Genomic DNA, 121,896 nt, shown 5'->3' with positions numbered 1-121,896 from the left:
AGCCAGTTATTAATCCCCAACCCTCAGCAGGAAAGAGAAATTGACTAATTGATAAACAATGAATTGCTAATCTCCACCTAAGCAATAAAACAAGAAAAAGGATAGCTATCTAAAGAAGAAACTTTTCAAATTAAACACAGACTAATCCTTGGTAGGACTTTAATTCATGCTACAAATGCCAATGCTACAATTGGAGCTTACTGTAAAGATAAGTCTTTTTTTAAAAAAAAACGCAGAAAGCTTATAAAATACTGCCATGTAAAGATGTAGCAGAGTCACTAACTGGGTTTTTCTTTAAAAGGCAAGTGACCAAAAAGATGGTAGGTCAGGAATAATATGAAAGCTTTTGTTATGCCCTCAAAGGTCAGACGGAGCCCTGGAAACCACTGAAACTGCAGCTAGAGTTAGATGTGGGATTGAAAAGATGATTGTTCAGCACAATCTTTCCTATAACAAGAAACAGAAAAAATGTCTATGCTCTGTACACTTGCATAAGGGACATTTTTTTTAAAAAAAACCTGTTAATATAAGGGCACAAGTAGTGCACATGTACGGGAGTTTTGACTCCTGGCTGGTTTTCCAGACAAGATTTTTTGGAACTGGTTAGCCATTGCCTCCTTCCTAGGGCTGAGAGAGGGTTACTGGCTGCAGGTCACCCAGCTGGTATTTGCTTAAGACAGGACTAGAACTCAACAGTCTCCTGGTTTCTAGCCTGATGCCTTTAACCACTACACAAAACTGGATTATTTAACACTCCCAGTTCTTTAAACAAATTGTATGGCTAATGGGAACTGTCTACAATATACGTATAAAACCCAGCAACCACAATTTGGGTTTTCAGAAACCAGGATATCTAATTTATGACAATTTAGAACGGGGTGAGATGGTGAACTACAAAACCTGTTTAGGGAGTCCTGCAGAACAGTTAAAATGACATTTGTATGCTTGTTAAAAAACTTTTGAATTTGTCATACACCAAAATGGCATCATATGCCAAAATGGAAATTTGACCTGGGTATAGAATTTGGTATAGATTTAGAGAAATAATTAGGTCTGCTTTTAAGTATAAAAGGACACATTTTCAAAGCTTCAGATCCAATCTGAAGTATCTGGAACAATAACCATAACTTTATTTCTATCGCTGTTTTCTTTCATTGCCAACAGCTGTCCTTCTAAAATTTTAAATTCTCTCTCTAGGCACTTCTACAAAACCACCGCTGTTATATCCAAAATGCTGAGGCCCCCTTCTACTAAAGTCCACCCTCCTCCCACTACAGCTGTTGCAGGAACTCAGAATAGCCAAAGAGCCTTCTCTTTCCAGGCACTCAATACAGGAGTGCCAAGTCAGCCTCACTTCCTATCAGCTCCACTTCCTACCCTCTTTTGGTTTTTCAGCAAAAAAAGGACAGAAACATCACGCAAAGGGTTGGGGTAAAGTGCTGAATGGCTTAATATGCGAACATTCGGGTAGAGAAGCATAGCAACCGAGAACGTCCGAAGTCAATGGTAAGATTGGCAGCCTTTCCCTCCCGCCAATACTTTTGGTCTTTTAGAACTGTCCAGAACAGTTTTGGATGAGTGACCCCATTTGGAATACAGAGACGTTATGTAAGCACTGTTGTTCTCATAAAAAGATCCGTCACAGTAGTGGAAGTGATAAATCACAATATATGCAGGTAATCCTTGACTTACAACCATTCACTTAGAGACTGTTCAGTTATGACAGCACTGAAGAAGAGAGGTGCCCAGTCCTCATACTTACAACCATTACATCCTCATGATCAAAATTCAGACCCTTGGCAACTGGCATGGATTTATGACAGTTGCACTATTTGCTTCACTATCTGAAAAGCAAAGTGATCGGTGGGGCCTCCAGATTCATTTAATGACTGTGTGCTTTGAATGATTTGCTGCATAGCAAAAAAAAAAGATTGTGAAATCAGGCACAACTTAACAATCACCTTGCTTAGCATCGGTGTCAATTATGGTTATAAGTCAAGGACTACCTGTACCCTTATATTAGAAGGCAAACAAAGCAATCGTCTGTAGATCACTTTCTCTTCCAGTAATACCTTTGGAGCCTAACTGGGAGGTGAAGACGCATCCGTGGGCAGAACACTTTTTTCAGGTGCCAAGTTGCTGATCCACAATTTTTTTCTTTCCTCCTGTGATCTGCAAGTTCTGTGCCATGAATGAGTCACCATAACAGATTCTCAACTTCTTTCCAACTCATCTTTGGTTGCAAGATTTTTATTTTGTTTTTGTTTTTAATTTTAAAAAAAGACAGGGAAAAAAAAACACAAAACCACGACAGAACCAAATGAAAGAACAAATTAAAAAAGCACTCAGAATATTTGTTACATTATCATCATCATTATTTTTTTTTCAAGTCACTTCTAAGCCCCACAGTTACAAATAAATTAACAAGACAGGATCAGACCCCGGAAGATTAAAAATTTAAAAAAAAAATGAATACTAGGAACTAACTACCTTTGGCAAAGTTATCACACGATTTTCCCACTGCTCCCAGGTCGGCTACAGCAACAGGCCAGTCATGTTGGGGTGGTGTCGGCAAGAAACTGGGTTCTAGTACAGCATCCTTCATGCAAAAAGCCAGCCCATTTGATCCACTCCTCTAGGGCTATCAAACTGACTGACCCTCCTGGGCATATAAACAAGATTCCCTTTTTTCACATTAACCTCCACACCGATCAGAGTTTGATAGAGAGCAACCTGGAGAAGCCAGTTCATGGAAGGCAGAAGACCTTCCATTAGACCTGAACATGGTCCCAGTCAAGGTTTCTAAAGGAGATTCGTGTCCAACGAGAAACAGAAAGCCCAGCTCCAACTTTCTTTGATACAAAAATGCTCTTGCATCACAGCTGAATTCCAGCTATCCTCCAATTTCACCCTGATGTACGAAGTGCCAGTTACATCGGGGAAGCGAGGCCCACAGAGCAATGTCCAGCCCCTAGTGTGTCTTTTTTTTTTCCTTCCCCATTTTCACGTCTTCGTGGACGCAGTCTTCAGTCCTTGTCATGGTTCCATCTTAGCCACGTTGTCCTTTTCCAGGTTGATAGATAGAAGCTTAACTGAACAGATCAGATTTCACTGGACCTGGGCTGTCCTCCTGATTTCCCCCGATAGGGTGAGAGGAATGCTGCACCTGATCCCCCACCGCCCCCAAACAGACCTGCACGGCACACACCCTTAATAAAGCTTTTCTATTTGGTTTATCATTAAAGTATATGAGGTATATGGCGGGCTATCTCCAAAGAGCCTTGTGGTGGATGTCTTGGCACTGTAAGGAGAGGGAGGGGGTGGCTAGCCTGTCTCCCTCCCTCGTGCCCTCCCCCCAACCCTGGGACGGGCACTGGCACGGAGGCATGTGAGCAAATATTTGGTTTGACAGCTTTGGTTTTTACTTTATTTCCTTCCTCGCTCTAAAACTCCTAGGAGTGTGGAGGGGAGCTCAGCAGAACAAAGAGATGCAGCTATTTTTCAAGCATCTTTTTTTTTTTAATAAACCAGCCAATTGAAGAAGTATGTGGACTAGAGAGAGGTATAATTGGTTATGGACTTTGACCTACCAATAAAAATCATCGGCCAATTTAAAACTAAAGACCAGGCCGTCTTTCTCTGGATCCATCAACCTCAACCATCCCTATAGCAAAAGTCACCAAAAAAATCACCAATTTGGTAGGGGAGACAGTGATGCCTCCCACATCTCCTTTCCTAAAGCTAAAGCCAGACAACCTTAAAAAGAGGCATCATATCTACAACCTGCTTGTGTATATTTTCTTCTGTCCCACTCTGGTCAAACATTTGGCTGGTTTTTGAAGGCCAAAGAGGGAGCGATTACCAGCCACCCTCTTTTTTTTCTAACCTTTTTCGTCTTTCTGAAAAAGCTGCTGCTCCCACTCGTCTCCAGGTTGACAGCAACCTAACCTACTTCCCAACATCCTTACTTGCCCTATAAAATCTTGACGGATTTTCCCTCCACGCCCGTTCAACCACCACTCAGCTCCATGCATGGAGATAGGGTCATTTTTGGTCTAGAATCAATTCTTTTTTTAAAATAAAAAAACACATTTTGGTTTTTGGTATTTTTTTTGTTTGTTTTTTGTTTCGTTTTTTTCCCTTTTTATCTTTTTTTTGTTGCAAACCTTTAGCGTTTGTTTTTTGTCTTTTTTCTTAATACAGTAAGAAGCGATAAAGCGGAACATAGAATATTCTCTATTAAAAAAAAATAGATACCCCCCAAAAAGTAAAAATGAAAGAAAAATAACAAAGATCACTAAAACAGTTACATTCCACCTAGAAACACGTTCAGTAGCACATGAGAGAGAGAGAGAGAGAAAGAGAGAGAAAATGAGAGAAATATTTCTCTCCAATGTTTCTTTTTTTCCCCAGATGTCCACCATTATACCATAACTGAAATCTTAAAAGGGCTGAATAAATACTTGGCGGTTCTCTCTCACTCACGCACAGAATGGGATGAAAACTTTTCTTTTTTTTTTCAAGTCAGTCTTTTAAACTAGGTGTTTCCTGGGTTTTGTTTGTTTGTTTGTTGTTGATTTGTTTGTTTTGGAAAGTTTCACAGTATTTTTTTCTCTTTTGTTATCTCAAACCCACCTGAACGTTAGAGCACAGCAAAAGCAGGAGATAAAATGAGGTTGAGGGTTTTTTGTTTCTGTCCTTTACGAAAGGTTTCAAAGTACTTTTTTTTTTGTTTGCTTGTTTATCTTTTTTTTTTACTCTGTCCTTTTTGTTTGGTTTTTGTTTTCTACCAGATCGCAGTATGCCATGGCTAACTTCCTTCTCTGCAACAGCAAAACTTTGGTTCGCAGGAGTTGAAAATAAAAGACAGACATTCAAAGAGCCCCCAAAACATCAATTAACCCACCCAACGTATTAAAAAAAATATATATCCCAAACCATCCAGTTAAAACGAAAACAAAGAAGACCAAGAAAAGAAATGTACAAAAAAAAGTTTAAAAACAAAACAAAACAAAGTAAGTGTTTTGAGAAGCCATTTTTAAAGCTTTCCAGACTTCCGGGAGAAAGTTACAGAATCTTCTGATCTTGCCCTCCCCACTTCAGTTGATTTGGTTTACTTATTTATTTGTCTCTTTGCCATTTATAAAATTTTGGCTTCTCAACACAACTTTCCATGAGGTATTTTTTTTTTCAGGACAGAGAAAGACGGTTGAGCCATTTTGTCTTAACCAGAGAAAGTAAAGATGTCCCCTTTATTCCCACACATTTTCATCCTTTCTTCTTCATTTAAAAGTTTTTTTGTGGTTATTTCTTTTAGCTTCTTTTGTTTGCTTGGTTGGTTCTTTTTGGTTAAAAGTTTCTCTCGCCTCCGAGTCTCTGTGATACCCACTTTCTGAGAAGAATTTTTTTTTTATCCCTCTTTTGTCTTTGCTTTTATTTATATTCCCCAGTGGTCTTCATTTGGTTGTTTTCTGTAGTGATGTCTATCAATTTTTGGTTTTTTTTCTGAAAAATGTAAAGAATGCTGAAATTTTTTTTTGTTTTGGTTTTTGTCAGGCACTGGAATATGAGTATTTTTTTTTCAGAACACAGCTATAAAAATAATAATAACAATAAAAATAAAAAACCACACATCCCCTGTTTTCAAAAAAATAACCCCTGATACTAACCCCAGGCAAAACCAATTAAAAACATTTTTTTAGCTAAGCTCAATAGAAAATTAAAGCTGGCAAAGAAAAGGTTCAAGCTGATAGAAAAAAAGCAAAGGTTTAGTGCTGCCCATCCTTAAAAATTTGAAGACTGTGACTTTCAATAATGCCTCTTGTCCTGCAAAAAGTACTTACATTATAGACCCTCTGAGTAGCCCTGCTAATAGTAATAAAGTAATTCCAGCCGGACGGAACTCCTTCATTCTTATTGTAGGAGGGAAGTCTTTGAGAGACACAGAAACAGGCATTGCAAATATCTGGGTTTTGATGCATCAAATGCCTGCAATGTATCTCAAAAGGGACTTCAACAAAGAATTTTTTTTTAAAATGGTTCCCCACCTCTTTCTTGCTTCAAGCCCCAGAGAACTAATATAGATTTTGGCTGGCAAGTAATCTGAATTTTGTGATCACAAACTCCTTTAGTGGAGCCTATCCCAGGGCTGATTAATCAAATAACCTCTTTGCAAACAAGATGCAGCAGAAATAATTTAAAAAACAACTCATTGCAGGACATCAATCAAGAAACCAGTTTCCAGAATGGGAACCCGGTGTCTGATTTTCATTATTGCCTTTGAAAATCCTAGCCTTCATTTCTTATAAGAATCCCCCTATTTGTATAAAGCTTCTTATTTGTTTCATTAAAAAAAAAGAGAGAGAGCAAAAAAAAAAAAAAAAAAAAACCAGAAACATTTGTTAATCATTTAAAAAATAAAGAAAATATTTATAGGAAGATCCTGAAATTAAATCAATCCATTCTTTTCCTGCCCAAACTCTTTCTGGATCCAAGGAAAAGAGAAAGAATAAATAAGAATAAATAAAAGCATTTTGAAAGACATTCGACCAGACACTGAAGATAGAAAAGTTTGTAAAAAGCTTTGGGTGAAGCTAGAACTGGTGATTTTTGGTGTGAGATCTGTATTCCCCTTAAGGATTTTTAAAGGTTCTTTTAAAAGTATTTTTTTCTTTTTTCTTTTTTTTTTTACAAAAAAAATATCCCCATTTATTGGTTTCCTTTCTGATACTGTCCAGGAAACGAGCAGATGAGAAAAAAAAACATAAATCATTAAAAAAACCAAACAGACCATCGACTGTCACCTTTTGCAGAGGGGAAAAACAAATGAATGCCAAAGGTTTGGGGAACTTTTTTTTTTTTTGGTTTCTTCCTTTTTTTCCCCTTTTTGCTTTGCTTGTTTGCTTATTTTTTGGTTTTGGTTTTTTTTTTGTTTTTTTTCGTTTGGCTGTTGCTGACATTTCTATGTTTGGTTTTGGTGATTTTGGTTTGCTTGGGTTTTTTGTTTTGGTTTGGTTTTTGGTTGTTGTTTTTTTTTGGTTTCATGTGTCGGTTTGTACGTCCACTCCTGGCTACCCCCGCCATGTCAGAAAAGGCAGCGTGGATGCTCCTGAGTCCTCACTCCGTCTTGGCATCCGGTTCGGCGGATCCAGTTCCAGCTTGCCCCATTGTCTGCACCATGTCACTGGAGGAGCTGCATGAGGAACAAGAGGAGGAGGAAGAGGAAGAGGAGGAGGAGGAAGTCAGGGTAGGGGACTTGCTAGGCATAGAAGCAGCCACGGCAGCAGCTGCTGACACCAGCCCCACGCCTCCGGGGGCAGCACTCAGCAAAGGCAGGCCCGCGTGGTTGAGGAAGAGCGGCGAGGTCACGATGCTCTGGCTTCCAGTTGTGCCTGCAGTGGTACCCAAGACTAAGTTACCACTGGCATCAAGGCTGGTAATTGGCAGGCTTCCACCACTGGCCAGGGCTATGCAAAGAAAGAGAGAGAAACATTGGTTAGGCCACATCAGCAATGGCTTCCCGTCCTTGGCCTTGGGGGTCAATATAGAATTGGTCCAAAGAGAGACATTGCCAAGTTTGCCCTCTGAAGGACAATCTTGCAGGAAACCATTCTTATCACCTTCTTTTAATGACCCCATAATCCATTGCGGGGTGGAGTCTGGGCAACCGAATAGAGCTGAATGTTTACTGGCCGGATGCCCTTCCTGTCGCCAGTGCGGAGTTTTGTTCAGCAGATATATCCTCATTGTGCCCAGAGAGAGAGAAATATCTGCCTCTACCTAGGATCGAACTCACGGCCTCCTGATTGTGAGGCGAGAGCTCCACCTCTAGGCCACCGCACCACTCACAGGAAACCATTCTTATCTTTGCAAAAAAAAAAAAAAAAATGCTTTAAGATGCTTCCTCTCTGGAGACTCTTCTCCCATGTCAAAAAGACAGGTATTAATTGAAATGGCACTTCCTTGCCCCCTCCCCGCTCTGTTACTTCTCTCCCCCAACATGATTCACACGGAAAAGATGCATGATGTGGGAAGACAGGTTGCACGATCAATGGTTAGTCATATATGATATGAGGCATGTAATGGTGCGTGAAAAGCCTTCTGATATGTGCAAATTCAAGATGGAATGGAGAAAGACCTCAAGATGAATGAGAGAAGGTTGTGAGGGACTCCACCGACCGGCTGCACTCTCACACACCTGTACTACACTTGCACACCAGCTCACAAGCAATCTTGCTGTCTTAGGTCAGACCAAGAGGTGTAATTCAGTAAATGCCTCCTTGAAGGAGGAAATGACATGTTCTACCTTTAACGTTTCTATCTGCACAATCACAAACAACTGCCAAAGATCTTAGGGGAAGCAGGTTACCTGGGTTATTTTCAGCCAGGATTCGTATCAGGGTCCTGGCTGAAAAAAGAACCCAGATAATCAGCTTTCCCACACCAGGGGTCAGGCTGGTAGAAACGGCATTGGTCGCTCCTGTGGATGATACTCTGTCTTGCCAAGCCCAACCTCCAACCATCCCCTAAGGATCTCCACAGCTTCTCCTGTTTAATTCCAGGTGGAGATCCACAACTGGGAATCATCCCTGTTATTTGTTCATTTGATTTAAAGGCCACCTGATTCCAAAACGACTCTGGTGGTTTACAATTACAACAGAAAAAAGCACCGATGGGTTTGGATAAGCCACACGTGTTGAGGATGCCTTATTTCGAACCGATGGAGAACCTTCCCCGTTGGCTTCTTATATATGGGGTACACCTTAAATATAGGTGGTACTCATGCATTTTCTTTTATCCTGTAGGTCTCAGCTGCTTCTGACATCCCTGTCTATTCTATTCTCCTAGGCTGGTGGGGGATAAACAGTCGAGTCTCTGGACCCTTTCATAAGGCTTGGTCCTTATAGATAGTCCTCAACTTAGGGCCACAAAATGAGCCCGGAATGACATCCGTTAAGTCGTTGCAGTTGTGAAGAGGATCCATAGTTATTTTACCACCACCACCCCCAAATCACACAAGCAGGTGTGCGCAGCCATCCACAGACGTTGCGCGCCCAACGTGCAACCTCTACAAACTCACATCCGTTCCTTCGCACACTTTTTCTCCCACGCCACAGCAAGCCAGTGGAGTGGGGAGTGGATGGCAGCCACGACACCATGGGTATTTTTTGTTTTTTGTTTTTTGGTCTTTTCTTTCACAAACCTTGTATGGTGGCCAGTGGGTTGGTGGCCATTAGCGCTGGGTTTAACCCTGCATTCACCCCTAGCACTGTGCTTCTGCAAGCAAATCAAAGGCAGCAAAGTTAAAGTGGGGGCTTCGGGGGGTGGCAAAGAGGATCGCGCTTTTGTCACCCACCCACCCACCCACCCCATGCCCATTTTTTCCCCTCTCCGGTGTGTGTCCAGGAATGCATCGGTAGGATCCAACTTACAACGGCCGAGTCAATGTGGGTTTTATGTCTTGCCCTCTGGGGCAGAGGATTCTCTTGCTTGAGCAGGGGGTTGGACTAGAAGACCTCCAAGGTCCCTTTCAACTCTTGTTATCCTGTTAAGGGGGGTGTTGAAGAAGCCCCGCCGAGGGTCGCCGTCCAACCTCTGGAAGGACTCAACCCTCCACAAGCTTTCCCCGTCTTGTCACTTACCCCGTACTGGGATTCAGGCCTTGCAAGCTGAGAGCTGGATGGCTGCTGCTCTGAGGACTGGGGTTTGTGCTGTTGCTTGGGGGTGGCGTGACCGAGTTGAGGGTGGTGCCCCCTGCTCCAACCGCTGTCCGACTGGGGGTTAGGGAGCAGATTGCTGGGGACAAGGTAGTAACTGCCCCAAAATAAGAACAGGAAGTTAACAGGGGAGCTTCGCGTAGACCAGGGGTCTCCAACCTTGGCAACTTTAAGACCTGTGGACTTCAACTCCCAGAATTCCTCAGCCAGCAAAGCTGGCTGAGGAATTCTGGGAGTTGAAGTCCATAGGTCTTAAAGTTGCCAAGGTTGGAGACCCCTGGCGTAAACAATGCCAAGCTAGGTATCTGGTCTTCACAGGTAGTCTTCCACTTATGGCCACAATGAAGCCCAACATTTCTGTTGCTAAGCAAGACAGTTAAGTGTGTCATGCCCCTTTTCCAACCTTTCTTGCTATGGATGTAACGGGGGTCCCTGCAAGTTGCTGCTAATAACGGCCCTTGTTGTTAAGGGAACCTGGCTTCCGCACTGGCTTTGTGAGAAGGCTGTAAAAGGTTATCCCATGACCCCCAAAGTCTGAAACCAAGTGCCCCCTCCCTCCCTCCCTCCCTCCCTCCCTCCCCAGGTTTCAGGCATTCAATAGGATCAATCCCTAATTTTGCCCTCTTGTAGTCCAGACCCTCAACAATCTCAACAATCCCTTAACCAACTTGGTGGCTCAACGATCAGGACGCTCTTATATTCCTCAGTGACGTCCATTTCGCACAGTCCCAACACGCTCTCGTCACTCCACCCCAGTAAACTATTCCAAGGGGAAATAAAGGAAAAGGAAAATAAAAGGGGACCGTTGTACCTGTTGTGCTCAGACTACTGGAAGCCTGGGAGAGGGGCAAACTTGTGCCAGTGCCTGGGCTGGTCACCTGAGGAACAAAAAGATAGAGATGAGAGCCTGTCACCGACATAACAGATGTAAAACCCAGGAAGCAAGTTTTCTCTCTTGCACCACCAGAGGGCAGGAAAGGTTTTTTCCCAAAAGTGCTATTTAGGGACTTGTTGAATGGAGAAGATGATGGCATCGGCCCTAGTGGACAGCACGTTGAGGACAACCAACTGCATCTCTGAAATCCCGGCTCATCAAGAGATGCTGCCAAGCCTTGTCCCAGGGCCTGGAGGCTGTTGGACTCTGGATGGGATTAACCACTATTTCAGCATGACCAAGTGGCTGTAGGTTCATGGACCAGTTAATGCTGAGCATTTCCCAAGCTTAGTTCTCCATAGGGTTGCATTTCCTCAGATGGAACTGGCATGCAGTTTTGGTGGTGGTGGTGGAGGGGTTCACTTGCTCAGTGTTGAACGTTGTATGTCCCTAATTCGAAGGTGCTTCTGACATGAATAGAGAACCTGCACTGATAGGTCCTGCTTTACGACCCTGTAGTCCCTAATCAGAGTAGAATTGGCACGACTGAATGGAGTTGTGCATTTACTGGCCGGAGGCCCTTCCTGACACCTACACAGAGTTCACAGCAGATATTTTTCCTTTGCACCTTAGGGGAGAAATTAGGGTTGAACTCTCAGCCTTCCAAGTGGGCAAAAATAAGGTAAGACGTGTCCTTCAAGAGACTTTTGCAAATGTCAGCATCCCACGGGAAAGCCACCAGGGAGGTCAACTGAGACAGAGGGAAAAGTGGGAGTTTACCATGTGAGGGCTGTAGCCAGCAGGCTTGCTCTGGGCAGGCAAAATGGGAGCAGAGCTGCAAGGGTTGATCCGTTTCTCCTTCTGGCGGCGGTTGCAGAACCAGACACGAATCACCTCCTTCTCCATGTTCAACTGTTCAGCAATAAGTAGGATCTCCTCTGAGGTAGGCTTCTGGTTCTGTTGGGGGAGATAGAAGTGTAAGAACAACATCCGGAACTAGCGAGAAGTGAATAGCAAGCAGCAGGACAGGGAAATATCCACAAAATGGATAACACTGATTATACAGCCGCCTGTAGTTGGTTACAGGTAGTCCTCGGCTTACAACCACAATTGAGGCCCAAATGTCTGTTGCTAAGCAAGACAGTTGTTAAGCAAGAAGTTTGGGGCCATTTTGTGAGCTCTTCCTGCTAGAGTTGTTAAGTGAATCACTGCAGCTGTTCAGTTAGTAACCCAATTGTTAAGCGAATCCAGCTTCCCCACTGACTTTGTTTGTCAGGAAGTCACCAAAAAAGGATCCCATGACCTGGGAGACAGAACGGCCATAAATATGAGCCAGTTGCCAAACATCTGGATTTTGATCACGTGGCCATGGGGATGCTTGCAACGGTTGTAAATGTGGAAAACGGTCATAAGTCACTTTCTCCATTACTGTTGTAACTTCGAACAGCCACTGGACAAATGGTCGTAAATCAAGGATTATAAAACGTAAGCAAGTATATCAATGTTTTAAATAAGGATACGAAATCCGTTTTAAATGACCCACTTCAAGTGGAAGCATTAAGCTTCAGTGGCGTAGTGGTGAGAGTGCAGTACTGCAGGCAACTTCTGCTGACTGCCGGTTGCCTGCAATTTAGGCAGTTCGAATCTCACCAGGCTCCAGGTTGACTCAGCCTTCCGTCCTTCTGAGGTGGGTCAAAGGAGGACCCAGATTGTTGGGGGCAAGAGGCTGACTCTGTAAACCACTCCGAGAGGGCTGTAAAAGCACTGTGAAGCAGCATGTAAGTGCTATTGCTATTAAAGAAAGCAGCACAGGCAAAAACTTTTCCTAAGTCTCTTCTCCACTGCACGGCATAACTTATATTGATTTGGGGAGGGAAGGGACGAGGGAGGGAGGGTTGCTTGGTAGGGAACGTTTTACCGCTAGAAAGCTTTTTTCCAATGCAAAGCGGACATTAGTCTCAATGCTGGTCCGTTTCTTGCGACGTCGGCCCGGCAGCCCATCAAAACCAAGGTTGGGGCTGCTCAGCTGGTTGGGGCTGGGAAGCGTGGAGTCCACGGACATTGTCTCTGTAACATGTTGAAGAGGAACATTTTATTCGCCTTTTGAGTAACATTCATAAGGCACATCCCCTATACCAGGGGTCTCCAACCTGGGCAACGTTAAGACATGTGGACTTCAACTCCACACGTTGAAGTCCACACGTCTTAAAGTTGCCCAGGTTGGAGACCTCTGCCCTATATGACTCAACACCTTCTATCACTTTTCCATCTACCTCTTTTCTTTTCTTTTTTTTAATTAAACTTTATTAATTCTTTTATGTTTTTAAAAGAAAAAAATAACCATAACATTAATAGTACTGTAACATTCATATTATACATCTCTATCTCTTGTGTGTTATATATTTATATATATTGTTATGGGAATATATACATTTATCTGTCATTTACTTATTTTAACTTTCATTATTTTCTATTTGCCTAATTTCCAGCCAATCATAGCACATACCTCAAATTTTATAATATTCCGATGCTTCTTTGTCTTTTAGTTCTAGGGTCAATTTGTCCATTTTGGCACATTCCAAGATTTTTTAAATTATTGATTCATCAGGGGGGGTATTCTTACATTTCCAACATTGTGCGTAAGATAATCTAGCTGCTGTTAGTATGTGTAATACAATGTACTTAATCTTTTTATCATGTTTCTTTTTAAATATCCCTAGCATAAATAATTCCAGCTCAAATTCTATTTGTTCTTTGACAATTTCTTGTATCCATCGCCTCATTTTGGTCCAATATCTTTGCGGTTCTGGGCAGCACCACCACATATGATAGAAAGTACCTTGTCTCTTTTTACACTTCCAACATGCCAGATTCCTGTTGGGATACATTTTTGCTAATCTGTTTGGGGCTAGGTGCCATCGGTAAAACATTTTGTATATATTTTCTTCGTAGACCGCAGATCTGGTTAATTTATAGCTCCATCTATCTTTTTTCAAATGCCTACTTTCCTCAGCATTCATCCTCTCCAGAAATGGCATCTCTCTTCTCTCCCAGTTAATCATAACTATGTATGAATATATCCTATGTTGATGGAGCGGACAAGAACTAAGTTTCTCACTGGAAGGTAATAATGCTCTTTATGGTGCCGTAAATCCCACCACTCAGTCCTGCTTGTATTGTGCTACCCGCATCTTCCTTCTGTCAGGCTCAGACCACGAAGGCCACTACATCATGCTAAATTATGGTTTCTGGGTGAGCTACCATTTGCTGGCTCCGCACGGCATACTAAGCTTGCTTACCTGGACTACCAACAGCAGGAAAGCTCAATTTTTTTAAAAAAAATATGGAATAACGGAATAACAGAGTTGGAAGGGACCTTGGAGGTCTTCTAGTCCAACCCTCTGCTCAAGCAGGAGACCCGATACCATTTCTGACAAATCCAATCCCTTTTTAAAATCCTTCAGAGATGGAGCACCCACAACTTCTACAGGCAAGCTGTTCCACTGGTTTATTGTTCTCACCACCAGGTAATTTCTAATTTGCTTCTTTCCTTAGTTAGTTTCCACCCATTGCTTCTTGTATTGCCTTCGGGTGCTTTAGAAAACAGGCCGACCCCCCTCTTCTTTGTGGAAGCCCCTTAGATATAGGAGCAATGCTATCCTGTCTCCCCTAGTCCTTCTTTTCAATAGATTAGACATTTTATGTACACTGAGAGCATTTGCACCAAGACAAATTCCTTGTGTGTCCAATCACAATTGGCCAATAAAGAATATTCTATTCTATTCTATTCTATTCTATTCTATTCTATTCTATTCTATTCTATTCTATTCTATTCTATTCTATTCTATTAATTCCTATTCCATTCCATCCCATCCCATCCCATCCCACTCTACTCTACTCTATTCCACTCCATCCCATCCTACTCTACTCTACTCTACTCTACTCCACTCCACTCCACCCCACCCTATTATACTCTACTCCATTCCACCCTATCCCATCCCACTCTACTCTACTCTACTCTACTCTACTCTACTCTACTCTACTCTACTATTCTATTCTATTCTATTCTATTCTATTCTATTCTATTCTATTCTATTCATATCCGATTCCTGCAACTGTTCATTGTATGTCTTAGCCTCCAGTCCTCTAATCATCTTTCTTGTTCTTCTCTGCACTCTTTCCAACATCTTTTTTTACATTGTGGTGACCAAAACTGGAGCAATAGCTTATGTGTGAATGCAGCTGGCTCTTTCCTGTTACCTTCACTGCAACTTTCACAATAACCTTCTGGACCAAGTTCTCTTTTCTTCTCTGACATTCTTAACATTATCCCACTCCCGGGTGGGTCATCCTGAGGAGGACTCCGCTTTAATCACATCCCACTGTTTTTCCTTACCAGCGTCATTCAGCCATTTCTCCAGAAGAGGTTTGAGTTTGCACATGTTCTTGAAGCTGAGGTTCAGTGCCTCAAAGCGCGAGATGGTTGTTTGGCTGAAGTCATTCCCATAAAGCTTCCCCATAGCCAACCCCACATCACCCTGTGAAGGATGGAGGGAAGAGAAGGGGAGGGGAGCAATTACTGAGAGAACGCCAAGGCTGCGTGTATTTCACAATTCCCTGCACGCAACTCTTCTACGTCTTATTCTTCCTCATCTGAGCCCCAAGCATTCTGAGGTGTACCTGTGTGAAGCCCAGTTTGATGCGCCGTTGTTTGAAGGTGCGGGCGAACTGTTCCAGTTCCTCCAGGTCGCTGGGCTCCTCGGGGTGCGAAGGGGTCTCCAGGCATTTGGGCGGCTGTGAGTGAGTGAGGTGGGACTCGGGGAGGCCAGGCCGAGTCACTTGCTGGGGAAGAGGAAGAAATCAAAGAAATGGGCAATCCAAGGACCACACACAAGTCCAGGCAGACTGCATTACCAAACTCAACAGGAGAAATAATCTCACTAATGTATTAATTTGTTTAATAGCCAATGCTATGCCTGGGCCAACATGGTAGGTACTTCCCTCCCTCCGTGAGTTATAAAAGCCATTGACTTCTTGCAGTGTTTGGCGGGTTAGAAACGGATGTATTTGCTTACTGAATTTTAGGGCTTAAATGCTTGCAATTAATTTCATACTGGAGAAAAGGAACCGGTATAATCCTCTAAAAAGAAAAATGGGGGTAAAACCAAAATATTTGCATGGCATTTATTTCCTTCTTTCACCTCAATGAACATTTTACACGTTCTTTCGGGTTTTTTTACACGACCCTTCTTTCCTTCCTTCTTTGCTCACCTGTGCTGGGAGCCCTGCGCGAGGCTGGTTCGGCAGGAGGCTCCCTGGATTTTGCTGAGGTAGCTGAAATAAATTTGGTGTCGGAAGCAGCCCTGTGGGGAAGCGAGGGAGAAAAAGACTCAGTTTATCTCTGAAGAGACTCTCGTGTATTTTTGTCCTTTGTGTGCCAAATTACATCCCAGTTAAGCCATAAGCAGCAACAGCTTAAAAGTTTAGTGCCGCCTTAGGCGTGAAAGCCAGTTGGGTGACTTTGGGGCCAATCGCCAGGAGATAGTGAATTCTAGTCCTGCTTTAGGCATGAAAGTTGGCTGGGTAAGTGTCATGCCCCTGTTGGAATCTGATTCGGAGGGGGAGGCCCAGCAGCTGACAAGGAGTGGGAGTGTGGCTCCGTTGGCTGTGGAAGAAACTGGGGAAGGGCAAAGGCCGACTGGGCAGAGCAGGGGAGAGGTAGAGCAAGCGAGAGGGAGTTCAGAGGAAGACCCAGGCCCACCACCTCTTCACCCTAGGGCACGCAGGGAGGAACGGAGAAGGGAGCAATGTGAGTTGCGTGGCTTACAGGGGAGGAAAGGGCCCTGATTCCCTTCATTAGCTGCAGCTGGGAACACAGTGTTTAAAAAGGGAAGCTGCGCACAGCAAAATTGTTGGGAGCAAATTGTGAATTATTTGGTATCTTCGAGGCTTATCTGGGTTCCTGGCGTCTTCCCAACTGTGTGTGTTTTGCTCTGCAATTCCTTCTCTTGCCCTGTCAAGTTAATTTCTGCAGCGTGGTTTGTGTGGATTTTTATTTACAGTTTGTATGTACTTTGTTTTTGGACTGAATTTCCTCCACTTGTCCTTGTGGGAGTTTTTTTCTCCAGCCAAAGGTAACCTGGACATTGGAGCAAAGTTGGAGGTGTTCAAGGGACACTTCTTGCTTAATTGACTGTATTGCCTTTGTGCCACGTCCCTTTGGGTCATCACAGTGAGTTTGGGCCAATCACTAGGAGACTGCGAGCTCCGGTCCTTAGACGTGAAAGTTGGCTGGGTGGCTTTGGGTTAATCTTTCCGTCTCAATCCAACCCACCTCCCATTACGTTATGGTGTGGGAAATAGGAAGAAGTATTAAAGGTACGTCTGCCATCTCGAGTTGTTTACTAAAATAAGAAAGAAGGGATGATTTTTTTTTTCTTCCTTCTTCTTCTTCTTCTCCTTCTTCTTCTCACCTTGCTGTCCCTGCTGGGCCTGTGGCAGCAGGAACTGTGCAGGTGGCTGGAGAGGGTGCCCTGGGACGAGGACTAACTGCTGGAGCTGCAGCAGCTGCTGGATATCCTAGAGGAAACAGAATCGGGAGGAGAAGTAACGATGAAAACATCTCCACACAATGCAAGAGGTCGCCAATTTTCAATGTGGCCAAACTTCTCGAGAGGTTAATGAGAATTATTATACTTGCCCTGAGACCACGGAGCATTTTTCTCCCCTGGAATCACGGCTCCCGTGAGCTTCCCAGAAAAGAGGTGATGGCTAGGGCAGGGGTCTCCAACCTTGGCCACTTTAAGCCTGGAGGACTTCAACTCCCAGAATTCCCCAGCCAGCAAAGCTGGCTGGGGAATTCTGGGAGTTGAAGTCCTCCAGGCTTAAAGTGGCCAAGGTTGGAGACCCCTGGGCTAAGGGCCAAATTTCAACGGCAGGCAATGTCTCAGGCCATTTTTTTCCCCTTTCAAACGTCCCTCCAGGAGTTGACCGCCTTCCCTTCCAAGGTCAAGTGGCCTGGCAATGAGAGAACCTCTTGTGGCCGGCCCTGCAAAGCTTCAATGCACAAGCCCTTACCTGTGCCGTGAGCTGGATTGGTTGGGACAAGGCCAGCTGGGGCGCCTGGGGCTGGCTCTGTGCTGCTGGCAGTTCAGCCCCAGTTTGCTGAGAGGAGGCGGCGGCGGGCGGCGGCAGCGTTAGACTGCTGCACGGCAGCCGCCAAAAGCTGTGCTTGCGCCTGCTGCAGGAGCAGCTGCTGTTGGGCAGGCATCAGGGCAGTGAGCTGTATGAGAGAGGAGGCAGCAGGGCGGGCAGCAAGCAGGAGGCCAAGGGACAAGAAGGGAGGGAGGGAGGGAGGGAGGGAGGGAGGGAGGGAGGGAGGGAGGAAGGAAGGAAGGAAGGAAGGAAGGAAGGAAGGAAGGAAGGATCAGAGAAGGAAGGAGAAAGGTTCAGAGAGAAAGAGGAAGGAAGGAAGGAAGGAAGGAAGGAAGGAAGGAAGGAAGGAAGGAAGGAAGGAAGGAGAAAGATTCAGAGAGAAGGAAGGAAGGAAGGAAGGAAGGAAGGAAGGAAGGAAGGAAGGAAGGAAGGAAGGAAGGAAGGAAGGATCAGAGAAGGAAGGAGAAAGATTCAGAGAGAAGGAGGAAGGAAGGAAGGAAGGAAGGAAGGAAGGAAGGAAGGAAGGAAGGAAGGAAGGAAGGAAGGAAGGAAGGAAGGAAGGAAGGAAGATCAGAGAGAAGGAAGAAGCAAGTTAGTCAACCTCATTCCCTGCCCCCAGCAAAGAGCCAGGAACTTTCTCAGATAGACAGGCCATGCAGTTCTTCTTTTGCTGGAGACTGGACTCGCACAGACCGCGGAGAACTTGGCCAGGTGGGAAAGAAGTGGGTGTGTTGCTCATTGTCATGTGTGGAGGTTCAGGGAAAGGTGTACCTGTTGGAGTCCTTCTTGTCCCCTGGAAAAGGCACCAGGAGGGATAAGGGAGGGTTGCTGATGAGAGGGAACCATCAGTCGTGTTTTACTATTCGGGGTGGAATTACATCTCCTTCTCCAGCAACCTTTGGGGCAGAGGCTGAGATCTCTCCATCTGCTTCCCCAGCCTCCATCCATCCCAGGAGAGCAGTGATAGCACAACCAAAGAGAATGTGGGGCTCCAAAACTACCCATTTCCTTCCCTTCCTTGGGTGGGTATATCACACTCTCCCAGTGTGATATAGACCAGTTGTTTTGAGGATCACAAGGGGTCCTCGACTAACGACTGTTTGTTTAACAGCACTGAAAAAAGGGACTTTGAGGACCGTTTTTCACACTTAACAACCGTTGCAAGCATCCCCACGGTCTCAGGGTCCAAATCTGGACCCTTGGCCACTGGCTCACACAGTATTTATGACGGCTGCCTTATCCCAGGATCATATGATCCTCTTTTGGCGACCTTCGGACAAGCAAAGTCAGTGGTGAAGCCACGTTTGCTTAACAACCGTGGGACTAACGTACCAACTGCAGCGATTCACTTAACAACTGTGGCAAGAAAAGTCGTAAAATGGGGCAACATTCAGTTACCAAATGTCTCGCTTAACGACAGAAATTGGCGGCTCAATTGTGGCCGTAAGTCAAGGACGGCCTGTACTTATATGAACGTCTATGTAAATAACATCTAGATAATAATAATAATGAACTATGTAAGTATACTTGGCACAGAGATTCTCCTTTTAGGAGAAAGGCCCCGATGCACATATTGTATGATCCATGGTGGCACAGTGGTTAGGATGTGGTATTGCAGGCTACTTCTGCTGACTGCCGGCCGCCTGCAATTTGGCAGTTCAAATCCCACCAGGCTCTAGGTTGACTCAGCCTTCCATCCTTCCGAGGTTGGTCAAATGAGGACCCAGATTGCGGGGGGGCAATAGGCTGACTCTGTAAACCGCTTAGAGCGGGCTGTAAAGCACTGTAAAGCGGCATATAAGTCTAAGTGCTATTGCAAATCCTATGGTGAATGTTTAAATTTTGCCAGCAGGGATTGCAACCTCCCTCCTCCACTTTCCTCAACCTTTGATGGCAATATTCCGCCTAGAAATAATTCAAGAGGTTTCAATCCCATTCTGTGCCACCTCACCTCGCTTCATCCAAAGGTGAATTGCAGAAACTGCCTGTTGCACTTACCCCAGCAAGCTGGCTGCCCGCTAACATGAGCTGAGCCTGGGGTAGGTGTGGCTGCTGAGCTTGAGGGGCTGGAGCTGGGGCTGGGGCTGGAGCTGGAGGCATTTCTGTAGAGTCTTCAGCTTTGATCTAGAAGGGAATAATAATAATCTTGAGCTGAATTATCGATTAATCGTTAATTACTATTTATTGAATTGTTGAGTTTCTGCTAGTCTTAGACTGTGAATCTTAACTGTAGATCACCGATATAGAGTGATAGTAATAGGTACCTTGCGTGCCTTTGTAAAACATCTGGAACACCACTTAAACATCATCTACGCTGACAAAATCACCCTCAGTCAATTGCAAAAGGCAGCTTCACTCAGAACAGCTTACATCCTGTGACGATACTTCCAGCACCATCAAACATCCACATCTACCTATTCCAGATGCTTGGGAAGGACCCGATAGGCAGATAATAAGTGTCAAATCCAGTCTGAACTTCAGGCTGAGTGTGTGACCAACCATAATATAGGTGGTCCTCAATTTACAACAGTCAGTTTAGTGACCGTTCAAAGTTACAACAGCATTGAAAACAGTGACTTAGTACCATTTTCAGCAGCTCCATGGTCATGTGATCAAAATTGATATGCTTGGCAACTGACTCCTATTTATGATGATTTTGCAGTGTCCCAGGGTCAGGTCAAACACCTTTTGAGACCTTGTGATCAGCAAAGTCAATGGGGAATTCAGTGAACAACTATGTTACTGAGCCACAGTGGTGCAGTGGTTAGAGTGCAGTACTGCAGGCTACTTCTGCTGACTGCCGGCTGCCTGCAATTTGGCAGTTCGAATATCACCAGGCTCAAGGTTGACTCAGCCTTCCGTCCTTCCGAGGTGGGTAAAGTGAGGACCCAGATTGTTGGGGGCAATAGGCTGACTCTATAAACCACTTAGAGAGAGCTGTAAAGCATTGTAAAGTGGTATATAAGTACGAAGTGATATTGTAAGTCAAGGACTACCTATAAAAGCCATTTGCTTTCCATCTCCACATAGCAAACATCTTTCTGACCCTACTGTTTTCTTCCTGTGTCCAAACTCCATTAGAACAAAGGCAGATGGTTCCTTTCTTGTATTTTTTTAAAAAACCAAAGCTCCCTTGTCTGAAGCGAACAGTTCTGTCTCACACTAAAACCAAGCGTCAAGAAAGGAAATGGGGGTAGCTGTCGGAAGGATCCTATACTGGAGAGATTGAGCCCTATGTCCCAGCAAAGGGCAGGGGGGAAGAGGGCGATTCAGTGGAGATCTTCAACTGCAGCCAAGATCCTGTGCACTTCGACTTCAGGGATTCCAAGCGAGGGGACCCAAATCCTGCAAACTTAAATCTCTGCTACACGGCTGATATTTAGTAGGGCGTTCTGTGCAGAGATGAGAAACAATGCAGTACAATACATTCACATCCCGCCCACTGACCAGTGCAAGATGCTTTATCGTTACTTGGCTTCCTGTTTTGCTGGCGGGGTTGGGGTGCAGGGAATTCCCCCCCTTAAACCAACCTTGATTCACAAGTTCCTATCAGGTTGATAACAAAAGTGCAGGGCCCTTTCCATTGGGGGGTCTTTCTTTGTAAGTGTGATTTTGACCTGCAATGGCCTTTGTTGGGAGGGGCAGTTTCAGGATTTCCAGGGGGTGGGGGCAGCCTGAAGGGCCACCCAGAATCATTTGCAATGTTGCAGAAAGCACAACATTTAAAATTATGTGAAGAGCTGAGCTGTTGAAGTTATCTAATTTTATGTCTCAAAAAAAGAGAAAGAGAGAGGGAAAAAAAGGGAACAAATTGTGGTTTGGGCAATATGCAAATTTTTTTCTGTGCAATCAGTTAATCAAAATGCAAGTGATTAATCCAGCTAAACAGACATGCACAGAGAGAGTTTACAGTTTTGTCATGGTGTCATTCAAGCCAGAGTCAAAGGTTTTGGTCTCGTTTCAAAGCTTAACAGACCCTAGACAGACACGGATAGAGAAGCCATTTAAAAACTGGGGTGCTGAATTATGATCTATGACTCCCCTTCTTCAAGACTTAAAAAGATGATGTCTATAATCATTGACAAATAAGGTGTTTGTCGAGCCGGTCATGAAGACTTAGTACACAGTTACAGTTTTAAAGTACCAGCCTAGACCTGTGTTTCCCAACCGTGGCAATTTGAAGATGGGTGGATTTCAACTCCCAGAGTTCCCCAGAACACTCTTATTATCTCATCCCCACGAACCTACCATTTTCCTCTGTCTTGGACTGAAGTTAAAGCTCACCTCAACACAGCTTCTGAACCCAAGTCAATCCAAGCCAATCTGAATGCCAGGTGTCTTTTTTTAGAGCAATGTCTCTCAACCTTGGCATCTTTAAGCGATGTGGACTTCAACCCCCAGAATTCCCCAGCCAGAAATGCTGGTGAGGAATTCTGGGAGTTGGAGTCCACCTATTTGAAAGCAGTCGAAGGTTGAGAAACATTGGGGAATTCTGAGAAGAAATGACATCACCTTGTGGATCTGTAGGTAGGCAGAGAAAAGGTGGGGCTTACCTTGGTGCCCGTGATGGTTGGGGATGGGGAGAACGGGGAAGGTTTGCTCTGCTGAGTCTAGAAAGGAGAACATGAAGCCATTTCAGCGCTGACAATCTTAAGACTGTGACCCACCTCAAGATATAACTATTTCCTTCCTCCCACTGCTCCTGATGCCCAAATGTTCTCACCTGATGGTTTGTGTCAGGTCCATTTCTTTCTGTATCTAGAAGCAAAAAAGTTAAATTCACCACATAGGGTCCATACTACTTGTTTCCTTTTCACATTCCTTTATACATCCTGCGCCTACTTCTGCTGCTTATAGTGACCGGAAGAATACCATTTCTGGTGAAGGGTTTATATGAATCTGAATCACTGGGTCTGGCCCATGGATAACCCCCATAGATTGGGATGGATAACAGACTCCAGAGCGACACATCAAAAAGGAATTTTTTAAAATGAGGAAATGTGCCTAGAATATAATGTATTGCCTAGTGTATTTTGAGTTCAAACTCTTTGTTCTCCAAAAACAAGATTAGTGTACAAAGCCTTGTTATGGCCCTGACAGTTTTGATAAGTGCTGATAAAGCAACAGAAGCAATCATTATTTTCGTCACCTCTAACCCCCGTTCACAATTTATTTACATTATTTGTATTTAGATATAAATAGACGATCCTTCAGGGCTGGCCTGTGAAAGTATTAAACAACTGATTTATGTGATCATGCATCACTGTTCATCATTCACAAGTTAGTGGTGCTGTCTTGTTAATGTTCTGATTAGTTTAAGAATAATTCTGAAATGTGGGGCTTCTGTGACAGCAGTGATAGCAGGGTTCCAATATCTCAGGGGCTGCCCCAAAGAAGAGGGAGTCAAGCTATTCTCCAAAGAAAACTGAAGGCAGGACAAGAAGCAGCGGATGGAAACCAATCACAGAGAGAAGCAACTTAGAACGAAGGAGACATTTCCTGACAGCGAGAACAATTAATCAGTGGAATGACTTTCCTCCAGAACTTGCAAATGCTCCAACAATGGAGGTTTTTAAGACGAGACTGGACAGCCACTTGTCTGAAATGGTATAAGATTTCTTGCCTGAGCTGTGGATTGGACTAGAACACTTCCAAGGTCCCTTCTACAATTCTGTTATTCTTCTTTTCTCTAAAACGGAGTGGAGAATATTTTCCAGCTGGAAATCCCCTCCCCTCCAATATCTCCTTTTGGAGCAAACTTTTTCTGTCCCACCTTCCCAGCCAGAGATGATTCTCGTGCCATCCAGAATTGGGATAATCCCATTTTTGGCAATCCAAGAGTCACAAAGCTCTTGCTCCCTGCTTCGCTTTGCACAAGAGAATGGGACTGCCCAATGGAGCAGAATTGCCTTATTTTGTTCAAACAGAATAGAGCTGGAAGGGACCTTGGAGGTCTTCTAGTCCAACCCCTTGCTCAAACAGAAGACCCTATACCACTTGAGACAGGTGGCTGTCCAGGCTCTTCTTAAAAACCTCCAGTGATGGAGTGCCCACGATTTCTGGTGGCAAGCTGTTCCACTGGTTAATTGTCCTCACTGTTAGGGAGTTTCTCCTTAATTCCAGATTGTTTCTCTCTTTGGTTAGTTTCCATCCATTGTTTCTTGTCCTGCACTCTGGTGCTTTGGAGAATAGGCTGATCCCCTCTTCTTTGGGGCAGCCTCTCATTGTATTATTTTTTATTTTATTTATTTGGTAATGGTGTCCCAGAGGGAGATTTTTTCATTCATGCTTCAATGGCTGAAGTGGCACCCAAACCAATGAATAACAATTCGTCATTTGGCTCGTTTTTAACCATTTATTCATATCTGACTCTTAATGACTTTATAGGCAAGTCCTCTCCATGCTACCCGGTCAAGCACATCTTCTTTCAATTGTTGGATGTTCAACGTTGCATCAGATTTGGTGTTATCAAGCTGGCGTGTTCTTTGCTTGCCCTTTCTAGATTATTACAGATAAATAAGCAATACTTCATACTAAACATTGATTCTTCTATGTAGTCCATTCTCCTTTGCTTTGTTCCTTATCTTTCCCAGGACAGTAACTTTTAATAGTTTTTTTTCCCCCCAATGCTTTATTTATCAGCGCACCAAGAAGCCCCCCTCCCATTCTTCTCATTCTTCTCTTGTTCCCTTTCATCCACTACTTCAGATACTAATTCTGATTCATGTACAAAACTGTACAAAAATGTACTGCTAATGCAATACAGTAGCACCGTGTTGTCTCAGGAGTATATTCATACTATTTATTAGGCTTAATGGTTCCTTTATATCTTGAAGATGACTGGAAAAAAATTATTTATAAAAAAGCCAATTTCTGGGTTCCTGATTTTTCTATTAAGGCTCTCCAAACGGAAAACTGGAGTCTGTCCCTGCAGGAATCTTCTTTATTTATTCATTCACTTGCATTCTGTATTTTTAATACCTTCTTAAATTTAAAAGGAGAAAGAAAACGAATTAGCTTCAAAGAGGCCACCGCTGCAAAGACTGCAGGGAAAGGCATGTTCTCATTTCAACCAGCCTCTGCAAGAGCCTTTCTCTTAACGAATAAATACATTCTTATTCTTCCCATCAAAGCAACTTACCTGTGTGGTCTTCTTGCAGCTCCAGGCGCACCTTCTCCAGTTCCAAGGGCTTAGACATTCTTACTTCTGTGAGAAAAAAAGGAAGGAACAAAAAAAAATGGAAAGGAAAATGCAGATGAGTATTGATAACGGTACACAGAAGGTAGTGGAGCCAGAAATCAGTGCCAATAGCAATAGCACTTAGACTTATATACCGCTTCATAGTGCTTTACAGCCTTCTCTAAGCGGTTTACGGAGTCAGCATAATTGCCCCCAATAATCTGGGTCCTCATTTTACCCACCTCGGAGGGACGGAAGGCTGAGTCAACCTTGAGCCTGGTGAGATTCGAACTCTAACCACTGTGCCACCAGGGCTCTATTTTGTGCCAAATCTATGTAACATGACTTGCACCAAACCAACAAATGAAAAACTTGATGGATTTAAAGCGAAAGAAAGAAATGAAACAAAAAAACTTTAAAATTGTCAGGTTCGCTCATTTCTGCATTGTAATATGACACTGCAGAATTCAAACCGTATAAAATCTGAAAATAAATGCCTCATGGATGTCAAATTATTCTAACACCCCCATAACTCTGAAACTTCCAAAACTATTGCTTGTGAGTTCTCAGTGTTTTAATCTTTGTAAGCTGCCTAGAGTCACTGGTGTGAGATGAGTAGCTATATTAAAAGAAAGAAAAGTAGGAAGACTATTGCCTGCATATATTTTTTTCTAAATCTCCTCCGAGAAATAAAAAATGGTTTAATCTTGGTTTTCTTTTAATGAAAACTGTAATTCAGCAAAGCAGCTGAAAAAAAATCCCTGGGAGATCTAGGCTGCACAGTATATTCCTGCTTGGAACAAAACAGGCCTCTTTCCCTTATCCCCACCAGAGACCCTCGTCTAAACCCAAAGCTTTTGCTGAGCATGTTACAACAGATATTTAAAAGATTAAATGTTTTAAAACACTTGGGCAATGAATGAATGAATGCATGGATGGATAAAGAGGGAAAAAACAGAAATGAATATATACTTTGCAAGGGCTAAACATTGGAACTGCAGAAATATGGATGACCACTAGAATCTGCAATTCAGTGATGATCCAGATTTTTGCAGAGCAGTTAGCGTACACTTAAACTTTTTCAAGAATTCGTTGTTCTTTCATTTTTTGAATACCTAAATATCTCCTCCATGGTGGTCAGATAACAATGCAAGAGAATAATACAAAACTTCAATAAATAAAGTGACATCCGGCGGCCTCAGAAGTCTCCAAAATCAAAAGATGCTCAAACCAAATAATTCTCAGTTGTTTGTGAAATGCAAGCAGGGATTGGCACCACCCACCGCTTTGGCAGGAGAGGACCCCAAACATGGGGGCCAGCATTGGAAGGCTTGTTATCTGGTTCGTACCCCATGGCTCTTGTAAAGAAGGGGAACCCCTCAATAGGCCCCGTCTACAGTATACCAGGATTAGATGGGCACATTCTATTTTACAAAGCACTGCCTGCTGTCTTCCTAGGACAACTTCCGTTTTCAGGAATCTGCAGTTGTGCGACGGGGGTCACAACCACTGACTTTAGCAGAGGATTAAGACAGCCATGGAGAAGGAAAGTTAGGTCGCTGCCTATTGGTTTTGCGAAATGGCACTAAGATTATTGCCAGAGAGGAGACACAAGGATGGGGTTGTTGTTACCTTCAAACCTTACTTGTGGTTTTTCTCGAGATATCTGGTTACTTGATCCAGAGAGCTTTGGCACTGATATATCTTTGCTCTTTCTAAATAAAGCAGGGGTCTCCAAATTTGGCCACTTTTAAGACTTGTGGACTTCAACTCTCAGAATTTCTCAGCCAGAATTCTCGGCCTTGAAATCCACAAGTCTTAAAGTGGTCAAGTTTGGAGACCCCCGTTATAAAGCATCTGCTCCCATTTATGTCCTATGTTGAGAAAACTAACCTGACGTGTTGTTAATATTATTCATACTGCCGGTCCTTATGGAAGAATAAGTAAGACAATGGCCTCTGACAGCAGGTGCTGGAGGTGGCCAACTCTGGTTCTCTAGCAGCTTGGATTTCTTGGCTGTTCTTCTATTTTGGATATTGCTACAGTGTGTGCTAAATAAACTATGTATGGTAAACTAATAGAACAGGGATTGGAAAAAGACACCATCCTACCACTAGAGTTCACCAAACGTCTGTTCAAGATCCAGTAGAAGCAAAAGAATCTACAGGTTAGCATTGTGACATCATCATCAGCCAAGATAATTCACTCTTTCCATCAATTATGTTCTGCCATTTGATAGTTTCATAACCACCACTATTTTAAACCTAGCACAATACGGACGGATGGATGGACGGATAGACAGAAGGAAGAAAAAAGGAAGGGAGGGAGGGAGGAAGGAAGGAAGGAGAGAGGGTGTGTGGAAGGAAGGAGGGAGGGAGGGAGGAAAGTGAAGGAGGGAGAGAGAGGGCGTGTGGAAGGAAGGAAGGAAGGAAGGAAGGAAGGAAGGAAGGAAGGAAGGAAGGAAGGAAGGAAGGAAGGAAGGAAGGAAGGAAGGAAGGAGAGAGGGGTGTGGAAGGAAGGAGGGAGGGAGGAAAGGGAGAGAGGGGTGTAGAAGGAAGGAAGGAAGGAAGGAAGGAAGGAAGGAAGGAAGGAAGGAAGGAAGGAAGGAAGGAAGGAAGGAGAGAGGGGGTGTGGAAGGAAGGAGGGAGGAGGAAGGGGAGAGAGGGAGTGTGGAAGGAAGGGAGGAAGGAAGGAAGGAAGGAAGGAAGGAAGGAAGGAAGGAAGGAAGGAAGGAAGGAAGGCCACTTCTTCAGTGTGATAAATGCTTTTATGTGTTTTCCTATTCATTCAACACCAGTCAGAATCCCTCTTGGTCCGTAAGCAAACAATGAAAGCCAGCACTTTTTAAAGAACTGGACATCAGAGCAGGAATTCAACCAGTGTCACCACTGATTTTACCTTCATATAATGAGAAGGATAAGTCCAACAGATTCAGCCAAACATGCACCTATTAAAGACACAGCAGGGAAGAAGGAACCAATCCTTTTCAGCGTCTCCCATTACATTTCTTCATCTACTTCGTAATAAAAAGCAATCTTTAGGAGGGAATGCCATTCCTACTCTCCATGGTCCACCACACCGCCTTCTACTAGTTTTCAGGTTATGCCATGCAAAAAAAAAAAGCAAAAGCAAAATATTTTCAGAACTTGCAACTAAAGATTGAGATTTGTATCTAAAGGTTGCTAGATAAAACTATTCTTATCCACTGTCCACCTGCCCTGAGTACAGGTAGTCCTTGACTTACAACAGTTTTTTTAGTGACCAAAGATACAAGAGCACTGAAAAAAGTCATTTGGGACCATTTACAACTGTCCCAGCCTCCCCATGGTCACATGATCAAACACTTGGCAACTGACTTGTATTTATGGTGGTTGCAGTGTCCCAGGGTCACGTGATTCCCTTTTGCGACCTTCTGACAAGCAAACTCATTTTTTAAAAAATTTTATTTGGTTTGTCAATTGCTTACAAGATAATAGGTAAAAGTAAAAACATAGTTATGAATACATGGATACATATAAGAAAAATAAAAAAATAAGAGTCAATAGGACAGGGACGGTAGGCACGTTGGTGCCCTTATGCACGCTCCCTACAGACCTCTTAGGAAAGGGGTGAGGTCAATAGTAGACAGTCTAAGGTTAAAGTTTTTGGGGTTTGGGGAAGAAACTACAGAGTCGGGTAGAGTATTCCAGACATTGACCACTCTGTTGCTGAAGTCGTATTTCCTGCAATCAAGTTTGGTGTGATTAACCTTGAGTTTGTATCTATTGTGTGCTCTTGTGTTGTTATGGTTGAAGCTGAAGTATTCATTGACAGGTAGGACATTGCAATGTATGATTTTATATACCATGCTTAAATCAGACCGAAGACGGCGTAATTCAAGGTTTTCTAGGTCTAGAAAATGGGGGAGCCAGGTTCATTTAACGACCTTCTTTAGTGATTCACTTAACCACGGTGGCAACAAAGATCGTAAAATGGGTCTTGCTTAGCAATGGAGATTTTGGGCACAATTCTAGTCATAAGTCGAGGACAAACCATATTCCAAGATATTCAGATTCATTCCTTTTCCAGTCTGGTTTTCCATTTCACTCCTCTTCTGAAAGCTAGCAGCTGCTGTAAGGAACATTCCTATTGTTTCTTTTATTTTTCTTATACGTACTCATTTCTTGTATTCATAACTATGTTTATCCTTATACCTATTATCTTGTAAGTGATTGACAAATCAAATAAATAAATAAAATAAACCTTTCTGCTCTTCTCCCCATCAGAATCCTGCCATTCTGACTAAATTACAGCTGGCTGTTGGAGAACGTAATTCCCATAGTGAAATGAACTTCAGCAACTCAAGGAGATAGGCTTGCTATCTTTTTAGCTGACACCGAGAGAGAGGTAGCAAGCAGAGAGCTTTTTCCTGGTATAGTTGAAAGTAAAGGTTCACACCCCAGTTTCTTTCTATCAAGCCCACACTAAAGACATAGTGTGTATATAATGCTGGGCAAATGGCATTCTCATATATCCACCACAATCTGCACAGCTGGCATTTAATGCTGCAAGCGTTTGGTAATACAGGAACGATCATAGGTACGATAACAGCTGGTGAAATAACCCAGAAATGTCAATCTATAATCTGTGATCAAAGATAATAGAGAGGCGTTATGTACATAAGAATCAAATTGGATTTTGAGACTGAATAAAAGCTGAACAGGAGGTTTTTATGAGAGATATGAAAATACCTCTTAGGTGGGAATATTGTTTAATGCAGAGTCAACATATAATGGAGCCTGTGTTCAAGTTAAATTCATCTTTTCATCAACAATGTCCCGGACTATTAATCTTTTTCAGAGCTGGAAGAAATCCGAGCGCGATTCTCAGGATCATTTGGGATAAATGCAGCCAAGCAGTGGATTTTCTTAAGCAAATTTTCATCTGGAACGGTGTCCTTGTTCATTTGCCTCCTAACAAGATTTCTGAAACATGCAGATATTCAACAGGAAGAAGCTTTTCTTGACACACAGAAAACTAATGAAGAATTGATTCTTGATTGAAGGTCTACATCCCATGGATGGAGAAGACCCATGGAGACCACTGATAGCAGTTTTCCAGTATTCGAGGGGCTGCTACAAAGAAGAGGGGCTCAACGTATTATTTTCCAAAGCCCCTGAAAGCAGGACAAGAAACAATGGATGGAAACTAATCAAGGAGAGAAGCAACCTGGAATTAAGGAGGAATTTCCTTGACAGTGAGAACACTTCACCAGTGCAACAGTTTGCCTTCAGATGTTTCGGATGCTCCAACACTTGGAGGCTTTTGAGAAGAGACTGGACACTTGTCTGAAATGGTATGTTTCAGGGGGTGGACTAGGCGATCTCTAAGGTCCCTTCCAACTCTTCTTATTGTGTTATTCTGCTACAGCTGCTACCTGCTCTTTGAGCAAGACCTTTATTCATGTCAGAAGCATCTTCAAATTGTTATTCTGTTAAATATGGCTCAGCAGTAGAACACTGAATTCAGGATGTGTCTGAACCTTTTGTTCATTTTTCACTAGAGTCTGCAATACAGCACTATTAAAAGTCAATGTACAAACTTTCAAAAGCAGAAATGTAGCAAACGTTAGCTCTGATGGCATGTTTTTCCCCTTGTATTCTGGAATTCCCACAGTTCAATCTCTGCTGAAGATTAAAAAACACAAAAGAGCTCATTGTTTCATTAGAAAGATGTCGACTGGATGCAGGAAGGTTAACCAGTGATGCAAAAATGAATGTCATTATTTTTGTGCTATAGCTGCTCGTATTGTGGATTTCCTTCAGATATTATTATTTCTTGAACCACTTTATCCGTTAACTATAAGCATTATTTGTATTTTTTGATGCTGTAAGGCACCTTCTGAAGTTTTTTTTTTTTAAAAAAAGAAGGACTCCACATCTTTTAAATAAACAAATGGTAAGTTAGGGTTGGTCCCTGGGTTGAACCTGCGTGGATTGGATCTGATTGCAGGCATCACTGATTTGTTTGACAAAGATTTTTTTAAGAGGAGGGGGAGGAAAGATAAAAAGAAATAAAAGGAAGAAGTGACAGCGAGCAGGAGAGGTAGAGCAGAGATGGTATTCAGCAGGTTCTGACCCGTTCTGGGGACAAGAAACAGAAAATTTTGAGTAGTTCGGAGAACCAGCAAAAACAGCCTCTGACTGGCCCCACCAACCCCATCTCTTCTCTGCCTCCTGAGTCCCAGCTGATCGGCTGGGTCTTCTTTGGTTGCCCTGCACAGGAGAACGGAGCTGGAAAGCAGGTTAGTGGGGTGGGGAGGGAATGGGGATTTTGCAGTATCCTTCCCCTGCCACGCCCACCAAGCCACACCCACAGAACTGGTAGTAAAAAAATTTGAATCCCAGCACTGAGGTAGAGGCAAGAAAATATGGCCATTCTGTAATTTTTGCTAAGCCATAAACTACTACTGTATGTTATTTGGAACTTAGAGACCCAAGTTGGTATGGTGGTTAAGAGACTGGCCTAAAAACCAGGAGCATGTGAGTTCTAGTCCCGCCATAGGCATGAGAGCTGGCTGGGTGATTTAGGGTCAATCACTAAGAGTCAGTGAGTTCTAGTCCCGCCTTAGGTATGAAAACCAGCTGGGTGACGTTGGGACAATCGCTCTCTCTCAGCCCACTTCACAGGGTTGTGGTTAGAAAAATAGAAGGACAAAATAGAATGATCTGCATTTATTGCTTTGAGTTACTTATAAAGTAACACAATCAAATAAAATCAAATAAATCAAATAAAAATTTAAAAAGCTATTGGTTCCAAGTAACTATGACTCACAAGACGTGATGGAACAAATCAAATTACAGTGTCTTTGGAAAATATTCTAGCGAAAGTGAATAATGCATGCTCCAGATTTTAAAAAAAGTAAGTTGAGTGTTATAGTCTAGGATGGAAGATGTGTCCAGATTCAGAAATACAGGTAGTCCTCGACTTACAACAGTTTGTTTAGTGACTGTTTAAAGTTACAACAGCACTGAAAAAAAGTGAATTGTGACCATTTTTCACACTTATGACCGTTGCAGCATTCCCATGGTTGCATGATCAAAATTTGGATGCTTAGCCGCTGATTCATATTTATGACCCTTGCAGTGTCCTGGGGTTGTATGATCCCCTTTTGCCACCTTCTGACAAGCAAAGTCAATGGAGGAAGCCTGATTCACTTAACAACCTAACTTGCCAACTGCAGTGATTCACTTTACAACTGTGGCAAGAAAGGTCGTAAAATGGGGCAAAACTCACTTAACAAACATCTCGCTTAACAACAGAAATGCTGGGCTCAATTGTGGTAATAATTCGAGCGCTGCCTGTAATTCAGATCCGCTGCTTTTACTATGTCGTTTTTGCTCTTTAGCAGCAGCTGGTCTTAACAGGCCTAGACTAAGTGAAATTTTCTCCGTTTTTTTCAAAAAAAAATTCCAGATGAGGAAAAGCTTCCATTGTTTAATATGTCTGAGGATCAAGTGGATGTCCCAAAACACAAGCAGAAAAGGTAAAAAGAAAGCGGCAATGTCTGTGATGAAATTCAGAGTTTCTGGAGACATTAAAGTATTGTAGACTGGATTATTTTTGGTGGAATACGCCATACGTTGGGAAAATAGTAATCTGGTGGGATTTTTTTGTAACCGGGGTGGGTGGGTGGGGGGTGGGGTGTTTCAGAAAATACAGGAAGTGCTGGGCAGTTTGTCAGGACCAGGGATTTGCTACCCGCCCACCCCCCCTTCTCTCCAAACTGCTGGCCGCTCTTTTGTCGGCTTTCACTTCTGCTTCCCTTTCACATTTTTAGATGGTTTAAAAAAAACCTCCAATTTACTGAAACTCGAACTAAAAACAGAAGCCCCAAAACCAGCCCCCTTGCCAGCTCCGAGTAGAACTCCTCCTCTTCTTTCCTGGTTTCCTAGTCCCCCCTGCCTTGCTTTCTATGGCTGCCCAATTACAGGAAAAGCTGGGATTAAAAACACTGGAGTGGCCTGGGGGGGAAGGAGGTAGGTCCTTGCCTACTTGGCAAATTTCATAGGGGAAAAATCCACTTTTGCCTGAAATATACTTTGCACACCAGGAAAAGCCTACTAAAACGATTACCCTTCCAAACAACAAAGCCAGGTTAGCAGACTGCCTGCTCTACAAAACATCAGGCATGGTTTGGTACGAGGCAGCTTGTCTAGAAACCATAGGCCGATACGGCCCTTAACTTCTACATCTGCAGAGATCAGCAGCAAAACAGCACAGAAAGGAACCATGATTGTGTATCAAACCGCTGTTTAAAGCACAGTGACAGTGGCTGGCTCACAAGCTAATCCAAAAACCCTTGCCAGTCCTCCTAGCTGGACTATCCCTTTTCAAAGATCCAGTAGGAATCCAGTAGATACAGCTTACCCTCTTGCTGAGCGGGTAAACTTTCCCTCTTCAACTGATCTCTAGCTGATCTTTGGTGTAAGGTTGCTCCACGCTTCCCAAGTCCTCTTAAGGCATTACTGAGTGGTGCAATTCCCCTTACACCCACTTCCTACCCCTGTACCCCCCGGTCTCCAATCTTGGACTTAACTAGCCCCTCCCCTAATAGTGTCCCCTCTTCTCCTTCCACCCCACGCAAGACAGGATTGGAGGCAGACAAAATTTGTCGGGACGCACTCCACAACTCCGTAGAGCAAGGTTCTCCTCGATGAGCCCTGAAGCTTAGGACAGGGCATTCACAGGCCTCAAAGCGGGAGGAGCAGCCGGGATGAGCAGCACTGCTTCGGTCCTATCACCCCTGCACCCACCTCCAATCAACTTTTTATCAGCATCAAGGAAATCTCCAGAAAAAGATGGCAATGCATTCTGGAGAAAGAGAGAGAGTCAGAGACACACACAGAGAGAGAGAGGGGGAAGGAGGGAGGGAGAAAGAGAGAAAGAGAGAGAGAACACAGTGAGTGGCCTCCAAGTTGCAGTACGCTTCTTATCACTCACCTGTTGCCCACAGGCCGGAGTTCACCATGGCTATAATTCTTCTGGTGTGGAAGAGACAGACCCAAAGGGCCCTGCCTGCCAGTGACGGATGGTACGTGTTCCAGAGAGGAAAAAGCAGGTGGCAGGACAAGGAAGGGCCTGTAAGCTAGGGGCAGGTCTGGGGAGTCCCCGGGTGCTTGAGAAGCAAGAACAGTGAATGCGGCAGGAAGCAGCTGGGAGGAAGAAGACATGGCAGGGTGTGTGTGTGTGTGTGTGTGTGTGTGTGTGTGTGTTTTGATGGGAGGGGGGGAGCAAAGAACACTGCAAGGGCTGACACACGGCAAATACAAGACCTACGTGTGCAATTGCCACAGTGCCCACAGGTGCCCATGCTTCAGTCTGCGGTGTCCCAAATTTCAGGGCGGCCCTTAGTTGAGTCCAAAGGATCGGCGTGGCACAGGATCTATAGAACAGGCATATAGGCTAAAACGTGGCTGGGCGTTTTATGGTTCGGTAAGGGGTCTGAGCATGTTGTGAACTGCAGGTAGTGCTCCACTTACAGCCATTCATTTAGCAACTGTGTGGAGTTACAGCAGCACTGGAACCGGTCCTTGGACCAATGTAGCATCCCCACAACCACAAGCTCAAAATTCAGGCGCTTGGCAAATGGCATGTCTTTATGACCATTGCAGCATATAATCGCCAATCTGAAAAGCAAAGTCAATGAGGAGACGGCATGTTTGTTTAATGACCACGTGAGCTTTCATTTAGCAACTCTTTTTTGTGGCAAAAAAAAAGGTTGCAAAATCGGAAATAACTTCACTCAACAACCAACTTTCTCAGCAGTGGAAATTGTGGTCCCAATAGCCTAGGGTTAGCAGGCAAACCAAACTCAGCCACTGAAGTATGTAAATCAGGCTTATGGCTTGGCAAAATATAGGGGTCCAGTCACTGTGGCTTATACAACAACCCTCACAACTTAGCATGGCGCATGAACCCTAACCACTGTCGTCCTGGTGACATCTCAGAATCTGTATTGGCAACCACAGTGCCTCCATCCTCATTGCTTGTACCAAAACCTACTTGTGGATGTCTTCGTTGCAGGGAAGCACACAACTCACTGCATGTGACCCAAGTGGATCCAGCTTTGTTAGATCTAAAATACTTAGAGTATATAGAAAGAATTGTTGACCTGTCTTTGTGTCTAGGGAAATTTCAGCACAGGATGTCTTAAAGATCCAGTAGGAAGAATCTAGCTCTCTGTTCATGGTCCATGGGATATTTTATTACTTTATGCACTTTGGGGCTGATCTTCAGCATCTAAAACATGGTTTGGAGCTAAGTTCCGAAAAGTCGCCTTTTAATGCCTGTAAGACAGCCACGGAGAACAGCTGTGTATTAACGGTTAGTCTTGCATTTTTGTCCACTCAACACTTGGGGGAAGCAGAATGCCACAAATTCTCCAATTCACCTGTTGTGGCCATACAATCCACAACAGTTGGGAGACAGCAACACCAGGCTAGCAGCAGACTTATGTTCATCATGTCTAATTCTCCAACATCAGACACGGAGGCCTCTACGGCATCCACTAAATTTTACTCTGTCCTGATCTCCCCGACTAGATGTAGACACCGAAGTGTTTCTACTTGGGAGCATTCCCTGGTCCTATTCAGAATGCACCCACATAATGCAAAAAAAAAAAAGTTATGTCTGGAAACAACCACATTGCAGATGTAACCCAATTCAAAAGTATCTGTGGAGATTCTTAGGTCATGGTTTGCCCCAAAGGTGCTTTTTCAAAAGGCAACTGGATTTCTTTTGTTTTTCCTTGAAGATGTTTCGCTTCTCATCCAAGAAGCGTCTTCAAATCTCTGAAGGAGCGTCTTGGATGAAAAGTGAAACATCTTCAAGGAAAAACAAAAGAAATCCAGTTGCCTTTTGAAAAAGCACCTTTGGGACAATTCAGAGGTACATCTGAAGGGCATTACGGGGCCAAGTCCACCAGTTTGTGTGCACACAATGTCACATTTCAGTGTGGCACATATAGTAGTGGAGTTATACAAAGCTGAATTTTCTACTGATGCTGGCAACTGGGGGCTCACCTGTACAGCTGCTCAGGTCTATACAAATCTGCTATCTGTGCCCAGAGCGTTCAGACTAAGGGACTTTCACCACACTCACACCTGGCAACACCTTTCCTGCTGTGTCCCTGTAACGTTGCTATGCTTTGTCCCCAACCCATGATAAGCCAGTTTTAAGTTGTCCTTAGCAGTACCAGGGTTAAGTTGTTTTCCTCCTCTTCCGACATTAGTCAAGAGCAGCCTCGAGGTGTCTAAAATTTGTGAGGCTGTATGTCCCATTAACCTGAAAGGAAGTCAAGTGACTGATGCGACTGGCTACAGAGGCGGCACAGGCAGGATGGGGATCTGCAATGGAAACTCAAATTATATTACGCTATAATTTTCTGCTGACTCAAGGGTGGATGGAGAGCAGTTTAACTCAGTAACAGGGAAATTTACCAAGCTACAGAATCAGTAATAATCCATCTTGCATAAAACGTATGTTGTCCTGAGGAAAAAAAATGCACAATCCCTTCTCCCAATGCCCAAGTCTTCCTGTTTAAAGATTTAAAGCTTGCAAACTTGGGAAGGAACTCTTATTGATCGCTTAAAGATCCATTGTCATACGACTAAAGTAAATGAACTTCACATGAGATAGCTTCCTATATTTATATATTTGGTTTAATCACCTCAGTCCACTATCCATAAAATGGGAATGGCGTAATTTTTCAAAGAAGTGTCGTATAAAAATAGTTTATGAGTTTTTAAAAAATGATCCTGGTTCATTTAAGCCTATAAAATTGGGTCACTGCTGATCTCTAAAGGAGAAAGAAAGAAGAAAGAAAGAAAGAAAGAAAGAAAGAAAGAAAGAAAGAAAGAAAGAAAGAAAGAAAGAAAGAAAGAAAGAAAGAAAGAAAGAAAGAAAGAAAGAAAGAAAGAAAGAAAGAAAGAAAGAAAGAAAGACCAATGTTGGCTTTAGTAGCCCAATTTTATAATACCTGGAAACAAAGCCTTCTCAGTTTAATGAAATTGCTGTCTTCATCAGTTGTCTAGGATTGCAATATAAGCCACTGATGGCCACCTAGCTCTATTTTGAGAGAACAATCTGGGATCTAATATTTGAACTCTTCCAGCATTTAATTTAAAACTTTGCTGTGAAGACAGACCCCATGCTGAGATTAGCCTTGCTGCTTTCCTTGCGGCAGAGTAAAAATAAATCTCATCCAAAGTTTTTGGGACTTGTGTGCATGGACCCAACATCCCCAAAGTGCACAAAAAGCTGTCTGAGTTAACTATCAAAGTTACACAAAGGGTGGAGCAGTTTGGGAGCGCGGTTTCATCCAAGTCTTCCTCTGATCTACGGTTTGGCTCATTGGCCTTGTGGTGTGGTACCTTCTCCCGTGTGCATCTCCACAGATCTTGCCTTCACCGTTCGGAATTGCTGGTCCACCTGAAATACGAGGATGTTTTTCTGCCTGATATTTGACTGGTGAGGTAGCTACAGGTTGGAAGCACTGTACAAGGCATCGAGCAGAACTGTGTCTTGGGCGAAAGGGGGAGATTCATTAAACAACTGGCCATGTTTCCTCTCGCCCTACCCAGTGCTGTATGTGAGGAACCTGTGGCTAGAATAGCAATAGGCCTATAGGTCAGTAGGAAGGTCCAAGAGGCAGGCACCCTGCCCAGCCCTGTCTCCCTGTTCCCATGGCTGGCTGAGGCAGGCGGTAATGAGAGGAGACGGCCGGTGTCGCGGGTGCTCCCCCGGGGCTGTGGTTATTGTATGTGACGCGCCGGCTCCATTGCGCTGCTCATATTTCTCCCCCGATCAATACTTTTGACTCCCTACAAGACAATAATCGCTTGTCCGCGGCCGCCAGTCGATCAAATACATTATTAGAGTGCGCTCCCAGGGGACCAAGGAGCAGGGTGGGCAGAAGAGGGAAAGAGCGGGGGTGGGGGGGTGAAAGTAGAGAGAATGTTGGGGGGGGCAGGAAGGCAGAACAAGTTTGAAAAGAGGTGGAGGGAGGGGACAAAGTAGAGAATCTTTGTGTCTTCTCTTGCCTGTGAGGAGAAACGAGTTTTTCCAACAGAGCCCACAAGGAATTATCGTGACTGCACTTCTCGCTTAAACCGCTGCAAAAGTTCCTTAAGTTTTGCTCCAGGTGTGGAAACATCTGGCCCGCCTTAAAAGTGCTCCTGGGTTTCACCTAAGGATCCGTGCCCAAGTTTCCAAAATTCAAACCTTGCTAAGTGGCAGACTAGGAACACACAGAAGCCTGCTGAGAAATTTTGCTCGGCTCTTTAGGATTTTCATAATTTCCCTGCTATATGTCGATAGATCATCCAGGTCACAGTTGTCCCAAAGATGCTCCTTCATAAGGCAGGTGGACTTTCTTTCTTTGTTTTTCCTTGAAGGCGTTTCGCTTCTCATCCCAGAAGCTTCTACCGTTCTGAAGCTTCCATTCAAAACTGAAGAAGCTTCTGGGATGAGAAGCGAAATGCCTTCAAGGAAAAACAAAGGAAGTCCAGCTGTCTTTTGAAAAAGCACCTTTGGGTTTCCCTAATATATTTCACTCTAAGGGAAGGGTGGGGAACTATGGCCCCTTTATGATCTCTGGACTTCAACTCCCAGAATTCCTGAGCCATGGAATTCTGGGAGTTGAAGTCCTCAGGGGTTAAAGGGGCCATAGTTCCCCACGTCTGCTCTAAGGGAACACAGTTCAAGTCCTGCTCCAGGGGAGACTGCCGTTCAGTTTTTGCTTCTGGTTCAGAGTGCACGTCTTCGTTCCTCTGACGCCGTTTCTGCTTCCACTGAGCGTTAAGCACAATTCTGCGTGCCATCCCAACTGAGACCGTGATTAATCTTAACGAGGCTTGGCTGAAAGTAACCAGCTTCACCAAGTGTGGTTTAAAAGTCATGGTTTCCACAATGCTTAATTAAGATGGACATCGTTTGTCAGCTTCTGACAATATGGTAAATGTGAAAGGCGTGTGACAGCTTCCCAACACATCCTTGGGGCTCTGCCAGAGGAGAAAGAGAGAGGGCGGGATTATCCATGAAGATTCTCCGTCATCCAGGTCATACTTCTCCCAAAGGTGATTTTTCAAAAGGCAACAACTGGACTTGGCTTTTCCTTGAAGACGTTTCGCTTCTCATCCAAGAAGCTTCTTCAGTTTTGTACTGAAGCTTCAGAACTGAAGAAGTTTCTTGGATGAGAAGCAAAAGGTCTTTTAAGGAAAAACAAAGTCCAGTTGCCTTTTGAAAAAGTGCCTTTGATTCAGTATGGTTTAGTCTTTCCCCTAAACTACTAAACTATGGTTTAACTTGCCTGAATGTGGCCTAATATTTTTTTTTTTTTGCAGCCCACTCTGAGGTTGCAATTTGCAGCAACAGCTCTCCCTACCCCAGTGCCCCCAACCCTCTGACTTCCTAGCCACAGGTCTATTAATGCAAATTAGTCAGTCTTCTTACAATTAGCCTTAAGAATCTCCTTATACCTATGTAACCAGTGTGTTGCCACACTAGCTTTGAGGCTCAAAGTCTGCCCACAGTTTTGTTGACACATTTATTTTGTGACAGAACATCAGAGGCTGTGAAAAAGGTCACTTTTAAGCATGTGCAGAACATAGCACTGAATCAGAAAACAACTTCACCATGCTCTCGCATTGGAGAGGGAGTCAGAGGTAAAGTAACCATGCCTAAAAAAAAAAAAGAGGAGGAAATAGGGGGTGGGGTAGGGAATTATGGCTCCTGCTGTGGATTTAAGGGTTATCAATATGAAACGAAAATTCTGGGCCCTGCACTTTTGAAGGGTCACGCACAGGGGTGGGATTCTACTGGTTCGCACCTATTCGCTAGAACCGGTTGTTAACATTCTAAGCAGTTTGGAGAACCGGTTGTTAGAAGAAATTACTGGCCTAATCCTGTAAGGAAGGCAGGAAGGAAACATTCTGGTGTTGCTTACAGAAACTGCCTCTCCGTTAACCCTTATTACATTCTTGGCAGGACTAGACTTCCTGTCTCAGGAATTTCTCTGGAGTTTTTTCCCCCTCCTTTGCTGGTACTTTGCTTGGGTGGAGTGACCATTCAAAGTTACAATGGCACTGAAAAAAGTGACTTATGACCGTTTTTCACACTTACGACTGTTGCAGTATCCCCACAGTCATGAGAGGCTAGGCGAGAAGATGCGTGCCTCGATGTGAGTGATGTTCAGTTGGCCACGCCCAGCCAATAACATGACCACCAAGCCACGTCCATCCAGTCACATGACCACCAAGCCACGCCCACCAACTAAGCCACATCCACAGAACCGGTCGTCTAAAAAAATTGAATCCCACCCCTGGTTGTGTATCACAAAAGGCATTTGGCAAATGTGTTCTCTCCAGCATGAGAAGTTGACCCTTGATTAAAGGTAGATCGGGGTGTCCAAGCTTGGCAAGTTTAAGCCTTGTGGACTTGTGGCTGGCTGGGGAATTCTGGGAGTTGAAGTCCACAAGTCTTCAACTTGCCAAGCTTGGACACCCCTGAGATAGACAATTCCAACTCCATCATAATTGTCATCAGTGAGTGGCCAGAACCTGGAAATGTGGGGGGGGAGCCCCAAAGCTGGTATGAATTTCATTATTTTAAAAGTAGCACGCAAACCCCTTTTTGGGCCAACTAACTTTAGACATTTCTGCTGTTGGGGGTTTCTTTGGGAAAGGTTCCTGCACAGAGCTGCCAATTGGACTTCACTGCCCAAATGTCTTCTTCCAAACTTATGATTCCAGGATTCTCACCAAAATCCACTTTTCCAAAAAGAGTTGGACTGTAGCTGCTTACTTTTTAAAGGGGAAAAAAACGATCCTCTTGGGGCTGAAAATAAATTTGTCTCTTGACCAGGTAAGAGGAAAGCTAAATGTTGACATTCTTTTAAGGGGAGAAGGGGAGAGGGACGACGTGTGGGAAGGTCCCACACATCATCCCCCTCCCCTTCTCACCTAAGCTTCTAGTCCATAAGCAAGGGATCTCTTCTCGGAATCACCTACTCATTGTAAAGTTATAAAGTCACCTGCCTGGATAAGATGTTCACCGAATCTATATCAATGTCTATAGCTCACTGGCTGACTTTGTATTTGCATGCAGAATTATATATGTATTTATTTATTAAATTTCTATACCACCCATCTCATCAAAGAATAAAGCAAGTTTAGGCTTCGACATTTCTACTCAAAACCACCGTACATAAAAGGGTGGGAGATTCATGTTAAAAATAACATGAAATTAAAAAAAAACATCCAAGCAGCAAAACAAAATGTATTCTACACAGGGGGTAGGAGGGGACCTTCAAATGAGCTTTGTCTTGGTACAATCCTATTCTGCTGTCTATTTTGGCAGCTGAACCAATTTACTTTCAGCTGAGCTGCGAACCTGATTTTCTATTAGAAACTCTGGTGATCAGGGAATCCCATTGGTGGGAATTCTTGCTTAACCTTCCTCCTGGTTCCTAGTTTCTCTCTCTTCTCATAGAACCACAGAATTATCTAGTTAGAAGGAACCAGAAAGATCCTCTAGTCCAACCGTCCACATTAGGCAAGGGAAGCATTTCAACTATCCATGAGAGGTGGCTGTCCAGCCTCTTCTTCAAAACCTCTAGAGATGAAAGAGCCACCATTCAGAAAGACTACTTCAGTGTTGAACAGATTTTTGCCATCGGGAAGCTCGATCTGGTATTCAAATGGAGTCTAGGTAGCTGCAATTGATACCTGTTATTTATGGTGCTAGTTTCTAGAATAGAATTCTATTCTATTCTATTCTATTCTATTCTATTCTATTCTATTCTATTCTATTCTATTCTATTCCATTCCATTCCATTCCATTCTATAGCCTTAGCCAAAATTAACTAGGTATGCCTCTGCAACTGGATCTGACAAAGTTTCCTTAGCTATTTTGATTTCCCTTCATGCCAATTCACAGAATCTTTTTTACAATGGGGTGTTATCGTTCACCACTCCCTCAGGTGGCTACATGGAAAACTAGACAAAACTTTCCTGGGTCAGGGGAAGGAGAAGCTCCACTCCATCACCTGTTCCTATGGTGACCAAGGTAAAGTATCAGGAGTCTATAATGACCTGTGGCCAATGGACTCAGCAAGGGGCATTTTGCAACGATCCAGGAAGAAGATATGGCCATCCTGATTAGCCACTGACAATCACTTTCTTGTCCGTGAATATTCTATTTCTCCTTTATTTAAAGCCTCCTAAGCTAGTAATTCTTACCAACATATTCCTGTGAGATTCTTTAGGTTAACTCTGTGGCTGTCTTTTGTGAAAACAAGTGCCTTTGTCTGTCCTGAATTTTTTGCTATTCAATTTCCGCGGAGGACTCTGTTATAAAAAGGAGGGAACATAACACATAACAGATAATCAGAGTTGGAAGGGACCTTGCAGGTCATCTAGTCCAACCCCCCGCCCAAGCGGGAGACCCTACACCATTTCTGACAAATGGCATCTGTAAACACATCCGTTTTTTCCCACACTATGCAAAATTTGTATAAGCTTCTATTATGTTGACTCTGGTCTCTGGGTGTTATGTGAATTTCGTTGTGTGTATACTGTGTATATACGTATAATGGCAATAAAGAATTCAATTCAATTCAATATTATAAGCCCTCTTATGCTTTTAAGGTATTATAAAATGCCTACATAAGAGAGTTTTTCTAGCCTCCTGTTCATTTTTTGTGGCTCTTTTCTCCATATTTTTTTTGGTTGTTTCAGGAAATGCAGAAATTCTAGAAACTGCAATTCCAGCAGATTTGGGGGGGGGGGGGCTCAACTTAACCTAGATTAGCTGAACTAAGGCTATCTTTGGCCTCTGCATTCTTATCACAACGTATCTCCACTTGAGCAACTACATTAAGAATGCAGAAAAATTCCCTGACTGAATGACACCAAAAACTAGTGAAGTTAGTTTTTAGTTATTTAGTCTGGAAGAGTTTCCACAGACAGGCAGGAGATGAAGGTCTGGAAACAACATTAATTTCTGGCATCAGGCACAATTCCTGAATAACAATAATATCAAGTGGTATTGATTATAGGATAGGATCTATATGGATGCATAGAATCCAATATTTGAGGGACTGACACAAAGAAGAAGGGGCCCAAAACATCTGAAACCAGGACAAGAAGCAATGGATGGAAACTAATCAAGGAGAAATTTAACCTGGAAATAAGGAGGAATTTTCTGACAGTGAGAACAATCAACCGATAGAACAGAAGTTGCCTTCGGAAGTTGTGGGAGCTTCATCACCGGAGACTTTCAAGAAGAGATTGGACTGCCATTTGTCAGAAATAGTGTAGGGTCTCCCGCTCGGGTGAGGGGTTGGACTAGATGACCTACAAGGTCCCTTCAAACTCTGATTATCCGCTACATCTGTTACAACCTAAGGAAAAAAAATTCCAGACAGTTAGAAATTAATTTGTGGAATGACTTGCCTTCAGAAATTGTGGCTTCTCTAACACTGGAGGTTTTTAAGATGAGCTTGGACAACCATTTGTCTGAAATGATGTAGAGTTTCCTGCCTCCGCAGGGAATTGGACTAGAAGATCTCAAACTCTCTTATTCTGTTATTCTGATGTAGTAGCAAAGACAGAGTGCCAACTGTTTTGAGGTGTAATGACTCATCTATAAAAGCAGACACCACTCCATATATTTAAATGACCAAGCCCCATTGCCTTCAAGCAGGTAGGACCAGCAAGTTGGTAGGTGTTAGATGCAGCACAGACAAGATACGAGTCTCTGCCCAAAAGTTTTAGAGTGGAAGGGGAATCAAAACGGTTTGTTATGAGATATGCAGCCGCAAAGACAGAGAGAGAATTAACCTGGAAGAAAGTATTCAGGAAAAGGAGAAGGTTGAGATGTTCATGGAAGATTTTATGGAAGGAGACAATGAAGAGGATGTGGAAAATGAAATTGCAGAGATGTAGTTATTTCAAAAGGCAGACATGGCTATCGTGATGAGAAAGGAGAAAATAATTGGCAACTAGGAGTATTTTAGCTAGAATTGCAGGCCTATAAAAAAGCTCTTGGGCTGTTAAAGAGGGATGATGGGAGAAATACATTATTATTTTTTTCATAAATTATAATAAGTGGAATAAGCACCACTTTCAATAGCCTCAATATTGTATGATGCATTGCAGGGGTGTGTTGGTTATGCTCTTTGGGGATGATGAGAACTGCAATCCAAACATTAGGAGTGCATCAGTTTCAGGAAAACTGATGCAAGCATTGGCTTTTTTTATATCAGGGTACAGAAGAACATTAACAATTATTATATTGGCAATAAGCCAGCACTGATGATTCCAGCCGCACACCTATGGAACAGATCTTGAAGCTTGCTAAATTGCAAAGCAACACATTTGACCCACCTCACTGTTTATTTTTCAAAAAGCAGGTTTCTAAACCTTAATGCAACCAAGATAAATTCGAAAGGACTTGTAGAACTCGGAAAAGTCTTACCATGAAGCTGAGCAGGATTTTCAGGGCTCAGGAGACAAAGCAAATAAGGAAGGAAATATATCCATCTTCGTATTACACTTTGGGTGAGTATACCGTATGCAAAATGCTTCATTTCGCACACATACGCATGTTTTCTCCCATTTGCACTCCCATTGGTTCCCAACTTTTTCACACACATTTGGCACACAGAAAAGCACTCATGTGTTATGCATTTATACGGGCTGCCCTCTGCTTACCACCCCAAATAGAGCCCAAAACTTCTACTGGTATTGCTAAATGAGTCACTTAAGTGAATTTTGTTCATTTTACAACCTTTCTTGCCACAGCTGTTAAGTGAATCACTTGGTTGCTAAGTGACTCTGGCTTCCCCATTGACTTTGCTTGTCGCAAAAAGGTGATCACATGACCTCAGGACACTGAGGTCATAAATATGAACCAGTGGCCAAGCATCCGAATGTTGATCATGTAATCCTGGGATTGCTGCAACAGTCATAAGTGTGAAAAATGGTCATAAGTCACTTTTGTTCAGTGCCGTTGTTACCTACGAACAATCACTAACTGAACAGCTGTAAGCCAAAGATAACCTGTATGCACATGAGTTATTTTTTTATATCTGAGTTAGTCTCTTCTTACAGTCATAAACATAAATGGTTTCCCTTATATTCTGTCTTGAGTATGCCTAACATCTGGGACAAGCCTGTTCTGTGTCAAGCAATCCTCTTAAATCAATTTATTTAGGGGTCCTTCCCATGCTCTGGATTATAAGGTGCTACAGCTTCCGATTTCTCCCCAAACAATTCCAGCTTCATAACTTGGAAGGACCGTGATGTATGAAAATCCAGAGCAGGTTTTTTTTTTGAAAAGGAGTTTTACTAAGTGGAGAAAAGCTCATTTGTGTTTGAGGCTCTCTTTGGCTTCTCCCTGAGTCTCTCCTGCTCTTCCTTTTGTAAAAATACTTTTGATCCTTTTTCTCCCTTTTGCAATATTTTTATATCGTAACGAAAGACCGAAGAAAGAAAAGGGGTCATCAAGTTGCCGGGTGTGTGTATAAATGACATTTATTAGATTTCTTTTTAATCTCCCTCTGCGCGCTTTTCCTGTTTGCACCTTGTCAATAATTATAAAGAACATGTCTTTTTCTTTTTTCCAAGGCTCTGTGAAATGCTCTGTTTATTTTAAAACTAGAGGAATAACAAATAACGAACGTTGATTCCTTGGGGAGACAAATTCTAAGGCTATGTTTGCACTGGGGGGGGGTGATATATGTGATGACGGTGAAACACAGATAATTTGACATTAATCAGAATCAAGAATTGGCACTCTTGTTTCAGGGCTCGGCTCAGTAATAAAGATTGAGTCTAAACGTGATCTAAGTGCTTTTCCCCTTACCAAGAATAAACCGCAGCCCGCCCCTCTCCGAAATCGCTTGGATCAGAAGGATCTCCAACTCAGCCTATCGGTACCCAGTTCTAGAAAGGACCAGAGTGAATACATGAGTGTGACTCATTCCTTGTGAGACACCCATAAAATCTCAGCCATGAAGACACAATGGATTGGGAAGATTGGGGGCTCAGCACATACAATAAATTCTGTTTAACAAAAAAGGATCTTAAGATGTAACAATCCCACATTCTTCCTATATTAGATTCAGGACTTTGGGTTGTTTGTTGATGCCGTGCCTATTCACGCAAATCCTCAATTCTTTTTCCTTTAAAAAAAAAAATTTAAGGGAGGAAAGTATTTTTTCCTTATTGTAATGTGCTTTCAAAATGTGGTGAAAAGTAGGCAAGTGTTTTTTGTAAGTACAGAAATTGTGTGAGTCGAATGGCTGCATACAGAAGAGAGAGGGGGGGAAGGAGGGAGGGAGGAAGAGAGAGAGAGAAAGAGAGAAATCTACATTTGTGTTCATAGGGAGTGAACAAAAATCATTTTTGTACCTTCTCTCACACAGTAAAAGTAACAACGTGATTTGACGACGTGTCTGTGGGACGTTGTCTGTGGAGCTAGGAGAGTGCCAGACACAGACACAGTCTTTGTGTGCAAGCGAATAATTGCCAAGTAAAAAAAGATGTTTTGACAGCACCACTGCAAATGAAGGAGGGAACTCAAAAGGGCCACCTGTTTTACAATACATTCAAGGGAGAATGAATGAATGGGGTATGAAATTGGGGGAATGTACATCACAATGAAGGCCGGTGTCAGAATTTAGCCGGACATCATCATAAAAGAGGAAAAAGAGGCACGGAACACGTGGATTTTTTTTTATGACATTGTATTAACTGTTTACATTTGGTTTGTATTTGTTTTTCTTAAGAGTTTACCAGCACTGGGACAAATTGTAAATCTTGCAAAGTGAAGATAAAGAATAAAGAATTCCTATGCAGATATTTTCACAAAAATGCTGTGTGAAAGGAGAAGCATGTTTCACAGAGTCAATTCACACAAGTGCTCTCTGGCTCAAAGGTGAGGTTGGACGCTGACCTCTGTTCCTCGGTAAGGATGTAAATTTCCTGAATTATTTGAAGACTGTATTGTTATCTCATCAAAATAATCCATGCTGAGAACTTTTCTGAAGGTGGAGAAAAAGGTGAGCTGACAATACAATACTTATCCCATCTTTTCATTTCTGTCTACGCTTAATCATGCCACAAATGAGCTGTAAATAGTTGTAGCTCCACACAGTGTGTACCACCGGTTGTAAAAAATGACACTACGGGACACGAGCTCTTGTCTCCACATGGACGATCCTTGAGCGTTTCCCTTTTCTTCTCAAGTCACAAACTTGCTTTTACAAAACCTCCATTTTTAATGTCTTCCAACATTTATTTCCCCCCCCCCCCCAGTCCTCACAAAGCTTCGGCACTCGGTGCTCTTTTTTTTAACCCAGGCCTGGAAGCATGGCACAATCTTCCCTTGAACTCTACGCACAGAATCGACACCATAAATCTTTGGTCAAGTTACATATTCATTCTCACACTGGGCAGGATTAGTACTGGACACTCTATCATATCATCATATGTGGTGGGGACAGAGAACATCTCCGCATCTTCTCACGCCTGCCTTCAGATTAATTTTACTGTGAATTATTTCCTGGTTTTCTACTTGTAGTCTCCAGACTTGATTAGGATCATACAGGATCTGAAGCCCTGAAAGAGTCTATCCCTCCTTCTCTCCCTCCCTCCCCACTCTGTGTGTGTGTGTGTGTGTGTGGTGTGTGTGTGTGTGTAGTTGTGTGGGAAACAGCATGTCCCAACCTCTCCACCACTCTTGAATAGCTCTGCTCAGAAGTAAGGGAGGATGCTTAATATGCTCTAAGGAGGCAACTAATTTACGTGAAGGGATCTGGAGGGTGCCCCCAGGATGACAAGGGGAATTTCAGAAACACAGGAAGGGCAGGTGGGGAGGGGCGCACCTAGGGTGAACAATGCTTCCACTCTCAACGAACACGGAAAGCAGGGGGGATGGATAGGGACAGGGGAGAATGAGAAATACAGAAGGGGACCCTGGAATTCTCAGTGAGATATTATTTTGGAAGGATAAAACTGAAGCCAGGATGATAAATAGGATTAATATAATGGGGCGTGGGGAGTCGGCCCCCGAGCTGCAACATCCCTTTCCATCCCCCAGCGGCTGCGCTTTGTGGGGGGGGGGGGGCATCCGTCAGCCCAAGCGCCTGACAATGAAAATGGTTTCAAGCCACGGCTGCCCGATCGATACTGTGCGGGGGGAGAGAGGGGGCTGCGAGCTACGGCAGGGCCAGGCCTCTTGTTCACTTGCTGGCTCTCTCTCTCTCTCTCTCTCTCTCTCTCTCGCCCTCCCTCCCTCCCACCCTGCCCCCCCCCCCATACACCTTTTCCACCCAGCGATTTCTCCCTTCTCCTCGCTTCAGACGCATTTCATTTTCTTTCCTATTCCATTCCCTGGTTTCTGCGTTGCAGCAGACTTGTGTGGAGGGGGTGCTTGGAATGGGGGGAGGTGACATACCCACCCTGTCTAGTCTCTCTCTCTCTCTCTCTCTCTCTCTCTGTCACAATTTCGCAGTTCTCAGCATGCCTTGCCAAAGCTATAATAGTAATAATATTTTTTTAAAAGCAATAACAGCAACAAAACCTGGGGGAACAGCTGGGTTTCTTTCCTTTCACCCAACTCTCCCCCCTCACCCCCCCCCCAGCCCCATTAAATTAAAGCACACGGTGGAGAACCAAGAGATAACCCCCCAAACCTTCCTCGCTAGCCTTTGTAGACATTGACAAAGAAATCAGTAACTGCCACTGTCCAGCGTGTGGAAGAACCCCGCCAAGGTCACACAAACGCCTACAACAGATGGGTGGGAAAACTGCACCCCGATTCCTCCTTCCTGCTTCCCACAGCCTCCTTCCAACCCAGAGAGGCAGAGCTGCACCCCTCAGCCCAAGGCCTGCTGATTCCCAAAATCAGCACTGTCCCCCTTCTTCCCCAGGAAAAACCTCTGCTCCTTCCGGGCACGCAACGGGCATCCTCCCCAAGAAACTCAGGGTGTGGAGAACAGCCCTGGGCGGGCTTGGTTTGAGTTTGGTCCTCCCGAGAAGCCATTTAGGCCGAGCCAGGGCCGTTGCCTGATGCATTCAGCTGTGTGAAAGGGCAGCAGACGGTGATTGTTTTAATTTATAATGGCACCGTAACCCCAGGGAAGGATGGGGTGCAATCGGGATGTTGAACCCGAGGCACCCAAAAATACCTCAGCAGCTACATTACAAGGTCACTTAATCAGGCGGGAGAAATGGCAGGGAAGAACACGGAGGGTTGGGAATACAGGTAGTCCCCGGCTTTACAACCATTTGTTTATAGTGACCGTTCGAAGTTGCAACTTACAGCTGTTTTTCACACTTGGCAACCGTCGCAGCATCTCCATGATCCCGTGGATCAAAAGTCAGATGCCGGGCAACTGACTCCTATTTATGACGACCGTGGTATCCCGGGGTCATGTGATCCCCTTTTGCGACCTTCTGACGAGCGGAGTCAACGGGGAAGCTAGGTTCACTTAACAACCGTGTTACTCACTTAACAACTGCGGTGATCTACTTTAACAACGGTGGGAAGGAAGATCATCAGACGGGGCAAAAGCCGCTTAGCAACTGTCTCACTTAGCAACATGAATTTTGGACATCATTGTGATCAAGAGGACTACCCGTATATAGGATGGGGAGACGTGGTCTCCAGAGGCAACTGGGATGGACAAATTCTAGTTTGGGAAGCTCTGGGAGGAGCCGGCATCACCAAGACCCAGTCCACACACACACACACACCAGTTTTCCCAACCACCTGTTGCTTCCGACCTCTCCTGCTGTCTCCCTTGAATATCTGCTTTATCTCTTTGAATGATTTCAACGGCCCCAATTCCAGGCAGCCTCCTTGTCTCTGTCTCTCTCTCCCCCCTCCCAATTCAACCTCCTGTCCCACAGTTTCCTGAAAGATCTCCCTCCACTGACCGCAGATATGTTTCCCCAGCTCTTCCTAGCCTGCTTTTATTGCTGTCCAATTAGTGTACAAGAAATCATCGCCATCTTAGATTTATATCCTACCTTTCCTTCAGGAGAGCTCGAGGCAACAATTTTCCCTCCAGTTTTCCCCCAGACATTTTTCCTCCAATTTTCCCCCAGACATTTTTCCCTTCAATTTTCCCCCAAGAACAGCCCCGTAAAGGAGGTTGGGGTGTGGAAGCGAATGGCGCAACGTGGCCCAGTGGAGATTTCACGGCTGAGGTTGAACCGGCCTTTCTCCATTTCTGCTCCGAGACCTTCATCCCTACAACACCACACAGGCACATAGAACTGTAGGGTAGCCTTGGACCTACGACCACAACTGAGCCCCAAATTTATGTGGCTAAGTGAGACATTTGTTAAGTGAGTTTTGCCCCGTCTGGCAAACTTTCTTTGCCACCATTAAGTGAATCTCTGCAGTTACGTTAATAACATGGTTGTTAAGTGAATCTTTGCTTATCAGTAGTTTGCAATAGGTGATCGCATGACCTGAGGATACTGTCCTAAATAGGAGATGGTTGCCTAGCGTCTGAATTTTGATTACATGACCAGGGGATGCTGCAACGGTCAGCAGTGTGGAAAATGGTCGTAGCCACTTTTTTCAGTGCCGTTGTAACTATGAACGGTCACTGAACAAACTGTTGTAAGTCAAGGACTATCTGTCTTGGTGAGATGAGCATCCATATAAATCAGTATAAATAAATAAGGTCTTTTCATACTTTCCCTGGATTTACATTGGCACCCCAAATACATTTTTCAATCAAAGCTTCCTCCTTCTTTTCTCTTATTCAGCTTTTACCTTAATTGCATCACCATTAATTGCACCAGCCGCCCAGAGTGATAAGAGGGGCGTGTCAATACGTTTTATAAATAAGTAAAATAAATTAAAAATTAAAAGGAAGGGCACACCATTGCCATTCTTGGAGTAACAAAGCCTCCTTGTTATTTTAAAAATCAAATTATATTTTTTTTTCACCTTCTCAGTTGTCTTATCACTTGTGAGGGGTGGGGAGGTTAACCAAGGCAGACTATGGGTGCCTGTGGGGAGTGTGGGAAGCACAACGACACCCAACTCATGATGTCACTGTGCACATTGATGATGTCATTATTTAATTCATGTCACTTGCACAATGGCCTCATGGTGCATATGATGTCATGATGGCCTTTATCGGTCATCCAGAGTGGTAGAAAACAGAAGATAAAGACATAACAAACATAGCCAGGAGAAATGGGTCACTAGGTTCTCACTACCACTGTTGGCTCCTTTCAACTATGGAGCACCCCACAGGAGTTTTCAGGCACAGCATTATGGAAATCAATAAAAGCCACTCCAGAAAGTACTTTTTGCTCTTAGATTTTATTTAAACTGAGCTTGGCTGAGAGAAGCTGCTGGGAAATTAGGGCCCAGCCAGGGTTCAAATGTCTATTTTCTTCTCTCTGCCATCTTCAGGAGCCTCCCAATTTGGTGGCCTTGTCAGGATTAAAACCTACAAACCATAACGTCTAACAATTCTCTCTCTCTTCTCCATACAGGGAGTCCTCGCCGTATGACCACAATTAAGGCAAAGTTTGTTAAGTAAGTTTTGCCCCATTTTACGGCCTTTCTTATCTCGGTTGTTAAGTGAATCATTGTAGTTGATAAGCAAGTAACCCAGCTGTTAAGTGAATCTGGCTTCCCCATTGACTTTGCAAAAGGGGATCACATGACCCCCCCGGGACACAGCAACGGTCATAAATATGAAGCGGTTGCCAAGCATCCGAATTTTGATCACGTGATCATGGGCAGTGCTGCAAAGGCCGTAAGTGTGAAAAACGGTCTTTTTTCAGTGCCTTGTAACTTTGAACAGTCACTAAATGAACTGTTGTAAGTCGAGGACTACCTGTAACAGCCCTGGTCTTCAGGGGTATTCAAGGAGAGCAAGGCTGGGTTCTGACAACACGTTTTAAATTTGGCTTAACTTAACAAAGCACATTCGCTGAGGGTAATTCCTACCAGGCATTAGCCAAATCACTAAACCATGTTATGGATGAATGTGACAGCCCAATTCGACGACATTCTAAGGATGGATGGCTTCCCCCAACATACTGAACACAAATGACTCAACCTCACCTTAGCTTCATCTAGCATTTGTATAAATGCAGCTGTTTGGCGTTGCAGGAAAATGCATTTTATCCCCATCTGGCTAGGGCTTTTTGAAGAACCCATGGACGAGACTGGAAAGCTCCAAATATCCAGGGGGCTTGGGAGGGTGAGTTTCTGGGTTGGAAACCAATCCAGTGGTCCTCTCAAGCTGCTTGCAATTCCTACTCCCCCTGCATACAATTTGCCCAATTGCCAGACCTGTCCATCAGGCCTGCGTTGGCTGCTAGGAGTCGCTAGGAGTCACGCTGTGAGGTGAGGATGCTGTACCCTCAGGGGGTCAGGAGTAGGGCTGGGGGGGTCATGGTAACACCTCCTCCTATAACAAAGGGGGTTATAGCCTATGTCCCCCCACTCTGCCAGGAGATCTCTGACGTCACTGTGTTGTGAGCAAAGAAAGAAATCCTTACTTTCAGGAAGTCACCAAGGATGAAGTTCAGACAGAATCTCTGGATATACAGTAAAAAAATTTTTTTCCTGTGCCTTCAAGTCAATGCTGATTTCTGAATTAGTCCCTTGGTTTTCTTGGTCACACAACTGTCTTTGTACCTAAGACTGGACTAGAACTCCCAGTCTCCCGGTTGCTACTACTACACCAGATTAGCTTTCTCTGGATATATTGGGACCGCAAAAACCAAGAGAAGCTAAGTCCTATTAAAAGTTGTTACTACAGGAAAGAGGTCTCTTCAAAAGTTCTTTGTTGTGGTGTTTTTATGTCTCATCTTTTTATTTGCTTTTAGCATTTCACTCTTTTGTATTTATATTTTTCATTTTGTATCATCTACTTGAAGAATGTAAAGTGATGTTATGCTTATAATAAAGCTTTTTTTCAACAACAACAACAACAAACCAGCTCTGAATATAATACAATAGATCGGCATTATCTCCCAAGTGTCAAAAATCACCACAAAGATGTAGATGAATTCAGAATTTCCAGTACAAACTGCTATGTAGGATCAGATCCTTCAGTTCAAATTTTTTTGATTACAAGGAGTTTGAATCTTCATGTCCTTGTCATTTGTACCATGATAAGACATTCAGTTTCAACGTAACCACGATCCATTTATTACAAAACAACCCCTTCAACTTTAATAAGATTTTTCTGGAATAGATGTAGTTTTATAACAGAATATGCTTCCCTATGTTATTAAACTATAAAACTGAGGCTGAGGGGAATTCTTCTAATTTGGACCAAGGAAAAATGAATTCAGTACTGTGGGCTGGTCTTAAAAGTTCTCATTTCTACCTGACACTGACAGGTGGTAATGACACTGACTGTAACCTATGAAACTCTCCTTCACATTTATCTCTGACAGCAATCAAACATTGCCTACAATCTTTATACATACAGGTGTTGCACTAGAGCAAAAGGATGGTCTCACCTATTATCTCATTCTCATCCCTTCAAATCCACCCATTTTCCTCTGTCCTGGACCTTAAGCTGGGTGGACTTCAACTCCCAGAATTCCACACCCAGCCAGAATTCTGGGAGTTGAAGTCCACACGTCTTAAAATGGCCAAACGTTGAGAAACACTGCTTTGGAGAGACCAATAAAATGGAAGCTGTAATTGAGAATGGATGAGGACAGAAGAAGCTTTCCAAAAAGAACATTATTTGTTTCCTATCCCAAATTCTCTCGTGGCAGCTTTTTCTACAACTGGCAAGGGAGCTGCACCCCCATCACCCTGCTGGAAGTCGGTCTCCACTGAGTTGCTGATAATTAAAATCCTGTTAAACTTCATTAAGCAGCTTCACTTCCGACCTCATTAAATAACGAGGAGAGAGAGGGACTAAAATACGATTGCTTGCCAAATCTTGGACCGATCACTCACTTTCATTTTCTTTCTCTCCTCTCCCCCTCCGCTTCCTCTCTTTGTCCTGCACGAGGAAAAGAGTGAAATGCAATTTCCCTAAAAACTCTCTATAGGTTTGATTTGGCTGTTTGCTTTTTAAAAGAAAAATCTGTCATCTAGCCCTTGGACCAATACACGGTTTATGCAGTCAACTTTTTAAAAAATAGATGCTTATAATCACCAGACAGGCAAAAGAGACTTCAGTGGACACAAAGAGCTATTTGCAACAAGCTGAGATGGGGATGATCAGCATAGACAAGTCTCTATCTACACATTTACTGAAAACCAGAGCTGCAGCAGCCCGAGAATGGAAGGGAAGGAGAGAAATTTTTGCCGGTCATGAACATTCGAAGTAAGAAACCACTCCTGGTTTATGGCAAATCTTCCAGTGATCTCTTACTCTGTTCTCAACTAAAATCTTTTTCTTTCTTTCCAGGATGGCGAAAGTCACCAAGGAGGGTTTCTGAACTTGGTAATTCTGCATGCAGATAGTCCTTGACTTACAACCACAACTAAGCCCAAGACTTCTGTTGTTAAGCAAGACAGTTCTTAAGTGAGTTTTGCCCCATTTTATGACCCTTTTTGCCACAACTGGTAAGTGAATCACTGCAGTCATTAAGCAAATTTGGCTTCCCCCATTGACTTTGCTTGTCGGAAGCCAGCTGGGAAAGTTACAATGACCCCAGGACAGCGCAATTGTCATAAATACAGGCCAGTTGCCAAGCGCCTGAATTTTAATCACGTGACCATGGGGATGCTGCAATGGTCATAAGTCACTTTTTTTCAGTGTAGTTGTAATTTCGAACTGTCACTAAACAAATGGCTGTAAGTTGAAGACTATCTATAATGGCATCCCAACTCTCACCAAATCAATTTAGAAGCATTGGCTTCTTACTATGGAAATGCCAAGTATATAATTTCCTTCACTTTCAGAGCCCAATGTTTCAGCTAGGATAGGCAATCTGAAATCCAAAGATGTAGCCATCTGCAGACATTTCCTTCCCTGTCTCTTTGCCTATACCAATGTTTCTCAACTTTAAAAGATGTGGACTTCAACTCCCAATATTTTCAGCATGCTAGCTTGGGAATTCTGAGAGTTGGAACTTCACTCGTCTTAAAGATATCAAGGTTGAGAAATACAAAAGAGACAATGGCTCTTAAGACATTGCTTCATTGCTTTAACTACTAAGCAAACCAGACACACACAAGGTTTTAACACACTCAAAATAATGTTGATGTGCTACATTTCAAGCTTCTGGTCTTTCCTTCCAATTATGGCCTAAGCTTGCGTGTAGCATCAAAGGTGCTTTGTTTGTCACCACCAGAGCTCTGGTTATCATATCTATGTTCTGCCAAGGGATGTGGCCTGCAGGGGTGTCCAACCTTGGCAACTTTAAAACTTGTGGACTTCAACTCTCAGAATTCCCAGCCAATTCTGGGACTTGAAGTCCACAAGTCTTAAAGTTGCCAAAGTTGGATATTTCTGGTGGCCTGGTTTACTTCAGTTTCTCCCATCCAATCCTTGATTACAACCTATCAGGGAAGTTAGCCTGAGATTGGCTCAAGGTCACTCAATGTGATTTTCTGAGTGAATAGGAGTTCGCAGCCATGTTTCTCCATGCAAAGAAATAAACAAACAAAAACCCTTACAAAAAACAATAATTAATATAAGGCACTTTCTATTTCTGCACTTTTCAAAATGAAGAGTATTTAATTTTTCTTTCTTTTCATTATCAGACACTATTAGTGATACAGACATTTAACAAAATGTAATGATTCTCAAGCTAAGCATCTGTGCAACAACCTTGGCCAGATTTACTGCAGAGTGGAACAGTCCAAAAAGGCAATTCACTTGGACTTGATGCCACAGAAATGTTGAAATGCCACAACCACGGTTGGTTTGTTTGTTTTTGTCTTTCATCCAGGAGAAGTTCTTCAAGCAGATGCCCTCTAAATCTGACCAAGTTACCAATTCCCAAATCCCTAACTAGCATGACTCTTGGTATCTGATGCATCTGCAGGGCATCAGATTGGGGAAATCTGTCTCTGGTTTTTTTTCCTTGGCTCAGGGTGACAGCAATCAATTTCTCCATGTTGTTGAATCATTAGGCTTCCATTGCATTCACACTCAGATAAATCTGAACGGTTTGGAGGACAGGGGAGGGCAAGCAGTTACATATAAGAATGGGAGACATTTTAATTATTCAGCCACAAAGCCTTCCAACTTTAGGGAAGACCAGCTAGAGAAGTTTCTTGCCTCCAGCACACCCAGAGCTTCCATATCCTCCTGGGCCTTCACCACGGATGGCTTTCTAGTTGGGAAATGCAATTTAAAAAAAAAAAAAAACATTTGAACAGCATTTAAAACCAATGTTATGTTCCTTGGACATTGTTTGTCACCAAGTAGCATTTTATATATATATTTTTAGTTGCATATTTATGCGATTTTACACTGGGTTCTTTTAGGTTTTTGTAAGCTGCCTTGAGGGTCTACTTTGATGGAAAGGCCCAGGGTAAGTTTTAAATGAATAAAAAAAAAACCTAAATAAATCCTTGCTGTTTCAATTTAACAGGTCAGATAGAAAATCTCAAGGGTTTTTTTTTCCTTCCACACTTGTACATATCCCTCCACCACAGCTTGTGAAAAATATTTCCCTTCTCTCTCTCTGGCTTCTTCTCTCCATCATCTCATTGTCTTTTGTCCTTCCCATCTAAGCTATTTTTTAATGCCTCTGAATACAGATGTATATTTGGAGAAGATTTTGGGTCTTTGCAAGGAGTTTAGCATTGAGAAGCTGAGTTCACAAACATTTTTGTTTGTCTTAGCATACAGTATCTTAGGAACCATTAAAGTTAGTTCGATATTCAAAACGGGGGGGGGGGGGTATCAGGAATACCCAACCACTGAAAGATTTCACATGGCATTTAAGCTGCCTTTGCTGAAATAAAAAGGGCTACTTTTGTAAGGGCCTGAGTCAAAAGTGGCCCTGCCCTTTACTTCCAGTCCTGAGGGTTAGGAGGTTATGTGTATGGGTAGATGGAGAAAGGTGGGGTAAAGGTGGTGTGGGCTGTTTTAGTGGGAACTGATGAAGAGTAAAGCCCTGTCAATATATCTGTTTTGCCTGAAAATATATTTCCGCTCTACACTATTCTATAAGGCATTCATAACTTTCATAACATGTAGGGTCAAGTCTGCAATCCTTTGTGTGCTTACTTAAGAATCTTTTCCATTCCACCGGTCAAGCTTTATTTTGAATAAATATACAGAGGATTTGGCAGAAAGTTACTATGGAGATTCCAGACCATTAAAAAATAGCCCTTTTTTTGTTTGTCTGAAGAGTAACCAACTGTTTGCGCCACTGCACGTCTTGTGTTAGACCTCACAATCTGAATTATTCTCCAAAATGACTTGTTCCCATTTGATTACAACACCAAGCAATTAGAAAAGTTGGCGTAACCAACATTTGCTGATATTCACTTATTTATGCGGGATGGTCAAGAAACAAAGCACTTCACGATTTTAATCCTGGCCACGCTCATGCCATTGCTCGTGAGATGGGTTATTCTCCGCATGTCGTGGAAATGCTTTGGAAGCAGTGGACAGATGGAAAAGTGGTGACAAATTATACACGAAGAGGGAACTTGCACACATTCTCTTGCTTTGAAGATCCTTGGAGGAAGAGCAACATTCAGATGTCATCTCTAATAAAAGTTATTTCATACCTTAACCCTAACCGGGATGTAGAGTTGAAAGGTATCACTTGTGCTCACATCAGGTGCAATAGAAGATGCAACCTGTTGGTCTGAGAGGGACATTTCCAATTTGATAAAATAAATCAACACCTTCTCCCAGGAACGAGAAGACAAGCCAGCATTACCAGTTCAGCCAAGAAACGAGCAATGTTATGCTCAAATACTCGTCCCTTTCTCCTTCCCCTTCCCCACCTTCCTGTTTCTTTTGGTATAAGACAGGTAGTCCTTGACTTACAAACACAATCGAGCCCAAAATTTCAGTTGTTACATTTGTTAATTGAGTTTTGCCCCATTTTACGAACGTCCTTTCCACGGTTGTAAAGTGAATCACTTCAGGTGTTAAATTAGTAACAGTCTGTTACTATTACTAAGTTTTTAAGTGAGTCAGGTTCCCCACTGTCTTTGCTTCTCAGAAGGTCACTAATCGTCCAAATTTTGATCACGTGACCATGCTGCAAAGGTCATTAAGTATGAAAAATGGTCATGTCATTTTTTTTCAGTGCCGTTGTAACTTAGAAAGAGCGCTAACTGAACTATTGTAAGTCCAGGACAACCTGTATGTGTCCCTCAGGTGACAGAAACTACAATCAGGGAAGGTCTCATCCTTCAGTCACTTAGAAAATTTTACCTGCTGTTAAAGAGCTGTATAATAGCAAGAAAAAAGATTTATTGTTATGTTCGTCCTTGTGCTTTTCCTGGACATTTGGGATATTTCATGATATTTTTTTCTTCTTTTCTTTTTACTATCTTTTATATGTCATATTTATAACATGACCCAACCAGGGAACCATGCACGCTCTAAATTTAAATAAATGAAGAAAAGAAATAAGCCAAAGCTAGAACAAAGCTAGCATGCAGGAACAAAGTCAATGAGGGAAAATCAAACTCGCTTAATGGCTGCAGGATTTGTTTAACACCTGCAGGGATTTCCATCACAACCGCGGCAAAAAAGGTTGTAAAATTTGGTAGAAGTCACTTAACAACTGCCTTGTATAGCAACGGAAATTCTGGTCCCAATTGTGGTCATAAGTCGAGGACCCACCTGTATTAGTTTTCATCTGTTCCTAACCTTCTTAGTGGTGGCAAACTGGAAGACAATATTCAGCAGTCAGAAGCCACTAAAGAGGCATGTGAGCAACCATTTCCTCTTTTTTTGCATCGTAACCTTAGTAGGTGCTATTAGTATGTAAGACCTTCCTCCAGAGATACACAGCATTAACAATGGGGCATTTTTCCCCACCAGCAGCTTCCAGTCTCTGATGAGATTTAATTCCTTGGCTCAAGGAAGCATTTAGAGACATTTTGAAAACCGGAAACCATGTTCCTCAGCCAGGCAACCCATCTTCATGGTCCCCTGCAAATTCCACTGACCGAGGAATTGTTTTGCTAATGCCTCCCTCTAAGGCCAAAACGCCCATCTAGAGATACATAGCTATGTTCTACCTCCTCATTTGTGCTGGTTTCATGTGTGCCACTGTTTTCTTTAACATAAACATCGGTTAAAGCTTTTGTTATTCTAACAGGCCCAAAGGTACTTTTTTTTACAAAGGGCAACTGGACTTTCTTTGTTTTTCCTTGGAGACATTTCGCTTCCCATCCAAGAAGCTTCTTCAGTTCTGACTGAAGGGTGGAGAATGGCAGGATTTACATTCCTTGCAGTCGTCTGGTCGTTAGCGCTCTTTCTGAGGGTCATTGAGTCAGAACTGAAGAAGCTTCTTGGATGAGAGAAACGAAATGTTCTCAAGGAAAAAAACCAAAGAAAGTCCGGTTGCCTTTTGGAAAAAGCATCTTTGGGACAACCATGACCTGGATGACTGAGCATCTCCATAGACATTTATTCTAATAGGCACAACCACAATAGTTTTCACAGATTCAAAAGCGTGCCTATGGTGTGCAAGGAGGGAGGACAAGATGAACATGGCGAACAGGAAAGTACCATGTACGTACCAAGGTGGACTGGACAGGTAGTGTCATCATCAAGGCTGGATTAGATGTAACCAATAAACCATTACTTACATCTCTAGCAACTTAAAGGTACCTTCACTATATAATTTGTACCCCCCACATACACAAAAACAGCTCCACCATAAAGTCTGGTTCTCTAACAACTTACCACCACACCTTTGATTTAAGATATTATCCTTATATTTTGCTTGTAAAACAGAAAAGCTAGGTTTTGTACAAAATGCCTAACTCAATACTTAACAGACATAATACACACTAACAGGCTACATTCAGAGAATAAACCATACTAATATGATGGCTTGTTTCACATCGCACCATGATAGGCTGACCTGCCAACCATCCAATCCCATTTTAGCCAACTGATAACAGCCAGGCTTGGCCACAAGAAATAGCACACAAAGACAGCAACTCGTAAGTACACGCAAACTCAAGTCAACCCATTCAGCCAATCTGTTGCTATGCAGGCACTCGGCAAAGCTTCCATTTTCCCGGATCTTAGATTGGCCTTGGCTCTCAGTCTTTAGGAAGCTTCTGAAGATATGGCTCTGCCCCTATTCCCAGTGGGGAGCTTTTACAATAGCTGTACTGAACTGATACAGAATGAATTCTGCTGCTGATTCTGATGTTATGGTTTTTTTTTTAATTAATTGTGGGTCATTTTTATAAGTTGGTGTGTTGGTTTTTTACTTGTTTTTACTTGTTGTGAGCCTATCCCAATTGGATAGGTGAGGGGAGTGGCCATACAAATCAAATAAATAATAATTTTCTATATAAATTCACACAAATTCCTATTCCAAGGAATTTATAGGCATTCTTCATGAAAATTCCATGGACTTCATCACACAACTGCAGGGTACGTATTGAAAGATGCAATGGATGAATAACATCAGTGGAATCGATAGGGATCATACACCCCAGGACGATTTGCAAATATTTGTGTACCAGTAGTGAGTTTGCATTTTTCTTTCTGATAAGCTTTCAGCATCTGTCTTGGTCAACTAGTTATGATCTTTCTACAGTCTTACAGCTTTCTTTATGTGGGCGCACCCAGATGTTCTTGAAATCCGGCTGCCGTCATCCACAGCCAGCATAGAATCAGAGAGAAGGCATTGGCAATATTTTTATAGCTTTTTTTATCCCACCTTTATCATTTTTATACATGATTCAAGGCAATGAACATACCTAAAATTCATTCCTCTTCCTATTTTCACCACCACCACAACTCTGTGTGGTGAGTTGTACAGAGAGAAAGCGAATGGCCCAGAGTCGGCTGGCTGGCTTTCATGCCTAAGCTGGGACTAGAACTCACAGTCTCCTGGCTTCTAGCCTGGTGCCTTCGCCACTAGACCAAGATTTACCCCACTAATTCCAACCTCCAGCTCAGCGAAAAAATCCAGATGCTGGTGTAGGCCTTGGGTGATAGAAACTGTAGTTTATACCCATCTGGAAGCTTCTTGGAACTTTCTAGAGAAGAAGCAGGTTTGTATTTAATGGCTTCTTGACACTGGTTTGTACAAGCAAGAACAATTGGCTTGAAATCTGAGGCAGTTTGATTAAACACCTTCGTGAAAAGTAAGTCACTGTTATTCTTTTACCTATTTGGGAGGGAGGTAGCATACAGTAGACAGGTAAGTAGCCTATCTCGTTTTAGCTAGCCATGAATATGTGCAATCAGGTATAAGTTGGCGTTGATGATTTGATCTCCAATGCAACACACACACATATCGAGATCCTTTCCTCTCCGCCAGCCTCTCCTTTCACACTCATGAGCCTTGAGACAATTCTGCTTGGCCTCTGTTCACATCAGGGAAGCAGCCATTTTACCTTTGCTAACCAAAGTGAATTCACCTGGTGTTTAACTGCGAAGGGGTAGAGGACATGTTTTTTTTTTTAAATACAGAGGGTAAATTTGGAGACTTAAAACTCCAAAGAAGAAGACCGAAATCAGACAGCGGAAAAGTGCAGGGGTTAGCTAGATGGGAAATGCAGATACTCAGATCAAAAAGGATTCCTTGCACTGAGAAAGATGTGTAGTCAGCAAAACGGAAGGCAGTGGGGAGGATTCGAAGGGAAGGTAGAAGAACCGACAAGCATTTGCTCTTGGGAATTTCACAACAGTTGCTGCCTCGTGGCTTCTTCCGTCTTTCCTTGGTTAACTGGCAACTCTCATACAAAATTTCTCAAAGTTGCCTACTCAAGAGCTTGGTGTAAACCCTGGGAGCTCCGAAAAAGGAGACATCCAGAAACTTTGATTTCTAGCGGGACTCTGCTAGAATTAGGCAGGACAGAAGGCAATGGATGGAAACTAATTAAGGGGAGAACTAAGGAGAAATTCCCTGACCGTGAGAGCAATTAATTAGTGAAATGGCTTGCCTTCAGAAGGTGTGGGTGCTCCATCACTGGAGGTTTTCAAGAAGAGACGAACAGTCATTTGTCTGAAATGGTACAGGATTTCCTGCCTCAGAGGCGGTTGGACCTGCAAGGTCCCTTCCATCTCTGTTATTCTGTTATTCTCTAACGGGGAACAGTCGGCCATCGTGCATGAGGTGAGAAACGAAGCATGATAAAGAAAGGACCCGGGTATGAAACGGAGAGGTGGAGAAGGAAAGAAGGCAGTAAGGGAGGCAGGCGGGATGCGAAACACAGGATGGGAAGGCGTCTCAGAAGGAGAAGGAATAACATAGGCCAGAAGGACCAAACACTTCAAGCCAAGAGTCAGACGTGTCCCCGAGGTGCTTGCTTGGTATGCCTGGGGAGGATCAGAGGCACCCCTTTGTCGGCATTGGCTTACATCCTGGCCCAGCCATTTCTGGTGACATCTGGACCACATCAATGGTGGCAAAAAAGGTGCATCATCCATATGGATGGAGGAAGCTGGACCCAGAGACGGAAAGAGGGCGAGCAAAGGTTGAGGGTTGTAGAGACTTGGAAAAGCTGCCTCGGTAAAAGAAGATTTTCTCTACCCTGCTCTCATTCCCCTGCTTCTCTCTCTCTCTCTCTCTCTCACACACACACACACACACACACCAGCTTCAGCACTGACCCCCTCTCTGCACCATCACCAAGGCCAGTCCCTTGGGAAGACTGTCCTCCTCCCCTTTCCTTCCCCCAATCCTGCTGACCCTGGCGCGTGGCTGTGCCCGGAGGCTCGGCTGGAACAAAGGGCCCAGAGCTTGGCCAATCAGGGTGTGCAGCTCTCCTGCCGCTGACCTTTTTATGATTATTATTTAAGGGAAAAAGCAGAGGCAAGGAAAGGAGAAGGGGGGGCGGGAGGAGGAGGAGGAGGCGGCAGGAGGCGGCAGGGGAGGGGGAAGAGGAAGGGAGCGTTGCAAAGGAGAGCTGGCCTCTCGGCAGCCACTTTATGGAAAATACCCCTACATGGCTCACGGTCGCCCAAACGCCCTGCCCCGGCCTCTGGGGAGTCCATGTTGCCTGGGATCAACCAGGCCGTGACCCAACAGGAGCACGTTCATGTGTGCAGTGGCCGTAAGAAAGCCCCTGGCGGTCTCCTCACTCAAGAAGGTTGGAAGGGATGAATATGTTGGCCCCCAGCTTCGCTAGCAGAAGGGAACAGATCCTTCGATTTTCACCCAGGTCTGTTCCTTGGTCTGTATAAAGGATCGCCACCATTTTACACTGGGGCCCACTGGACAATTCAAGGAATATTTCACTTCTGGAGCAAAGTTAGAGAACTCTTAGAAATGATCCTCTCTGATTCTTCATCCTCAGAAGCCCAAGTCTAAGCAATACAGTTAACGGTTATTAAATGTAGCCATCCTCCTTTTCCCCCCCATAAAACCCAGCTTATATAGCTACGTCCTCTGACCAAACTAGCTTGTGTCCTCCATATATTGACCAAACCCTTTTCTTTTTTTAACTCCACTGCTTGGATATCCAGCCCTACGTAAACATACCAAAGATTGCACCAAGAGTAACTGACCCTTGCAAGCATATAGAATGTTTCTGTGCTAACAAGCTTGTGGATCGGAGGCAGCAGAGAACTATCATCATTTTTTGAATCAGCTTTCTTGACCAAGTTACAGGTAAAAATATACATGGGGAAGAGATCATGGCTTTCCAATGCTGTGAATGGCCTGTCAGGGTATGAAATTATAACTCAATCCTTCTCATGGTTCAAGACACTTCTGGGCTCAATTCACACAATGCTTCTGGTTAAGTTAACTGGGGTTGTATAGTTTGGGGAAATGTACCCAAGGTCAGCTTTGGGCCATAGACTGGTCGGTCAATTCTTGTCACAAGAATTCAGCCAGTTTGGTCTAGTGTTAAAGGCAACTAGGAGAGGGTGAATTCTAGTTCCACCTTAGGTATGAAACCCACCTGGGTGACTCTGGGCCAGTCTCCCTCCCCCCCTCTCTCTTCTCTTCTCTCTCCCTCTCCCTCTCCCCCCCTCTCTCTCTAGGCCCACGACCACAGGCTCTGGAGACAAAGCCTGTCAGTCAATTCCTTTGGCAACCAAATGGATCAACACTTGGTTGAGTGGGGAAAAAGCAAACCCTGCACTTGTGGAGAAATGTTAGGAAGAAAAGGAAAGGTTTTGGGAGATGTTACTATTAAAAAAAATAGACCATCATTAAACTATAATATGGTTCATTTCTTTGAGCACCAAACATGGCGGCTGTGTTCCCCTCACCCAGATCTAGGACTTAGTGTGTTGTATAAACTCAGCACCACAACTGTTCCCTGAGCATTCATATGTGAATTCAGGAAGTATAAAGCATCCACTGTTTGATCATGTGGCAGTCATACCGTGGAAATGGTGGTGTGAAGCAAATGTTAACACCATGTCTTTGAACTGTTCAGCTGGCTTTGGTGTACTTTATAGCTTCTAAGTAGCAGGAGCCTCTCATAAAGCATTGTGTAGAATATAAAGTTCATATTTCATTACAAAATAGCATAGCAAAATCCCAAGCAACGCATGTTCACCCAATTTCTCTCTGTGTTTGGAAATTTGTCCTTCAAATTCACAAAGGTTTCATGCTTATAGAAGATCCAGTGTGTTATTAGCAAATATATTACTTGCTAGTGTCAACTGAGTAGAAAGGAATTCAAAATATAACTTATGTTCAGAATTTTTTTCCCGATAGAGGCATGTTTTGATTTTAATCAGTTCTCAAAGCAAACTAAACAAGATTTCCGATGCAAAGCTGTGGAAACCAAATCAAAGTTTAGTCAAATGAAAAATGTAGAGATGAAATTCAAATTTAAATCTCAACAGCTGCCAATAGGCATGGTTGCTCAAATCTAAAACTGTGCATTTAGGAAGCATTTTGGAGGCATGGTTTTAGTCTGATGAAGGTATATAGATGGTGGTCTTTTAAATTTTTATCCTTTTGCAATGGACGTAAGGATTGTTTTGTTTTCCATTGCAATACCTTCATTCTTCTCGCACTCTTTCTCATATTTTGGCCATTTAATGTACAAAGACAGATACTAAAAACGATTTGAAGTGCACATTTGTCTAACTTAAAAGCTTTCTACCTTATCCTATTAGTAAATCAGGCAATAAAAGCATTATCCAATTATGAACACTGAAAGTTTTAAAATACAGCATCAAAAAGGACATTTTAGTGTATGGATTTTTTAATCTATCAACTGTTATTTCTTCAAAAACATACCAGGGGTTTTCACTGAAAATAAAGATAATGGGAAAGAAAAACAAATCTTTTAATAACACTTTTAAAAGGACTAAGAAAAACACATATGAATCACAGCATAAAGCAACTATGCAACATTTAAGGAGACACGATCTTATGAGGTACCAGTGACAAAGATCCCTGTAAATATATATACACACCAGTGAGTGCACACATATGCACACACCCACAACACAGCAACACAAGAGAGAACAGAGTGACAGATCCCCAGTGTCAGCATATCTGGCTGGCCATCTGGACCTGAGTTTCACACTGAATTCCCCAAATATGTTACCAAAACCAAGAAACTACCTGGTCCTCCTCACATTTTGAGAATCTCAACTGCTCTCTCGATTGGGTTTTTCCCTTTCCCTTCTGTGTGTAATGTGAACATTGATCCCCCAAATAAAAAGAATCTACAAACGTGGTACCCAAAGTCACAGTCATCTTATGCCTCTCCTCACCTCCCCCTTGTTCCTGTGTAAAGAACACCCAAGTTTCCTACACCTCATTGCAACAACTTCAGTGCTTCGTTGGGGTTTGGAATTACCCCATTTCCAGCCCCACCTCAGAAGGCATCAAGGACACAGACCTTCATACATGTGCGTGCGCGCACGCACACACACACACATTTACTACTCTACCCAGAGAAAGAGAGAGAGAGAGAGGATGTGGGGGTGGAGGGGGGCAGTTACTACAGGCTGGAAAATCGATTTCTGCTTCTGAACAAGCTTCACTTCCCAGACCTCCAGGTTCATTAGCAAGGACTGGGCTTGACACCAATACAATTTCCACACCAAGCTGGCTGCAGCAGAGCTGGGGGAGGGGTGCACACAGAGGGCCAGCTCTGCAGCCACTTCTCTGAACCCCCACCCCCCCACCCCGCCAGCCAAGGAGGAGGAGGAGGAGGAGGAGGAGGAATGTGTCAAGAGCAGATTCTGCAATCTGCCTCTTGGTTTTTATTTGCCCAGATCACATCTCAGACTGCCTTTTGCACCTTCTTAGGGTTCTGTCCCCGCTCGCCCACGGATGTCCCACTGCCCATATTTCTGACGCTTCCCCAGTCCCAGCAACTCCTAAATCTCATCTGTCCAATCTATGAGGAAAGATGACCCTCCCAGGATCAGCTGGGTAATAGTAGAAGCATCCGTTACCCAAATGCCTGGTTCTCCTCTTAACTTTGGGAAGCAGGAGATAAAAAAAGAGTGAAGAAGCGGAGAGGCCACCGTGAATGCCAATTCTGGCATACTGCATCCATCAGGCCCCGTCCGGCCTACCACCTCATAATCTTAAGAGAAAGAAGATACATCTTCCCCAAGGGCACTTAAAAATGTCTTTCATAGATTCAAGGGACTCCAGTTCCCAAATAAATCACCCCTGTTGCTTTTTTGCTCTAACCGCTAGTCTCCCAACAACCATCTTTCCCAGCAGGGTTGGCCTCACCAACCCACTCTGCTTATCTTTTGACTTCAGTGCCCACGGTTGAGTATTGGGGAGGTACAGGAACACAAAAATCTGTTTAATGATCCCCTAGATCTCTATGAATAACGGGGGGGGGGGGTGAGGAAGAGGAGGAGGTAGTGTTGGGCACGGTGTTTTGGAGCGGCTGAACAAAAGGAAGCAGAGCAACTTCCTATCAAGTGTGGAGATTAAACCCCTGGATTGGGGGCTGAATGCTTGAAAACTGGGGAGAGCAAGAAGCCCAGAAACTGCAAATTAAGGAGGGGGAAAACCAAGGGTGTTTCCCCCCCCCCCCTCTTTACAGCAGAAGCCAGTGGGCATATTTATTGCCTCCACCTAGGCAACTCCATGGAGACCAAGAATGGAGGTTCACAAGTCTAGAATTTAAGTAACTAGAGGAGGGCTCTGTGAGAATCATTAACACGGAAAGAACTTGCTGAGTTTTAAACAGGCAAACTAAATGTATGCGGTTAAATCGAGTGGTACTGGTGGGGAGGTGGGGCACCACTGACAACTTAAAACAGGAATGACTGAATCAGAGTAACTGCATGATGGAGGTTGTACCTGCAACCAGGTATTGGAGGGGGGAGGGGAGGCAGAATTTCGATGTGCTGAGACAAATGAGAATTAAGGGGGGGGGGGAACCCTCGGGATTCCTGCTAGGACCTCACAAATGCCTCCTCACCGCTGCCCCTCCCCGTTCCCTCTGGTCCCGGAAAATTCTCCCCCACCTCCCAATGTCCAACCCCCCCACTCCCGATCCGCCGATCAGTTTGTTTCCAACCTCCGGAACCTCGCAGAAACCATTGGGGGGGATGCGGGAAGTTCTTTGAAGGGGATGGGAAACCACCGCGATTGCACTTCTGAGGCTGCTGGTGGGATCGCGGGCGGGCGGGAGTGGGGGGGGGGACAGAACCCAGCCGGTTCTTCCGGGCCTGCCCGCCTTCTCTCTCCCCGCCCGCCAGAGAAGGGCTTTCCCTCCCCATCCCCGCCTTGGCCGGGTCCTCTTCCGAGCGGCGGCCTCGCCACCGGCGCCTTCGGCCAGCGGCTGGCTCTTCCCGCTGTTGCTGCTGCTGCCGCCGCCGCCGCCGCTACCATCCACCCCCTCTGCCCCCCACCCCCTCCGTCTATCGACCGCAGGATGCCGGCGCCGGAGGTTCGATACGGAGCAGTGACACTCCGGATCAATACCGCCTGAATAAAAACCCGCTCGCCCCTCGCCACTTTCCGCTTTCCCCTCCTTTCCTCTCTCGCCTTCTCTTCGGCGGCCGGGCGGGAAGAGTTTGGGGGCGCCTTTTCACCGCCCTGGCTGGGCTTTTTGGCCGGGCCGGGGTCCCGCGCCCTCTTTTTGGGGGAGGTCTCCCCTTCCCCTCTCTCGCCCGTCTTTCTTCCTCTCGCTTCCCTCCTTACCGTTTGCAGAGCGCAGGGCGAGCGGCGATTTGAGGCGCCATCCGTGCTCCGGGCCGGCGGATCTTTGGAAGACCAAGGGGACCGGTAGTGGGATGAACATTGCGAGGACCTGTGAGTGACACTCCGCATAACCCCACGGAGGGAGGAAAAAATATATATAAAGATAGATAGAGACAGAGAGAAGGATGGGGGGGAGCAGGCGAGCGGCAAAGGGAGCCGGGCGCGGGGTGGGGAGACGCACGCCGGACAAGGGAGTGACAATCGGCGCGGTGGGGTGGGGTGGGGTGGGGGGTGGGAGAAGGGGTGGGAACGGGACACAGTTCGCCCTTCTCCCCCTCCAGCAACGCTCCGCTTTCGGCGCTTACACACGTGCGTGCTTGGGTCTGGAGCCAGACGTGTGTGTGTGTGTGCGTGCGTGTCTGCCTGGCAAGGCCGTGTGGGCTTTCGGTCACTCCACCAGGATCATTTTAAGGCTTTTGCAACAAAAAAAAAAGGAGAAGGGAAAGGAAGGGGAGGTGGACAGCATGCATGCGTGCGCGTGTGTAAAACACACCGATCGCCCCCCACCACGCCTGTGAATGTGTGTTTGTCGTGCCCCCGTTCAGAGACCGCTGCTCTTCCCCCCCCCTCCCCTTAGCCTGGTCCGAATTTCTCCTCTCCCCTCTTCGCCTGGCCCCCTCCCGTCACTCGCAGCCTGCGATTCCCACTTTATTGTCTTCTCCGTTATCTCGCGCGCGCTTCTCCCCCCTCGCCCGCCCCCTCCCTCTCTCCTTCCAACCACCCCGCTTTGACAGATGACATCCAAGCGAGCGACTTGCCGTCCCTCGCAGTTCCACACCCCCTCGCGGGCTCCTCCGCTTCCAATCCCCCCCTTTCTTTCTTTCTTTCTTTTTCTTTCTTTCTTTCTTTCTTTCTTTCTTTCTTTCTTTCTTTCTTTCTTTCTTTCTTTCTTTCTTTCTTTCTTTCTTTCTTCACTCTTTGCACAAGTACAGTCCTTACCCAGACAAAAGCAATTACTCCTTAGGTGTAAGCTTAACTGTGGGTGTCAGAAAAAGAGGAGGGGAAGCAGAAGAATTGGGGAGAGGGAGAATTACAGAAACCCCCACCTCTCTCCCAGCAAATAATCTTTTTGTTTTTTTTGGCCTGCCCTTCCGTCTTCAAAAATTAACACCGACACACGCGCGCGCGCGCCCACACACACCTGACACCTTCTTGGGGGTCAAACTCCGCTTTGGTGGCGCTAAAAAGAAGCCGCGTTAATCGCCGCGGAGTTTCTCCTCCGGCTTCCTTAAATTAACGCGTCACTTCCAACAGCCCCCCCTCCGCCAATCGCGCCTCCTTCCAGGTTGATTATTACGGGAGAGATTTACACGGATAATCACTGCAAAGCACCACGATAATAAAGGGGTGACCTTCCCGCTCCCCCCTGCAGCCCCTAGGATACATAATTAGGCGGGCTGGGGGGGGGGGGTTCTCTTCTTTTTCTTTCGCAAGCAATAATTCTTCCCCGCCACCGGCTTCCCCCCAGCCGGCCTTCGTTTTCTCCCACTTTCGTTGCAGAGTTCACGCCGCCTTCGCCTCTCCCGGAATCGCCCCGCGGTTTGCCCCGCTCGGGTAGGCGAGGCCGAGCAACTCCTCCGGATCCAGGGAGAGCAGCTCTACGTCCGCCCGCGCCGCCCGGTTCCTCCCCGCCCAGGCAGGGGCCTCGACCCCCGGAAAAGACCCGCGGGGGAAGAGATCGCTGCTGCTGATGATGATGATGCCGTCGCCGCCGCCCCGGGCGGACGAGGGCCCCTCCGCCGCCCCTCCCTCCGTCCCCCCCGAGGTCAAAGGAGGCCAAGGAGCGGCTCCAAAAACCGGCCGTGGGGGCCGCAGTCGCTTCCCCGAAGGGGCTACCAAGGACGGAGGCTTCGGGTCTCCTCGACCCGGCCCCCGCAGCTCTTGGCCCCGAACCGCCATCGCCTGCGGGCAGGAGATTCCGACTCCTCGAAAGAAGAGCGAGAGCCACTTTCTGCTTTTTCGCGATTTGGGAGGAGGAAGCAAGCCGAAAGCAAGGCTTCGCCCCTTCTCTGTCCTGTCCTACTGTCCTACTGTCCTCCTTTCACTCCCCCAACCCTTTCGGCGTTAAACAAACCGGGTTTAACCGAAACGCGGAGCGCCCAGGGCCAGCCCCGTCCCCCAAACCTAACGCTGCTCGCAATGGCTCCCACTTCAAAGGTCTTTAAAAAAATGCCCCCTTCCTCAATTCTCCCGTGTATTCCCCTGGACAAAAGTGGACCTTGTTTTAATTCCGAAACTCCTGATCCGCAGCATATTTCGAACCGGGGGGGGCCCCCAAAGAAAATCCACCGCCAAGGCTATTTCTGCGTCCCGTGTGAGCTCCCCTTTTGTGCATCATTTGACACCCCCTCCTCCTCCTTCCCCCCCCCCCCACACACACACACCATCCTGGAAAGTAAACCAAGGAGGCTAAAGAGGGGGATGTTGTAGGAGGAATGTATATAGTGAGAGGGATGTATATAGTGAGTGCCTGTAGGGAAGGCAGAAAGAAAGCTGGAGCCAGTGTATGAAAGGAAGAGTCAGGGTTGGCGGTGGATGGACAGAAAATGTGATGGAAATATATTACTGACAGGGAGTAGGAGAGAGGGGTGTATATACATTGTGCGATATAGAAAGGGGTCAGATTGATGGTGGGGCAAATAGATGAATATGTATGGGGCAGAGGGTGGGGGGGGGGGGGAAGGGTTTCCACCAGAGTGAAAAAGAGAAGAGAGAAAATAGCAGAAAGAGGAGGGCAATTATTTGATTCAGGACCACCTTGCGGAGGTCAAAAATTAACTGCCGCTAGCCTCGAAGTACATGGTGGGTGTCTTGGGAGGGTTAATATGTACCTTCGCTCTCTTTTTCTCTCCCCATGCCTAGGTCACAAAAACAACACACAGGACACACCTACACCCATTGTAAGAGATGCTCCCCCTGTATTATAACAAAAGCCAGAACGGAGATTTGGTTTCCTCGGAGGAAGAAGAAGAAGAAGGGAAAGAGGCTGCAGTTCCATTCCTGCTTCCAGGGAGAAAGGTCTGTCCATGCTAATAATAAATCAATGCTTGGAAAGAGGAGTTATCACAAATCTGCCACCCCCTTACAAAAAAAAGAAAAAAACAGTACAGAGCAGGGTCACCTAATAAGAAGTGTGCTGTTTTCACAAGGGCCACTTCAACCAGTAAAAGTGCCACAGCCCACATGTGTCATTTAAATGTGCCTTGAGAATCGTGTTGGTCCCACTTCCTAACCTAGATTGACAAGATTCTTCCCAGACCAGAGTGGCCTGTGGAAAAAATGCTTTTTTCTCTCGGAACTCCAGAGGTCTTCTCCCCCTCCCCTTTCAGCCCAAGCCAAACAGAAATACTCTGTTCTTTAAAAAAAAAAAATATGGTGGATACGTTGTTTTTTCAATCCCCACCCATTCTGTACTAGGCACAATAGAGAAGCACAGATTGAATTTGTATGATAAAAACAATTCAACCTGCCCCAAATCCTTGAGACCAGAAGGAAAGAGAGGTAAAAGTAACTGTTCAAAATAACTGCTTTCCAATATAATGGCTGCTCAAAGTATTTACTATAACCTTTATGTATTCTTTCAATTTATACTCCTTTTTTTCTACAGCAGTATTCAAGTATGGAAGAAGATAAAATCAGAGCAGGAAGGGAAGATGGCACAGAGAATAATGGATAAAAAGAGGGTTTTTAAAATATATAAATATATATATATATATATAGCTTAACGTTCAATGAATTTCTTTAGGTGAGCTCAAAGCCAGTGGGATTTTCAACTATTTTTTTTCTCATAAGCTGCTATATCTCAAACTGGTTTTAAAATTGTTTCAAAACTAGGGTCTGCTTGATAACAGTTTACTAAAGCCCTTTTCAGTGAAAGCACCCATTCATGCTGTTCTCTGGGCCTTCATTCTTCTCCAGAGAACATACAGAGGTGCGCATGTGTGTATGTGCTAATTAACCCCGCTTTCTAGCAGCGGTTCAGAGACAGTCGAGTGCAAAACCGTTTTCTACACAATTAAAAGATGCAGATAATAACTACACACACTGCATGGAGCATCCTGTCTGTTTCTTAGAAGATGAAAGAAGAGGCAGTATCCATATGTGGGTGTTGGGCTCAACAGAATGTTTCCTGCTACTCAGAATTGTATGGGCAGACTAAATTCCTAGAGGCTAGCATCCAATTAAAAGATGGATGCAGCAACAGGTTTTTTGATGGGGAAATAATTTTTTAAAAGGATCTAATTATCTAATTATTAGCAACAATGATGATTATGGGACTGGAGGCTAAAACAAATAAAGGACAGTTGCTGGAATTGGGTATGTCTAGTTTAATGAAAAGAAGGACAAGAGGGTGACATGATAGCACTGTTCTAATATCTAAGGGGCTGCCACAAAGAAGAGGGAGTCAAGCTATTCTCCAAAGCAGCAGAGGGCGGGACAAGAAGCAATGGATGGAAACCAATCAAGGAGAGAAGCAACTTAGAACTAAGGAGGAATTTACTGACAGTGAGAACAATTAATCAGTGGAACAAATTGCCTCCAGAAGTTGTAGGTTTTTAACAAGAGATTGGATAACCATTGGTCTGACATTGTATAGCGAGCAAGGGTTGGACTAGAAGGCCTTCAAGGTCCCTTCCAGTCTATTATCCATAGATCTTTCTTGCTAAACTAAAGCCATCACATCCACCTTTATCTGAGTCATTTAAATTAGAACTAGGAGCACCACCACCACCCCCAAATGATCATATAACATGTGTATAGATGAGCTGAAATATTAAAACTCATCCTGTAAAACCGATGAGAAAGCATTCTTCTTGTTTTTGCCAATCCAAGGCCTCTGCAGTTCTAAATAACATTCTGGCTTTTATTTAGAATTGTTTTTCTCCTTCACTGAGAATTAAAGTTTTAGAAATATGCAACATCCCTCCCATTGCTGACCTGTTATCTCTTTGCCCTTTAAACAACTATCAGAATGAAAAAGATGCAGTTTCAGCTCTCTTCCTATATACAAACTGAACCTATGCTTAATAGCACCCTAACTCCACTCCAAAACTTTGGAAGTTTAAAGAGCTATGTAACTCATTACTGTACTACATCAATGAGGATTTGAATTTTTTCCTTCCATAAAATTATCTAATAGCATATTTTGTGGACTCTCTGATGCTAAAAAATCAGGAACAATCCTTATTAGGGTTCTTAATTCTAGAGCCTTGCTAAAATTCTAAAGCTTTCTGTGTGTTTTTTTTTTAGGCTGTTTACTAATTTCCCGGCAGTTACAGAGAAAAACCTTAGCAGAGCCTTGAAAGGAAGAGGTAATCCTTTCTTTAAAGGGGTAAATTTAATCAGAACGGCTCTTCTCTTTCAGAAAGTAAAATAAAATTAAAAGGGCATTGAGGCAACAAAGAGAGAAGAATGGAAGATGGACTTCCTTTGTTGATATAGAATACTCACTAGGGTGTCATCACTGAATGCAAGAGGGGGAACATCATCATTTTTTCCCTTTCCTTTTTGTTCTTTTTAGGGTGCAAGTGGGAAGGTATTTAAAAAAGCTTTCTATCCTCAGTGTACTTTTCTTATCTAAAGTGGAGATATTTTTAAAAAAATGACTGCTGCAAAAGGACAACAGTGAATGGCCAAAGGAAGCATTGTCTGTGTAATACAGAAGAGAAACATCTGGGCTAAACCTTCAACATGTGGGTGGAAGGGTCTCTGTGTTTTGCGTTACTTTATTCCTGCCTTGGGTATTGATGTCAGCAGGCTTTGGGGACAATCCTTTCTACTTTTAGCAAAGACATCATCCTAAATCTTCACACCTTTTCCTCAAGAGGCCAATAAAACTGAGCAGAAGGCTGGTGTGCGGGGAAACCCCACTTGGTAATCATCTATGTCACTTTCCGAAAACTGTACAGTCTGTTGCTTCGTGCATGCAAAATACTCAATAAAGGCAATTCTGCATTTTAAAATGTGGAACAGGAGAGTGCTGTTTATTTGAAAGAAGCCCCAGAATTGGAGGGGGGGCACTAAATGAAACAGATACTCTATAGGAATCGGATGCATAAATATATTTTATCCAATTATTCTGGACTCTGAATGAGAGGCTAATAGAGGAGGCCAAGGCCATATTCCTTGCCGCTTCAAAGAAAGTCTGCATTGTAAAGGTTTGGTTGGACAGGTGAAGTTCTGTTCTCCATCCTTGCTCTTCTATCTGAATTACAAGCAACGTTACAAACCTGAGCAAAATAATTGGATGGTGACCATGAGGTGATGGGGTTATTTATATAGCACTTTTTAACAATCGCTGATCATCAAGCAACGATGGAAGAAAGTGTACACACAACAAAAATCCCAGCCAGCTGTACCACAAACAGTCCCATCAAGTTCTGCTCAGTTTTTAAAGGGTCTAAGATTCGTCGCCCTTCCTTCAGCAGGACACTAAAGGAACCACTGTCCAGACACAGCTGGAATTCCTAGCTCCTTCGTGCATCTTTCAATCCCATTATTTAGCATTGTAGCTTCTTAAACTAATCTGAAAAGATTAACTATAGTAATACCTGATTTACAGACCCCATCCATTCTTTAAGCATCCACAGAGAGACGGTAGCCTCAAGCATTTTATGTATGGGGAAACCCAACACCCAAGCTTTCTTTCCTCCTCCACTGAGGGTGCCTACAATGTCCACTAACTACACATATGGTCTATTGGTGAAGCAGGCCCTAACGTGCCAGTCAAAGCTACCATATGTTTCTCCAAACTCCCATCTTCCTTCCAGGCATTTATTGGTTAAATTCCTAATTTTAAACTTCCCGCTGGAATTCAAGATGATGATCATAGATAGCACTGTCTCCTCCAACTTTTCTCTGCACATCCATTCTAAGAATTGGCTGAAAGAAGAAAGTTCAGTCGGGCAATGGGTTTCCATAACAGGATGAGCCAAAACTTAGGTACTCTCAATGCTAGTCCAAAACTTAATCCACCACACTATTCTTGTGGATTTTTGTTCACTGTTTCTGGCTAGGAAATGGTAGAACGGTTCTGAAGAAAGGACAAAAGAGAATTTCAGGACTACACAATCAATCTGTGAAGAGTAACAGTGGCTTTCCCCTCTTTCTCTCCCACTCAGTCCCTCTTTTTCTCTCCCTCGCTTTCTCTTCCCCTTTCTTTCCCCTTTCTCTTTCCCATTCTCTCTTCCTCTTTCTCACACTCTCTTCCCCTTTCTCCCTCGCTTTATTTTTCTCTCTTTCTCTCCCTCTCTTTCTCTGTCTTTCTCTTTCTCTCCCCCTTTCTTTCCCCTTCTCCTCCTCTCTCTTCCTCTTTCTCAGCTGCTTTAGTTTCCTCTCTCTTTCTCTTTCTCTCCCTCTCCTCTCCCTCTCTCATAGCAATGGTTCTTGCTTACAATCCAACCAGATACGAACTCAGTACTCTGCGAATACTCCTCCCAACATCTTTCAGGTGTCTTTTTCCTTTTCTCCCCCCTTTTTTTTTTTTTTTGCCCAATAGGAGCCACAGGTAGATTTACTAGAACTAAGGCTTGGGCAGCAGACTTAACCGCCCTGATAATGCTGATTCCAGACCGCAAATCACATATCAAGATAGCAGCTGCTGTTAGCTGCCAAGGAGAAAACATTCATCTGGGTTGTGCCTGTATATTTTCCCCTGTATAGCTAACAGCAGTTATGGATTAGGGAAGGAAGAAAGGATTAAACAGCCTTCCTCACTATGGCAGCTGTCGTCAGAAGAAAATTTCCGCATGAGATCCGATTGAGTTCAACCTTCCTCAACCTGTTGCTTTCTGGATATGTTAAGCATGTTAAGGGACAGTGGGGCAACTCATTGGAAGGACACTGCCAGGCTGATTTGGAGCTCTGGGATATCCTTACTATTTGGAGCTGCCAGCGGAGAATGTATGCAGAGAAGCTGTAGCAGACATGAAAAAGGATCCTGAAAGCCCCCCCCCCCCCGTTTTCCAGGGGGTATCAATCCAAAATCCTTGCATTTTTATTCCATTAAGAATGTCTCCTAGCTTTTCAGCTGGCGCTTTTTTTTTTTAATATTTCCCTCACACAATATTTCGCTCATACATTTTGAACTTTAGTCTACAGTTTTATGCAGTTTAACCATTAGGGCTTCTACTATACCGGAGACTCCAAACGTGGCGGCTTTAAGGCTTGTGGACTTCAACTCCCAGAATTCCCCAGTCAGCATGGTTATCTGGGGAATTGTGGGAGATGAAGTCCACAGGTCTTAAAGTTGCCAAGTTTGGAGACCGCTGCTCTATAATGTCTGGGCACTGCTGGATATTATCCCTTTATTTTGTGCACCTGCAGCATGCGAAGGCCTATAGCCTCCATACGAAAGGTGATATAGGATCGGTGGTGTACACACCGGGCTTAAAAAGAGTGCTTCTAGACAGGCATCAGGCAGTGCTACTGATGACAAGGAGGGAATAATAAGAAAACTTGAAAGGTGTGATAGGAGAACACAGGACAGACAGAACTGAAGCTTTTCCTCATGGCTGTGTTAAAGTTTATTCCTCTAGGGCAGCATTTTCAACCTTGGCAAATTTAAGGTTTGTGGACTTCAACTCCCAGAATTCCCCTGCCCACATGAGCAGGCCAATTTTTCAAGGAAAAAGTTGTTGAAGAATATCTTAAGTTCTTCACTGCCTGCCAATTCCCCTTTATCCTATGAAAGACTCTCTTGGATGTCCAGGTAATCCTCAAGTTACAACAACAGTTGGGACCAGAATTTCTGCTGCTCAATTAAAGTAGTTGTTAAGTCATAGTTGATTTTACAATCTTTTCATTTTTTTTTTTTTTTGCCATGGCTCTTAACCAAATCACTGCAGTTGTTAAGTGGATCATGGTCTTTAAGCAAATCCAGCTTCCCCTATTGACTTGGCCAAATTTTAATCTTGTAACCGTGGGGATGCTGCAAGGATCGTAAGTGTGAAGAATCATTTTTTTCGGTGTCGTCGTGGTTTCAAAGAGTCACTATAAGAATGATTGTAAGTGGAGGACTACCTGATATATTTGGAGCTGGGAGGATGGCATCTGATTCAGGGAACAGTATGAATTGGCGGAAAAGGATCAGAAAAGGTTGAAAAAGGATTATATATTCCATAAACTCCTAGGTCATTTTTCTCCAACCCGAAGCTGTCTAAATCGATTTGATTACAGTGATCAACACCCTCAAGCAAATATAATGGCCAGGCTGATGGAGAAGGATGAGGCTTGTAGCCAAAGGTATGCAGCTGCCAGGTACAGTCAAAAAAGTCAAAAGGGCAGCTGCCACAGTGGAATCAAAACTTTTATCAGTTTTCATGCGCCTCACAGAGAGAAAGTTGAGATAAAACGTTGACCGTACCCTGTGGTAAAAATCCGGTTGTCGCCCGATGATATCGAAAGGGCATCAATTGGAGAGAAATGCTTCCCTCCATAAATGCTTCACAGCCCCGAATTACTTTCTTCCCATCCAGCAATTTCCCAGGGAAAACCATTACAGGCAGTCCTAGACTTACGACCACAGTTGAACCAAAAATTTACGTTGCAAAGTGAGACGTTTGTTAAGTGAATTTTGCCCCGTTTTACGACCTTTCCTGCCACAGCTGTTAACTGAATCACTGCAGTGTTTGAGTTAGTGACATGGTTGTTAAGTGAATCTGGCTTCCCCATTGACTTTGCTTGTCAGAAGTTCGCAAAAGGGGATTGCGTGTGCCCGGGATAATGCATCCGTCATAAATAAGAGTCAGTTGCCAAGCATCTGAATTTTGGACATGCTGCAATGCAACAGTCATGTGAAGAACAGTCACAAATCACTTCTGTAACTTTTGTAACTTTGACCAGTCACTAAATGAACTGCTGTAAGTCAAGGATTACCTGTCTTAGATTTCTGCATATGTGTAGTTGTAAGAGGAGTGTAATAAAAATGTTTTTTTTAAAAAAAAAAACAAGTGTTTTCTCTCTTTTTCCTTTAGGAGGTTCCCCACTGGCCCCAGAAACAGATTTTAGAGAATCACTGACCTTTGAGGCAGAAGCAGCAGCTGTAGTACATTCACTCCAGTCCAGTCCAGAACCTGGAGAAAGAAAACTCTGGGTTAGGAAAAGGAGCCAGTTGTGGGTAGAAAGTCACTTGGAGACGACACACTGATGCCCACTGAAAAAGTGGCACTCCAAATCTATGCATGCACTGCGTCAATTACAGGTCGTCCTCGACTTATGACCACAACTGAGCCCAAAGTTACTAAGTGGGAGATATTTCTTAAGTGAGTTTGGCCTCATTTCACGCCCTTTCTTGCCACAGTTGTTAAGTGAATCGCCGCAGTTGTTACGTTCATGGTTGTTAAGTGAAACTGGCTCCCCCGGTGACTTTGCTTGTCAGAAGGTCGCCAAAGGGGATCACATGACTCCAGGTTGCTGTAACCGTCATAAGTACATGCCAGTTGCCAAGTGAATTTTGATCACGTGACCATGGGGATGCTGCAAGAATTGTGTGACAAACAATCATGTCTCTTGTTTCAGTGCCACTGTAACATCAAATCGTCACTAAATGAACTGTTGAAAGCCAGGGACTACCTGACAACCTGCCAATATAGATATAGTTATACGGATATATTTGTGTAAGTTCAGAAGAGGTAACACATCTTATAATCTGAGGCAAAGAATCATTTTTCAAGAAAGCAGCAGAGACAGACTTGCCACGGTATTATTGCACGGTATTATTGCACATTCTTTTGTCCCATAGCTGTCTCTAATCAAACAAGTTTGGCAGACTTTTGAAATGCTAGCAAAGCCACCAGGCCTGACGGATCAAGGACAACAGCAGAACCGGAAAAAGAAGGGCGTCTTTCAAGCCATCTCAAGCCCTCTTTGTCTCAAGCACAACCGATCCGGAAGCCGCCCATCTAATTGGTAAATGTAAAGCAAAAGGTGAAGTTGGACTATAAGAGCAAAAAGTAGAGATGGGAAGTTTAATCTCCCCCAATCTCTCCATCCGTGGGCCCTGGAAAGACCTACAACCAAAGGTAGTATGATTCAAAGATATGCCTGTCAAAGTCAGAATTTCTGGCCAAGAGTCAGGGCCAGTTTGAACTCTGGATATCATTCCCCTAAGCAAATGTCCTTTGGTATGTCCATGCTCCTTCTCAGCTCCCTAGTGATGGACAGCAATGATGTGTCAATGGATGGCTGATGAAGCTGGATATTATGCTTTGGGGCAGAGCTGCCACACTGGCCTTATGGGAAAAGGGAATGACAGAAGGTCTCCAGAGCGGTGGTGGGATTCAAAAAATGTTACTACCGGTTCTGTGGGCGTGGCTTGGTTGGCGTGGCAGGGGAAGGATACTGCAAAACCTTCAGTCAGAGGTGGGATTTGTTGGTTCTCCGAACTACTCAAAATTCCCACTACTGATTCTCCAGAACTGGTCAGAACCTGCTGAATACCACCTCTGCTCCAGAGGGCCAAAGTCAGCATTGGTCATCATCCCTGTCTATTGTTTGGGCCACCTGTTAGAAGTTACTCTGCTCGGCGAAAGAGACAAAGAGTAGAAAACCAGCATGGTATGGCTTTGCCTCTTCTTTTTAAGCTTGGGAGTCCAGCTCTCTTAACAGTCATATCCAATCCCTCCTGCTTTTGTTTATGAATATTACAGAATCCTTGAACTTGTATCATTTCTAGAATAGAATAGAATAGAATAGAATAGAATAGAATAGAATAGAATAGAATAGAATAGAATAGAATAGAATAGAATAGAATAGAATAGAATAGAATAGAATAGAATAGAATAATGGAATGGAATGAAATAGAACAGAACGGAATAGGAATAGGAATGGAGTGGAGTGGAGTGGAGTGGAGTGGAGTGGAGTGGAGTGGAGTGGAGTAGAGTAGAGTAGAGTAGAGTAGAGTAGAATAGAATAGAATAGAATAGAATAGAATAGAATAGAATAGAATAGAATAGAATAGAATAGAATAGAATACTTTATTGGCCAAGTGTGATTGGACACACAAGGAATTTGTCTTTGGTGCAAATGCTCTCAGTGCACATAAAAGAAAAGATACATTCGTCCAGAGTCATCAGGTACAACACTTAATGATAGTCGTAGGGTACAATAAGCAATCAAATCAGATAGATGATAGATAGATAGATAGATAGATAGATAGATAGATAGATAGATAGATAGGAAAGGAAAGGAAAGGAAAGGAAAGGAAAGGAAAGGAAAGGAAAGGAAAGGAAAGGAAAGGAAAGGAAAGGAAAGGAAAGGAAAGGAAAGAAGGAAAGGAATAGAATAGAATTCTTTATTGGCCAAGTGTGATTGGACACACAAGGAATTTGTCTTTGGTGCAAATGCTCTCAGTGTACACAAAAGAAAAGATACATTTGTCAAGAGTCAAGAGTCAAGAGTTATAACTAACAGGTAGTCCTTGACTTACAACCATTCGCCGTTTGAATTACAACAGCATTGAGAAAAATGACCATCTTTCACACTTACGACCGATGCAGCATTCCCCAAGATCACGTGATCAAAATCTGGGCGCTTGGCAACTGGCATGAATTTATGACAGTTGTAATGTCCCGAGGGTCACGTGATGCCCTTTTGCAACCTACTGACAAGCAAAGTCCACGGAGAAGCCAGATTCACTTAAGTGTTACTAGCTTAACAACTGCAATGATTCACTTAACAACTGTGGCAAGAAAAGTCGTAAAATGGAGCAAAACGCTCTTGCTTGGCAATGAAAATTTTGGGCTCAATTGGGGTTGTATGTTGAGGACTATATGTATGCCATCTATGGGTTACCTATGGCCTGTGCAAAGCTGCACACCAGAGGTACCCATTGCCAGCTCTGATTGGTCACTAAATATAGGGTCACACAACTGAGATGAATTAGATTCTTCTACAGAGTCACTCTTCTAAAATGGGCCAATGAATTCCTCACCCCACCCCTCTGCATTCGGCCCAGTATCACAAAAACGGGTACAATTTGCAGTTAACCAACTGTATGAGTTCAAAGGGCCTTTTTTCGGAGTCAGGGCTATTCTCAGAAATAAATATTTCAATGCTAAAAAGCCAGGGGAATTTTTCAAGACCAGACTTGGAAAAGGATAAGGAGACATATATCTTCCTCTGTCTTTTTTCTCTCTTTTTTCTTTTTTGGCTGTCCCCGCAGCCAATATTTCAAAGTACTCCTGTGAAATAAAGGAAGGAAGGGGCCTCACTTGGGTGAATAAAAGTGGTTCTGGGTTTCACCATGGGCCAGCAGAAGAATTCACAAGTACTTGTGACTTTCCCCATCACCACCACACACACACGCATTATTTCAAAATACACCTTGCCTTTCGGCTTCAATGTCTTTTACCAAAACCTTTCCTTTCCACCTGTAACCCTTTTCTGCCCACTCATCTTTCCGCACTCCTGACTCTCAGCCCCCTCCCCTCTGGAATCGACCTAAGCCACCCACCCCTGCCCCTTGCCCCCATCCCACCCCTGGCGATGGCGCACACCCACAGTTGTTCCTGCTAATCAGCCGATGTCATCTGCGGAGTGAAGTCTTTGCTTAAAGAGATTTAGGGCAGGAATCAATAGGAAATTTAAAAATCAATGCGGTTAGTATGAGAAAATCAATGCCGTTTAATCGGCCTGCCGATCCCCAGTCACAACAATTAGAAGGCTGGGATGTTCTACATCCTGTTACACAGCCATTAGCGTCAATATTTGTGTAAGTGATGGCGGGGGGTGGGGGGGGAGGGAAGAGGGGAACCCCAGCCTTGCACTAGAGAACTTGAAAGCTGGAGGAAGCATTTGGGGACCGACGAAGGAAATCCTACATCTTCGACCTGCTATTTCCTTGGAGAGGAAGTTACACAGAGGTTTTTCTCCGTCTCCTTTTGCAGAGTTATTAAGATCGGCTTTTTCTGGGCTCCCTTCTGGGGGCCACAATGGAGTAAAACTCTAGGATTCTGGGCTGGGTCAATTAGAAGCCTGGCTTCCCGGGGGCAGGGGGAAAAAAGCCATTTTCCAAAGGGGTGCTTGACTCTGTTCTCCAGCTAAAGGGCCCTGGGAATTAAATGGGAGAGAAGGGCTGACTTTGGGAAAAGCTGAATGCTGGGCCCATTGCTTAGGACAGCCTTTTGAAACCAACAGGTGGGCAGAACGCATTTGCTGTAGCAACAAATACCTCCCTCCCACTGCCCCGTGCCTTTTTAATATTCATTCTCAGGAGCAGTTGGGACGGAAGAAGGAAAAGCAAAAAGAGGTTGAAAGCCACTCCAGGAGGACAGGAGGATATGGAATGTTGAGGGGAGCCAACAATTACGGTGAATTCTGGGAAGTGGCTGGCTGGGGAATGCTGGGAGTTTGAAGCCCACAACGTTGGAAATCCTTGCCATAAAGGAACAGGTAGGAGATGGCTGAAGAAGAGGAAGGGGCCTAAGATGAAGTATCAGAGACTGGCTCTACCTCAAAAGGGGGACAATCAGGATGCGCCTTCGATCGAGGAGGCTAAATGTTTTGATGGCTGAGCGCATCATGTTTAAAATCAGAGAGAGGAACACAGTGGGAGCAGCCATGATGCAAATTGAGAAAAGTTGGCATTTTGGAAGCGTTTCTTGGGTTCCTTAAAATGGGGACCAGCGATGCCACCCATTTTTAGCCGGAGCAATCAGGGGCAGCTGCAAAGAAAGGGTTTGAGGTCACATGAAGTGTTAGTACCACTTTAAAATGCCTTGGTGAGACCACACTTGGAATAATGCATCCAGTTTTGGTTGCCACGATACCAAACAGATGTTGAGACTCTAGAAAAAGTGCCGAGAAGAGCAACAAAGAAGATTAGGGGACTGGAGGATAAAACATATGAAGAACAGTTGGCAGGAATTGGATAGGTCTAGTCTAGTGGAAAGGAGGACTAGGGGTGACATGATAGCAGTGTTCCAATATCTCAGGGGCTGCCCCAAAGAAGAGGAAGTCAAGCTATTCTCCAAAGCACCGGAGGGCAGGACAAGAAGCAATGGATGGAAACCAATCAAGGAGAGAAGCAACTTAGAACTAAGGAGGAATTTCCTGACAGTTAGAGCAATCAACAGTTGCCTGCAAAAATTGTGGCATCACTGGCAGTTTTTAAGAAAAGATTAGACAACCATTTGTCTGAAATGGTATAGGGCTTCCTGTCTAAGCAGAGGGTTGGCTTAGGAGACCTCCAAGGTCCCTTCCAACTCTATTATTCTGGGCCTTGTTTGGGAAGGAGGCCAAAGAGCCTCATTTTAAGCTTGTCTTTGGCAGGCAAGCACAACTCCAGAGTGGCTTCAAAACTAGGTCTCAAACTGAGGTTGGAAGTGGGTCCTGCCCTTTTGGAGGGGGCAACTGTGGCCTAGTGGTTAGAGCAAGGGACGGCTTTTATATATATATATATAAGAAAATCCTTTAGTTACAAAGGCAAGTCTTGACTCCTCTCAGACCGGCTTCCAAGTATAGGGTTGACTAGAAGTGGTTCGGACAGGAAGGCTTGCTGCGAGGCACTGACGAAGCACCCGTTCCCCGGAGCCAGATCAATGTGTCAGCGCGGGGGGTCACTGGGAATTCCCCCAATCAATGTGTTGGTGTTTCTAGGCTGTGGTCGCCTAGATTAGCGTAGTAGAGAGTTGACAGGGGCACTAATCAGGCTGTCAATAACCTTGACCCTGGACAATTAACTTATCGACAGGAACAGGGCAATGGGAAATACATGGGCTGTGGGTTAGGAGGTATGGGAAAAGACCCACGTGCAGTCTGTGAAAAACAGGGAACACCTGCTCAATGTGTCATCCTATTGCTGGTTGCTTCTTCAGGGCCAAAGCCCCCCACCCCCCAAAAAAAACTGGAGAGCCCTGGCTAAACTGATCTGTCTTTAATAACCTACCTCTATTATCATCTTTGTTTTAAAAAGGTTCACAATTGCAGCACCATTTTCTGTCCCAATGCTGGCCAGTCCAAATGGTTGTTTTCCAACTACTGGCCAATCCTGCTTCCATGAAAATTGGGAGCAGGAATCCTGAGGTCTAGAAACATCTTTAAAAAAAAAAAAAAAAAAAGCAACTTGAGTCTTTTTCATCACCCTCCATGTCTACAAAGGAGGATCTGGGAGAACACCAGTGATCAGTGATCAACCAAGAAAATATAGGACAGCAAAGCGAGAGGGGGACATGGATCCAACTTTTGGGGTGAGTGCTTTTCTATTTTGCTCATTATAAAGTGACTTAAAAGAACATTAGAAAGCAATCAAGAAATGTGAGGATTACAAGGGACTAAAGGGAAGTTCAGGGACTGCGATCTGATTTATACTAAAAGTTGTAACTTAAATCTGGGTTGCTAAGGTACCATCACAGGCACTGGAAGCTAACCTCATAGGCAGCAATCCCAACACCTGAATACCTTTGCTTTTAGAACAAATTTTCAAGTATGAGCCCACATCTGTGCCAGGTGTATGGCAGATAGCAACTGTGAGCAGAGAAAAGTATATTTTCCAATTTACAAAAATCTGTATTGCTCACTCAGTTCCAAAGTAATTTGCTGATAGAAGGGAATATTGGCAGCTCAGGGTTGAACTGTGGGGTCCTTGGTGCTCTCTGAGCTTGGTGGTTTTCTTGCAGACGTTTCATGACCAAATTAGGTAACATCATCAGTGCAGCCTCCCAGGGTCACGTGATTGCCACTTGCGACCTTCTTAGGTGCCTTCTGACAAGCAAGGTCAATGGAGGAAGCCAGATTTGCTTAACAACCGTGTAATTCACTTAACAACTGCAGCGTTTCGTTTAAGAACCGTGACAAAAAAAGTCTGCCTAATTGAGAGTGATTTACTTAATGACCGTCTTACTTAGCAACAAAAACTCTGCTCCTTGTTGTGGTTGTAAGTTGAGGACTACCTGTAACCGGGACTTAGAAATGTCCAGCCCACTCAAGCAACCAATATAAAGGATAAAGGCACCACGCTACGTTTTGGGTGGGGAGGGTCTTAAAGAAGCCACACGAAACATCAAACCTATTCATTAATATTGATGCCTCTTGAAAAGAAGAGACCGATTCTCCCGTCTTATCTCTGCCAACTCCGAGCCAGGAAAACAGGCTGCAGGAACCTCAACCAGCAGGCCATTCTGCCACAAATATTTCATGAGATTTGAGGATCGTGAAGTCACGGCGCGTGCCAAAAAAAGGGAGGGGGGGCTCTGGTCACATGGCTGTGGCCGCCATCCTGACTTTTTCAACCTCCCTCTAGGCCTCCCCAATAAGTCAACGGCATTCAGCCGCAACTCTTGTTTTTATACCTTGCAACAACAAAAAAACCCTTCTCTTTCAACAACTCTGAGCTGGTTTCCCTCCTCCCCTTTCCTCTTTCACGAGCAACATACCTGGATAAGACAGAGCAGGGACGGCATCGATACTTTAGCCGTTGGATGGTGTTTAATTAATTAGTGTACTTCCAGGCACAACTGGGTCTTTTGAAAGACAACCCCGCAATTGCATACTCCTGGGTTGGACGGAGAATATATTGCAAGCATGGGTTGGAGTGTCCATATGGCTGGTAATGTACAGGGTACGGTGGGGGGGTCATGTTTTCCCTGGATCCCATTGTCTTGCCACTCCTCCCCCACCCTCACCTTTTATGACCCCATAAATATGAATTCGAAACCATCGTGGTAAAGGTCACAAGGGCAGGCAAGGAATAATGGCTAAGAGACATGATTGGTGAGAGGAGCCTGATATTTCCATTGGCCACAAAATATGCCAAGGTCTAAAAATGAGCAAGGGGGGGGGGGGAAACCCCACAACAGAATAGTGTCTGGGACAAACCAACAAGAAACAGAACAATATAGCACATATATCCCCCAAAGTCATACAGCTGAGAAAATACAGACAAGCCGGCACCGATACCGAGGTAGGAAATTCATCCATGCTAAAAAAAAAAAAAAAACTCGTGCAGCAAAGGAGAAATATATCTCTTGATGTATTTGGAGTAAGTAACAGTATATATGTTAATGATTTTGCTCCACTGGTTTTTAATTCGTTTCCCTGGGGCTGGAGACATAAATAATTATGGCTTTTCCAGGATTGAAAATGGTCAAAGAGGCAGTGTTTCTCATCATGGTCACTGGACAGGCAGGCTTGGGGCGAGTTTGTTCAAACCTGCCACGCCTGTTCCCCAGAAAAGAAAATATACAAGTTGCCTCTCTTTTTTTTTTTCAAACTACCTTCCACAGTCGGAATAAAGGAACATATAAACATAAAAAAAGAGAAAACAGAAGAGGTCAACGTCTATGGAGGTTCCCAGTCATCCAGGTTACGGTTTTCCCAAAAATGTTTTTTTTTCCCCCAAAAAAGGCAACTGGACTTGGCTTTTCCTTGAAGACGTTTCGCTTCTCATCCTAGAGGCTTCTTCAGGTTCTTGGATAAGAAGCAAAATGTCTTCAAGGAAAAGCCAAGTGCAGCTGCCTTTTTAAAAAAAACACCTTTGAGACAGAAGAGGTCAAGATATGCTCAAGGCTGCTTCCTAGGATTTGCATTTTCAAACGCACTGAAGTCAAATTGGCATGGATAAATAAGAGGAAAACTCCAAATTAAGCCAAGATCTACTCATGTGCTGAGGACTGAAGGAGGAGACCCATTGAAATCTGGCTTGTGGATTTTTCAAGATGTTCTCATGCGTTATTTTTGGAAAGAGGATGGTGAATAAGATGAATATTTAGCCTGGTATAGGAAGATTGCAGAGTCCTTTAAAAGCATGCCAGGGTGTCTCATTTTCAAGAACGGCTAAGAGTCTTTTGTTGTAGGGTGAAATAACCTTCATGGACGTAAATATACCTTATAGTAGGGTGTCTTATTTTAAAAGCAGCATGCCTGCACATTTGAAATGTATTTTATATTCACATGTACTCCCAAATGCTTTGAGAAAAATAACAGCATGTTGGATCGTAGGTGCAGCTTGTCCAGAAATGCCTGCCAACAGTCAGGAAGGAAGGAAAGTGGAGGTATGCTGGGCGCTGGGCTCAAATATACACCTCTGTTCATGTTTGCAAACTTGAATGCATGCTTTCAGTGATGCTAGCGATGTGCATAATATCTCATTTTATATGGCAGCTGTCGCCAATGTCTTTTTCTGCAGAAGGAGGAACACCACTCATTCTGAAACTAACAAGAGACCAAACAAGGGTCAAAGGAAGAGAAACTGTTCTACTGTGTACCCAGGCAGGATACGCAGACATCCTTAAAGAAAAAAGAAAAAGAAAAGAAACATCTACGGTATAACCTTAGCTTCCTCTCTCTTCCCTCGCTTTTTAAACTGCTGGACCAGAATAAATGTGGATGGGAAACTGAACAACTGTACAGCCCAACATCCTCAGTCAGGAATTGCTGAATCTGTGAAAATCTGCTCCAGAAATCTAGTTAGCAGACTCAGTTATAGCCTAATGCTTTATTCTAGGAAAGGAGAGTGGGAGGAGAGGCAACGATAGTGGGAAATCAAGACTCTGCGATGGGATAGGACCAAGGTGTGCAAATCCAGGCCTCCTGCAATCCAGGGACCCATCATGATCATGGTGGAATTTCCCACACCTCCCTGTCCCCCTTTTTAAAAATTCCAGACAAAATAAACAAACACACACACACACACACACAAACTGTAGCACAAAGTTGGCTGTAAAATAGATTTTACAGTGCTGTGTGCGGATGAGGGAAGATTATTTACAATGAAGGGATGGACGGACAGATGGGAGGGAGGGAGGGAGGGAGGGAGGGAGGGAGGAAGGAAGGAAGGAAGGAAGGAAGGAAGGAAGGAAACAAACTAAATTAAACATCAGGTCCAATTTGGTAAGCACTGATCTATTTTCTTTCTTACTAAACCCCCATGGGTTTCAAGCTAGTTTTTCTGCAAGGGAATCTTCTATCAGCGCAATAGAATGGGGGCTAATTATGAAATAAAACTAATTAATCACTGCAAACCACAAGGCTGGCCCAGCGGGGCATTAAAGAGATGGCTTTTTTTTTTCTTCTCCTCAGGGCACAGAAATTATTTGCTGCGAATGAATTATTTAATGACGTGGTGTTCATTATGTATTATTGATCAGAAAGAACGGTTATCATTGCCAAGATAGCCTAAGCTCCTATTCGCAAAATCCCTGTCATGGAGGAGGAACCGGTCTAATAAGGCATTATTCCTCCCATTAGAGCACCTAAAATTCTGCAGTTCTCATCGGAATGAACAGCTCAGGCTTTGCACCCTAAAGTTTTACTCTCAGCTGATTCAAGTGGAGGTTGAACTTTAAATCACCTGTGTAGCCATCCACGTTGCTTTTTTTATATATCGGTTTATTTAAAACATGCATATGCACCCTTCTGAAAACACAGACAGCAAATGAAAAGAAACTTCTATGTAGCACCTGCCCAGAAGATTGAGAATTTGCCACATCTGAATCTTGGGGTAGCAGGCTGACTGAATCTATCTGATTATTAATGCCTGGCCGGTGCTACAATTCGAATTATTTGTGCCAGTTGTGGGTCTGCTGTCTTCTTTGATACTCTGCCCTGTGCAAAAGGCTCTTAATTCAAGTACAGATCATTCTCAACTTACAACTGTTGGTGAAAAAAGTGATTTATGACTATTTTTCACACTTATGACCACATCCCCATGGTCATGTTATCAAGTGCAGCAAAAAATTTCCCAGCATCCCTCGGTTTTGCAAACCCCCAACTGATGAAAAAAAAAAAGAGAGAGAGAAATATACTCTATAGGTAGTCCTTGACTTACAACCACAATAAAGCCCCAAATTTATGTTGCTAAGTGAAACATCCATTAAGTGAATTTTGCCCCATTTTACAGCCTTTCTTGCCTGTAAATGTGAGCCAGTGACCAAGCGTCTGAATTTTGATCACGTCACCATGGGGATGCTCAACGGTCGTAACTGCAAAAAAATGGTCCTAAGTCCATTTTTTTTAGTGCTGTTGCAACTTTGGTCACTAAATGAGCTGTTGTTAAGTCAAGGACTGTTTGTACTTTGCCCCCACCCCATCCACCCACCTTCCTCCATGGATGCAATACATTTTGTCAGGTTGCCAACTTCTTCCTTGGCCTTCCCTTTCTGTCTTGAAATAGGAGCTATTTGTTCAGATATTAAGCAGGACAGATTCATGACAGACCAAAAGATAGAGCTTCTTCGCAAAGGATGTAATTAACTTATGGAAAACCACTAGCACAAGGTATGGTGATGGCCACTAATTTAGACAGCTTAGAAAGGAATTGGAGAGCGGGGGGTTTAAACAAATTCACCGAGGACAGGTCTGTGAAAGGTTATTCGTTCTGACTGCTGCTGAGAGCATTTTAAGTCGAGGAGGACTAACCAATGTTTACCGGCTTACACTCACCGTACTTCTGAAAACCAACCTCGGAAGGCAACAGGGAGAGAAGCCATTGACTTGAAACGGCCCTTTCGAGCTTTCTACGCAGGTCTGTCACGCTGCATTTGGGGGGGAAAAACGTTGGGCTGGATAGACCTGTTCCAGAAAAGTCTCGGTACCTGTTCTTAGGCCTCTGAAGCCTTCTTGCCAGAAATAGAATTTTAACTGCTTAATTCCGCACCTGTCTGAAAGCCAGCAACCCCAACGGTACAGGTAGCAATACCAATAGCATTTAGACTTATATATTGCTTTACAGTGCTTTACAGCCCTCTCTGAGTGGTTTACTGAGTCAGCCTGTTGCCCCCAACAATCTGGGTCCTCATTTGACCCACCTCGGAAGGATGGAAGGCTGAGTCAACCTGGAGCTGGTCAGGATCGAACTGTTGGCAGAGCCTGTAATACTGCATTCTAACCACTGTGCACCATGGAAGGGAGGAAGAGAGGAATGAATGAATGAATGAATGAATGAATGAATGAATGAATGAATGAATGAATGAATAAATAAGGAAGGAAGGAAGGAAGGAAGGAAGGAAGGAAGGAAGGAAGGAAGGAAGGAAGGAAGGAAGGAAGGAAGGAAGGAAGGAAGGAAGAAAAGGAAGAGCAATAGCCCTTAGACTTATATACCGCTTCACAGTGCTTTCTAGCCCTCTCTAAGTGGTTTACTGAGTCAGCCTGTTGCCCCCAACAATCTGGGTCCTCATTTAACCCACCTCGGAAGGATGGAAGGCTGAGTCAACCTGGAGCTGGTCAGGATCGAACTGTTGGCAGAGCCTGTAATACTGCATTCTAACCACTGTGCACCATGGAAGGGAGGAAGAGAGGAATGAATGCATGAATGAATGCATGAATGAATGAATAAATAAGGAAGGAAGGAAGGAAGGAAGGAAGGAAGGAAGGAAGGAAGGAAGGAAGGAAGGAAGGAAGGAAGGAAGGAAGGGAGGGAGGGAGAAAAGGAAGAGCAATAGCCCTTAGACTTATATACCGCTTCACAGTGCTTTCTAGCCCTCTCTAAGTGGTTTACTGAGTCAGCCTGTTGCCCCCAACAATCTGGGTCCTCATTTAACCCACCTCAGAAAGATGGAAGGGTGAGTCAACCTTGACCCTGGTGAGATTTGAACGGCCAAATTGCAGGCAGCCGGCAGTCAGCAGAAGTACCCTGCAGTACTGCACTCTAACCACTGCGCCACCGCAGCTCATAGTCCTCAACTTATAATTGAGCCCAAAATTTCTGCTGCTAAGCAAGACAGTTGTTAAGTGATTTTTGCCCCATTTTATGACCTTTCTTGACTCAATTGTTGTGAATTACTGTACTTGTTAAGTTAGAAACATGGTTGTTAAGTGAATGTGGTTTCCCCATTGACTCTGCTTGTCAGGTCGCAAGAGCAGATCATATGACCCCGGGACTTTGCAACCGTCATAAATAGGAGCCAGTTGCCAAGCATCTGAATTTTGATTATGTGATCATGCGGATGCTGCAATTGTTCTCAGTGTGGAAGACAGCCATAAGTCACTTTTTTCAGTGTCCCGTTGTAACTCCAAATGGTCACTAAACAAATTGTTCAAGGACTACCTGTATAATTATTTACCATTGCAAAATTTTTATTCAACCGTGCTAAAGCTGAGTATCCAGTGAGCAAAACTGCAAGTATTTGATGGATTTCCATGGCCCAAACAAACCACGTGGGCAGCTATCCATTGGGCACCCGACTCCCCCATTGTGGAAAGTAACAGGTCAAGATCAATCCTTTTGGGGATTGATTATCTGCTGGTACAAATCTCACTGACGAATCTTCAGTTTTCCAAGAAAGAAGACTTGTGTCGGTGACCTTTGGCTCATTTTAAGAGAGGTGGAGAACAAATTAATATTTTAACATTACAAACCCCTGTAGGAATCTTGTCCCAGCTAGGGGTCTGGGAAGCACTTGGTTAGGAAAGTCTACAAAGAGGCCTCCTCAGAAAGTGGGGTCTTCCTGGATCTGCAGCCCAAAGCCCCCTGAAAATTATTTGGTTGGTTGGCCAACCAAACCAACATTCATCCCTGTCACAGGTAGTGCGTTTTGGTAAACTTTGAACCAGATTTTCCTTGGCTCGGGAAAATGTGTTCCCTTAGTCTCCTAGAAGGCTGTTGGACTCAACAAGGAGAGCTAGAAAATGAGAAACTCCCTTTCTGACGGTAGATTTACCATCTCTATATGGAGAGAGGTTTATTTCTTTTAATAGCTGGAAGGCCTGATAATACTGTCCTAAGGGACATACAGAAAGATCAATATTACTATTTATCATTTCTGCACTACCTTTTGCAGAATGGTGCACAGGAGCCTGTTCTTAGCAGTTTTGAATTCCGAAATAATTATTCTAGAATCCCAGTAACTTCCTGACAATTTAAAATTGGGACTCAATGTATCAAAATATTACAAAACAAGAACCGGGAAAGGGGCACACTCAGAGATCTAATGTTTAGCAAAGGAAGTTGCCAATAATAGGCCCTCTGAAAGAGATGCTTCTGTCCTCCTAGGCAGCTAGATGGAAAGATTCGACTTTCGAAAAGAGCCCAAATTTCCTATCTTGTTAGAAAATATGAAGGAGGTATAGCAGTGGTGGGATTCAATTTTTTTTACTGTCGGTTCTGTGGGCGTGGCTTGGTGGATGGAGTGTGGCTTGGTGGGCATGGCTTGGTGGGCGTGGCAGGGGAAGGTTACTACAAAATCCCCCTTCTCTCCCCACCCCACTAACCTACTTTCCAGCTCCGTACTCCTGTGCAGGGCAACCAAAGGAGACCCAGCCGATCAGCTGGGACTCGGGAGGCAGAGAATAGATGGGGTTGGCGGGGCCAGTCAGAGGAGGTATTTGCCAGTTCTCCGAACTACTCAAAATTTCTGCTACTGGTTCTCCAGAACTGGTCAGAACCTACTGAATACCACCTCTGAGGTATAGGGATTAGAAGCCACCATGTTTCCACTGAAAACAGTAGAAAAGCAGCCAGTGGAGTTAGCAAGAGAATATTATGATGGTGGCTTCTGCCCATCCTGTGGGCAGATCTTGTATGGTGGGCATGTTTTAGATCACCTGTGTGAAACACTGTCACTTGGAGGGATTCAGGAAGTGCAGGTAGTCCTTGGTTACGATGGGCAGCCATATGTAATTATTAAGTAGAATAGAGCAGACCAGAGCAGGTGAGAATAAGCAACAGGCATTTCAAGAGGCAAATGTGGGATTAATTGTTTCACACCTATTGCATAGATCCTGCCCACTCCAGTGCTCTCCAGATGTGTGTCCAAAGTATTTCCATTAAATCTTTCAAGCTTCGTTTAAAAAAAAAAAAAAACTAAGTTAGTGAACAAGATTCTCTAAAGAAAGCAAGTTGTCACCATGACCATCTTCTGCAGACTATAGGGATAAATCAGAGTTTCTCAACCTTGGCTGCTTTAAAATGGGTGGACTTCGACTCCCAGAATTCCCCAGCCAGCAAAGTCCACCCATTTTAAAGCAGTCAAGGTTGAGAAAACTGGTGTAAATCAAAGGTGGGCAAGCTACATAAAACCCCTAGGCCTCACTTTAAAAATCCACTGCAAGAAATTAGTTGGTCTCTGGAAATAAATCCCAGTTTCTTCCCTATTGGAGAAAGCAAAGAGGATGTCAGAGTCAGAAAGGATGGGAGAAAAACCAGGCAGAAAAGCTGCTTTTGGGTTTTGGCCCACCTATTGTTTGTTTTAACTCATGTAACATGCAGCTACCACGGGCTACACTAAAATAAATAAATGCAGCCCTCAACACAAAAAACACTGAGGACCAGAGCGTTATGTCATTTTCTCAATGCAAGGCGTTGCCTGAACTGAGCAGGCACTTTAAATAATGGCCCACTGTCTTCTGTCCAAAGTCCAAAACTCATTTTTATAAGTCATTGGATCAAACCACGAATGAGCAAGAGTGATAATAAAAGTACAGAAGACCCAGGAGACTGGCATTCAAATCTGTTCAGCTAAGGAACCCACTTGGGTGATTGCTACACGACTGCAGTCCACTTCTCTGATCTAACCTCCTTCAGATAAACTGCCCTCCCTTCAAATCTTGCTAGCTTTGACATTCCCTTTGTACATCTACAGCAGCTTTAACAATAAGAGGAAACTTGTAAAAGACTGTTGGACATGATACGAGGCTCCCTTTTCTTTTAATTGTAAAACTGTGGAGAGAGAAACAATGGACCCTATTCAGAGAATGCAAGTTTCTAGATTGATTCATTCTCTTTGCCACAAAATTCTTGTGTGATTTTGGCCAAGACCCTTTGGTTATATTGTACAGAGAGGTTTTTAAAACACCAATAGCCCTAATCCAACCAAGTGGTGTCAATTATGTTCTAATTCAGTTTTTTCTCAATCTTGGCAAGTTTAAGATGGTTGGACTTCAACTCCCTCACTGTTGGCTGGGGAATTCTGGGAGTTGAATCCAACCATCTTCAACTGTTCTTATCAATCTACTCATGCCCCAGAATGTTTAAATTTATCACTAAAAGGTAGCTTCGTTTAACTGACTCCTTAGCAAGAAAGAGCTTAATTGTGAGGAAGGCTAAAAGAGAACAGCGTCAACTTGAGAAATTGCCAATTAGATTCCCACTATTCCGATGCCTACATGAAGGCAAGTGTGTATTTTCCACATCTGAAACCACCTTGAAAGCTCATTTACATTTTGCTCTTCTTATTTTAAATAACCACACTTACACCAACAGATCACATTCATGAAATTTTGTAGAGTTCTCTCCTCTCCTTGGATGCCATGAAACAAGCTATATTCTGCTGACGTCTGTTGTAGAGAACACCTTTCTTTTTCATAAAGAACATGTCCTCTCCCTCTGCTTTCATTATATACATTACAAGTGCTGAACCTAGTTTAACAGTAATACTCTTTGTCTACAAAAACCTACAGTTTTGATGGGGACCAGCAGTCTCGGCAATATCCTGATTCAACACACTCCATAGCAGCATGAAACCTCTCCTGAATAATTACATTTGCCCATGGTTGCAAGCTTCCTAGAGGATCCACATACACTTGCAGAAGCCAGAGGTTTATACCATGCAAGGACACATCCATCCCCAGCCAGAAATATGGAAAGCAGAATAACAGAAATACAGAGTTGGAATTTGGGACCTTGGAGGCCTTCTAGTCCAACCTGCTCCTCAAGCAGGAAACCCTATACCATTTCAGACAAACGTTGGCCCAATCTCTTTCTTTGAAACTGTCAATGTTGGAGCACCCACAATTTCTGGAGACAAGTCGTTCCGCTGATTAATTGTTCTAACTGTCAGGAAATGCCTCCTTAGTTCTAAGGTGCTTGATGAGTTTCCATCCGTTGCTTCTTGTCCTGCCTTCAGGTGCTTTAGAGAATAGGTTGACACCCCCTCTTCTTTGGGGCAGCCCCTGAGATATTGGAACAGTGCCATTATGTGGCCCCTAGTCCTTGGAAAGTCTAGTCTTTTCCTAGTCTGGATAAATTCTCCTACTTGATTAGCTGTACCAATTCCTCTCAAACGCTGTCCACCATTTCTGGTTCTGAAACCCTCTTATAAAATTGTTTGCTACCTTTTGTGAACCTTTTCAGTGCTGTGCCAGCTTTAAAAATATGTTGCCAGGGTGATCACACACACCATTCCATGCATAATGTTCAGTTCTGTGTATGTTATGCGATATTTATTCAATATGAACCACGTGTACCTCATATATTAAATTGAGCATTTCTATTTCACAAACAAGGGACTTAACAATACTTTTTTTTTCAGACACCCCCGCAGGGCTGGCAACTACAGAACAAATGAATATAGTGTGCCACGGAGAAAGGCCATCCACCAGGGCCACATTACCCTGAGCCACAGCTGAGCATAGAAAGCTGCAGCCAGTCTGCAGTTGTAGCTGTAAAGAAAGTCTGTGCTTCCTATTAGGGGATTAAACCCAGCATGTTGCACTGTCTGAACCAATACAACTTTTATTGACAACAGCTTAACTATGGGATGCTTCAAAACAAGCTGACTTCAAATCGTGTTTGGCTTAGCTACAGGTTTCACGTCAGATGATTTCATAAACAAAACTTCCAAACTCCACCCAACAGGGCTGGGAGTCACCTGGCGATCGCCTGCGCTCAAAACTTGCAGTAGCTCCACCACATTATACCCAATGGCTGTCCTTACCCTCTGACTTCAGGTTTTCTGCCTTTGCACAGCCTGCTGTGCCACAAACCAGCCAACTCATTTTTCAGCTTAACATATTTTGTGACATCGGCCAATAAAGAGTAAAGGAAGCAAAAGGTCTGTAACAGCGCAAAACAGGGGAAAAAATGCATGCCGCTGAAATCAGGGGCATCCCCATATTTCAACAAACTATCTAATGCAGTGGCCCCCAACCTTTGGGCACCAGGGACCCAGTTCCATGGAGAGAGGTTTTTTTGCGGACCGGAGGTAGCATGGTTTTGCATGCTGCCTGTATCACACAGAGGGGACTTCACTTATTTGCATGGCCTGGTTTCTGGCATGCCATGGCTTAGTGCCGATCCAGGGACCAGAGGTTGGGGATCCCTGATCTAATGGATGCTCCCAGGTGAGCACTCTTAATGAATTAGAGTCCAAAGGCACCATATCTCCAGGACATTCCGATCACATAGTCTTTCTCGACCTTAGCCACTCTACGGTGGCTGGGGAATTCTGGGAGTTGAAGTCCACACATCTTAGAAAGCAGCCAAGGTTGAGAAACAGCCGCATAAGAGATTCTCTACACTTCGCCACACCAAAAGCAGCTAGGAAGTGATCCAGAACTGTCTTTATTTTTGCCAAACTGAAATGCAGAGAATGAGGAGCAGAAATCACAGTCATACAGAGGGCTGCTCTACATCCTGCAGCAAACATAAACACTTGGATGGATGGATGGATGGATGGATGGAAGGAAGGAAGGAAGGAAGGAAGGAAGGAAGGAAGGAAGGAAGGAAGGAAGGAAGGAAGGAAGTGATTTTGCATGCAAAGTCCTCCTGTGCTATAGAAAAGGGCAACTGACCAAATCCCTTCTCCTTTTGCTTGGGCAGCTGTGCAGCCCTCAGGCAAGCTACTTCTTTGCAGAGTGTGAAGCTCAGGTGCTGGACAAAAGTAGAGAAGAGTTCCTTCCAAGGGAAAGCAGAACCACAAATGTCTTCCCTGAACAAACTGCACCACAGCTGAGCCAGGCAGAGATAAAGCAGCTCCGTCCTCCTAGTGTTGCTGAAGTACCACAGACTTCCACAGACTTCTCCCTTGAAAGGATCCTTAGTTAAAACATGGAAGCCAGGCCAATGGCAATCACCTCATAACCGAGGAGGTGCAAGACTATAACACGCCACCCATACGGATTCCTCTGAATTGCCTTTCTCCTTTGAAGCAAACACCAAGAGCAGTTTCTCTTTCATCAAACTGGGGGAAAAAAGGCAACAGAAATGCCTCTGGGAAGGTCCTTGCTCCGCCCTAACTTGAACTCAGTTCCTAAAGACTACCATAAATGCTTATATACAGTTTCTAGGCAGCAATACGTAGGTGATTGGTCACTGCTTATATACTTTTTTTTTTTTTTAAATAACCCAGTCTTAAGATTTCTGGGTGGTCTCCCATCCAATCATTCTCCATCATGATGTAAACTAAAATAAAGTTAAAAGTGTCTTCAGGAAGCAGCGAATAACAGAAACACGCCCATGCACTGGTTTATTGTTTTCTTCTTCTACAATTTATTTTTAGTTTTTGTCCAGCCTACATTCTCGGGTGGCCTCCCTCTCACCTATCAACAGGCTGGACCTTCATTTCCTGGCCCAGACAAGGCCGGCCAAGTGCTGCCACCTGCTGCAGGTATCGGTTATTAAGTACGGGCACTTTTTTTTTTCTTTTCCAGTTCATGCAAATTACAGGCTTTTTTCCTTTGCTCCAACAACAAGAGCCACACATCCTTCCCTAGTAGAAAAACTCTTACTTTAAACAGCTAGATAAAATGGCAGAAATTCAAGGGGGGTACTGTTACTCCTCAACTTACAACCATAATCGGAACCAGAATTTCCATCGCTAAGCAAGGTGGCTATTAAGTGAGTCCCATCCAATTTTATGACAGTTCCTTTGCCACAGTTAAGCAAATCACTGCAGATTTGTTAAGTGAATCACCTGGTTGTTAAGTGAATCCAGCTGCCTCCATTGACTTTGCTTGTTTGGAAGCCGGCTGGGAAGGACACAAATAGCAATCATCTGCCCACCCCCCAGAGGCTGCAACAGTCATAAATGCATGCCAGTTGCCAAGCATTGGGATTCTGATCACATGACCATGGTTGTAAGTGCGAGGACCAGTCATAAGTCAATTTTTTCCAGTGCCGCTGTAACTTCAAACAGTTGGCTAAACAAATGACTGTAAGTTGAGGACTATTTTTATACCCTTTTCAGCAGAGCTTGGAAATTGACCATGCTGAGTTTTTTCTTGTTGGGAGACAGGAAAACCATTTGTCTGAAATGATACAGGATTTATTGCCTGAGCAAGAAGTTGGACTATAAGACCTTAAAGGTCCCTTCCAACTCTATTATTCTACCATTGCTCCTCTGTTACATGATTAAAAAAATAGCCATCGTGTCCTGGATTATCATTTAAAAAACAACAACGAAAAGCCCAGTGCTTGGCACCAAAACAGGAATCAGCCAATCCGTTTATTCTGTCGGAATAAGGGAGAGACATTATCCATTTACCAAGGATTCTACAGGCCAGGCTGCTGCTGCTATAACACATTGTCTTATCTCTTCTTCTACCTTGCCCATATTCCTCTGCCGAAGTTTTACATTCCCATGACCCATCTTGTCAGCAAAGAAGTTCGAGCTTTCTGTTCATACCCTCTCACACCTTCCCTGCTTCGCTCTATCTCTCCTGAGGGGTAGTTTCCTGAAAATATGTTATGTTTTATAGACAAAGAAACTGTAAGATCTGAAAACAAGGAACAATCCTTTAATGTACAATGTGCTCCTTAAAAAAAGATGCTAATGGGGAACTTTGCTAAAGTCTAATTACACTGGGGCATTCCAAGAACTTCATTACGAATGAACTAACAGGGGTTTAAATCCATCCCTGATTCTACATTCAAATTCTCCAAAAATGATTTTTTTTTTAAATGGGATGTACAGACCTAAACAGACCAGGAGGAGGAAGAGGGGAAAGAATTATACATTTCGTCACTTGATTACTTGACTGAGAGCACAAAATGAAAATAAAATGTACCGACAGATTATTGACTGGACTGAAAACCCTGGGAACATGTTTACCTATGATAGCCTCTTTTTCTGTCCCAAGACAATGGTTTTCTCTCACTTTGGAGCACATTGAAAAGCAATAGAGAACAAACTGCCTTTCATAATTCTTAGGGACTTTAATTAGGAAGCCCTTCTCTGAAGCAGTGCATATTCATTATTCAAAATACCTAGCAATATTTAATTACTGCTAAAAAGCACCTGAGCAAACCTACACTCATAATCAGGGTGCTTAAAAAAGAAACAAAAGAGGTTTTTCATCTCGTTCAACAATCAAGTATGGGCTGAATCAGGTTCTAATCCTTTTGCAAAAGTTAGCAATCCACTTCAAAATAATGCTAATTTAGTCCAGATTTATTGGCCTGCAAGGATTTGAGTGAAAAAAATACAGTACTTGCTCCAACTATCAAAAGGAACATGGGAAAACGCTCCTCTTATTCCAAAACAATACTGTAAGCTTTAATTCCAAATGTTTTAAATTATATATATTAAAAATCTTCAATATCAAATGCAAGATTTCAAAGACTTATAATTTCTTGTCTCTTCTTTGAAAAGAAAAAAAATAGTGCTTTCCCCCCCCCACCCCTCCAATCTGGTCTACGTATTAAAAACCTCTTTTTACAAGGAACCAAATTAGTAGAAGAAATAGAGGTAAGGGAAAGGGTTCATATCAAAACCACGATGCCATTTTAACTGTTTGTTTAATTATCAGGCATATCTTAAATGTGGATATGGAATTTAAGACACAGAATTATTCAATAGAAAAACCAGAAATGCTTGATAGAATATTATTAATAGCAACATACTGTATGTGGCTTATTTCAACCAAATATATTTTGCAATGAGCAGATTTCAAAAACTTTGAAACAAAGTATATTTTATTATTCATCAAAACGTTGAGAAATCAGAAGATACTACCTTAAGTAGTGGCCTATGGATTTTTCAGAAGATAAAAAGAACAGTTTTCTGATTCTGTCTTCTTGAAATAGTAAGTCTGAAGTCAGGTTTGCTTTTAACAATATTAAAAATCGAGAAAAATGCCAAGAGATGGGATACATTTTGGAGCAGATTCTACTAGAGTTCACCAGGGAATCCAGGTGATCAAAGCTGGGTGTTTTGATAATTATCAGGGCTATTATGATGATAGCTAAGTTAAGTAGCATATACAAGCCAACATTATGGGAAAGAAACAATAACATGTATTACAAATCAAGAAATAACTAAATTGAAATACCTGGAGTTAATCTATTCTACTTTTTAAAACTAAGATATAAACTAAATATCAAAATTCTTATTTATCTCCCAATCAACATGGATACATTTCATTTGAAATAAAGTCATGTCACTGGATCAAAGTAGCATAATCCATGAATACCTACCTGGCCACTTATATGTCTAGTCCAGGAGATGGTTTGAAGACAAGCGAGACAAGCACTATAAACCCTTCGTAAATGTGCTCACAATGGAGTGTCCAGGTATGATTCGCAAAGGACCCATCATGTTCTCATTCCCTCAGAAGCAAACGGGAAACTAGACAGAGATATGGATCAGGCTGCACTGCACACATATGGTGGGTGATTAGGCCAAAATGGTAAAAATTATAGCAACTTTACCTCAGAAACCTTACTTTCCAAACCAAAAATCAAAGAAGGTAACCCAAATTGTTTTAGTGATCTGAATTAAAGACAATTGGATAATGCCAAAACATATACAAGAGAGGTGTTTGTGTGAATTTGTGTGTATGTGTGTATTTGTTGTACATCATATATACACATATATACATTCACACACAAATACTAGATATATATATACCCAGGGCAGAACTGTTTGTTCCTTTCAGTGGATTCCATTAATGTGCATTGTCGTTCAGAACATGGAGGCCATTTCGCTCTTACAAGATGAGGTGGCTGTGGCCGTCTTCACAGCTGTGGGGAAATTTAACATCCTGATTGTTGCCTGCCCAGCATGGTGAAGAAAGGAGTGACTGTGCTTTCTCTGAAGTGTACCAGACCGTTAGCCTGCAGGATTATTGTAACTAGAGAAGTGATATTTACCTCTGCAAAGGAGAATGCGAAGTCCCAAAGTATACATGACTAGAATTTGTCTAAAATCTCATTATATTATAAAAAGTCTTTGTCCATCCAAATTTCACACCAGCTGTTCTTCTGAGAAAACACTAAATATGATTTCATCCATTAGTCTAATTCTCATTACTTCTATCCCGTTCTCAGATCACCTTGACATTTTTTTTAGTTTTTAAGTGTGTTATCCAAACCCCAAGACATTTCTCTTAAAACATTCTAGCTCATGTTAAAATGGCTCGTTTCTGGGAAAGAATGTTTTAATTTCTCTGTTCAGAACAATATGAAAGATGATTGATGATGATTTTAAAGTACAACTGCTGAAGCAAATTTTAATTGGGAAATTTACTGGAAGGCAAGATATGTATATCTGGTGTGTTGTGCATACATTTCATCTGGTCCCAAATTTCAGTGGTTGACTTTAAACAAAAAACAGAAACCTCAGTTTACTTCTGCATCTGGAATATAACAGAAGGCCATTATTTCCAAATAAATTTGAATCATGTCAAGAGGATAGGAAATGTTTGAACCATAGATAAATCTTAATTATAGTACCTATAAAGAATAATTACAATATTTAGGAGAGGGGCTTAAAATTATATGGCATGCAGCTTTTCCATATAAATACATCTCTTTTAAAAACCGATCATCTGTATCTATATATTTAAACTAAGCTGGGACAATTACATATTTCCAGGCTTGTACAACTGCTACAATTAGTTCAAAGTATGTTTTAAAGAATGGGTGTAAGGATTAGCAGAGCCAATATAAGAGACCTTCATGTCAATTGCATCTTCAAGTATTATTTATAACAAGGCTACCTGATTATGGGCTATGCTTAATTTGGCTATAATGAGGAACGATAGACTGAGCAAAAATGGGAGGGAAGGAACAGGGAGATACTACAATTTGGTAGGCGACTGAAATCAGTTAATTTTAAAATTTGTCTGCTTCTAAAACTGACAATGCAAATCTATGCAGAAATATTCAAAAACAGGTATTTCTGGCCTAGCACTTCATTCTGGTTAGAGTGCTTTTTAAAATCTGCAGCCAGTGGGGCCTGATCGGCTGTTTTATAATACAGTAGTCTTTTTACACGGCGTAAGTGCTTTGAAGTGTTCTTGGTGTAATGGAGAATGAAGGATGTGGTGTAGTGATGTATATTATTTATAGGTTTATACATCGATCCTTTTCTATTTATTGAACTGTGTTCTAAAGAAAGATACTGGATATTATTGATACAGTTGAATGAATTCACCAATTGATTCTGCTATTGACAGACCCATTTACAGATACTCAAAACAAAACATACTTTCAAATGAGAATTTCTCTCTATTATCACCGAAACACTGATCTTTTGTATAGCTGTGCCAATTTGAAGGAAAACACCTGTTATATGTACCTATCCTAAAATCTATAAAATAATATTGATAAGAAGAGACAAGCTGAAAGGCTTTGTAAAGAAAAATTCAGACGGCATTATGTGTGTGTGCATATATAGGAGTAACAGAGTTCAGAAAGATTCTGTTTAATATTGTAACAAGGGTTATGTTTTGTAATTTTTAATTACTGTGTACAAATCAATCCTCTGTTTGTAGGTAAAGCACCTTCAAGTATTTGCAAAGCATAGTTGTCTTTATTAACTACATTTCAAAACCTTTTAAATCAGGGGGAAAATTATAATTTACCCTTATGAGTTTGCCATTTATACTTTGACACTACATGTGAAAATAAGTCAGAGTATTGATTAAATTGATTAGCTTCCATTTAACATGCATTTATAAGTGGATCTCTTAGCCAGTTCGAACAGCACAGGAGATAAATTGTACAGATAATAACAGATTCTTCTTAATTGTTACTGTGGGGGGGGGGGGAAGCTTTTTTCTTTAAAGATGCTTAGCTTCTTTTGTACATCTTCCCTTCTGTACTTTGACAGCAGAGAATCTGTAATTTCAATTCTTTCTTTTAAAACACCCGTCCACCCATTCAGGAGATTCAAGACGAAGGAAGGGAGAAATGATTTTAATTCACCTTTCACTGCTTTTTCTGGCCTTTCCATTCTACTTGAGTTCAAGAGTAGGGCTCTTTTCTGATAAATGACTCCAGATATATTTTCTTTTCTCTCCCTGTACAACAGACGCTCAAACCGGCAATGAAACAGGCCTTCTAACGATTCCCCCCCACCCCAGATTAAAAAATATAGTAAAGGTGTGCTTGAGGATGTGGTGGGAAGCATCTAATTCCCTATGAAACTGACACCAAAGTAGGACAAGACAGGGGGGAGATGGCGTGTTTGATGGCTGAGGCTATGACTGCTTTCTCTTCCTTTCTCCCCCTCCCCAGGTGACATTCAGGGAATAAATGACCTGGACTCTTTGTCGGGTGAGATGGAGCTGGCGGTCAGTTTCTTGACCAGGAAATGGCTGCTTTTTGCATAGTACTGGAGAACTGTGGCTCAGAATTCTCCACTCAAGCAAAATTCCTTATGACTGGGTGTAGGGTTCACTGCCTCCTACAAAGCTTAAGTCAGTCTCTCTCTCTCTCTCTTCCGATTCTCTACATGAAAAATGCTTTTTTTTTTTGTTTTGTGTTCATTTTCATTTTTAAGAATTGCTGTACTGTCACATTTCATATTCTGGGTTTCAAGAAAGAGGAAGAAAAGGAGATACTTTCCCTTCCAATGGAAATATTGGAGGGTAGACTTCAGGGGGGAAAAGGTTATTTAAACAAAAAGGGCTAATGCACTGAGGCAAGAAAGGAATAGAATTTGGAGGGGTTCTATCAAAGAGTCTTGAAAGAGAAAAGAGAAGTGAAAACAGACACCGAAGGACACCAATGTCTGTGAAGAAGAGAAGAGAGGAAAACTGAAAAAGAATACAACAAGCATTGGAAAGAAAGTAGCAAAAACGCATTAATGGGAAATAAAGGGAAGGTATCCCAATGCAAGAAAAAGGCTTTTTAAAAAATATAATATTTGATCAGCACACAGCACACAGTTTGAAGAGAGCGTAAAGATGCAATGATAAGAAAGAAAAAGGGAATTGAAATACGTGAGCGGATGGATCCTTAGGCGTCCAAACGTTGAGCTGGTCATTGTTGGAGCCAAACTGAATATACCTCCTCAGATAAAGAAGTGAGCTGCTGCTCAGTAAACAGCAAGAAGCTTTAGAGTGATATATAACCAAGGTTGAAATGTCGGGGAAGGGAGCATAAATGAGGGACAGAAAAGCAGGTTGCCTGGAGAAATGACAGGCCAGCTCCATCAAGCTTCACTGCTGGGCCATACCAGTAGGGGGAGCTGTAGAGGGAGATCAGGGGCAGAGTCCCTGCAGTAGTGAAAGAGTTACTGAGAGGTAAAGACACAAGTGCACATATTCACATACACATACACTCACACACACACACACACCAGGCATCAATAAAAAAGGTCACTGCAGAGAAATGAGGTCTCACTTGACAACAACGGAAGCACACCCAACAAAGACGCACACACACACAAGCAAACACATCTACCCACCCGCTGATAGAATACACCACAAAACAGTGTGAACCATGTCAGATGTAGAGGCTTATAAGGAGGAGGAAGAGGAGGCAAATACACTAAAGAAGCATTTAATTCATAGCAGGCTGAGATGCACCAAACACCTACATATTAAGGTATAAGATCACCATAAATCATTGTATCTGGTTTCACTTTTCTATGTATTCATCTGATGTGGTATTATATACCTCTTAAAAACCATCAGCCACTGGGTCACAGAATGAGGGATGCTGAATGGATTCTAGTACATGACGAGGAATTCTTACACAGTGTGAGAAACCAAGGGGGAATCCTCACTGGCTAAACAGAAAAGTACAAATGGCCCTCGACTTACGACCACAATGGAGCCCAAAATTTTCTGCTGTTAAATGAGACATTTGTTAAGTGAGTTTTCCCTCCCTCCATTTTACGACCTTTCTTGCCAACAGTTCTTAAGGGAATCGCTGCAGTTGATAAGTTTAACATGGTTGTTAAGTGGGTCTGGCTTCCCTATTGATTTTTTGCTTGTCAGAAGGTTTCAAAAGGTGATCACATGACCTTGGGATACAGCAACGGTCGTAAGCACGAACCAATTGCCAAGCATCTGAATTTTGATCCCACGATCGTGGGGCTGCTACAAAGGTCAGAAGTGTGAAAAATGGCCATTAGTCACTTTTGTCATTGTAACTTTGAATGGTCACTAAATGAACCGCTATAAGTCAAGGACTACCTTTAACGGTATGATTCCTGAGGACTAACTCCAGCCCTCACAAAATGAGGAGTCCTAGCAATTTTGACACAAATAGAAAGGGAATCGCAGCTCTCAGTTCCTTCACCACTGACATCCAAAGGACCGCCATTGACAATATAGGATAATCACTCCACAATAATTTTTCCAGAGGATGAAAAAGAAGTTTTGCATATAGAGAGGAAATGACTCAAGAGTGGGCCACTTCTAGCAAGGAATCTGCTGTAGGAAAACCAAGCTTGCAATAGTCTTCAGTACCAGAACTTCAGCCCAATCTTTTCAGTTATAAAGATTCATCCCACCGAGACGCTAATGGAGACAGGAAAAGTGACAGCTGTTCTGGAAGATAATTTGTGAGTCCTTGTGTAGAAAAGGACCTGCTCAATTACATTAACACTTACTCAAGGCCACAGGATGTTTTTACCCCTTAATATGCTTGAATCATCCTTTGGTATATGCTCAGTGTGCATATGCAAGAGGATTTAATGCAAACAACTGTAAAGAGCCTTCATGCCTCTTACATTACTGAGTCAAAGAGATAAAGGGCAGGTTTTGTTTTTTACCTTTTTGTCAATGTTTGTACAAGAAATGAGGATTCTGTTTCATGTCAGGGAATGTTAGCTCTTCCAAATTAATTAACCCAGAGTAGTTGGGTTGAACATTCAGGCAATGAAAGAGTACCTACCACAGAAGTGGATTCACTTATCACAAAAAGCGATGGTTTGGATCCCCACGATCGTGTGATCCAAATTCAGATGCCTGTTAACTGGTTCATACTTATGACTGTTCCTGTGTCCTAAGGTCATGCAATCACCTTTTGCGACCTCTTGACAAGCAAGGGAAGCCAGATTTACTTAACAACCAGGTGACTAACTTATCAGCTGCAGTGATTCACTCAGCAACTGTGGCAAGAAAGGTTGTAAAATGAGACAAAACTCACTTAACAACAAAAATGTTGGGCTCAGTTGTGGTCGTAAGCCGAGGACTACATGAAACATGCCCATTCCTCCCCCTTCACACCACACCCCCAGACACACACACACAATTCAGGCTCGGCAATTTCCTCTTCTCCCCCTGGCTTAGAAATGTTCTCAATCCCAACTGCCCTTTATGCATTTATTTCCCAAGCCCTGCCTACCAAGAGCCTTGTAACTCCTTTAACCAACAATGCAGCAGTAGTAACGCTGCAATTTAGCAGCCAGGAGTAAAAAATGTAATGTCTGAAATTAGTACATTCCCCAAGCGGGAAGGAGGCACGAGTCAGTGTCAAGGAGTCTCGCACGCTCCCCATCAGACGGGGCCACGTGTCAAGACCCTTCTCTTGAGGGTTTCTTCAGCAGGGGTCTTGGTAGCACAGAGATTCAATTTCCCCATGGCAACCTCCTGTAAGTGCCCACACATGACACCACCGCCACCAGGTATAAGCACCCCTCCGTCTCAAGGCCCCGGAAATCATTGCTATGAACTCCAAGTAACTAAGGAGAACTTTAGAAATGCAAATCCGCCTTGGCGGTTCTGAGAGTTTGAGGCAAAGGAAGCAGCAGCCAGACAGGCGGGCTCTCTTCACAGGTTTTCCCAGCAAAATCACACTCTCCAGCAGTAACATCTCAAGGATTGCAAAACTGCAGTGCTCCAGTTGCAGGAAGGCTGGGGGGGGGGCAGGAGAGCTGGAAACTAACAGACCATTGTAAGAGGCAGTCCCTTCCTTCCTTTTGGGAAGAAGGGAGGTTAAATCCTGTTCCCCTATCCCCCACTTACATAGATCCAATATTCTGGTGTTCTCCATTCCCTTGCCTCCAACGTGCCTGATATTTCAGCTCCAGTGTAATGTCCCCCCACCCACCCACAAAAAAAATCTCTTTCGTCCTGGAGCTTCTGATAGCTACCAACCCTCTTTAACCTTCTTCCCTGGTTGTTCTCCTTTGCCACATCGTTTGCTCCAGGGATCATCACCTCTATCCACCTTCTCCTTAAATATGGGTTCTCTTCTCTACACCCCACTGCCCCCCGCCACTTCCAGGCCCTAGTCAGGATCTGACCTCTTCACCCATCCTTACCCCTCCACCTCTCCTATCCTCCCCTCCTGACAATACCTTCTGCTCCTAACAATAGCTGCCATGGGCTACTAATAATTATTAATAACATTCATCCTTTCCTCCCTCTCCTCTTTTTCAATCACACCCCCCCCCCCCCTTCCGCGGACAAAAGAGGAGTCCACTTCTCCTTGTATTTATCTGCTTCCCCTCCCTTCTTCGGCCATTGCACCTCCCCCACTTTATTTTTTTTTTCTTACCTGCACCCCCCTCCCCCTCCCCATACACTCTCTCTCTCTTCAGATCTCCGGACAGCCCAAAGCTTTCCAGCTTCCTTTTTTCCTCTTCCGCAACTTGAGTTTTATTTTAAGAGACGAAAATCATATAGCCTCAGTCCCGTTCAATCTTCGCCCCTTGTATTAAAGACAGCACCCACCATTCACAGGGGACACGGGGAAGGGGGGGGGTCCTAATATTGCAACGACACATATTTGCCGAGTATTAATTGCCCGCTTTTCAAAATCGCAAACGCCGGAGATACGAACGCCCTGTCTCCTTGGGTCTCGTTCCCTTCCAGTTCCCCTCCCTTCTTTCTTCCATCGCCAGAGTATCAGAAAAGCCGAACTACCGCTTGCCGAGAGCCAAAAGACATTTACAGAAAATCCGCTAAAGCTCTTCCTCCGTCTTCCGATTTTATTTCATTTTTTTAATCCATGCAACACTTCTTTAGCGAAAGGTTTAAAAAGAGCAACGACCTTTGCTAAATGCACAAAGCCATTTGTAAAAGGAAATAACAGGAAGCAAACACATTGCCTTTTTTTTTTGGTAACCATTGCAAAAAAACCACCTCCCCTTTTTCAAGGAATAAAAATGTCTTTTAAAACCACGCCAGCATCATTTCTGCCTTTTACTTGCTTTTTCAAAAAAAAAAAAATTGCATTGTTTTATATCTATTTATATGTATGTATCATCCGTTATTATTTTCCCTGTTTGCATTTTTTGTCCCTTTCCTTAAAGGTTGAGCCACGGACATCACCATCTAAAAAAATAATAATAAAAAAAAATGCCAGAGAGAGAGAGAAAAAAGAAAGCTCTAGGAAGGAACAATTGCAGCTGCCGGTTTGAGAGACGAAGAGAAAGGAATAGACTGCCGTGTCTCTCTGCGTGTGTGTGCAACAGACCAGCTGCTGCATTAAGCATTTTGCAATCAATAAAGAGCGGGTGAGATTTATGCAAAGTGCAGATATTAATATGCAAAGTTTTAAAGATTTTTAAATGGGAGAGAGAGGGAAGGAGACGGAAAGGAGGAGGCGGGGTGGGGGGGGGTGATTGCATAGAGACTGCACCTACCTCTGCTTCCATCGGTGGGCGCAAGCTGACTCCTCCATGCGCGCATGGGGGCAGCCCAGATACACAGGGACTGAGGGGGGAAGCAGCAGCAATAGCAGAAGCGGCGGCGGCGGCGGCAGCACTCAGAGCGCGAGCCCAGGCGCGCGCTGGATTCTCTCCATCAGTGCCCCCCTCCCCTCCCCATTCCCGGCGACGGTTGCCCGGGCAACGAGAAAGATGCAGCAGCATCAGCACCAGGATAAAAGATGGTCAGGGCAGCAACAGCAGATGGGGATGGAGAGGGGGCGCCTGAAAAGGAGCCCTTATCGAAGTCGGAGCGGGTGGTTGGGGGGAGTTAGAAATGAGGGATAGGGAGGGAAGAAATAAGGCACCCTCCGTATTTTTTTAAAAAAAATAAATCCATGGGAAGGGGGGAAGAGTTCCAGAACAGGGAAAGAGGGAAGAAAGGTTTGAGGAGAAGATGGAATGGAATAAAATACCCAGACAGTTTCAAGGGGGGGGGGGAGTTTAAGTAAAATGTGGGGGAAGGGTCAGCTCAGGAAGTGGGGGCAGTTTAAGATTTGAAGTCTTTAGAAATAGATAATGGAGGGAAATAGCAAAATTGGGCATAGGACATAAGCACTTCCCAACTTTAGGATACGGTGATATCCCAACCTATGGTATAAGGGATTATGAAAAAGGTTCCAGGGTTTGACAGGATATGAAACTTCTATAAATTTGGGGAGCTGAAGGGAAAAATTCACCCCAAATTTAAAACTGAGTGCATTAAATAGAAGTTGTGGAGAGAAGTTTATACGGTGACCAATTAATTATTAATTTTAGTTAAATTTGTGCATGCATAATTCAGAATCCTGGAATTGCAAAATGTATGAATATGCAGATAATACACAACATGTATATAACTAAACCTTTAAAAAAATATTCATCGGCTGGTATGTTATATCTTACCCCTTCTTTGCAATGTTGTACTTTCATTGATTAGGCATAAGAATTTAAAGGTCCTATTAATAACCAGGTGTTTTCCTTCCATAATTGGCTTCCACTTATTTAAACGCATCTCTTGGAAATGAAAAGTATGCTACAGTATGTTTCCTCATTCAAGGGACCATGGAAAAAAAATCTGTTGGTTATGAACATAACACTGCAACATACTGAAAAGATTAAATCAAAATCTAAATGTCCTATATTATGCATATTGGTGATTTTAATATAATTACTATTCAAAGGAGATGAAGCAATATTTATATGGAAATTAAACACATTAAAACAAACACTTTTTAAAAATCTATTTAGTATTCAGGATTAAAATTATTGCATTCAGTTATTATATGCAAAAATATACACATGATTAGAATTTTTAGTAAAAACTGCTGAGAAAGCTAGACTATTCCATTATTCCAAATAACGGAGCAGATATTATAGGTAGTATGTAAATAGTGGCAATAGATTGTGTGCATATTCAGATTTAAAACTAATTTACAAAATAATATTCTATCTGGAACTGCTAGGTACAAAGCATAATATCAGTAATATTTGTGTATATTATTCAGAATATTATTCACATGTCCTACACCAAAATAATTAAAGAGGATTGCATGCAAAGTATGCTAAACAACAGTGCTGCAATTGTCTTAATCAAAAAGCTGTATTTATCATATTTTTCTGAACAGCAAGGTAATCTTATATTTAAAAAAAACAATTTCAATATGCAAAATAATTAATTATGTTTAATGCATATTTAAGAATCATATTATTGAGAAATCATTAGAATTATTTATCAGAAAAATATACAATACTACATGTGAACCATTTTTTAAAACTGATGCACCAAAATGATCAAATCCTGCATTTCACCAAGAATTACAATCATATACAAAATAATGTACGCTCTGATTAAGAATGCTGAATATTTTAATACAGTATCTAAATAAAATAAGTCTGTTTTGTTAAATAAAGCATTGAGTAGCATTACTACTAATTAAAGAGAGATATTAACCACATAAAAATAAAAATGTAAATAGTAAATATTCAGAAAAAATAGTAAATAAAATAACTATAAATGGCAAATAAAATTAAAATTCTTTTTCAAATAATGTTTTCATATCAAGGATTAATATCCAAAATTATTTCATTTAAAATTTATAAAAGGTAAATTGTTTTTATATAAGAGAACCAAATGCTGTAAGTTTCTACAGGTTATTTATTAAAGTAAGAATTATTTGGGTTGCTGATTATCCCCTCAGATATTAAAATCATGTATAAAACCAATTCTAATTTTTACATAGAGTGAATATAGAAAATTAATAACCAAGCCATTAAATGAATGTGTATAAATTAAACATGCCATTGAGAAAGGTAACTTTTACAAGCAACTTACAATAAACAAAGAGTGGTGTTTAAATATTTTTCATTACATGCATTGCAATGTTTCAATTTCTTTGATCTAATCAGATGGAAATGTTACATTTAGTATTGTTTAAATAGACTTGATTTGTAGTATGGATTTTCAAAAAATATATAAGAAATAATCTATAAATCTATGCAAAATAATATTCAGCACATTAGAATTTTAGGCTCTACAAACTAAGGAAACAGAAAAATAGAAGAAATGTATCCGGTATTTAAGATTATTACATTAAATAGAAATTAGCCTTCATTTAATGCCCTAAATATCAACAAAAGACAAATTTAGCAAAGCAGCTTACCCAGTTTTTAATTTCCAAATACATTTAGGTAGCTGAATATTATAACTGAAATGTGGTACAAGGAATCTAACTAATTTTCAGAAACAGAACTATACAATTTCCTTCTTTGATGTTATATATTTATGATGTAGAATTATTGTAAAAGCATTTTCTAAAAATAGAAGAGTTACATAAAAAAACTAAAAAGCCTAAAACATTTGGTGCAGAATTGAATTAAACTTATAGAATATCATATGAATGACACAGTCATACCACATTTGTCTGAATACTGAATTTTTAGAATTTAGGCCACTAATTTGTTAATTTTCTATGAATAGTGTATGCTACAGTGTTGCTATTTGATACTATTGAAGTGGTAATTAAATCTCATTAGTTAAATAGTTAATAACTACAAACAATATTTGTGAGAGATACATTTGGATGGATTCAGTTGTGTATTCCGTTGTTTGCCGTAACATTTTTATAGAACATGTAACTGCCTAGCTTCTGAAATTACTGGGATCATATTCTAACTTAACAAAAAAAAATGTAAGAAATATTCTTGAAATATTATATTACATATTAGTCATTAGCTATGTGTAGGAGTCTCAAAATCTTGCCTACAGAATAAATGCTGCATTGCCTGAGTTTTAAATACACACATTTGACTCATACATTTTACAGTAACTTGAAATTTTTGTTGCTTTATGCAGTCCTCATTTTCATACGTGATTTGAGTATATCATACATGCCGAAAGAAAATTGAAATGTTCTTGCAATTATTAAACTCATCTAAAATTCACATTCAGGGTCAAAAGAACCACAAACGTCAATTTGTGCAATATGGAGAATGAAGGGGGTTACAATGAAGCATTTTAGAAGCAGGGGGGTGTGGGGAATGAAAAACTGTTGCATTTAGCTCCAAGGTAATTATTTCTTTAAATGTTTGACTTTTTTCTTTAGCCTACAGTGCTGTAATTGGTGCTTATAAGGTCTGTGAATGCTAAGAATTGAGGATTGTAGATACTGTACCAAATGTGTTTTTTACTGTTAGGTTGAATGCCAGTGAGCGAAGGACAACATGGGGATTTTTTTCCTCATTGTTGCTCGGTGGAAAAAAAAATACTGATTTTATTAGTTTCCAAGTGAGGAAGGAAGCAGATCATGTACTACAACTCAGGATCACAATCCTGGAAGCAACTTCAAGAAAAAGGCACCCAATTTTATTGAACAATAAGTATCAACAATTGCAAATCTCCCCTTTTAACTTGGAAATCAAACTGGATTAATTAAATTATTTTGAGATCCCAAGCTCCATGGTTACAACATAAGCACACACAGGCATATCCCAATCCTTCAGTCTGGCTGGCGTGCCCAATCCACAGCTGACATGCTCGGTGCTTTGCATGTCATTTCAGTCCATGTGTTTGACCATAAAGATTCAGTACATGTTACCATAGAAGGCTGGATCATGTAGAGCATGTACACTTATTCTGTATTCTGTACACTTATCACATCTTAAATGAATGTCATTTGGAACATTGCACTTGGTGTGTGTACTTTTTTAAATTAACTTTTTGCAAGAACATTGCATTTTCTAGCTGGACACATCACAAACACATCTAGCGTTTTTTTAAAAGCTCCAGGAAAATCAAAGAACCAACCCCTCCATTCTCTAATTTATATATTTCACCCAAAGCCTAGTTATTGGTGTGCTGACAGGCTCACGTATCTCGTGAACAAACATTAAAAGGGAGGAGATAGGTAGGAAATAACAGAAAATTATGTCTTTTTGTGGACCAATTGCGCCAAACAGGAGAAAATCTTAAGGAAAAACCAGCAATAGACAGACTACAAGGTAGAATCCTGAATGCAAAAAAGAGTGTTGTAGAATTGTTCATGGTACATCCTCCTAGCAAAAGATAATTAACTCCTTTTTATTAAATTCATAGTTTCCTTGAACTTAGAGCTGTGCTTTTGATGAAGCACCAGCCACAGGGACTTAGAAGGGGAAGGTGCAAAAGTTGGAAGCTTGGACAGCAGATGAGATCACTGGAAATCCCACAGAATTCCAGGATGATTTTATGGTTGCACCAAATAACATGGAAAATAATATTACAAGCATTAAAATTATATTAATTGCCATTGTTTGTGCTTTATAGGTATAATCCTAAAAAATTAGTTAACCCATATCTGGGTGAGAGATGTTTGCTGTTTATTTATTTAAATATTTTATGGGTAAAAAAGATAATTTAATAGGTTTTTATTGTTAACTAGCATTCTACTACTTTTGCTCTCCAACCTGAATGACCTTTTGGTAGCCGAGAAATAGACAGGTTTTAGATAGGCTGGATTTTTCTCGTAATTTCCATAGCCTTTCCTCACTCAATAGCTATCTCGGCTGGATAGTCCCTTCCAGAACATTCGGCCTGTGGTAGTAGGCCCAAATTCAACCATCAAAATGGCTTTCTAAGAAATCCCAGTCTCTTTCTTTGCTTCCTCTGCCTCTGGAGAACTTGAGGGTACACCTTTTAAGGAGATAAACTGGTCTCCAGCACTACCAGTTGCTGCAAACCTCAGCATGGTTTCCTTCACCTGCCCTACCACCATTTCACAAGAATGCAAGACAGGAACGCATGAATTAATATCAAGATAAGCTTTGCTGTCAAAGCCAGCAAGCAATTTCTATCAAGGCCAGTGGCGCCCTCTTGCCAAAAGATTTGGGAATGCCAGGTTCAAAAATAATTCCCTGAAAAGGTGCAGAGGTGTTTCACACTTTCACGGCTATACCATGCAAGTGTCCTGGGCCTTTCTGGTCCTCCCCAAAATGTGTAAGGGACAGAAGCTCAATGCAAAGTATCTGAATAGAGGGGAAAGGGAAAATGACAGCTGGGGTAGAAAGGTGAGGAAGGCACAGGACAGGTCAGTTTGCAAAACCACAAAAGGACTTGCAAGGTATGAGAATATATGAAAAGAAAGAGGTATACATACATGTATAAAAAGTAATCTTTTTTCATCAGCTGCTTGCTAGGAACTGAACTCCATGGAATAATTCAGGACAAAAATGAAAACAATTGCTTTGTTTTCATTTTAAATTCAATTAATTCAAAGCAATTTAAGGAGGATTGCTGGATGATGGGAGGATGTGGGAATAATTTTTCTCTTCTATCACATTAAAAATTACAGTTTTGAGGACAATTTCTGGAAGAAGGCTAGGAGCCCAGGCCCAGGTTTTCAAGAGAGGCATGCAGGTGGGAATGTCCAAAAGAGTACCTGTAGCAGGTAAATGGAACCCAGAGAGGGATGGAACGCATCAGATGGCTAGTGTGATCTGCTATCGTCAGGGTGGGGGGGGGGAGTTAGTTTTTGTTTTTTTGTTTTCCCAAATTTTTTCCTATTGTACTTTACTAATTTATTTGATACTTTTTGTTAGTTCTTATTGTTTTTATTTTTTAAATAGGATTTTACATTGTGTAAGCCGCCTCGAGTCGCCATGGGCGAACAGGCGGCAATATAAATCAAATAAATAAACAAATAAATAAATAATAAAATAAATCCCCTGCTTTGCTCCACCTAATCCACAACGAGAAGGGAAAAATTATGCAGCTTAAAAAAGGAAGAGTACATGGGAAGGCAAGGATGAACACCCTTTGAATGGTGCAGGAGTAAATACAGTGAAGGCAGGGGTGGGATTCAACCGGTGTTACTACCGGTTGGGTGACTACGTTTTGCGCATAGTTTTGTGTGTATAAAAAAACCTTAAGCTGTCCCGCCCGGAGAGCTGAAAAGTGCAGCGTGCAGGTGCGCAGCATTTGAAAAGCCTCTTTTTTCCTGCTTTTTCAACCTCAGCTGTGCCACGCAAAGGTTGAAAAAGCAGGAAATAAAGGACAGGTAAGAGCCCGGGTGGGCAGGTGTGCCAATCAGCAGCGAACACAGAACCAGTTCGGTGTTTGCTGCTCTTCAGAGCTACCGGTTCTATAGAGCTGGGCAGAACCGGTAGCATCCCACCCCTGAATGAAGGTTTCTATAGACAAAAACATACCTGTTGCATGGGTTCACCTGTGTCCCCCACTGTGGCCAACCTCCACATGGAACTACATGTAGTCCTCAACTTATGACCACAACTGAGCCCAACATTTCTGTGAGACATTTGTTAGGTGAATTTTGCTCCATTTTACAATCTTTCTTCCCACAGTTGTTAAGTGAATCCCTATACTTGTTAGGCTAGTGACAAAGCTGTTAAACGAATCCGACTTCCCCACTGACTTTGCTTGTCAAAAGGTGGATCGCATGACCCCAGTATACTGCCAGCGTCATCAGTATGAACCAAGGGTTGCCAAGGGTCTGGATTTTGATCATGTGACCATGGGGGATACTGCAAAGGTCCCAAGCATGAAAAATGATCATAAGTCACTTTTTTCAGTGCCGGCGTAACTTTGAACGGTCACTAAATGAACTGTTGTAAGTTGAGGGCTACCTGTAGTCCTTCCATCGCCCCCCCCATCTTGCCAGAACAGGGTGAAGCTTCTTGGGTGAGAAGGAAAGCATCTTCCTCAAGAAAAAACAGTCCAGTTGCCGTTTGGAAAAGCACCTTTGAGACAACTATGACCTGGATGACCGAAAATCTCCACAGATATCAAGAGCAATTCAGTATCTTTGAGAAGGACAAAAAAAAAAAAAAAAAAACTCAGAGCAATGCCTATAGCTCTCCTAGCCCAGTGTAGACATTCAGTGGTGATTGCAGTGGATGACACCAACATCCATTTGGACAGGTGTGTAGCCTCTTGAAAAAATTCAGGTAGTCCTCAACTTACAACAATTCATTTAGTAACCGTTCCAAGTTACAATGACCCTGAAAAAAAGGTGACTTATGGACCATTGTTCCCATTGCAGCATCCCCATGGTCACGTGATCAAAATTAGAGACGCTTGACAATTGTCTCATATTTATGACGGTGGCAGTGTCCTAGGGTCATGCAACCTTCTCAACAAGCAAAAACAAGGGGGAAGCCAGATTCACTTAACAGCCCTGTTACGAACGTAATCACTGCAGTGATTCACTGAGCTGCTGCGGCAAGAAAGGTCATAAAATGGGGCAAGAAAGGTCGTAAAAAGGTCGCAAAAGTCACTTAACAAATGTCTTGCTTAGCATCAGAAATTTTGGGGCCCAATTGTGGTTGTAGGTTGAGGACTACCTGTGCAGCTGTCTGAGAAGGTCCTGGCTATAGGTTGGAGGAAAGGGGAAGTCTTTATGATCTGAAAAAGGTCTTTGTGTCACAAAGTGGGACGCCAGACTTGGAATGGAATGGAATCGGATGGGATCAGTGGTGGTATTCGACCGGTTCTGCCCGGTTCTGCCGAGCTGGTAGTGGCGACAAGCAGTGGAGACCGAACTGGTTCTCTCCACTGCTCTGCTGTTGGGCCCACCTGCCCACCTGGGCTCCCACCTCACCTTTATCCTCTGAATTTGAAGCGCAGCTGCTTTGTGTGGCACAACAGAGTGCCGCACAGCAGCTGCTGAAGCAACCGGGAGAGTGCAGGATTGCAAGAGGTGAGTTGGAATGCCTCTGTGCTTGCGTAAAGTGTGCATTTGGCGTGTGCATGCACACAAAGTGTGTGCACACACGCAAAGCGCGCCCACCAAGCCACACCCACCAAATCGGTAGTAAAAACATTTGAATCCCAGGATGGGATGGGATGGGATGGGATGGGATGGGATGGGATGGGATGGGATGGAATGGAATGGAATAGAATAGAATAGAATAGAATAGAATAGAATAGAATAGAATAGAATAGAAAGAAATATTCTTCATTGGCCAAGTGTGATTGGACACACAAATTTGTTTCTGGTGCATAAACTCTCAGTAACAATACAAGCAACAAAGTGATAAAAGCATAAATCAGAAGATATTCATAAGTCATAAGATAACCAACAAGTGATAGTCATAAGTTAAACATGTTATTCACTTGATAAGTGTTTCATTTAATAACTGTGGCAAAGAAGGTCATAAAATCGGGCATGATGTACTTAAGAATGGTTTGCTTAGCAGCCGAAATTTTGAGCTCAATTGTGGTTGTAAGTTGAGGACCATCTGTACAATTACGGAAGGCATAGTCAATAGAAGAACAAACAAGGGAAGGAAAGAGTTACATACGCCCACATAGTACCAGGGCTCTGATCCAAATTGGAGGAAATAAATGCTTTTAAGCACAGACTAAGCAGCCATGGCTCTCGCATTAGCTCAGAAAAGATTTCTTATGAGAGCAAGCCTTTGAAGCAATCCAAACTGTTAACCAGGTTAAATGTTAAAGCACTGGGGTTTAAAAGAAAAAGAAAAAAAGATTGAAGAAGATTCTTCTTTTGGCATGGGTAAGCTGTAAATGTGGTAGTCTGTAGATTAACAGCATCTAAAGATAAGCTTAGGGGGAAAAATGGGTTTCCTAGGAAGGAACCAGCAATTTCCTTTTCAAAATCAATGAAAGTGACTGCTCTGTGCCCCCTTGCTGCAGAGCAAACCCCAGACGACTTATTTGCAAATTACATGCAAAAGGCTGAGCAGGAGGTTTGATCTTGCAAGCTTTCTCACCTCCAAGCCATTAAATAGAGGAAATGAAGTGCTTTGTAAAATCTTGGCTTTTCTGTAAACCAGGCACACTTCACCATTGCCAGAGCTACTAGATTCTTTCACAAGGATTCCTTTGTGAAGTCGGTTGTTGGAAAGACACAAGGAGTAGGAGCTCCATGGAGAGAGAAGCAGTAAACAGACAGTGCTGTACTCTTACAGAATAACAGAGTTGAAAGGGACCTTGTAGGTCATCTAGTCCAACCCCCTTGCTCAAATAGGAGATCCTACATTTATGACAGATGGTAGTCCAGTCACTTCTTGAAAGCCTAAAGTGATGAAGCTCCCACAATTTATAGAGGCAAGTTGTTCCATTGGTTGATTGTTCTGTCAGAAAGGTTAACCTACTTCCTAGGTTGACTCTCTCCTTGATCAGTTTCCATCCATTATTCCTTGTCTGGCCTTCAGGTGCTTTGGAAAACAGGTTAACTCCCTCCTCTCTGTGGCAGCCCCTCAAATATTGGAAGACTGCTATCATGTCTCCCCTGGTCCTTCTCTTCACTAGACTAGCCATGCCCGGTTCCTGCAACTGTTCTTCATATATTTAGCCTTTGGGTTCCTAATCATCTTTGTTGCTCTTCTCTGCAGTCTTTCTAGAGTCTCAACATCTTTTTAATACTGTGATGGTGACCAAAACTGGATGCAGTATTCTAGGTGTGACCTTACTTACAGAGTGGTGTTAATACCTCACACGATCAGTTATGTTAGCCTAATAATTCATGCTGTTTGATTCTAAATGTATGATTATGCTTTAAAATAGCTTTCTGCAGCTTGAAAAAGTGCAGGAGGCCAAATTGGTTGGGGATTATAGGTAAATAGTCCAGAGGTAAGCACCTGGGGATGGGTAGATTTAGAATTTGGATACTGTGGTATAGACACATTCACACAATAGCTGTCAAGGGAAACTAGCCCAAATGGGCAACACCAGTCACAAGACACCTGTAGGTAGTCCTTGATTTGCAGCCACAATTAGCACCAGAATTTTAGTTGCTAAGCAAAGCGATTAATAAGTGAATTGTGCCTGATTTTATGACCCGTTTTGCCATGGTTGTTAACTGAATCACTGCAATTGTTAAATGACTCACGGAGTTGATAAGCAAATCTGGCTTCCCCCGCACCTTAACTTTAGTTATCAGAGGCTGCCTTGGAAGATTGCAAAGGGTGATCACCTAACCCTGGGACCTTCGAATGTGAAATATTAATTTAATTTACATTCTTCTTTCATCAATTTGGGAACAACTGAATAGTGAGATTGCAACAGAATGGAGGGTGCATTCAAGGAAATGCATAATATTTCAGGGATGTTATAATCATTCTGGTAAATGAATTAATATGCATGACTTTTCCAAAGGAAACAGGCTGAATATACAGTAGACAAAAGTTGGGTGCAGGTCAGTCACAGGTTAGTGGAGCCACCTAGTGGGCACTTTGACAACTAATTCAACATCAAAGGGAGTGTGTTGTATATACAGTAGTTAGTGAAGGCAATGCAGTAAAAATGTTTTTTTTTTTACTGCATTTGGGGGGGAAACCCTCATGACACCTTCCCCGAAGTACACCCAGTCTCTTTGTTACTGAACTTTTTGCAAGAACAATAACAGATTCTTAACAGATAATTAGAGTTGCAAGGGACCTTGTAGGTCATCTAGTCCAACCCCCCCGCCCAAGCGGGAGACCGTACACCATTTCTGACAAATGGCAGTCCAATCTCTTCTTGAAAGTCTCAAGTGATGACTGCTCCCAACAACATCCGAAGGCAACTTCTGTTCCATGGGTTGATTGTTCTCACTGTCAGAAAATTCCTCCTTATTTCTAGGTTGAATCTCTCCTTGTTCAGTTTCCATCTGTTATTCCTTGTCTGGCCTACAGGCGCTTTGGAGAATAGCTTGATCCCTTCCTCCTCTCTGTGGCAGCCCCTCAAATATTGGAAGACTGCTATCATGTCTCCCCTGGTCCTTCTCTTCACTAGACTAGCCAGGCCCAGTTCCTGTAACCGTTCTTCATATGTTTTAGTCTCCAGTCCCCTGATCATCCTGGTTGCTCTTCTCTGTACTTTTTCTAGAGTCTCAACATCTTTTAGACAAAACTTTTTTAGTTCAATTCAGTTGGGTATTAACCATTAAGCAGACTAAGCATGTGCTGAGAGCACCAGGCCCAAAGGGGGCACCCCAAAAACGTTTATGTAGCCTAAGCTTGGCTTCGTTTGTACAGTATATATAAAGGAGAGGTGCACCAAGATTTGACAGTGCTTAGGGCACCAGTGAGCCTTAATGCTTAATTGTAATGGTTCAATGCCAATAGGCCTGCCCCTTATTTCTTCTTTTATATATAAATTTTATGTCTGCATTCGTATTTGTGGAATGGTGTCTTACTTTGTATTAGGGGCTTGATGAAGTCTTATTATATATCAGCTGCTTTTGTTTCTATCCCAGGTTTGGTGAAAAGAAAGAAGGAAGGAAGGAAGGAAGGAAGGAAGGAAGGAAGGAAGGAAGGAAGGAAGGAAAGAAAGAAAGAAAGAAAGAAAGAAAGAAAGAAAGAAAGAAAGAAAGAAAGAAAGAAAGAAAGAAAGAAAGAGCTTTCTTAAACTAAAATTTACTTTCCAAAGCTCTTCATTAGAGAAATAAAGAAACGAGACAATTAAAATGCTAGACTGTAATAGGAATTCCATCAAACAAAAGGATGTATTTAGCTCTGCTCTCCCCCCCCCCCACCCCAACCTTGGATAAATCTACATAATATGACAAACTTAACTGAAACAACATAGAGGAATGAACCCACATGCGATGTAGCACAATATGGCACAGCATTTGTATTTAATATCCATGTAACAAGATCATTTTTCCCCACACAACCCACTAGACCAAACAAAAGAATGGATTATATTTTGAACTCAGCATATTGTACAAATCCATCCCCCCACTTTTTTAGCCCCCCTAATAGTAAAACTTGGAACCCCATGTTCTCAATTACTTACCTAAGTAAAGCAGATGCCCCCATAATTTTATATCCAGGAGGTAATCTGAGGAAAAATTATCCTAGCACTGTTTCTTTGCATTCTTTCACTTGTCTTTTCAGTTCTGCAGAATTTTAGAAAACAAAATGAATGTAGGAATTGCAATGGAAAATGGCATAAGAAAAGATTTGTAATGGCTAAAATCTTGCATGAGGCAGCGGTATTATTTTTTTAATCTTGCTTTTCAACCGAGACGGTTACATCATTATTATGACAGGTATTCTTGATTTATAAACCATTCAATGCTCAGGACTCAAATTGTCTTCTTCTTCTTCTTCTTCTTCTTCTTCTTCTTCTTCTTCTTCTTCTTCTTCTTCTTCTTCTTCTTCTTCTTCTTCTTCTTCTTCCTCTTCCTCTTCCTCTTCTTCCTCTTCCTCTTCCTCTTCTTCTTTTTTTAGAGCAATGGAACCATCTGGAAGTATTAATAGCCATCGATGCCTCCACCACCACCACAAAATGGCTGCCTGACTGAGGGGGGGAAAAACAACCTGAACCCAAACAACAGACTGGCATAATCAGTGAAGCTAAAAAAATTGATAATTTGCCTATGAGTCTTGAAGAGAAAAGGCAGCCATCACGTCCCCAAACATGTTGCGGAATAACATTTCACTCCCCAAATTTCCCTGGATGCTGCTTCATCCCTTTCCTTCATATTTCTTTTTTTTGCACTATCCTCCCAGGATGCTGCTCTGTAGCTTATTTATTGATTCGATTTATATGCTGCTTTTCCCCCCGCCATATGCAATTCAGGGCAGCAAACGTACTTCCTCCTCCTCCTCTTTTCCACACAACAACCTTGCGAGGCTGGTTGGGCTGAGGCAAGAATGAGCAGTCCAAACTCACGCAGCGGCCTTCCATGCCTAAGGGAGGATTAGAACTCAGAGCCTCCTGGTTCTCCCC

The 121,896-nt window shown here is 43.0% G+C and overlaps 1 protein-coding gene and 1 long non-coding RNA gene across 3 annotated transcripts; one reads left to right on the top strand and one right to left on the bottom strand.

The window, feature by feature from the left end:
- Positions 1 to 2,232: 2,232 nt before the first annotated feature.
- POU2F2 (POU class 2 homeobox 2) lies at positions 2,233 to 68,310 on the bottom strand. Its single transcript, XM_087971128.1, is given in 17 exon segments — positions 2,233 to 7,466; positions 9,203 to 9,276; positions 9,642 to 9,813; positions 10,528 to 10,594; positions 11,371 to 11,547; positions 12,509 to 12,657; positions 14,987 to 15,128; positions 15,271 to 15,432; positions 15,862 to 15,953; positions 17,064 to 17,169; positions 17,668 to 17,775; positions 17,777 to 17,872; positions 19,744 to 19,869; positions 22,299 to 22,355; positions 22,469 to 22,503; positions 24,887 to 24,952; positions 68,200 to 68,310. Coding segments are annotated over 17 exon segments (2,079 nt in total). The 5' UTR covers positions 68,300 to 68,310; the 3' UTR covers positions 2,233 to 7,116.
- Positions 67,819 to 74,199, top strand: LOC148129962 (uncharacterized). Of its 2 annotated transcripts, XR_015750535.1 has the most exons (4): positions 67,819 to 67,945; positions 68,209 to 68,310; positions 71,122 to 71,277; positions 71,867 to 74,199. It is a non-coding gene; the product is annotated as an uncharacterized LOC148129962 (long non-coding RNA). The 2 variants fall into 2 exon arrangements; XR_015750536.1 differs by lacking the exons at positions 67,819 to 67,945; positions 68,209 to 68,310 and adding an exon at positions 70,031 to 70,416.
- The last annotated feature ends 47,697 nt before the right edge of the window (positions 74,200 to 121,896 follow it).

The sequence above is a fragment of the Notechis scutatus genome, chromosome 8 (assembly GCF_049901735.1).
Source record: "Notechis scutatus isolate UNSWTSFEM ecotype Mainland chromosome 8, rNotScu1.2, whole genome shotgun sequence".
NCBI classification, from domain to species: Eukaryota; Metazoa; Chordata; class Lepidosauria; order Squamata; family Elapidae; genus Notechis; species Notechis scutatus.
The sequence above is the reverse complement of the archived record's forward strand: the minus strand, read 5'-3'. Positions and strand labels throughout refer to the sequence as shown.